This window comes from Hyperolius riggenbachi, chromosome 4, assembly GCF_040937935.1.
Source record: "Hyperolius riggenbachi isolate aHypRig1 chromosome 4, aHypRig1.pri, whole genome shotgun sequence".
NCBI lineage: Eukaryota > Metazoa > Chordata > Amphibia > Anura > Hyperoliidae > Hyperolius > Hyperolius riggenbachi.
This window is the reverse complement of record NC_090649.1, coordinates 378,209,690-378,353,868: the sequence shown is the minus strand read 5'-3', so window position 1 is coordinate 378,353,868 and position 144,179 is coordinate 378,209,690. Positions and strand designations below refer to the sequence as shown.

Sequence of the window (144,179 nt, the reverse complement as noted above, 5' to 3'; positions counted from 1 at the left end):
GTACATTTGGCCCCACCCATGGCCACGCCCACTCGTCTCATGGCCACGCCCGTTTTTTGCCCACCTGGTGCCCACAGGTGCCCCCGATCTCCAAGAACCCTAGAAACGCCCCTGGAATTTATTATGCAGGAGTTTAATTGTATGCAGTGGAGAGCTCATCAGAGGAGAAAGATGTCAGTCATAGCTACTCGCTTGTGAATTGCATCTTTTGATAATTTCCCCTGCTTTTCCGACCTAATTACTAAATGTTTTAGGCCAGGTCTAAAAACAGGTCTAAAACATAGTGAATTCCCATTTGATGCAACTGACCAAACCATCAGTAGACTAAAAAACAACAATAGGCTAGTCTAAACTGCTTAGTGAATTGAGGCCCAGTGGTGTCTTGTGTTAGTAGAATTAGGTTTGATGCTTAATAGGTCTGAAATTAGGCTCCCCTTTTTGGCTTGTCTCTATTTGTGCCTGTGTTCCCCCCAGGATCTGCCGCCACTTACCAATTTAATTTGAATGGAGCGCATTATTCTCTATCGGTTGCCGCTTGAGTGACTTCCGGGTAGAGATATACAGGACACTGATTAATCATTTACAGAACTTAGAGCACAAACATAAAGCTGAGACGAGATTGAACAAACTAAACAGGATTTAAATAATTGACTGAATGCGAAATGTAAGAAAAATTATGAAAACCTATGCCGAAGCAATGCCTTATTTTTAAACAAATCAGGGCGGATGGATTAAAGAAAGGGAAAGCAAAAAAAATGTATTGAAAAAAATCAATATTATAGATGGAACTACGGTTTATGATACCGAGGAAATAAGCAAAGCCTTCTTTGCATATTATAGGAATCTATATAATCTGGAAGCAAGTAATGACAAATTTAAGCCAACGGCATTTCTGGATAAAGTAACCCTACCAATTTTAACTAAAGAAGATCAGGAGGAACTGGGGAACCAATGAAAAAAGAAGAATTTTTAGAAGTAGCCCAAAAACTAATAAACAAAAAAAGCCCAGGCCTAGACAGATATACAGTGGCTTGCAAAAGTATTCGGCCCCCTTGAAGTTTTCCACATTTTGTCACATTACTGCCACAAACATGAATCAATTTTATTTGAATTCCATGTGAAAGACCAATACAAAGTGGTGTACATGTAAGAAGTGGAACGAAAATCATATATGATTCCAAACATTTTTTACAAATAAATAACTGCAAAGTGGGGTGTGCGAAAATTATTCAGCCCCCTGAGTCAATACTTTGTAGAACCACCTTTTGCTGCAATTACAGCTGCCAGTCTTTTAGAGTATGTCTCTACTAGCTTTGCACATCTAGAGACTGAAATCCTTGCCCATTTTCCTTTGCAAAACAGCTCAAGCTCAGTCAGATTAGATGGACAACGTTTGTGAACGGCAGTTTTCAGCTCTTGCCACAGATTCTCGATTGGATTTAGATCTGGACTCTGACTTTGCCATTTTAACACATGGATATGTTTTGTTTTAAACCATTCCATTGTTGCCCTGGCTATATGTTTAGGGTCGTTTTCCTGTTGGAAGGTGAACCTCCGCCCCAGTCTGAAGTCTTTTGCAGACTCCAAGAGGTTTTCTTCCAAGATTGCCCTGTATTTGGCTCCATCCATCTTCCCATCAACTCTGACTAGCTTCCCTGTCCCTGCTGAAGAGAAGCACCCTCAGAGCATGATGCTGCCACCACCATATTTGACAATGGGGATGGTGTGTTCAGAGTGATGTGCAGTGTTAGTTTTCCGCCACACATAGCGTTTTGCACTTTGGCCAAAAAGTTCCATTTTGGTCTCATCTGACCAGAGCACCTTCTTCCACGTGTTTGCTGTGTCCCCCACATGTCTTGTGGCAAACTGCAAACGGGACTTCTTATGCTTTTCTGTTAACAATGGCTTTCTTCTTGCCACTCTTTCATAAAGGCAACTTTGTGCAGTGCACAACTAATAGTTGCCCTATGGACAGATCCCCCCACCTGAGCTGTAGATCTCTGCAGCTTGTCCAGAGTCACCATGGGCCTCTTGACTGCATTTCTGATCAGTGCTCTCCTTGTTCGGCCTGTGAGTTTAGGTGGACGGTCTTGTCTTAGTAGGTTTACAGTTGTGCCATACTCCTTCCATTTCTGAATGATCACTTGAACAGTGCTCCGTGGGATGTTCAAGGCTTTGGAAATCTTTTTGTAGCCTAAGCCTGCTTTAAATTTCTCAATAACTTTATCCCTGACCTGTCTTTGGACTTCATGGTGTTGTTGCTCCCAATATTCTCTTAGGGCCCTTTCACACCAGAGGGCTTTTTCGGCGTTTTAACGCCACAGCCGAAGTTGGCGTTTTCCTAGGTAAAATGAAAGTCCATAGACTTTCATTTTACCTTTCACACTTAACGCTGCGTTTTGGAGCGTTGCATTTTCTGTTTCAAAATTATTTATTAAAGTTTTTTCATTTAACATTGTATAAAGTTTGTGCAAGAAAAACCTGCTTATCACAACAGTTGAGTCAGGGTACAACATTGAGTAGCTTATAATACAGCTGGGTTCACGACATGTCTATCTTCTGCTAAACTCATTTATTCTGTTGATATTGTCCTGACTCTATTCTAAAGAGTGGGCCGAGGCCCTAACATGAAACACACAAAGCACATACAGGAGTGGGTATGAAAGGAAAGAGCTAGAGGTGGGAAGAGTAGTGGAGGGGGGGAGGGGGGGGAGGATAGATAAGGGGGTTCGAGGTCCCTGCTCCAATTCGCAGGAGAGTAAACATTACGGGTAAAAAATTTTCTGGACACTAGGTAGAGGCTGAGGTAATGTAATGATTCCATGTGTCCCATATTTTATGGTATTTTGCTACTTTGTCTTCCAATACCCCGGCCATCTGTTCCTGTATCATATAGGCTGATACTCTGTTTTTCAGTTCTTCAAAAGAAACAAATTGGGTTTTCCAGGCTTTAGCTATTGTTTGCGAGGCTGCTACAAAGATAAATTGGGCTAGCGCATTTTGATATTTCGTAAGAGATTCCACTTTGTAATGTAAAAGAGCAGACCACGGGTCTCTGGTGACTGTTTTGTTGAATAAGGCTTGTAGCATCCTGTATGTACGGGACCAAAATCTGGATATCATTGGACATGTCCAAAAAATATGGAGTATGTCTCCCTTTGTTTGGCAGCCGCGAAAACAAAATCCTGGGTTTGTTTCGGAGACATGTCGGAGTCTGGCTGGAACCCAGTACCATCTTAGCAATACTTTGTAAGATGATTCTACTAAAGCTAAGTTTAGAGATAGTTTAGACGTGGTGGCCCAAATCAACTCCCACTCCTCCTTCGATTTTGTCCCTCTGAGTTCAGTCTCCCATTTTTTAACATACTTGTGCTGAAATGGCCTCGGTGGGTCATTGGAGCGTTGCGTTTTAAAGCTCCCAGGAGCTTTTTTAGGGCTGACCGCTGCATTTCTCAATACAATTGATACTAATGTATTGGCGTTAAAACGCCTTAAAAACGCTTTGAAAACGCCTTAAAAACGCCAGCAGCCAAAACGCAGCGTTTTCGCCTTTTACTGCTGCCTGTAGTGTGAAAGAGTCCAAAGACAAGCTCTGAGGCCGTCACAGAGTAGCTGTATTTGTACTGACATTAGATTACACACAGGTGCACTCTATTTAGTCATTAGCACTCATCAGGCAATGTCTATGGGCAACTGACTGCACTCAGACCAAAGGGGGCTAAATAATTACGCACACCCCACTTTGCAGTTATTTTATTTGTAAAAAAAAATTTGGAATCATGTATGATTTTCGTTCCACTTCTCACATGTACACTACTTTGTACTGGTCTGGTCTTTCATGTAGAATTCCAATAAAATTGATTCATGTTTGTGGCAGTAATGTGACAAAATGTGGAAAACTACAGTACAATGGTCAATGGAACACTAGATAAAACAACCTTTTCGGACCCCTCAAATAAAGCTATAATAACTCTAATCCCCAAAGAACAAAAATCACCTTTAGAAATGACAAATTATCGCCCCATATCTTTAATAAATATAGACACTAAAATATACGCCAAAATATTGTCAATCAAATCGAACAAGAAAATAGATGTGTTGTTAGGGAAATAACAAATCGGTTTCAGAAAGGGCAGAAATATAAAGGATAATATATACACGGTAATAAACTTTATATATCATAGTAGGAAAAGGGGGGGAGAGGCAGCCCTGCTTGCCCTTGATACAGAAAAAGCATTCGATAGGGTATTGTGAGGAAACGCGGAAAAGCCGCCGCAAGGGCTCGGAGTGAGGCGGCTGTTTCCGCGTCTAACATGGCGGCACAACGCGAAGAAACCGCCGCATGCCACATGGGCAGAGCTGTGGAGTCCGCGTTGGATGCAGCGGATTGCGCGCATAGCAATACTACTGACATTGTGGTTGGACGCGGGGAAGCCGCCGCTTGCTTGGAGAATCAGCGGATACATTGCAAGACATGTCTGGTGTGGCTGGGACTGCTAGTCCACACAGGTGCAGAAGGACGCGCGCGCGCGCTGAGAGGCAGAGCTTATATGACAGCCAGAGAAGAGTCAGCTGACCAAGCGGGTCAGCTGACATTTTCACCGCCTTCCATTGGTCCAGCACTTAGGGCTGGCGCTCGTGAGCGCTATAGTATATATACTGGATGCTGGTCATTTCTCTGGTGTCTGCCGTTGCGATCACTACGTGGTAGCACTCAGACCTTGTCTGTATCTGTGTTCTAACATAGTTTCCAAAGGTGTTGATGATCAAGGAACTCACACCTTAGCATTAGGAATATTGAACTGTATTATTTGTTATGACCTTCTGCCTGCCTGACTATTCCACTGAACTCTGATTCTGTACCTTGCTATTTCTGATATCCTGTTGCCAAACTCTGCTCGTTCCTGGACTCTGTATTTGCCTCCTGATTCTGTACCTTGCTATTCTGATACTCTGTTGCCAAACCCTGCCTGTTTATTGGATTCCGTATCTGTCTCCTGAATCTGTACCTTATCTGTCTGTGTGTTAACGACCTGGCTTGCCGACCTCGAGAACTGGCCTTACTGTTAGAGGCAGTTCCCAGATCTGTTAGTGACACCCTCTCTCTCTGGTGTCACTCATGCTCTGTCCTTCCTACTCTCAGCCTAGCTCCTCCCCCGGGAGAGTCTAGGCCATCGGAAGGAACATACTTCTGTGCAGTACTCAAAGTATACTGTTGCATCTAACACTCACTTGCTATCTCAGGTGTCCAGAGGTTAGTAGATATATCTGATTATCGGTGGTACTGCAGATCACCAATAATCGGGTATATTCTGTATTCTCGGTGATACTGCAGTTCACCGGTAATCAGACCCTCTTTGTGTTACACCGATCGTTACAGAACGGCAGACCAAAATGCAAATGGACGCACACACTGACCGTCTGGGCGCCCTTACCACTTCGGTGGAAAACATCAACCAAGTGCTGGGTAGTCACAAGACTATGATTGAAGCCTTGTCTGGTTCTTTACAAAACCTCCAGACAGCAGTGGATGAGGTGCGATCCCCTCCTAGCTCTGACATACGTTTGCCTGTACCTGAGAAATTTTCTGGTCACAGATCTGACTTCCGAAATTTTAGAAGTAGAGTGTTATCTTACTTTGAGTTGAGACCCCGATCTTCTGGAACTGTGGCCCAAAGGGTCACATTTATTAAGACTTTGTTATCAGGCGATTCTCAGACGTGGGCGTACAGTTTGCCCACCGGAGACTTAGCTCTCTCATCAGTGGATGAATTTTTTAAAGCTATGGCAGTAATTTACGATGACCCAGACCTTGCTGCGACTTCTGAGCGGAAGCTCAAGCTTTTGCGTCAAGGCAAGGGTCCGGTCGAAGATTACGCAGCCGAATTTAGGGGGTGGTCAGTTTCAGCCAGGTGGGACACCTATGCCCTCTTAGATTGTTTCGTATCAGGGTTGTGAGATGAGGTCTCAGATCTCATGTTAAGTCTGCCTGAACCTAAAACAGTCGATGAGGCCATTTCATCGGCCATTCGAGTCGACCGCAGGCTGCGCTATCAGTAACAGACCCGGGGTAGTAGTCATGTAAGAATGGTGTCCTACGCTGCGCCTCCAGTAACGCCACTTCCTACCGTCTCGCCTCCACCCGAACCAATGCAAATTGGTCGGTCGAAACTATCCCAAGTGGAGCGAAGACGTAGGATGTCTGAGCGGCTGTGTCTTTACTGCGCAGAGGGTGGTCATAGAGTACGTAATTGTCCTAACAAGCCGGGAAACGCTACCGCCTAGGAGTTGTAGGGGGTAACACCCTAGGCACGCGACTTTTACCCCTAGAAGATAAACGGTTACTTCTTCCTTGTACTGTTACGTGGGAAGATAAAACTGAGGTTTCTGAGGCTTTTGTTGATTCAGGCTCTGCAGCTAATTTTATGGATTTCGAATTTGCAAAGAAATTGGGTATTCCGCTCACCCCGGTAGAACCACCTATTCAGGTTACAGCAGTAGATGATTCCCCCCTGCAAAGTAATCATCCGCTGTCTCAGACACCAGAGGTGGAAGTCACTATAGGGGTGCTACATAAAGAGAAACTGCAGTTTTTTGTGTTACACATGACCACCTCCACAGTCATCCTTGGCATGCCATGGTTGCACCTTCACTCTCCACAGATCAACTGGGCTACTGGTCAGCTAACTAGCTGGTCAACTCATTGTTTTCAGCAGTGTTTAGGGAGGGTGACACTGGGCCAGACCAGGATTCATTTGGAGGGTGTACCAGTACAATATTCCGAGTATTCCGATGTGTTCTGTCCCAAGGCTGCTGATAAATTACCTCCACATCGCTCGTTTGATTGCCCCATCGATCTTCGATCTGGTTGTATGCCCCCTAGGGGTCATCTTTACAATTTGTCTGGGCCAGAGAAAGTGGCCATGCAGGAGTACATTCGTGAAAATTTAGCCAAGGGGTTCATTCGCCTTCCCGGTCGCCCGCTGGCGCAGGGTTCTTTTTTGTTAAGAAAAAAGACGGAGGCCTGCGGCCATGTATTGATTACCGGGGCCTGAATAAAATCACAGTGAAGAATCGCTACCCTTTGCCCCTGATAGATGACTTGTTTACACAGGTTACCGACGCTAAGATCTTTTCAAAGTTGGATTTACGGCATACAACCTGGTGCGGATTAGAAAGGGCGATGAATGGAAGACGGCCTTTAACACGCCCGACGGGCATTACGAGTACCTAGTGATGCCCTTCGGGCTGTGTAACGCCCCGGCCATCTTCCAGGAACTAATTAATGAGGTATTCAGGGAGGTATTGGGCAAATTCGTGTTAGTATACCTAGATGATATACTTATTTTTTCAAACAACCTCTCTGAGCACAGGACACACGTCAAGTTTGTATTGGACAAACTAAGGCAAAACATGCTTTACGCTAAATTGGAGAAGTGCATCTTCGAGGTAACATCTGTCACCTTTTTAGGGTACATAATTTCCACCTCGGGCCTGTCTATGGATCCTGCCAAGGTCTCTGCTGTGTTGGAATGGCCTCAACCAGTGGGGTTAAAATCTCTTCAGAGATTTTTAGGCTTTGCCAATTACTATAGAAGGTTCATAAAGGGGTACTCCACTGTCATTGCACCCCTCACCAGTCTCACTAAGAAAGGGGCAGATACTACCCACTGGTCTCCAGAGGCTCTGCATGCATTCTCCACTTTGAAAGATTTGTTTTGCTCTGCACCCATCCTAAGACACGTTGACACCTCCTATCCCTTTATTGTTGAGGTGGATGCCTCGGAGGTCGGGGTAGGGGCTGTGCTGTCCCAGCAGTCAGGGTTGCAGGGTAGATTGCACCCACGTGCCTATTTTTCTCGTAGGTTCTCTCCGGCAGAGAGAAACTACGATATAGGCAACAGGGAGCTCCTGGCCATCAAATTGGCCTTTGAAGAATGGTGTCATTAGTTGGAAGGAGCAGAACATATGATTACAGTTTACACTGATCACAAAAATTTAGAATACATCGAGGGAGCTAAGAGATTAAGCCCCCGTCAGGCTCGATGGTCATTGTTCTTCTCGAGGTTCAGATTTATAATTACGTACACTCCAGGTAGCAAAAACATTAAGGCAGATGCCCTGTCCAGATGCTTTGAGCCGGAGACAGCACAGCCCTCCGCCCCAGAGACCATTGTCCCACAGAAACTGGTACTAGCAACAACTGAGACTTGGGAAGATTGGACAGAGACTTTAGGTCCCTTTCAGCAGGACGTCCCGGAGGGGAAGCCCAAAGGGGTTATGTTTATTCCACTGCCATTCCGTCTTCAGATTTTACAGATGTTCCACTCACACAAAAATGCGGGACACCCTGGGGCCTCCAGAACACAGGACCTTGTTGCCAGGTGCACTTGGTGGCCTTCTCTGGCAACAGATTGCAAGGAGTTTGTTAGAGAGTGTGCGGTGTGTGCGAAGAGTAAGCCCTCCCGGCTGGCACCTGTGGGAACGTTGCAGCCCTTGCCCACCCCGAATGAGCCGTGGACCCACTTGTCCATGGATTTTGTGGGTGAGCTTTCCAGGTCTGAGGGCATGTCAGTCATTTGGGTGGTAGTCGACCGCTTTAGTAAAATGGCCCATTTTGTGCCCTTGAAAGGACTCCACTCGGCCCAGGAGTTGGCCGATTTGTTCATCAGCCACGTTTTCCGATTGCATGGCATTCCGGAAAACATAGTGTCAGATCGGGGAGTCCAATTTGTTTTGAGATTTTGGAGGGCATTTTGTCACCAAATGGGCATGGAACTGTCATTTTCGTCGGGCTACCACCCACAGACCAATGGTCAGACTGAAAGAGTCAATCAATCATTGGAACAGTTTTTGAGGTGTTACGTTGCAGAAGCGCAAAATGATTGGGTCAAGTTTTTGCCCTTCGCAGAATTTGCTCACAATAATTTGAAAAGTTCTTCCTCGGGATTTTGTCCATTTCAGATAGTGGCCGGGAAGTTGCCTAAATTCTCCCCATTGCCAGTCGCCTCCACTCCATTTCCAGCTCTGGAGGCCTGGCAAAGGTCATTTAAAGACATGTGGTGGATCGTGAAAAATAATTTGGAGAAGGCGTTTCAAAGTCAAAAAGGTCAAGCTGACAAAAAACGTTCCTTAGAGTGGAGGTTTCAACCAGGAGACTTAGTCTGGGTGTCCACACGTCACTTGACCTTGAAACAGCCCTCAGCCAAGTTGGGGCCCAGGTATGTGGGTCCGTTTCCAGTAACTAGAAAGATCAACAATGTTACTTATGCCATTGATCTTCCTGCCAGTATGCGTGGCGTGAGATCCTTTCATGTGTCCCTGCTTAAGCCAGCAGTCCATGTGGGTCCCACTCCTCCTCCTCCTGTGATGATAGATGACCAACCTGAGTACGAAGTAGAGAAGATTTTATACTCACGCATAGTTCAGAACTCAGTACAATATCTGGTTCATTGGAAAGGGTATGGAATTGAGGAGAGATCATGGGTACCTGAATGTCGCATGCATGCTGACAAATTAAGAAGGGAGTTCCACGCGTTGCATCCTGAGAAGCCTGGTAGGAGCTGTCCGGAGTCCACTCCTCAGGGGGGGGGTACTGTGAGGAAACGCAGAAAAGCCACCGCAAGGGCTCAGAGTGAGGCGGCTGTTTCCGCGTCTAACATGGCGGCACAACGCGAAGAAACCGCTGCATGCCGCATGGGCAGAGCTGTGGAGTCCGCGTTGGATGCAGTGGATTGCGCGCATAGCAATACTACTGACATTGTGGTTGGACGCGGGGAAGCCGCCGCTGGCTTGGAGAATCAGCGGATACATTGCAAGACATGTCTGGTGTGGCTGGGACTGCTAGTTCACACAGGTGCAGAAGGACGCGCGCGCGCGCTGAGAGGCAGAGCTTATATGACAGCCAGAGAAGAGTCAGCTGACCAAGCGGGTCAGCTGACATTTTCACCGCCTTCCATTGGTCCAGCACTTAGGGCTGGCGCTGGTGAGCGCTATAGTATATATACTGGATGCTGGTCATTTCTCTGGTGTCTGCCGTTGCGATCACTACGTGGTAGCACTCAGACCTTGTCTGTATCTGTGTTCTAACATAGTTTCCAAAGGTGTTGATGATCAAGGAACTCACACCTTAGCATTAGGAATATTGAACTGTATTATTTGTTATGACCTTCTGCCTGCCTGACTATTCCACTGAACTCTGATTCTGTACCTTGCTATTTCTGATATCCTGTTGCCAAACTCTGCCCATTCCTGGACTCTGTATTTGCCTCCTGATTCTGTACCTTGCTATTCTGATACTCTGTTGCCAAACCCTGCCTGTTTATTGGATTCCGTATCTGTCTCCTGAATCTGTACCTTATCTGTCTGTGTGTTAACGACCTGGCTTGCCGACCTCGAGAACTGGCCTTACTGTTAGAGGCAGTTCCCAGATCTGTTAGTGACACCCTCTCTCTCTGGTGTCACTCATGCTCTGTCCTTCCTACTCTCAGCCTAGCTCCTCCCCCGGGAGAGTCTAGGACAGGGGTAGGGAACCTTGGCTCTCCAGCTGTTAAGGAACTACAAGTCCCACCATGCATTGCAGGAGTCTGACAGCCAAAGTCATGATTAATAAAGGCAAATGAATGCTGGGATTTGTAGTTTTACCACAGCTGGAGAGCCAAGGTTCCCTACCCCTGGTCTAGGCCATCAGAAGGAACATACTTATGTGCAGTACTCAAAGTATACTGTTGCATCTAACACTCACTTGCTATCTCAGGTGTCCAGAGGTTAGTAGATATATCTGATTATCGGTGATACTGCAGATCACCAATAATCGGGTATATTCTGTATTCTCGGTGATACTGCAGTTTACCGGTAATCAGACCCTCTCTGTGTTACACCGATCGTTACAGGTATCTAGAGAATTTTTCTATGCAACGTTGGAAAAATTTGGATTGGGCGAAAACTTTATCGGAAGGATTAAAAAACTGTACACAAACCTATTTGCTTGCATAAATGTGAATGGCTTCTACTCAGAATTTTTCAGTCTGACAAACAGGGTCAGACAGGCCTGCCCTCTCTCCCCTAGTCTATTTAATCTGGTACTGGAGACCTTTATTCAGACTATACAGGCAGATGAAGGCATTAAAGGCTTAAAGATGGGTAAGGAAGAGCTTGAAATATGTGCGTACGCAGACAATGTAATTTTGACGTTAACAAAACCGGAAATATCAATAGTGAAAATACTGAATCTCGCCAGTATGTTTGGGAAATACTCAAATTATAAAATAAACATAACCAAAACGATGGCCCTCAACCTGGGCTGCAGCAAGGAGACTAAAGAGAAAATAAGAGGGAAGCATAAAATACAGTGGAACAATGATTATATCAAATATTTAGGGGTAAACATATGTAGTGACTTGCAGCACCTTTTTGATAGCAACTTTGGTAAGGAAATGGAATCTTGCACTGGTATATTGAAACAGTGGGAACTACATTGTTTTAACAGTCTAGGGAGAATAAATGTAATAAAAATGAACCTGTTGCCAAGATTACTTTTTCACAAAATATCCCAGTAGAAATACACCAGTACTGGTTCGCTGCAGTGCATAACATTTTTTCAAAGTATATTTAGAGAAATAAAAGGGCGAGAATTGGATATCAAAAAATTACTAGTGACAAAAAACAGGGGGGTCTGGTGGCACCTGATCTCTCAAGGTACTATCAAGCTACCCTGTTAGGAAAAATGTTAGAGTGGAGGCAAGGCTCCTTTAATAAAATTTGGGTCAAGATGAAATATGGAAGTGTGGACATGCAAGGGGCTCTGTCCTGGGATAAAAAAATTATCAAAAAGGCATTGAGGAAGTCGGATCACCCCTTTATTATCCCTACCTTAAAGGGAAGGTCCAAGCAAAATAAAAAAAAATGAGTTTCACTTACCTGGGCCTTCTACCAGCCCCATGCAGCCATCCTGTGCCCTCGTAGTCACTCACTGCTGCTCCAGTCCCCCCCTGGCAGCTTGCCGACCTCGGAGGTCGGCGGGCCGCATTGCGTACATTTTTACGCATTCCCGCTGGTGCAGGAACATTAACACATACATTTTTACGCTTTACTGGTTCAATGCGTAAAAATTTACGCATTGAACCGGTAATGCATAAAAATGTATGTGTTAATGTTCCTGCACCCGCGGGAATGCGTAAAAATGTACGCAATGCGGCCCGCCGACCTCCAAGGTGGGCAAGCTGCCAGCGGGGGACTGGAGCAGCAGTGAGAGACTACGAGGGCACAGGATGGCTGCCTGGGGCTGGTAGAAGGCCCAGGTAAGTGAAACTCATTTTTTTATTTTGCTTGAACCTTCCCTTTAAAAGCTATTTTAGATTATATGAAAAAACACGGTACAGGTACATCCCCGTTGAGGTTAATCTTAACCACTTCGCATCCAGACCTTGTTTCCCCCTTATGGACCAGAGCCGTTTGGATGTTGCCATGACCCTAGTTAATCAGCAATAACTTTATTCCTACTCATGACACTTAAATGATCTATATACCGTTTTTTTCAAGACAAACTAGGCCTTCATTGGGGGGTATTTTGTACTAAGAAAATAGTTGTTTTCTATTCCTTTTAATGGGAAAAAATGCATGATTTCTCAGTTTTTATCGGTTCCAGCTTAAAAATAAAAAGTGCTACTGTCATAAAAACCATGCCACTAGTATTATGTGCCCCAGAATAGATAGCCAGATGTGTCCCCAGTGCCAGCCCCCCCCCAGGATAGTCAGATATGTCCACAATATAAGCCCCCCCCCAGTATAGTCAGATGTGTCCCCTGCATTTGCCACCCCCAGCATAGATCGTCAGATGCGCCCCTAAGAGTAGTGCCCCTAATTATAGCCAGATGTGCCCCTGGGATCAGCATTCCCCCATTTTAGCCAGATATGCCCCCAGGATTAGCACCGCACCCCATCATAGCCAAATGTGCCTCCGGTATTAGATGATCCCCCCCAGGGTAACCAGATGTGCCTTACTGTTAGACACTCCCCCCCCCCCCAGTTAGCTAGATGTCCCCCAGTGATCATAACATCCCCCCCTTTTAAATACCCCCTCCCCTCCCCCAGGATCGATAGCCAGATGCCCCCCCCCCCATCAGGCAGCCCCCTCTGTGCATAAATAGTACAAAAAATCCTCCAGCAAGCAGCCTCACTCACCTTACCTCATTCCAGCGACTATCCTGAAGCCCGAGCCTCCGATCCCCGCTCTGCAGTCAGCCCCGCTATGCCGAATATCCGGTCCTCGCTTGATGACGTCATCAAGCGAGCGGGGATCGGCGGCTTGGGCTTCAGGATAGTCGCAGGAACGAGGTAAGGTGAGTGAGGCTGCTTGCTGGAGGATTTTTTTAACTATTTATGCACGGAGGGGGACAGATGAATGATCGCTGCAGTTGACTACTGCAGCGATCGTTCATGGGAGGGGGGGGGGGGGTGGACTAATTGGCTATAAGGGAACATGTTCCCTTTCGCCAATTAGTAATGCAGCTGACAGTGCCGGGGGTGCGCTCTGAAGCGCACCCGATCATGCACAGCAGGGCTGCAAACAAGTCAGTATATCTACGTCATTGTGGCTTGGAGGGTGCCACAGCTGACGTAGATATACTGTAGCAGTGGAGGAAGTGGGTAAATAACTCAGAATTCACCCCTGCAAAGGAACGAGGCAGGCTACAAAAGAACAAACTAGATGAGGACTCAAGGGTAATAAATATGGTACAGGATAAAGATCCTGGGACCATTTTTGGGGGACTACAGATGCAAAGTTATCTTGCGGGATTGAGAAAAAAGGAGGGATCAGTAAGATGCACACTAAATAAATTAGAGCAGGGGTGCCCACACTTTTTCGGCTCGCGAGCTACTTTAAAATTTGCTGAGTCCAGGAGATCTACCAACATTTAGCTAGGTATAGGTGCCTTCAGTAGGTAGATAGGTATAGGTGCCTGAAGTATAGATAGCTAGGTATATTGGCCTTCAGTATAGGTAGCCAGGTATAGTATAGTTAGGTATAGGTGCCTTCAGTAGATAGCTAGGTGTAGTAGGGGCCTTCAGTATAAGAAGCCAGGTATAGTATAGTTAGGTATAGGTGCCTTCAGTACAGATAGCTAGGTGTAGGGGCCTTCAGTATAGGTAGCCAGGTATTGTGTAGTTAGGTGTAGGTGCCTTCAGTAAAGGTAGCCAAGTATAGTGTAGTTTGGTGTAGGTGCCTTCAGTATAGGCAGGGGCGTAGCAATAGGGGGTGCAGAGGTAGCGACCGCATCGGGGCCCTTGGTCCAGAGGGGCCCAGAAGGGTCCACCCTCTATCACAGTATTAGCTCTCTATTGGTCCTGTGCTGGTAATAATCACTTCTATAGATGCTTTGAATAGTAGTAATCCTTAACACACTGTTCCCAAACCCCTTCTTGCACCTCTGACACTGGGGTTGTCCTTGGCAGGTTTTGGTGTGCCGTATCAATTGTTATGTATAGAGTGCTTGGGGGGGGCCCCATGTAAAACTTGCACCGGGGCCCACAGCTCTTTAGCTACGCCACTGAGTATAGGTAGCCAAGTATAGTGTAGTTTGGTGTAGGTGCCTTCAGTATAGGTAGCCAAGTATAGTGTAGTTTGGTGTAGGTGCCTTCAGTATAGTTAGCCAGGTATAGTGTAGTTAGGTGTAGGTGCCTTCAGTATAGTTAGCCAGGTATAGTGTAGTTAGGTGTAGGTGCCTTCAGTATAGTTAGCCAGGTTTAGTATAGTTAGGTGTAGGAGTTAGCCAGATATAGTGTAGTTAGGTGTAGGTGCTTTCAGTACAGTTAGCCAGGTATAGTGTAGTTAGGTGTAGGTGTCTTCAGTATAGTTAGCCAGGTATAGTGTAGGTGTCTTCAGTACAGTTAGCCAGATATAGTGTAGTTAGGTGTAGGTGCCTTCAGTATAGTTAGCCTGGTATAGTGTAGTTAGGTGTAGGTGTCTTCAGTATAGTTAGCCAGGTATAGTAGAGTATGTAGGTGCCACTTACTTCCCTCCAGTTCCAGCGGCGGTGTCTGGGGCTCCTCCTGGTCTCCCCTCCTTTGGCCGCGCTGGCTAGCGTGCAGATGGGCGGCTGAATGGCGGGCGCAAGGGGCGGTGGGCAGCGTGCATTGATACATCGTGCCCAGCGCCACCCCCAGCTATGACATCACGGAGTCCTCCTCTCCCACTGTACCACCTCTCTCCTCCTCTGCCTCTTCCAATTGGCCAGCGGCCGGCAGCAGAATCTGATAGCTGCTGGCCGCATAATTTAACAGCCGCGATCTCCAAATAGGCGGTCGCGATCTACCGGTAGATCGCAATCGACCTATTGGGCACCCCTGAATTAGAGGAATACTTTAAAAAGAAGGCTGTTCCTGAGAACTTGCTGTCCTGGCTGTACGACCACCTGGGGATAATAGGGAATGATCAGATTGTAAGCCTATATAGAGAAAAGTGGGGAAAAATAATTTGGTGAGAAAATAGAAGAAACTATATGGGAGAATACTATAGCAAACATCTGGGTACCCAGAGACACTAGTATTCAATTATTACAATTCAAGACAACCTCAAGGTGGTATCTCACCCCAGAAAAACTGTACCAGACGAATCTTAAAGAAAACAAACAATGTTGGAGATGTGGGGCTGAGGTGGGGAACTTATTACATATGCTATGGCATTGCCCAATAATACAATCTTTTTGGACAGAAATTGAACAATTCATCCAAGATTACATAGCCCCGGGTGTTAGTATAGATACTGCTGCGGCAGTTTTCGGGTGTAGCCATATAGGTGAACATAAAAATACTGCACTTCTGCTCTATATTCTCTCTTTGGCGGCAAAAGTAATTATAGTGAGAGAATGGAAAACCTCAAACAAACCCTCTATAAAAGAGTGGTTAAGACAAACATCATACTTATTGCAGATAGAGACGGGTGAGGAGGGAACAACAGAGGGGGGCTCGAAAAATAAGTTCCAGCTACCTGGTGAGATATGGGAATCAGCAATAGAGAGATACAAAGGGAAATTAAGTTATTGACTGAGAAGAGAAGTAATAACTGTATAAGTCAAGGAAAGTGAGGAAATGCATGGATGTGGCAGGACGCAAAGTTGGAGGATGGGGTGTAAAACCGAACAAGGGGAGGGGACGAGTAGGTGATGAGTTTGAGGAGAGGAAGGATGCAAGGGAATGAATGGGGGGGTATAAGTTGTAAGCTGAAGAGAGGAAGGATGCATGGGAATGAATGGGGGGCGTATGAGAGATAAGTAGGATGACTGAACTAGGCGTACATAAGGTATATTCAGATTTTGGTTCTTTCTTTTTTTTCTTTCTTTTTTCTTCTCTTCTTTTTGTACTGAGATTGAACTTTAATGTACTGCATCTTTTTTGATATGACTATACTAAGCAATAAAAATTAAACGATGATGCAAAATGAACCCAACACAAGAGGGCTTCAATGAAGCAAGTTTGATGGCATTGGGTGAGTTTGAAAAATAAATATATATATATATATATATATATATATACATATATATATATATATATATATATATATATATATATATATATATATATATACACAATGGGCAGTATTTCACATATATAAGCCCCTCACCTGGCAGGCAGTTAAAAACTCACCTTCCTTCAGGTCGGCGCAGGCACAGCTGCCATGTGCTTCCAACTTCCTCCTTCGGCGTCCCTCGCATTGGTAACAGCGTCCCATGTGATGTCATCACAGGGTGCGCTGTAACCAAGGCGACGGACACCGGGGGGAGGAATTCGGAAGCACATGGAAGCTGTGCCTGCGTCAATCTAAAGCAAGGTGAGTTTTTAATTGCCCTCTTCCCCCCGCCGCACCGCCCAGTGCCCCCTCCTGCCACTCAATCAATCCGGGGCACCATGGCAACAGGTTCCAGGCCGGTGCCCCGTATCAAAGGCCCTAGCGACCCCGCTGGTGGACGGTCTCTGCGAGTGATGACACCTGGAAGGGTGATGTATGAAATGCTGAAAATAACAAGCTCTAATGTAGAAAAAAACATTGCTGGGCACATCCAGTCTAAAATTCTATTTATTTGAAAATTCCATTAAATACATACAATTGTCATAGACACATAGGTACTAGAGAGGGAAACACGTTAGCGTCGACAGCTGTTTCGCACCCTAGTGTGGGGGTGCTTCGACAATTGTATGTATTTTATGGAATTTTCAAATAAATAGAATTTTAGACTGGATGTGCCCAGCAAATTTTTTTTTCTACATTAGAGTGATCTGGGACTGTTTTGTGGTTTTAACACTCCAGCACTGGGACTAGCGGAGGTCCTGTGCACAGTTTATCTACCTACCTTTCTGCTGAAAATAAGCTGTTTGCTGTACTGGTGCACACACGCCATTAAATTGTCACACTAAGGAAACTGGTGCCCATGTGTTTTTGTCTATGGAGTTTGCGAAGGGCGCGAGTGTGACGTCACACGCGACCTTACCAGGAAACCACGTGGGGCGTGCGTGTATGCGGAAGAGGAGAATGCAGCTGGAGCAATGGGGGACAAGTGGAGGCCGCGGACAGGTAATGTACAGGTAGTCCCCGACTTACGAACGCCCAACTTACGAATGACCCGCCGATACGAACGGCATGGATTCTCTGTTTCCATGGTAACAAGTAAAACATTTTTTTTTAAATTGGACTTGTAGTGTTTGAGAAAATCGATTTTAAAAAATTCCAAGAAAATTGGCTTTTAAACTTGTGCAAGCAGGTACAGAGGGCAGAGGTGACACAGAGGGGGACACAGGAGGCACAGGGGGGCACAGAGGAATTACAGGATACAGAGATGGCACAATGTGCCGACTTAAGAACAGATTCAGGTTAAGAACGGATCTACAGTCCCTATCTCGTCCGCTAACTGGGGACCACCTGTATACACTTTGGCACAGCGGGCATTGGGGGGGGGGGGCACGGCGGCAAGGCGGCGGATGGTTTGGTCGATCGTCAGGTAATTGCACGCCGTTCCCGCCAAGCACCCGCTTAATCAACTTTGGTCCGACATCTTGCAGTATTATCGACAATGTCACCAATTTTTGGTTGCCATGTTGGTCGGGCATGCACTAGGCGGCACCGACTTTCATCCAATCTGTTTATAATAATCGAATTGGATGTTCGATCGGCCTCCTTAAGACTGTAATGGTCAAATCTGATAGGAAAAACAAGTGTATGGGCACCTTAACAAACAAAGATGGGTCATCAGTAGTCTGTACTCAGTGTTTGCAAATGTTATCAGCTCCTAAGCAGAAGAATGAAAATTAGGGTAGAAAGTCAATTTACAACTGCAGTTGCAGCGGGAAATTTTAAAGGTAGCCATACATCTATCGACTTGGCGGCCAATCAACCATCTGATTTGATAATTATAATCGATTCAGAAAAAAATTGGTGCTGCCAAGAGTATGAGTATGCCCAATTGACGATGCAACCAATTGGTTGCATGTATCAATCGGACATGCTGAAAGATGTTAGGCCATCGTGGTCGATCAGGTGCGTGGCTGTAATGGTGAGCGATATTGGGACGAGTGACGAACACGACAACACCCTCGATGCTGTTCCTCTGATGTCAGCGGTGCCACCCAGTGCCTGGTGCACTATACTTAACCTGTCTGTGTCCGCTGCTGTCTCCGGGCTCCAGCCGCAATCCACATACACACACCCCACATGGTTGCCAGAGTAACGTGGGCGTGTGTGTGATGGAAACCACATGGGACTTATCTATGTGGATTGCAGATGGAGCCAGTGGCGGACACAGACAGGTAAAGTATAGTGCATGGGGCACAGGGGGGGTAGGGGGACATATGACATTAGGGCGACAGCATGGGGCCAGCAAGGTGGCAAATGTGGTGTCATGTTCCTGATCGATATCCACATGAAATCGATTAGAAATCGGCCTGCAGTGTATGGGGCAGGCAACAGATCTCTCTCTAATGAGATTCGATCAGGGAGAGATTTGTCTCTTGGTCGAATCTGCCCATCATCGCTAGAAGTATGGCTACATTTAGCAGAACATGTGAGGAATGATAGGATTTAATAAAGCTGAAAATAACCCACAAAGGAGATACCAGTAGCCCAATGTGATGTAGTAAAATGGAGGTAGGATGATGAATAGGATAGTAAGCAGAGGGCATACTCACAAACCCAGATTGCTAATAAAGCAACCACCACTCAAGGCTTGTGTAAAAAAAACATCGCCACACAGGATAGTTCATGTCCTTCTACACGGTGGAAACCAACCCCTTCCCCCATCCCCAACGCCCCCCCCCCAAAAAAAAGATTGTTTATTAGCAAAAAAAAAAAAAAACACGTGTTATAAAAATATAAAAAATTACCTCTCTCACCCCACCAATAAAGAAGGTTAAAATGGAAGGTTAGTGGTGGATTACCTTCTAAGCAATTAGCAACCAAAAAGTTGTAGAGTTAATTTTACTCAGTGTTTAAAAAAAAGACAGGACATGAAGCACTATTATATACAGCCAATTAAAGAGCAACGAAAGTTAGATTGTTTTATATGGCTGCTGTGAATTGTTGTAAATTGTTGGAGCCTATATATTACTCAATAAACTGTGTTTGTTGATAAAAAAAAAATGCAGTTTTACTATTAAAAAAAATAAAATAAAAAAAAAAGCACATTGAAAGGACTATGTAATAATAATAATTCCATTTTTTGTATATCACTTTTCTCCTGTCAGACTCAAAGCGCTTGTGAGGCAGCTGCTAGAGCGCACTTAGTAGGCAGCAGCAGTGTTAGGGAGTCTCACCCAAATAACTCCTTACTGAATAGGTGCTGGCTTACTGAACAGGCAGAGCAGAGATTTGAACCCAGGTCTCCTGTGTCAGAGGTGGAGCCCTTAACCATTACACTTTCCAGCCAGCTATCCACTATCCAGCCAGTGTAATGGTACAGCGCTGCGGAAGATGTCAGCACTATATAACTACTAAATAATATTAATAATAATACATTTACAACTTTGGCCCTCCCTTGATTGTGGAGAAATCTTATTGCATTCTGTTGTAATTTTATTAAGAGGAGAAGAAAAGAAACAGTAACGTTTGAGCAGTCAGCGCCACCAAGTGTTAAACTGGAAAAATGACACATATTAACACAATTGTAACTGAAGAATGATTTTGTTATAATAAAATGTGGGTTCAAAGCCATTTTAAGGCACTATATGGACCTGAGGAACCTGTAAAATACATTGGGCCAAATGCAATTCACTTTTTCACCTGAGTTTTCTCCTAGGAGATAATTTTTCAAAGTCTTTTTAAAATACAGTAGATTTTTAGCATTTTGTAATCAAAAAAGTATCAAAAAGTAGGTGGAAAAGTACTATCAACATTATTTTAAGTATTTTCTTGCTTAAAAGGCATTTTATTGACAAGTTTAAAAATATCAACTAGGAGAAAACTCAGGAGAAAAAGTTAATTGCATATGGCCCATTATCTTTGGACCAATTATTAATGACTAAAACTACCTGTACAATCCACTGGTTGGTAAAAAGCTAACACTTGCCTTCCATTTTATCCCATGTTTAATAGTTTTATTATATCCTGGGTGCCTCCTTCCGAGTTTTATCACAGTATTCAAACACAGATCAGCACACACTGTAGCTTGTTTCCTATCAGTATAAGCAGAAAGTAACAGCTTATACTAAACAAACCATAAGTGATATCTTAAAAGTAACTCAGCACCTATATATGAAAATATATAAAATGGACCTCCCCATAAGGGAAGGTTCATAATAGAGTGGGCTGCTAGGGGGGCTGATCAGCAGTACTTACATAAGGGGGGGCTTCTCCTCTGACTCACTGGAACTGGCGCCTGTGGGCCAATCCTGGATTTTATATATTCCTGTGGGTGCCTTATATAGCTACAGCCACACAACTACTACTTCACATACTTTTCAGAGCCCTGACTATGATCTGATATGATGCAGGTGATGGTGGCTAATCACCTAACCAGTTAGTAGCCGACAATTTTTAACTAACTAATTTGCTGGACCAGTTATGACATCCCCACTGGAGAAATTTGGCAATATCGGGAGCTAACACAAGCATGAGCAAGCATACGCCAGTCTGAGGAGGTGAGCCTGAGAGTCCAGTTTTCAGTGATAGGTAATGCAACTAAAGTAGATGCGGACGTGGGGCAGCTGGCAAGGAAGTGTCTAAAGCTTATTCAGCTGACAGTTTGAAGAAGAAAAATAGAAATGGTAAAACAGAAGAATCTCAGTCATCCACATCTCGGTTAACCAGAACTCTCAAGCAACCAGAATAAAAATTCACAAGGATTCACAAAACTATTTTTACAATACATTACACAGTTTAATCTGTAATAAAGCAGCATGGTGGCATAGTGGTTAGCACTCTCGCCTTGCAGCACTGAGCCCTCGGTTTGACTCTATCTGCACGGAGTTTGTATATTCTCCCCGTATCTGCGTGGGTTTCCTCCGGGGACACTCTGGTTTCCTCCTGCATCCCAAAAACATACAGACAAGTTAATTGGCTTCCCCTTAAATTGGCCCTAGACTACAATACATACGCTACACAATACAAACATAGACATATGACTATGAACTATGATAGGGATTCGATTGTGAGCCCCTCTGAGGGACAGTTAAGTGACAAGACAATATACTCTGTACAGTACTGTGGAAGATGTTGGCGCTAAATAAACACTAAATAATAATAATACATGGAGTATAGTTTGTTGTTTGTTTTTAATTACTGTACTTGAAAATGAATACAGAGTTTATGGTTTGGGTATGGTATGAGGGATATAACAGTGTTAGGACTGTTTTATAAGTGACACTCAAACAATCAGAAACGACATTTATCCATCATCTACAAATCCTCATGGTTGTTGAATAACTAAAGGTGGACATACATCAGGTGACTTGGCGATCGATCAACCATCCAATTCCGATTATTATAATCGAATCCAATGAAAATTGGTGCCGCTAAGTGCATGTCCAATCCACAATGCGACCAATTTCGGGTCGTTATTTCCCACAATGCAACAAGGCTCACAGACTGTCTGGACTCAGGTCCTGACATCACACTGTGGGAGGAGTTTCACCACATTATCAGCCATACAGACTCCCCTGATGATCTATTCCAGAAAAAGTATAGATCCCTCATGGAAAATGGGGTATCGGCTACTGATTGAGATGAAGTTCAATCCTCTTTAATGATGAGGAAAGGACCAACAAACCTTGCGCCCCATTTCCTGGAAGGACGACATAACTTCAAATGATTAGTGGAAAGCAATACTAAATCCCCTGGTAAGAAAGAAGAACTGTGTTTTTTCTTTTTATCGGCAATATTCTTTACTTGATCTTGAGCATGTTTAACTTTCAATCGTTCAACATTTTCTGTAAGTGATGATAATCCTTCTTGCACCTCAGGTAAGGGAAAGTCAAGTCTTAGGTTAGGTATGGTGGCAGAGCAGGGCCGTTTAAATGCACAGGCACTACAGGCAATGGCCTGGGGAGGCAACCAGCAACTAGAGCGGCAGTCCTACCTATACTGGGGGCAACTATACTACCTATGATGGGGGCAACTATACTACCTATACTGTGGGCAACTATACTACCTATGCTGGGGCAGCTACTGTAGCATTAGAAAGTATGTAAACCATTTGGAATTATATGGATTTCTGCACAAATTGGTCATAAAATGTGATCTGATCTTCATTTAAGTCACAACAATAGACAATCACAGTCTGCTTAACCTTTTCGGGACCACGTGCATTAGATTCTACGCCGCACTTGTGGCTGTTCTAGCCTGATGCGGCGTAGAATCTACGCCGGCCCGCAATTTGCGCTCCCGACGCGATCATGCGCACCCGGAGAGGGAGATTAAGCTGTCATATGACAGCCGACATCTCCCCCGAGTGATCAGCAGCCATCGCCGTCCGATCGTAGTGATCAGTTTGACAGCTGCGGCGGCAGGGGGGAAAAGAATAGGATCCACTTACCTCCCTGCCGTTCCTGTGATGATCGGCACCCCCCTTCGCTCCGGCCGGCATCTCCACTCCGTCTGACGTCAGCGCCGGGTCCCGGCTTGATGACAGACAGAACGGAGATGCTGGCCGGAGAAGAGGGTCCCGTGCGGCTCATCGCTGTAGCCTGGAAGGTGAGTGAAGCCTGCTGGCAGAAGGGGGAGGTACAGGCCGCCATGGGGGGACACCAATCTAGCCAGCCACACACGGGATCCGGCCGCCTGACCCCCCCAAACGTGCGCACCCCCCTACCGCGCAAAATGCCTGGTCCTTAAGGGGGGGTAGGCGGCCGGTCCCGAAAAGGTTAAACTAATACCACACAAATAATTAAATGTTTCCATGTTTTTATTGAACACACCATGTAAACATTCACAGTGCAGGTGGAAAAAGTATGTGAAAATCTAGACTAATGACATCTCCAAGAGCTAATTGGAGTGAGGTGTTAGCCAGCTGGAGTCCAATCAATGAGAAGAGATTGGAGGTGTAGGTTGCAGCTGCCCTGTCCTATAAAAAAACACACACTAGTTTTGGGGGTAACAGTAAATTCGGGCGCCTGAGGCTAGTGGACAAATCGGGCGCCGCCATTCACTCCTATAATAAATATCGTTTAATGGGCGCCCGATAGGAAAAAAGGGCGCCGGTGAAAAATAACGTTTTAAAAGCGGCGCCCGGAGACTTAATGTTTTATTACTGCTTCTCATGATTACACATTATTTAATGATTTATACATTTTTAAATATTATTTTTAAACGAAAAACAGTACAATATTTTTTTTCAAACATTATTTTTAAACGAAAAACAGTACATTTTTTTTTTTAACATTATTTTTAAACGAAAAAAACAACAGGGGGGTCTTAGGTTTAGGCACCAACAGGGGGGTCTTAGGTTTAGGCACCAAAAGGGGGGTCTTAGGTTTAGGCACCAACAGGGGGGTCTTAGGTTTAGGCACCAACAGGGGGGTCTTAGGTTTAGGCACCAACAGGGGGGTCTTAGGTTTAGGCACCAACAGGGGGGTCTTAGGTTTAGGCACCAACAGGGGGGTCTTAGGTTTAGGCACTAACAGGGGGGTCTAGGGGTTAGGGGTAGGTACAGGGAGGGTTACTTAGGCACCAACAGGGGGGTCTTAGGTTTAGGCATCAACAGGGGGGTCTAGGGGTTAGGGGTAGGTACAGGGAGGGTTACTTAGTAATTTTTTTTTTTTAACGTTACTATACGTTTCAGTATTTAAACGAAAGATTAACGTTTTTACAATTGCCGATTTAATGCACATTATTTAATGATTTATAACTTTAAAAAACATTAATTTTAAACGAAATACAGTACAATACATTTTTAAACGTTATCCATGCTTATCGTTAAAAACCCGGCGCCCTTTTTTCCCAGCGCCCCTTTTTAACGTACGCAGTTTTGGGTTTGCTTTACCCAAATACCATTGACTGAAGTGAATGATGCCTCGCTCAAAAGATCTCTCAGAAGACCTACAATTAAGAATTGTTGACTTGCATAAAGCTGGAAAGGGTTATACAAGTATCTCCAAAAGCCTCGCTGCTCATCAGTCCATGGTAAGACAAATTGTCTATAAATGGAGAAAGTTCAGCACTGCTGCTACTCTCCCTTGCAGTGGCTGTCCTGCAAAAATGACTGCAAGAGCACAGCGCAGAATGGTACGTGAGGTGAAGAAGAATCCTAGTGTCAGCTAAAGACTTACAAAAGTCTCTGGCATATGCTAACCAGCCCCGTTTTTATGGGCGTGCGATACGTGCAATCGCCCGGGGCGCTGGATTGTTGCGGCAGGAGCTGGGCGCAGAGGTGGTGGGAGCGGGTATAATAATAATAACTCACCTTCGTTCAGCCGATCCCATACTGCTTCAATGTACTTCCTTTCCCGGCATCTGTCTCAGTAACAGCGCCCCCTGTGATGATGTTCCGTATGTCAACACAGGGGGTGCTGTTACTGAGACAGATGACGGGAAAGGAAGTACATTGAAGCAGCGTGAGATCGGCTATTCTGCTGAAGAAAGGTGAGTTATTACTATGCCTGCTCCCACCACGCTGCAGCACCCGGCTACCTACCTACCTACCTAATCTATACTGCAGCACCTACCTACTACCTAATCTATACTGCAGCACCTACCTACCTAATCTATACTGCAGCACCTACCTACCTAATCTATACTGCAGGCACCTACCTACCTAATCTATACTGCAGCACCTACCTACCTAACTAATCTATACTGAAGCACCTACCTACCCTATACTGCAGCACCTACCTACCTACCCCATACTGCAGCACCTACCTACCTACCTACCTAATCTATACTGCAGCACCTACCTACCTAACCTATACTGCAGCACCTACCTACCTACCTAACCTATACTGCAGCACCTACCTACCTAACCTATACTGAAGCACCAACCTACCTAATCTATACTGCAGCACATACCTACCTACCTAATCTATACTGCAGCACCTACCTAATCTATACTGCAGCACCTACCTATCTAATCTATACTGCAGCACCTACCTACCTACTTAATCTATACTGCAGCACCTACCTACCTAACCTATACTGCAGCACCTACCTACCTAATCTATACTTCAGGCACCTACCTACCTAATCTATACTGCAGCACCTACCTACCTAATCTATACTGCAGCACCTACCTACCCTATACTGCAGCACCTACCTACCTACCTAATCTATACTGCAGCACCTACCTACCTACTTAATCTATACTGCAGCACCTACCTACCTACCTAATCTATACTGCAGCAGCTACCTACAAACTACAGAGGCGGAAGAGTCTCAATCTTCTAACTGTAATATTAAATACTTAACGCAGGAAGAAGTGAAGGCAAGACTAAATAAATTAAAAATAGACAAGGCACCTGGCCCGGATGGCATGCATCCTCGGGTCCTAAGGGTCCTAAGGGAATTAAGTTCAGTTATAGATAAACCCCTTTATCTTATCTTTTGTGACTCTCTTGCAACTGGCAGAGTCCCAGTGGATTGGCGTACAGCCCACGTTTTCCCATTATTTAAGAAGGGCAAAAAATCTGATCCAGGAAATTATAGACCTGTAAGTTTAACATCAGTTGTATGCAAACTATTTGAGGGGTTACTAAGAGATACTATACATGACTTCATAGTAGAAAATAATCTTATTTCTCAGCATCAACATGGGTTTACTAAAGACAGGTCCTGTTTGACTAACATGCTCAGCTTTTATGAGGTAGTGAATGCTAATATGGATATTGGGAATGCTGTAGATGTGATATACTTGGACTTTGCAAAGGCCTTCGACACTGTTCCCCACAAAAGTCTGGTGCAAAAGTTGAGGATGCAAGGACTGGGGAAGAGTCTGTGTTCATGGATAGGGAACTGGCTAATGGACAGAAAACAAAGAGTTGTGGTCAATGGATCATACTCAAAATGGGAGACTGTTAGCAGTGGGGTCCCACAGGGGTCTGTTCTGGGTCCAGTGCTCTTCAATTTATTTATTAATGACCTAGTAGATGCAGTAGTGAGCAATGTTGCTATTTTTGCAGATGATACAAAATTGTGCAGAATCATTAACTCTCAGGAAGATAGTGTCATATTGCAACAGGATCTGGATAGGATGGCTATATGGGCACATACATGGCAGATGAAATTCAATGTTGACAAATGTAAGGTCATGCATTTTGGACGTACTAATGGTCTAGCACCATACAAAATAAATGGGATACAGTTGGGGACATCAAACTTGGAGAAGGACTTAGGAGTACTCATTGACAACAAGTTAAATAATCGTACTCAATGCCAAGCAGCTGCAGCTAAAGCTAACAAAATTTTGGGATGCATTAAAAGGGAAATAAAAACTCGAGATGCTAGCATAATATTGCCCCTGTTTAACTCTCTAGTAAGGCCACATCTGGAATATGGAATTCAGTTCTGGGCACCACATTACAAAAAAGATATTGCAGTTTTAGAGCAGGTGCAGAGACGAGCAACAAAATTGATGCGTGGGATGGAAGGTCTCACTTATCGAGAAAGGTTAGATAAACTGGGTTTATTTAGTCTAGAGAAAAGACGCCTTAGAGGGGATCTAATTAACATGTATAAATACATCAGAGGGCAATATAATACCTTGGCGGATGAGCTTTTTGTCCCTAGGCCTTCTCAAAGGACTAGAGGACATGATCTGCGCATGGAGGAAAAATGTTTTAGCCATTTATTTAGGAAAGGGTTCTTTACAGTAAGAGTGATTAAGATGTGGAATGCATTGCCACAGGACGTCGTTATGGCAAACTCTATACCTGCATTTAAAGGGGGCTTAGATGCTTTCCTTGCGTTGAAAGACATCCATGGCTACAATTACTAGGTAATGCCTAATGATGTTGATCCAGGGATTTTATCTGATTGCCATCTGGAGTCGGGAAGGAATTTTTCCCTTTAGGGGCTAATTGGACCATGCCTTGTAAGGGTTTTTTCGCCTTCCTCTGGATCAACAGGGATATGTGAGGGAGCAGGCTGGTGTTGTACTTTATACTGGTTGAACTCGATGGACGTATGTCTTTTTTCAACCAAAATAACTATGTAACTATGTAACCTATACTGCAGCACCTACCTACCTAAGCTATACTGCAGCACCTACCTACCTAGCCTATACTGCAGCACCTTCCTCCTTAATCTATACTGCAGCACCTACCTACCTAATCTATACTGCAGCATACTTCAATTCAATTTGAATCGAATCATGAATCGGACATGTCAGATTGAATCAAATCAAATCAATGAATCAAATCAAATTGAATTGAATCTGACAAAGAATCATATGGTGTAGATGGGACTGATTCTGGCTGATTCTCACAGCAGCTTAAAACTCTTTGCACAAAGGACTCCCTGCACAGGCCATCTGGTTGCCTAGCAACAATGTAAACACATATTGAGGAGCTCAGCAGAGCTCCGCTGTTACAGTTATAACAGCGATTCCTGCTGGCAGTGGATTATACCACTGAAAACTAGGTAGGCAGGAGTTATGGTTGTGAAATGAAAGTAAAAAAAAACCCACCCCTAACAAATGGATTAGCCTCCCAGTCCGTCATCCGTCACTGTTTAACCATTCTTTTTAAAAAAAAAACGTTTTACACTATTTTAGAAGGATGTTTAATAGTTTATGCATAAACCACTTTTATTTGCAGCACCCGGCTACCTACCTACCTAATCTATACTGCAGCACCTACCTACTACCTAATCTATACTGCAGCACCTACCTACCTAATCTATACTGCAGGCACCTACCTACCTAATCTATAATGCAGCACCTACCTACCTACCTAATCTATACTGCAGCACCTACCTACCCTATACTGCAGCACCTACCTACCCTATACTGCAGCACCTACCTACCTACCTAATCTATACTGCAGCACCTACCTACCTAACCTATACTGCAGCACCTACCTACCTACCTAACCTATACTGCAGCACCTACCTACCTAACCTATACTGCAGCACCTACCTACCTAACCTATACTGATGCACCTACCTACCTAATCTATACTGCAGCACCTACCTACCTACATACCTACCTAACCTATACTGCAGCACCTACCTACCTACCTAATCTATACTGCAGCACCTACCTACTACCTAATCTATACTGCAGCACCTACCTACCTAATCTATACTGCAGCACCTACCTACCTACCTTATCTATACTGCAGCACCTACCTACCTAACCTATACTGCAGCACCTACCTACCTAATCTATATTGCAGGCACCTACCTAATCTATACTGCAGCACCTACCTACCTACCTAATCTATACTGCAGCACCTACCTACCCTATACTGCAGCACCTACCTACCTAATCTATACTGCAGCACCTACCTACCTACTTAATCTATACTGCAGCACCTACCTACCTACCTAATCTATACTGCAGCACCTACCTAACCTATACTGCAGCACCTACCTACCTAATCTATACTGCAGCAACTACCTACCTACCCTATACTGCAGCACCTACCTCCTTAATCTATACTGCAGCACCTACCTACCTAATCTATACTGCAGCATACTTCAATTCAATTTGAATCAAATCATGAATCGGACATGTCAGATTGAATCAAATCAAATCAATGAATCAAATCAAATTGAATCGAATCTGACAAAGAATCATATGGTGTAGATGGGACTGATTCTGGCTGATTCTCACAGCAGCTTAAAACTCTTTGCACAAAGGACTCCCTGCACAGGCCATCTGGTTGCCTAGCAACAATGTAAACACATATTGAGGAGCTCAGCAGAGCTCCGCTGTTACAGTTATAACAGCGATTCCTGCTGGCAGTGGATTATACCACTGAAAACTAGGTAGGCAGGAGTTATGGTTGTGAAATGAAAGTAAAAAAAACCCCACCCCTAACAAATGGATTAGCCTCCCAGTCCGTCATCCGTCACTGTTTAACCATTCTTTTTTAAAAAAAACTTTTTACACTATTTTAGAAGGATGTTTAATAGTTTATGCATAAACTACTTTTTTTTTTCCTCATTCGCGAAAGAACCCCTTTAAGTGTATGTTTACAAGCATAACAAGTTACAATCATAACAAATAGTGTTCATTTATCACTGTTGATAAAGTGGTTTTATTCTATTGACATTTTAGATCAGCAAATTGGGGCTTATTTGCACATTCTACCAGCAGCTGCACTATACCTCTTTGCTGGTGTCTTTAATATATTGTTTTACATGATTGTTGGAGAGGCCAACTTCACAAAGCTCAAAACGGGATTTATTTTCCACAAAACTCTGGGTAGAATAGCATTCATTGTTTGTTTTCTATGGATTTTAATTAAGAATGTTGCATGTCTTTGACGACGGAGCGATGTGTGCGTGATGTCATGTGGCTGAGCGGTGTAAACAAAGAAATTGCCTGCCGCTGGGTCTAGTTGATCCAACAGGCGGATCGCTTGCAGAGCAGTGGCTGTGGATCAGAGGCCCCTGTACAAATGCATGATTATATGCTGAGGCGTTTTTTTTTTTGGCCGCCTCAGACGACTTTCATCATGTGTGTATGGGCATTTATTCTGTTTTGCTTTATTGACTGTTGTCCCTCCAAGCTCCTATATAATGTGACAAAGGTGCTTATATTGTTAATAATACATATGTTAATGACACATGATACTGTAGTTTATTGAATTCATAAAGTTGTGCCATTACATTAGTGAAAATTAAATTGGCCACCGCCAACCATCATGTGAAATCTTTGATTAACCAGTTACCAAGCTTATTATTTTAAATCTGAATTGTGTATTTTTTTTGCTTTGTTTTCTAAACTGTTATTTTGCGTGTAATTACCCAGAGTAAAAAAAAAAATCATTGAGAGCTATTGTATTATTTTAATGTAACATACTATAAATCTGTAGTTAACAAACTTGGAATTTTACAATGCTATCATTTTTATTTTTTTCCCTTTTATAATTAATGAAGTTTCTTCAATGAGGTACAAGTATAAACATTGATGCATAGTAAACACTTTGTTTAAGATAGTAGAAAAGCATATAATAAAATGCAAAACATTATACGACATTGTAGAGGTGGTACATTGGGTGTGACTTGGAGGAACATAACAGTGGCAAACAGGAAATAACGGCATCTAAGCCAAGGGACAATAAATACAGGTGGTAGAACACTTAATTACTGGATAAATTCCCTTTGGTAGATTTGCAACTTAAAGTACCCATGACCCCCCTTTTAATTTTTTTTATTTGCTGCGCAGTGACATACATCACAGCTCCTTCCTCCCCGTTTACCACTCCCCCCCTGTACCCCGTTCTGCTCAGCCAAAATCTTCAACTGGAACAGAACATTGAGGATGGGCGGAGAGGAAGTGGCAGTACTTCCTCCTCTCTGCCCATCATTAGTAGTGCCCCCTGTACTCGCCGCTATTAGTTCCTATCTGCACAGTGCGCTTCTGCTTACCTGAGGTAATTTAGTTTAGAACAACCACACACAGCGCAGCTCTGCAGCGTGCTGTGCGAATAAGACCTAATAGCGGCGAGTAGAGGGGGCATTACTGATGACAGGCAGAGAGAAGGGAGTACTGACACTTCCTACCCACCCATCCTCGAGCTCTGTATCATGGCTGAGCAGAGCGGGGGACAGGGGTGGGCTCTAAAGCATTAAAAACATTTTAACTAAAAACGAGGTCAGGGGTACTTTAACTAACTAACCAGAGATCAAAAGGTAGTTAGAGCAGAGAAAGGGAGCACAACACTGGTGATTATCGTTTTTAATACATATCTTCATTTTGCTTTTTCATGCTCTAAGAGACCTTTCCATCTGTAGGTTGAAGTCTACTAAGCATTTTAGTTGAGAGATGTGGGGGAGATACAATGCAATTATTTTAAACATTTTAAATAAAATTCTCTTGGAAAGGTAATGTGCCTGCACGAGAAACAACATATGTAGCCATATTATTTCAAACATGCAAGGCTTCATTTTCAAATCGTCCTGCATTCTGTGGAATCTGGTGTAAAAAAGGGCTATTTATTTTCTCAATTACTAAACCATCCATTTCTCTTATAAAGTTATGGAGAGTACAGCTTGGTTTTATAACAACAATTGCATTCTCAGCTTAGGCGTATGTAAAGCTTTTCATTTGCTTGTGAGTGTTCCAAAGGTGCACTCTACCATCAGGTGTGCAAGAGTAAGCCATTAAAACATATTTTTGGGTGTTGTAAAACCATAAGAGGAGTAGGGTCTCATTATGTGTATTGATAGCCCAAATGCCTCATCTTCTATGAAGACAGGGTGATAACATGGAGCTGTAGTTCCTGACCAGGGTCTTGGAAGAGGTACATCTAAAGTTCCTTTCTCCATCTTTTAAAAAAAATGTGTACAGCAAAAACACTGTGGAGTCACTAGAACTACCATATGACCCTACATCTATGTAGGTAAATCTATAATTTTAAACTGCTACTGTCATTAAAATGATGAAAAAGATGTTCTTGTGATTAAAACAGTTAGTTCCACTCTGTAGAGGCAAACTGCTTGGACGTGTTTCCCATCAACAGCTCCGCAGCAATTTGGGAAATAACAACATCCCCAAAAATGATCCATCATGGTTAGCCATGTTTGTCTGGTTGATATAGGCATGTAGTGGATATGTAAAGTCTGCCAAATAGCAAGAGTGGTATCTTTAACAATTATGGTTATTGTACTTTTCCCTAATTGGAAGGCAAAATGTAGTGAGATGCAGGGATGCTCATCCGGATTTCGGATATCCGACCATTTTTGCACTATCCGTCCAGATCCGGATTCCGGATAGTTGAGCAGAAATCCGGACAGCTATCTGTGGATTCTCCCAGGTTTTCGAATCCGGATTACAGGTTTGGTGGCATAAGTCCCAACAACACACACACACACACACACACACACACACACACACACACACACACACACACACACACACACACACACACACACACACACACACACACACACACACACACACACACACACACACACACACACACACACACACACACACACACACACACACACACACACACACACACACACACACACACACACACACACACACATGTTTTTGAGTCTCTAGTTATAAAAGACATAAAAAAATGAACACCAGATTTATAGACAATTTGACACCCGAGGGAAAGGAAGGCAATGAAAACTTTAAGGGACGATCAGACCATCATGATCCGCCCGGCAGACAAGGGGAGGTGCTTGTTTTACAGGATATCGAGAACTATAATAGGGAGGCACAAAGACAATTGGAAGATACATGTACTTACATCAAATTAAAAGTTGACCCCACCAATAAGTTTCACAAATGGCTAGAGGGAATTTTGGTGAATGGTAAAAAAGAGGGGATTTTAAATGAAGATGAGTTCAGATATTTATACAACGATAACCCAAAAATACCTGTTTACTATCACTTATTGAAGATACACAAACGACTTAAGGATCCACCAGGCAGACCGATTATTTTGGGGATAGGGTCTATGACCTCTAACCTGTCACAATATGTAGATAAGTATCTACAGAAGGTCGTTGAATCTACTCCATCGTACATTAAGGACACCGGCCATATTTTGAGAATACTAACAGATAGCAATTGATAGCAATTGGGAGGAAGATTATTGGCTGTGTACAGTTGATGTGAACTCACTATATACGGTAATACCCCACTGCAAAGGAATAAAGACTGCAAGATACTTCTTGGAGCAGGAGAATGAAGTGCCCGGCAATCAGATCGAGTTTATCCTTCAGGGCATCCTGTTCATCTTCGAGCACAATTGTTTTGTGTTTGTGTTCGGGGGGGAATACTTCCTCCAGGGCAACGGGATGGCGATGGGGACCCGGTTCGCTCCGGCCTTTGGGAATTTATACATGGCCCACTGAGAGCGATTTATACTCAGTGGACCAGAGGGCCCCGGAACCGGCCTGGTGCTCTGGAGGAGGTTTATTGATGCCTTCTTCATTTGGAGGGGAACACAGGATGGCCTGGAGGATTTCTTCAAATGAATCAATACAAATAATTATAACTTGACGTTCACGGGGGATTACAGCAAGAGCCAAGTGAACTTTTTAGATCTTACAGTATGTGTGGAAGAGAACAAGATCGTAATCAAAACCTACTGCAAACAAGTGGACATTAATAGCTATACAAACATGGATAGCTGTCATCATCTTAAATGGCTATCCAATATTCCACAGAGTCAGTTCCTACATTTAAGGAGGAACTGCACTAAACTGACAGATTTTGAGGAAGAAGCTAAGAGAATGCAGGTTAGATTTGAAGAAAAGGGCTCCAATATCGATAAAGCCAGAGAGTTTGCTAAATGCACTAAGAGGGAACAACTACTGGAATAAAAAATAAAGGAGGATAAAGAAGATGAAGCATACCTTAGGATGATTTTAAATTATTCCTCACAGGAAATTAAACTAAAAAAATTGTAGGGAAACATTGGGGAACACTTAAGGAGGATTATCTACTCACCTCAATTTTACCAGAGAATCCAGGAGTAATATTTAGAAAGACAAAAAAGCTGGGCAGCATTGTGGCCCCAACTTCAAAGGAGATAAGGGCTAGGACAAATCGAGGATACTTTAAAAACTGTGTTTTTTGTAGGGCATGTAGGGAAACAGGTATGACAGTTGGACGGGTGAATGAGATCACATCGACTACAGATGGCAATAGCTTTTTAATTAGAGATGTTATGAATTGTGACACCAAGGGTGTAATATATGTGATTATATGCCCCTGCCAGAAACAATATTTAGGCAGAACGAAACACCCCCTGAAAGAGCAATTGGGGGAGCATTGTGCAAATATATTAAAGGGAAATAAGAAACACCAGCTCTCTAAACATTTTAAACAACAACATAATTGCACAAGAGGTATGAAATTCTGCACTATTGAAATTGTAAAAAAAAAACATGGAGAGGAGGAGAGTATATACTGGAGATGTCTAGGCATGAGACACATTGTGGATATATAATTTAAATACTCTCGTTCCTGCAGGTTTGAATAAAGAACTGGAGCTTTATGCATTTGCATAGAGAGATGTGACATCACAAGCACTTCAAAAGAAGGACCCCTCCAACTCGCAGCCAGCTTTGAGAAAGAAGGGCGGTCCCTTCGAAACGCGTCAGCAATTGTCTACTCCTCAGTGACGTCACAACTAACAGCGAGGGAGGAGGTGTGTTCCATCTGTACACCGAAGCAAACACGGAGATCCAGGGGCGCTGCGTACTGACATCTACACGCCGCCTTACTCACATCGGAGCCGGGCTGAACTGCCCGACGTTGCTGCTTCCGCATACCAGTAAGTCTGAGACTCTCCTGCAGAGCCACCGGCCAGGGCTTGCAGGATTGAGCAGCTCCGAGATCCACCACTGAATCTACGTTTAGGACTATGTGTAACGATCGGTGTCAGCAACCAGAGAGAGAATCTGATCCTTGCCGATCCGCAGTATCCCCAAGAATACAGATATACCCGATTATTGAGGATCTGCGGAATCGTCAATAATCAGATATGTCTAACCTCTAGACACCTGAGAGAGTGTAAGTGTTTGGTGCAACAGTAACAACTCTGAGTGAAGACCACCAGAGGAGCTGGCGGCCTAAGACTTCTGAGGAATTCACCCCTGACTGTGGGTGATATTCCTGTAGCCTGTGGACCCCTGAGCGAGGGACCGAGGCTGGGGTTGCAGGAAGCCCTGCTGCTGATATAAGGTCTTGCCCTGAACTGGACTAACGTAATACAGTAGTAGCACAATCCTAGTCTTGGGTGTGAGGTCAGTAATCATTAACACCCTGGAACTAGTCTGGAGTATAACATAAATGATAATACAATTCCCTAGTCTTGGGTGTGAGTTCCGTGATCATCAACACCCTGGAACTAGTCTGGAATATAACACAAAGACAATACAGTTCCCTAATCTTGGGTGTGAGGGCCTTGATCTCAACACCCTGGAACTATGCTAGAGAATACACAGAAGATACACAGTATTCCTAGTCTGGGGTGTGAGGGCCTTGATCTCAACACCCTGGAACTGGTCTAACAAATAATACAATTCAATAAGTACTTTAAGCTATCAACAGAATCTGGCTAAGTGTGAATTCCCAGGTCCACCTAGTTCAAACACACTGTAAGGATCTGACTAAGGTCTGAGTGCCTTCACGTAAGTGTTAGCAATGGCAGACAACCAGCAACTGACAAGCAGCAGAATATATAGTTGCTGGACTCTGCCGCCCCGCCCGAGCCATTCAGCCAATCATGAGTCCTGCAGGAATCAGCTGATCAGCTGACACTTCCCCTGCTGGTATAAAGGTCCTGAGTTCAGGCCCGCGCGCGCGTAGCTCTCTATCTGCCTATGTGCACTAACAGACCCAGCCACACCAAGCACATGCTGCTGCATGCAAACCATCGCGTTGGACGCGGAAACAGCCGTTTTGCTGTCAGGACATGCGGCGGCTTTTCCGCATTCCACCATACTACCTGACGCGTGTCTATGCGTTCAAACCGCCGCGTTGGACGCAGAGTCAGCCGCCTTGCTCTTGGCACATGCGGCGGCTTTTCCGCGTTTTCTCACACTGTGAGTACATTACTGCCAATGCCTGCTAAAAACCTTTAACTTTTACAACACAAGGATTGTTCATTGCTATCTTGTAACTACATTGGATCCTTAAGCGCACTACTAAGATATACCATATTGAAGAATCACGGGATACATGGATTTTTATTGCTACTATTGCACATACAGCAGGTGAATTGCTACTACTGCACATACAGCAGGTGAAGATAACATGAGATATATGACATCTGACTGCTAAGACTATATTTAAAGCTAATCAGCTTTTGAATAATTCTGATATAATGCATGGATTCTAATTGTATTATTATTTTTAGTATTTTTACTTTTTATTAATTTTTTTGGCCCCTTTTTTTATAGCTTTTTCCTACTGCAGTGGGAGAGTGGGTATGATTGGATCGTGCTTATGTGAATGTAAACTAATCATTGTATTGAGCTGCTACATATGTATAATATACTGTATAGATTTATTGCACAGATTGAAATGGGAGTGTGGTGTGTGGGTTGTATATTTCTTGCCCTGGAGCCCCTCCCCCAGCCTACATCTCCTCTCGCACGCCCTCTTGCCTTATCCTCCCTTAGCCGCGAATCTTCTTTTTTGCCTTTTGCTTTTAAAAAAAAACAAAAAAACAAAAAATATATATATAAATAAAGATGTGTGAATTAAAAATCCTTTCTATGAATGTAAAAGGAGCCAATTCAGGCTGTAAGAGAGGAAGAATTACTGATTTATTGTTAAAAAATAAAATCGATATTGCTTTTATTCAAGAGACACACTTTCAATTAGGGAAGGCCCCAATAATCTTTGATAAAAGATATAAAGAGTGGATCAATAACCCCAACCGTCTTAAGAAAACATGTGGTGTTTCAATTATTATAAGAACTGGTCTCGATTTCTCTGTGGATAGAATATATAAGGATGATGATGCCAGGGAACTTATTGTATTGGGGAGGGTAAATGGAGACCCAGTAACGCTTGCTAATATATATGCCCCGAACAAAGGCCAATCTGCCGCTGTGATCAATTTTATTAATAAAGTTAAAATTAAAGCGAAAGGGATGATAATTTTGGGAGGTGATTTTAATCTACCATTAAATCCTGAACAGGATACCTCCAAGGGCAGGTCATATCTGTCTAAAGATGAGATTTCAGAAGTTCAAAAAGCAATTAGTAACAATAGATTGATCGATATCTGGAGAATTAAAAACCTTAATGAAAGAGATTTCACATACTTTTCACATGTTCATCATAACTACTCAAGAATCGATTATTTTTTAGTCCAGCAGGATACCATATTGTCAGTGACAGATGTAAAAATAGGTCAAATTACCTTCTCTGATCACGCACCGGTGATAATATCTATTTTACTAGGGAAAAGATACACTGAAGGTAAACAATGGAATCTAGATGTTTCACTGTTGGACAACATTGATTATAGGCAACAAATTGCAAGTGCGATTAAAGATTTTATAGATCTGAATGAAAACTCTGTCAGCTCATGTGGTATCCTGTGGGACACCTTAAAATGTGTTATTAGAGGAACTCTAATTAGCATTAAAAGTAAAGTGAATAAAGAAAGGAATAAAAAAATTAATAACTTACTAAAACTCCTACAACAAGCAGAAAGTGAACACAAAAAAAGTTCAACCATAACAACCTTATCAAGGGTGACTGAAATTAGAACAGAACTTAATGGTCTCCTGAATAACAAATGTTCATCAGAACAGAGAAAATTAAAAAAACGATATACATTGGGGAAAAACAAATCGGGGAAAGTCCTAGCTAACCTCCTGAAAGATAAAGGAAGATCCAAATTTATTCACCATATAACCGATAAAAAAGGTAATATAATCCATGATACTAAACAGATCTCAGGTGAGTTTTCTAATTTTTACAAGGAACTATACAATATGGACGAATCGGGCCTGCTAAATCCAAAAAACTTCCTAGACAAAATAAACCTCCCAAAGGTAAGCTTGAATGATAAAGCAGAACTAGAATTCCCGATATCTCCGGCCGAATTCTTCAGCACTGTAAGGGAGCTTCCCAAAAAAAAATGCTCAGGCCCTGACGGTTTTAATGCCGAATTTTATCAATCATTTGCGGACATCTTGGCACCCCTTTTTTGTAGGCTTGTGAATGATGACGAGAACTCCGTAATTTTCTCTAACGAATCAAACCGAGCTACCATAACCCTAATTCCAAAAGGGGATAAACCGAACCCAAGTTGTGCCCAATTTCGACCTATATCCCTCATAAATTGTGACGTAAAAATTTACGCCAAAATATTAGCAAATAGATTAAATAAAATAATTAGTCATCTTTTGGGGAATCAACAATCAGGTTTTATTAAAAATAAACAAACTAAAGATAACATATACACTGCAATTGATCTGATTCACAGGTGTAGAAATAGAGGGGAGGCTGCAGTGATGATTGCAGTGGACGCTGAAAAAGCATTTGACCGTATATCGAGAAGCTTTATCTTTGCAGTGCTGGTGGAATTTGGACTAGGCCCAATATTTATTGGGAACTTGAAGAAACTTTATAAAAACCAAAGTTCAAGTGTCAAGGTAAATAATCAGCTTGATCACACTTTTCCTATCTCAAACGGGGTTAGGCAAGGATGTCCCTTGTCCCCCATTCTATTTAATCTTGGCATTGAAACAATTATTCAAGCTATTCAACAGGATGATGAAATTAGAGGTATAAAAACTAAGCAAGGTGAGATGAAGATCCTGGCCTATGCCGACGATTTACTTCTAACTCTGACGGACCCACTTAATTCAACAATAAAATGTCGAGATAAACTTAATTTTTTTGCAAAATATTCAAATTTTAAACTGAATAAAGAAAAAACAGAGATTCTAAACATAGGCTGTTCGGTAGAACTCATGGAGGAGATAAAACAGAGTAGTGAGTTTAAGGGTAATAATCATGCAATTAAATACTTAGGTATTAACCTTACCAGCAATCTTGATTCGCTTTTTAAAAATAACTTTTTGAAAATAGTAGGTGAATGTAAAAAAAAGCTGAGATCTTGGGACCGTCCGTGTTTCAACCTAATTGGTAGGATTAACATTATTAAAATGTTGATCCTCCCTAAACTTATCTTTTTGTTGCAGAGTCTACCAATAGCCATCCCTAATATATGGTTCCAGAACTGGCACAAGATATTCCAGAATTTTATCTGGAACAATGCTAAGCACAGAATAAATTATAAACTAGTCATGAAAAGAAAAGACCAGGGCGGACTTGCCGCTCCAAATTTATATAACTATTACAAAAGTGTACATCTGACAAGAATTCTAGAATGGAAAATGGAGACCACCACTGGTGTAGAGAACAAGATATGGCCGCGGCTAGAGGAGGAAGAATCAGATTTTGATCTTGTCTTTACTTGGATCATTAAAAATATCAATAAAGTATATAATATATCGTCCCATCCGTTGATTAAACCAACCCTGAAATCATTACTCTGGATAATTGAGAAATGGCAAAAAAAAACAGGGTTTTCCCCCTTGATAACCCTACGAGATAACCCAGACTTTCCCCCAGGTCTTGACCCAGCTTGGTTTGGTAAACATAATATAAGTCGTGAAACACGTGTTGTAAATATTGGGGGAAACCCCACGCTGGGAATTAGATCGATTCTTGAGTGTAATGACCAGATTGGTTTTTGGGGTTTCTCCCAGATACATAGTTTCTTCTATAAGTTTGCCTCGAGGGTGGTTCAGAGGAGGGAGCTGAATAATTTTGAGAGACACTTTTATCTGGGAAAAAAAATGAATAAATCTATTTCCAGCTTATACGCAGATATCTGCGCAGCAGAATATGACCAGGACTTCCCTGCATATTGCAGAAAATGGGAAATTGACCTGGGGTCCAGTCTGGAAGGGTTATGGCCACAAATATGGGTAAATACTTTTAAAATCCAAGATCCAAGATTACAATTGATTCAATTTAAAACAATTGGTAGATGGTACATGACACCATCCCGTGTTGGTAAGTTTGCAAACCGCAAGGTGATGTGCTGGAGGTGTGGACAGGGGGACGGAGGTACCTTACATATGTGGTGGCAGTGCCCGATAGTTAAAAAATTTTGGGATGATATCATCCTCTTGGCTGAGAGATTGCTAAAAGAAAAATTTGAACTTACTCCGAAGGAAGCAATTCTTAGTTATACAGCTAAAAAAGAAAGCCTTGGATGCTCTCTGATTAAAGAATATGGCACGATTGTTGCCAAAAGTATTATCGCTAACAACTGGAAAAATCCGTCTAGGCTAGATATAGGAGAATGGTTTGCTAGGATGGACGATCTGTGTAAGAACATGGAGCTGGGAACTACGAATAAGGTAGAAGAAATATGGAGAAGTCTTACAGCTAATCTCGGTTAGGTTTACCCTGGGGAGTGGATGAGCTGAGAATTGGGAGTCGCTGGGGAATGTTGTTGGGGCCGGAGGGGGGCGGTACTGGATGGTATTGGGGTGGGAAGGGGGGCCCCGGGGAGGGAATGGATGACGGGGTGACTGTGAGTGGTACGTTTGGGACGCGTATGTCTGTTGCAAGGTACAGATACCCTTCAAAAGAGAGGTTGGAGAGATGAGAGGAGTATATACAGGATGTTGACGGGGCTCATGTATATGATTGTGGTATGAGAAGGATAAATAGATAATTGTCCCAGCAACAGTCATGTAATTCTGAGAAATAAGAGCTTAATGATGAAGAAAATTACAGAGATGCTTATTTAGCTCTTACCAATCTACGATGTATAAACTATGATGATTACACATTTCAGTTTAGGGGTATGGCAAGAATAGAAATTGCCAATGCCCCATGTAACTGATTACTCATGAATCTGGGTGTGTGTACTGAGTTTGAAATAAAAAAAAAAAAAAAAAAAAAAAAAAAAAAAAGATTTATTGCACAGATTAATTGAATAAAGGTGTGACTTCACTATCTAATTAGCGCTGATCCAGTATCTATTTTCTTTTTATATATTATCTTAGGGGTTTTTGGGGTAAACCCCATCTAGGATCAGCAGCTGTATCTATTAAAGGCGCCACACTGTGTATTACAATAAGGCTGATAAGACGTCAATCCAACAGTCTTATCAATTGTGTGAACAATAGCAAGCAACTTTTTTTTTGGTTGTTCAACTTGTTTCACAACAAAAATTGTTTGATAATTGTGCTGCATAAAAGACTGCTGTTGAGTGTGTGTATGGGGCTTAAAACTAATACACTTGTTGTTCAATCAGAAATGGTGAATACAGTTAAAATAAAAAAAAAGAAGATTTTGGAGAAGGAGCAGGATAGTGAGGCAAACACATTTTGTTTGGCTTTTGTTCCTTATGTCAACAAGGCAACATGTATGGAAAGCGTTACGGGTGTTGTCGCTTCTTCTGATGCCTCATACTATCTGCTACACAATACACCTAGGAGTTTGGGCAGATACAAAAAGTCTCTCTCTAAACAACTAATCAATGCTGCTAGACTGATCATAATCTGTCATTGGAAATCGACTCAATCTGCCACTGTGGCTGAATGGCTACGAGAAACAAAACATATCAAAATGATGGAAAATCTCACCCAATCAATATATAACCGAGATGAACAATGGGCTCCTTGGTAGGAGTATGAGGAATCGGAGGAATATGCAAGATTTCTTGACATCTAACTGTTGCAACTCAAATACGCATCTTCACATGTAGACATTAATTGGCGTCTTCGCATACGGTCCCTTGTGGGCTGTCCTGACTCAGTGGCTCCTCTTGGACCCTCGCGCTCCGACATGTTATTATCCTGCACTTCAGTATGCTTTCTTTTCTTTCCTTTCCAATCTTTTCTACTACTTCTCCCTTTTTCATTTTCTTTTTGTCCCAATAATTATATGGTCTCATATGCCCTATCATAATCTTCATGTCATGCTCACCAGCAGGCATTCTGTCTGGCGAGGCTCAGCTTAATGCAGATGAACTCCCAAAGATGCAGACGCCCAGGATTTCAAAGCAAGTAATGTTTTATTTACAGTGAAGGTATATACATGGAGAAGCGTTGAATGTACATAATGTTCATGAAGTAACTTTGCAGGAGTAAACAAGATTCCCAATAGTTCAGGAACAAGCACGCAACCTTATGTTCAGGAAGAAGCTTAGTAGGAGTATTTACCCAGACAGTGATAATAGCTACAAGTCCACAAGCAGGTATGAAGATATAACTCTGGGAACTCAGCATACAGGACAGGAGCAACGCACGGCCATAACTCCATGAACTCGGCATACGGAACAGGAGCAAACACACAGGCTATGACTCCATGAATTCAGACATGAGCAGGCAACAGGATTCTCTTGGCAAGGACAGGAACATAGGCAGAGGCTGCACAAGCAGGGAGGACAATCAATGCGACAGCAAAGGTTGCTGGGAAGTCTGGATCTCAAATACTCCACTAGCGAAGCAATCACCTTGCAGGTGATCAGACACTCCCACGCAATCTCACTGCAGTAAGTCTGAATCCAATGCAAAGCCAGCCCATAACTGCAGTGAGAAACAGAACTGGGAAACCTCACAGACTTGCATACAATTCCACTGCAGTAATGTGGAGACTGAAACAAATGCAAAGTCAGCCCATCACTGCAGTGAGAAACAGAACTGGGGATCCCTACACTTCACCTATGTATGGTGAGAAGGAGTCCATGTTTTTTTCTCTTTTGTAGCGGGATTCCCCGAGTGTATTATCCCTTTAGGCCCCGAGGTCTCCTATTCGTTATCTGTCCTCCTTTCAGGAGGCTCTGTTCATGGGACTCTCTTATGCTCACATGGGGGCAGCCATGTGAATATTATTAGGATGTTAACACATATGTGACTGTGAATTTGCCTGTGATATATGGGTATATGTCGCCTGTAGAGTTATGCATCGGTCGTATTATGGATGTATTTTACATCTTTTAAATAATATTGGCCGGCAGAACTGGCTAGCTGCTAATTATTATATTTGATAAGTTGCATTTATGGATGTGATGTGCCTCCATTGTTTATTTGGGATGTCTTTGTCTTTTTGTAAATTATTGTCCATAAATAAAGAATCTTTAAAAAAAAAAAAAGGCAACACAACACATTACTTTAATATGCATATGGATATTATGAGTGAATTAGGACAATACCTTAAACTTAGTGGTGGTAATTCAATTGCTCAATCTTATTTGCTGTGCATTGTGACAAACAGGCACGTGCAGGGGGGGGGGGGGGGATGCTCTGGGTCCCCAGGCACCCCCTTTTTAAAATTCTCAATAAAAAGGCCCCTTTGGCAGCACAAAGAACCTCTGGCCCTCCGCGATAGGCTATGCCCACCCACAGGAAGCTTTGCCCCATCTGGGACACTTTGGAGTGAAGAGGCTCCGGACAGGAATCCTGGTGTGGCCATTCTGTCAGCTGTCGAGATAAACAGAGGAACACCAAGAGCCCCAATAGTGTAGTATGTATTGACAAAGGGGATAATGACAAAGAGTAATAGTTGTTATACTCACAAGCATGGGTCACCAATAGGCAACCACTGTAAAGGCAGGTGGGGAGATTATCCTGACCCCACTCAGGAATAAGAAGTCGCTCACAGAGGTGCCGAGTGTTGTTTTGCTAGATGCTGTAACTCCTTTTTCTATTGCCTGAGGAAGCGGGCACTGACCTGTGAAACGTGTTGCTTTGTTTTATCTGGAGTTCGTTAATAAATAGACTGAATGTACAGTTGTGTTGTGTCTGCTTGGAGGAGATAAGTCCACCACTGCCTCCTCTAATTACCAAATTTTTGGCTTTTAAGCTCATTTAAAACCCCTTTTATCCTTTTGGCGCCTCTGTTCTCTCCTATATAATTCTGTCAGCTGTGTGGGAGCAAGTAAGTTGGTGTCTCCCTAACAGCTGTACCTACTGCCTGTGACTTTTTCCTCCACCTGGCACCCACAATGACCTCTTCCCCCACCTGGCACCCACAGTGACCCCTCCCTCCACCTAGCACCCACAGTGACCTTTACGTCCCCAGCACTAGCAGTAATCCTGCCTACCCCAACACCAACACTGACCTTTCCATCCCCCAGCAGCCACAGTAACCTTATCCAGCACCCACACTGACCTATCCCTCCCCCAGCACTCACAGTGACCATTCCCTCCCCCAGTGGCACATCTCCTGTTTCCAGCAGCACCCACAGTGACCTCTACCTCCTCCAGCACTTACAGTGACCTCCCCTACCTCCAGCACTCACAATGGCCTGACCTCTATCCCCAGCACCCTCAGTGACCTCCCCCCCCCCCGCCAATCATCCACAGTGACCTATCCTTCCTCCAGCACCCACACTGACCTCAACCTCCCTGAGCACCCACAGTGACCTCCCCCCCAAGCACCCACACTGACTTCTACCTCCCCCAGCACCCACAGTGACCTCTCCTCCAAAAGCCCCCACAGAGACCTCCCCTTCTTCCACCACCCACAATGACCTCTACCTACCCAAGCACCCACATTGACCTATCCTTCCCCCAGCACCGACCTGACCTCTACCTCCCCCAGAAGCCATAGTGACCTCTTCCTCCCCTAGCAGCAACTCTACCATCCATAGCACCCACATTATACTCAGCCAGTAACCCCAACTATAGCAAGTACCCACCAAGTACTTGCACCAAGCACCCACATGATATGAAGTCTAGCTACACACACACCCACGCACGCACTGCACTGCACCCAATATTCACATCTGGCCTCCATATGGCACTTAGTACTCACATCAAACATACACATGCCATCCAGTATATGCAACCCCTTCACCCTATAGCTGGCACCCAGTACTCACACCCACATTGCACAGTACCTGCACTAAACCCCGATATGGCACCCAGTACTCACACCTGCACACAGCCTCCATATGGCACCCACTATCTGCACCCATGTAACCAGTACCCATACCCAAAGTACCTGCATTCAGAACCCACATGACACACAATGCCCACTCATAGTCAGCACCCTGCGCAGACATGGCACCAGGTATTTGCACCCATGCAATACCTAGTTGCTGTACCCAACACCCACGTTTCATCTGCAGTAGTTTCAGCTGCACCAAGCCTCCACTTGGTGCCCAGTACCTGCAATCAACACTCACATGATACTTGATACCCACCCATATAGCCAAAACCCACATTATTATTATTATTATTTTTGATTTATATAGCGCCAGCATCTTCCGTGGCGCTGTACAATAGCATACAAGGTATAACAATACAGAGTATACAATACAAAACTTGATACAAGACAAGAGGGTATAACAGCTAATACAGTGAACAAATTAACTACATGTTTTTACAAAAGGTGGGGGGTATGTACACCCATTACACAGCATTGTGAGACAAAAGGGGAAGAGAGCCCTGGCCAAAAGGCCTTACAGTCTAAACATTTAAGGTATATAACAGTAGGTAAAGGGAGGCTGTGTGTGGAGTGGTAGAAATGGTGGTTAGTGGGCAGGGTAACAGGTAGGAGAGTATGCTTGCCCGAAGAGGTTAGTTTTCAGATTGCGCCTAAAAATAGTAAGTGTGGGTGAGTGGCGGATGTTTTGAGGGAGAGTGTTCCAGAGCAGGGGAGAGGATCGAGAAAAGTCTTGCAAGTGGGAGAGGTAAGAGATGATCAGGGAAGAAGACAGAAGGATATCGTTAGCAGAGCGGAGATTGCGTGTAGGATGGTATCTGGAAATAAGTTGATTTAGATAGGAAGGTGCTATGTTGTGGAGAGCTTTGTAGGCAAGAGTAAGAAATTTAAATTGTATCCTTTGTGTTACTGCCAGCCAGTGAAAGGAACTGGCAGAAGGGAAATGGGCTGGAGAAGCGGGAGGAGAGGTGGATGAGTCGTGCAGCAAAGTTCATGATAGACTGTAGTGGGGCTAAACGGTTGGCAGGGAGGCCGCAGAGCAGAGAGTTGCAATAGTCTAGTCGGGAAATAATCAGGGCATGCACCAGAAGTCCTGTGTTAGAAAGGGGCGGATGCAGGAGATGTTTTTTAGGTGAAGGCGACAAGAGGAGGATAGTTTGTCAATGTGTGGTGTGAATGTGACACTTGAGTCCAAAATTACACCTAGACAGCGAGCCTGGGGGACAGGTGTTATGGAGGTGCCATCAACAGAAATAATGATGTCTGGCAGGGGCATTGAGTTGTGAGGTGGGAAGACTACTATTTCAGTCTTTTCCATATTTACAGTAGTTTCAGGAAACGGGAGGACATGAAAGAGGCGACTGCATTGAGACAGTCCGGGACACGAGCTGTTAAGGTGTCCAAGTCAGGTGCTGAAATGTAGATCTGGGTATCGTCAGCGTATAGGTGATATTGGAAACAAAAGGAGCTGATGGGTTGACCAAGACCATATGTGTAGATAGAGAAAAGGAGAGGTCCAAAGACTGAGCCCTGGGCAACTCCAACAGTGAGGGGACGTGGAGAGGAGGTGGTGCCGGAGTAGACAACTCTGAAGGTCCTATCTGAGAGGTAGGAGGAAAGCCAGGAGAGAGCAAGACCCTGAATGGCCACGGTTGAGAGGATTTGGAAAGATAGGGCTTGGTCCACTGTGTCAAAAGTGGAAGAGAGGTCTAGGAGGATACGAATAGAGTAGAGGCCTTTAGATTTAGCAGTCGGCAGGTCATTTATTACTTTAAGTAGGGCAGTTTCGGTTGAGTGACTAGGGCTGAATCCAGATTGGAGGTCATCAGAGAATTAGCAGTGAGGTGACGGACTATGTCAGTATAGACATGGCGCTAAAGTATTTTTGAAGAGCAGGGGAGGAGAGAAATAGGTTAACCCTTTTTTGTTTTTTGAAAATCATGTAGCTAGCCTAGCGCTAGCTACATGATAGCCGCTGTGCAGCGGCATCCCCCCACCTACTCCGATCGCCTCCGGCAATCAGCGCAAGCATGAGATTCCGTTCAGAACGGGATCTCCTGCTTGGCTTCCCCCGTCGGAATGGCGACGCTCGCGATGACATCACCGACGTCGTGACGTCAGAGGGTGTCCCGAACCACCCCTCAGCGCTACCTGGCACTGATTGGCCAGGCTGCGCAAGGGGTCTGGGGGGGGGGGCTGCGCGGCACCGGCGGGTAGCGGTGAGCGGCGGCGATCGGAAGTTACACGCAGCTAGCAAAGTGCTAGCTCCGTGTAACGAAAAAAAATTATGCATATCGGCCCACCAGGGCCTGAGAAATCCTCCTGCGCTATCCTGAGCTCAGCTCGGGATTATCGCCCAGGAGGTTAATAGTTGGGCAGGGAAGAGGGGTCAAGCGAAGGTTTTTTGAGCATAGGCGTAATAAGGGCTTGTTTGAAGGAGGATGGAACAATGCCTCTGGTGAGAGAAAGGTTGAAGAGGGAGGTTAAGGCAGGTGAGATAGTAGAGGATAAGTGAGTAATGAGGTGAGAGGGCATGGGTTCAAGAGGGCATGTAGTGGGGCGTAATTTAGAGAAGAGAGAGGAGACAGTGAGTTTGGTTAGTGGTGAGAAGGTTGTCAGGGAGGATGTAAGGTTCGGAGTATGTATGGAAAGAGGAGGCTGCTGGTTAAAGTTTTTTCGGATGTTGGTGATTTTATCACTAAAGATGGAGACAAAGGCCTCGGCTGAGATGCAGAGAGTGGGAGGTGGAGGTCGGAGGAGGGAGTTGAATGTAGCAAAGAGTAGTTTAGGGTTGTGTGAGTGTGAGGAGATTAGTGAGGAGAAGTATGAATGTTTGGCTGCTGTAAGGGCCTGTCTGAGTGTGTGCAAAGCCTCTTTGTAATGGTGAAAATGCTCGGGCAAGTTTTTTTTTTCGCCAGCGCCGTTCAGGTATCCGGGAGTGGTGACACTCAGTTCCTGCTCCCAGAACCCACATAGCACCCAACATCTGCATTTAGCACCCACATGACAACCAATAACCCACTAGCCAGCACCCATCACCCACATGGCACCATGTACTCACTCCCAGTACCCACTCGGCACCTAGTATTTGCACTTAGGAAACACATGACTCCCTATACCCCCATAATCAACACCCACATGGCACAGTACTCACACAGCACCAACTTCCCAAGCCATTATATGAACCTACTCTAGTACCCTTCCATGGTCGACAACCAAATAGCACCCACTACCCACTCATGGTCTGTACCCATATGAGATTCAGTACTCTCCCATGGCAGTCACATATCCAAACCCCTCATGGCACTCTACTTACTCATGTCCTGCCCACTGCACCTACATGCTCCCAGTACCCACTCTTGGCCTGTACCCAGCACTCACGTGGCTCCCTGTACCAATCAGCGCTCACATGGCACCTTTTATTGTTTATCACCATCTGCTACTCATTCAACATCCAATACTACTTAGCATCCACTGCAAATAAACACCAAATACAAACTGGACCTTGGTACTAACTGCTGCTGGACACAGACTGTACTTTGGCACCTCAGCAGCCACTGAAATTAAGCACAAACTGCACCTTTGCATCACCCACTGCCTCTGGGCACCCATTGCACCTTGACACTTACTACAATTTTGCACTTACTAATGCTTAGCAACCACAGCAACCACTGCATATTGGCAACCACTTCTTTACCTGAAAAGAACTGTGGGTGCTGATAAAGAGGGACAGAAATCCCAGTAATGATAGGTGAGTCTAATAGTGGGCACACATCACTCCTGAATTAAGGGTGGTGAAGCCAAAAGACTTGGTTGGAAGGAGACACAAAGTCTGCCTGGTACTGCTATAAATGAATGGGGCGGGGGGAGGAGGGGAGATAAGACTGCCTAAAGGTTACACACACCTAGCCGCTCACTCCGCTCTTCCAATGAACTTCGCCTAACTGCCCCCCCCGCATCACCCAGTCCCATGCACGCCTCCAGGACTTCTCAAGAGCTGCTCCAACACTATGGAACTCCCTACCTCCACCCATTAGGGCAGCCCCATCCTTCAACATCTTCAAGAAAGCCCTCAAAACTCACCTTTTCGCTCTGGCCTACTACCCCTCACAAGTGCTCTAAACCCAGAGCTGAACTCTGGTCCCATACTTTCCGTGTCCTTACCTCTCCCTCTAGATTGTAAGCCTGTGGGCAGGGTCCTCCTTTTGTGTCCTACCTGATCATGCACCTCCTTTACTGTGAACCCATGCTATGCATCTGAGTGAACCTAACTTGCCTAATCTCCATGCTCCCCTCCAGTGACTAAACATTACCTTGTACTCATACTGTGCTGCATGATCTGGTCTTTCTTGTATTCAGGTATTGTCATTTTGCTGTATGTCACCCCTAAATATTGTCTGTATCCCTATTTATTGTCCAGCGCTGCGTAATATGTTGGCGCTTTATAAATACAATAAATAAATAAATAATAAATAAATAAGGTTCGTACACATGTCTGAATTTTACAAACTACCGGTCGTATCCCCCTAGCGGAACAGTCAAAACCAGCCTTATCAGCCTGACGACAGACTGTACACACCGGCAAACTGTCGTCAGAACGACCGCCCTGCGGGCGGGTCTGATGACTGGTAGTTTGTAAAAATCCGACGTGTGCACGTAGCTTAAAGAGGAACTCCAGTGAAAATAATTTAATTAAAAAAGTGCTTCATTTTTACAATAATTATGTATAAACGATTTAGTCAGTGTTTGCTCATTTTAAAATCTTTCCTCTCCCAGATTCACATTCTGACATGTATTACATGGTGACATTGTTACTGTGGGCAAGTTATGTAGCTGTTTCTAGCTGCTCTGGCTGTTACAGACAGCTTTAAACAGCCATTTCCTGTCTGTGAACATTGTTACATTGTGGCAGTTTGCCCAGAGTACCGCGGTATTCAGAGCCTCTTGTGGGAGGGGTTTCAGCACAAAATTAGTCACACAGCGCCCCCTGATGGTCTGTTTGTGAAAATCATTCTATTTCTCATGTAAAAGGGGGTATCAGCTACTGATTGGGATAAAGTTCAATTCTTGGTTGGAGTTTCTCTTTAATACTGCTTTTTGGAGAGGGGTATTACATACACAATTTAGCATGATTGATTAATTAGGGCCCATTTTTCAAATTTGAGCACCTTCTCCTTTAGCATCCTCTGCACGACCTTGCAGACAGATAACTGTTATGTAAGCTGTCTACCTCCAACTTGAAGCCAGGCTCTCCAGAAACAACATCCTTGACCCTCTTCAATCTGGCTTCAGGAAATATCACAGCTGTGAAACAGCCCTCACCCAGATTTGCAATGATCTGCTCATTGCAAGAGACAAGGGTCAATGTTCCATCCTGATTTTGCTCGACCTCTCAGCGGCTTTTGACACAGTCGATCATGAAATCTTGCTCAACAGGCTACAAGAGTACTGTGGCATAGATGGCATTGTTCTCCGGTGGTTCAACTCCTTCCTGGCTGGCAGAACACAAAGGGTAGCCTTAGGGCCCTTCCTCTCCAACCCTGTACCACTAAAATACGGTGTACCTCAGGGCGCAATATTATCCCCTTTACTGTTCACCATATACATGCTGCCACTTGGAGAAATCATACAAAAACATGGCTTTACATATCATTGCTATGCTGATGACACCCAGCTATATTTGTCATTCAAACCTGACGTCACAGACCCTACTCCACAAATAAACACATGCTTAGCTGAGCTTCAGGAGTGGATGAATAATAATTGGCTAAAACTTAATGCTGACAAAACTGAGGTTCTTGTTATCGAGGGCCAGGGCTCAACAGCAAAGCAGCCCCAGTCTCAACCAACACCACTAAGGATAGGGAGCTCAGACCTGAACAACTCAGACTGTGTGCGCAGCCTGGGAGTACTGATTGATGGGAAATTAAGCTTCAGGAATCAAATCTCAGCTGTTGTGAAACATTCCTTCTTTCACCTAAGGAATATTGCAAGGATTAAACACCTAATTCCTTCAGAGGATCTTCCAACCCTAGTTCATGCCTTCGTCACTTCAAGGTTAGACTACTGCAACGTCCTCTACACAGGCCTGCATAAGAAAGACTTACGCCGCCTGGATTAGTACAGAATGCCGCCGCAAGGCTGTTAACGAGCCAACCCCGCCATTGCCACATAACACCAACCCTGAGCTCACTCCACTGGCTACCGATAAAATGGAGAATTCTGTTTAAGATTGGCTTACTGACATTTAAATCCTTGCACAATCTGGGCCCTGGATACCTGAAGGACTTGTTGCAACTACATCACCCCCCCCACAATCTTAGATCAAAAGGACGTAACACCCTGGTCACCCCCAGAGTTCACCTCAAAACCTTTGGAGACAGAGCCTTTTGTCATGCTGCCCCTACACTTTGGAACTCCCTGCCACACCCAATCAGGACAGCTCCATCCCTGGAAGCATTTAAGTCTAAACTGAAAACCTACCTCTTCAGTCTGGCATTCATGAACATCTGACTATCTCCTCTGTAACACAACCCAGCCTGCAACCCTGTATTAATCTGAGACACAGCTATGCGCTTTGAGTCCTATGGGAGAAAAGCGCTTTACAAATGTTATTGTATTGTATTGTATTATCTCATGAAATGAACAATGAACACAAAAAGGAATCTTATATTTCAGGCTAGTCTAAATATGGTATTCAATATGCCCAATCACAAAATAGTTAAATGTTCTCCACAAACCTATCTGCAAATCGAAACTGTGACCGACATAGTCAAAGTGAATTGGAAAATAATTGCTCACAATTGCCTAGTAATTCTCAGTACTTAGTTTCAGGTCAAACACAAAATAGCTCATCCGAAGTAACTGGTTCTTCTAATTTCTTACCCTCAACTCAAGGTATGAATGCCAGTTCCCAAGTACCTTTTTTCAGGCTGCACAAGCTTTTCAGGCTGCCAGCTCACAAAACTGTTCCTTTTAATGTTTTTAATTTTGTGGGAGGAAAACATGTACATTGCAGTATATTGTATGGCAACATAAGAGTGTTCACGTAATATACTAACTTTTTTCTGTATTATTATTAGTCATCAACTAAAAAATATATAACAGTTTAACACTGGTGGGATCAAAGTCTGGAAGCGCCTGGCAGCAGAGTTCTCTTTTTCAGATATCAGTAACGTCACGCCTCTGGGCCCAGATTGAAAGCTCGCCAATAAGGGGGACATCAACTGCTTGAAATCTGGGCAGACAGAGGGCGAACGACATCAGGCGCGGCTAAGTTTTGCCTGCTCTAGTAATCTGACAGATGGGAACTGTCATCTGCCAAACCTCTATTCCTAAACGCCACCCCTAACATGTGACTATCCATCTTCTGCACTGCACACGGCAAACGCTACAGCGACGTCACGAAGGTCCTTTACCCTGTAGGATTTCGCATATTCGTACTAAACTAAGAAGCGTGTGTCCCTAGCAGCAGGGCAAGGTCATCACGTGTGATCGCTCAGTGAGCTGCATGCCCGGTAAGTGCCATGTCTATGGCCGAGCTATGTGCGCGCTGTCAGGAAGGTGAATGGTAACGATGTGACCGGAGCAGCAAAAGCTGAGCGTGGCTTCCTTGTCATCATATGCCATTAAAACACGTTACAGTAGCAGGGGGAGAGCAGCGTGCTAGAGCCTGGGTCTGTTGCCTTGCACAGGATGCTTAGTAGCCTTTTGTGCAGAACTAATGAGTTAACTAGGGAACTTCGTATTTTCTAGCTAGCAGCATCTGCCAACTTATGTCTTTACTACCCCTGTCCAGGGGCGTAGCAATAGGGGGTGCAGAGGTAGCAACCGCATCGGGGCCCTTGGGCCAGAGGGGCCCCGAAGGGCCCTCCCTTAACTACAGAATTAGCTCTCTATTGGTCCTATGCTCATAATAATGACTTCTGTAGATACTTTGAATAGTGGTAATCATTAACAAACTGTTCCCCATCCCCTTCTTGCACCTCTGACACTGTAGTTGCCATTTGCAGATTTCGGAGGGCCGTCAAAATTGTTATGTATAGAGTGCTTGGGGGGCCCCATTGTAAAACTTGCATCGGGGCCCACAGCTCCTTAGCTACGCCACTGCCCCTGTCAGATGTTTGTATTTTCCGTGTCTGACTTATAAAGTCACACAGGATCAAAAGCTCAAAGAATGTGAGAGTGTATACTGAGGCAGGTATCATGGGCGTTTGCAGAAAATTTTCCGGGGGGGGAGGAAGAAGTGGGGCGGCGCGCTGCAAATTTGGGGTGGCGTTGTGTGGCGCGCTAAGTGCGCCAAAAATGGGGCAACGTCATGTGGTGTACCATAAAATGGGTGTGGTCATGGACCAGAATGTGGGTGTGGTCGCAGGTGGAGACAAGTTTACATGAACTTAGCAATGGTGGGACCAGGGGCGTAGCAATAGGGGGTGCAGAGGTAGCGACTGCATCGGGGCCCTTGGGCCAGAGGGGCCCCGAAAGGTCCACCCTCTATCACAGTATTAGCTCTCTATTGGTCCTGTGCTGGTAATAATCACTTCTATAGATGCTTTGAATAGTAGTAATCCTTAACACACTGTTCCCCATCCCCTTCTTGCACCTCTGACACTGGGGTTGTCCTTGGCAGGTTTTGGTGCGCCGTATCAATTTTTATGTATAGAGTGCTTGGGGGGCCCCCATGTAAAACTTGCACCGGGGCCCACAGCTCTTTAGCTACGCCACTGGGTGGGACATTAGATTAGGACAGTGGTGGCGAACCTTTTGGAGGTCGAGTACCCAAACTTCAACCCAAAAATCACTTATCTATTGCAAAGTGCCAACAGCAATTTAAACTAAATACAAATGTTTTAACTCATACATGAACATTATGGAAAATCCAAGTTGAAAATAAACTGAAGATAAACAATTTCATCCATCCTACTCCTGAAAAATGTTTTCATTTTTTTTAGAACCTCCCAGTTTCATTTTCTGTTTTAAAAAGCTGAAAAAGTAGGTTTAATGCTATTGTCTCATATGATGATAATTCAGCTTTTTCCATAGTCTCGCAGTTAGTAATCATGTGACCCCCCCCAACAAGACAAATTCAGCAATCATGACGCCCCCAACAAGACAAATTCAGCAATCATGAGGCCCCCCAAAAAGACAAATTCAGCAATCATGAGGCCCCCCAAAAAGACAAATTCAGCAATCATGAGGCCTCCAACAAGACAAATTCAGCAATTATGAGGCCCCCAACAAGACAAATTCAGCAATCATGAGACCCCCAACATGACCAATTCAGCAATCATGAGACCCCCAACATGACCAATTCAGCAATCGTGAGACCCCCAACATGACCAATTCAGCAATCGTGAGACCCCCAACATGACCAACTCAGCAATCGTGAGACCCCCAACATGACCAACTCAGCAATCGTGAGACCCCCAACATGACCAACTCAGCAATCGTGAGGCCCCCAACATGACCAACTCAGCAATCGTGAGGCCCCCAACATGACCAACTCAGCAATCGTGAGGCCCCCAACATGACCAACTCAGCAATCGTGAGGCCCCCAACATGACCAACTCAGCAATCGTGAGGCCCCTAACAAGACAAACTCAGCAATCGTGAGGCCCCTAACAAGACAAATTCAGCAATCGTGAGGCCCCCAACAAGACAAATTCAGCAATCGTGAGGCCCCCAACAAGACAAATTCAGCAATCATGGGGCCCCCAACAAGACAAATTCATGAGTCATGAGGCACATAAATAGACAGCATTTCACATAAATAGGTAGAATGCCCCCTTAATATGGTAGACACCTGGCAGCAGTTCCCCAAAATACACTCAATCTGAAGTAAATGTAGGCAGGGGTATAGATGACCCCAGTATATGTAGTCAGGGTTATATGCCCCCAGTTATATGTCCCCAGTTATAGCTAAACCCCTTTATCTTATCTTTTGTGACTCTCTTGCAACTGGCAGAGTCCCAGTGGATTGGCGTACAGCCCACGTTTTCCCATTATTTAAGAAGGGCAAAAAATCAGATCCAGGAAATTATAGACCTGTAAGCTTAACATCAGTTGTATGCAAACTATTTGAGGGGTTACTAAGAGATACTATACATGACTTCATAGTAGAAAATAATCTTATTTCTCAGCATCAACATGGGTTTACTAAAGACAGGTCCTGTTTGACTAACATGCTCAGCCTTTATCAGGTAGTGAATGCTAATATGGATATTGGGAATGCTGTAGATGTGATATACTTGGACTTTGCAAAGGCCTTCGACACTGTTCCCCACAGAAGTCTGGTGCAAAAGTTGAGGATGCAAGGACTGGGGAAGAGTTTGTGTGCATGGATAAGGAACTGGCTAATGGACAGAAAACAAAGAGTTGTGGTCAATGGATCGTACTCAAAATGGGAGACTGTTAGCAGTGGGGTCCCACAGGGGTCTGTACTGGGTCCAGTGCTCTTCAATTTATTTATTAACCTGCTGAGCGTTCTGGACGAGCTGAGCTCGTCCGGAGACACCGGAGGGTGCCGCTCAGGCCCTGCTGGGCCAATTTAGACGAAATAAAAAGGAGCACACGCAGCTGGCACTTTGCCAGCCGCGTGTGCTACCTGATCGCAGCCGCAGCACGGCGATGTGCAGCGGCGAAAGAGGGTCCCCCCAGCCGCCCGAGCCCAGCGCAGCCGGACCAAACAGTTCCGGCCAGCGCTAAGGGCTGGATCGGAGGCGGCTGACGTCAGGACGTCGGCTGACGTCCATGACGTCACTCCGCTCGTCGCCATGGCGACGAGGAAAGCAAAACAAGGGCCGCTCATCGCGGCCCTTCTTGTTACTTCTGATCGCCGGAGGCAATTAGAAGTGCGGATTAGGAGCGCCCTCTAGTGGGCTTTCATGCAGCCAACTTTCAGTTGGCTGCATGAAATAGTTTTATTTTAATTAAAAAAAAAACGTCCGGTCGCCAGCCTGGCGATCTTAATAGAACGCCAGGCAGGTTAATGACCTAGTAGATGCAGTAGTGAGCAATGTTGCTATTTTTGCAGATGATACAAAATTGTGCAGAATCATCAACTCTCAGGAAGATAGTGTCATATTGCAACAGGATCTGGATAGGATGGCTATATGGGCACATACATGGCAGATGAAATTCAATGTTGACAAATGTAAAGTCATGCATTTTGGTCGTACCAATGGTCTAGCACCTTACAAAATAAATGGGATACAGTTGGGGACATCAAACTTGGAGAAGGACTTAGGAGTACTCATCGACAACAAGTTAAATAATCGTACTCAATGCCAAGCTGCTGCAGCTAAAGCTAACAAAATTTTGGGATGCATTAAAAGGGAAATAAAAACTCGAGATGCTAGCATAATATTGCCCCTGTTTAACTCTCTAGTAAGGCCACATCTGGAATATGGAATTCAGTTCTGGGCACCACATTACAAAAAAGATATTGCAGTTTTAGAGCAGGTGCAGAGACGAGCAACAAATTTGATACGTGGGATGGAAGGTCTCGCTTACCAAGAAAGGTTAGATAAACTGGGTTTATTTAGTCTAGAGAAAAGACGCCTTAGAGGAGATCTAATTAACATGTATAAATACATCAGAGGGCAATATAATAGCTTGGCGGATGAGCTTTTTGTCCCTAGGCCTTCTCAAAGGACTAGAGGACATGATCTGCGCATGGAGGAAAAACGTTTGAGCCATTTATTTAGGAAAGGGTTCTTTACAGTAAGAGTGATTAAGATGTGGAATGCATTGCCACAGGAAGTCGTTATGGCAAACTCTATACCTGCATTTAAAGGGGGCTTAGATGCTTTCCTTGCGTTGAAAGACATCCATGGCTACAATTACTAGGTTATGCCTAATGATGTTGATCCAGGGATTTTATCTGATTGCCATCTGGAGTCGGGAAGGAATTTTTCCCTTTTGGGGCTAATTGGACCATGCCTTGTAAGGGTTTTTTCGCCTTCCTCTGGATCAACAGGGATATGTGAGGGAGCAGGCTGGAGTTGTACTTTGTACTGGTTGAACTCGATGGACATATGTCTTTTTTCAACCAAAATAACTATGTAACTATGTAAATATATGTAGTCAGGGTTATATATCCCCAGTATATGTAGTCAGGGTTATATGTCCCCAGTATATGTAGTCAGGGTTATGTGCCCAGTATATGTAGCAGTGTTCTCCCCAGAATTTTTTTCCAGCCGGGTGGTATGAAATAGTAGCCGGGTGGCATGAAAAAGCAGCCGGGTGGGGCAAGATGAAAATGCAGGGCAACTCTGCTTACAGAATAGGAGGAGGTGAGCCGATGACAGCCGGGTGGTCACCAAATCTAGCCGGGTGGAGCACCCGGCTAAAAGAGCCTGGGGAGAACACTGTGTAGTCGGGGGTATATGTGCCCAGTATATGTAGGCAGGGGTATATGTAGGCAGGGGTGTATGTGCCCAGTATATGTAGCCACTAGCCAGAGGTATATGTCTCCAGTATATGTAGGCAGGGGTATATGTCCCTAGAATAAGTAGCCAGGTGTGCCCCTAGCAGGAGGGGAGCAGCACAGAGGAGAGCTGTGGGGACAGCGGGGAATGGGGGCCATCTCCCCCCTCCTTCCCTCACCTTAGGGCTCTCCCTCCCTCGCTCTTCTCCCTCCAGAACGAAGTCTTGTGCGGGTGGCTGGCAGCGGGCGGAACTTACCTCTGTCTCGTTGCAGGCGCCGGATGGATTTGCTTTCCTCCTGCTGGCCGCACGGGCACGATGCTGGGGGGGGGGGGGGGGGTCAGCCACCCGAATTTGCCATATGTGCGGACGCCCATGGCAGGTATCAAACTTGCTGAAATTGTATGTGTTTTAGACAGGTGGAATTTATTATTTCTGACAGGTCCAATCTGATTTCCTGATTATTTTTCTGATTGAATTTGTATAGAAGTGATTCTGATCAGAGATCAGATTGGAATTGTTGGAAATAATCGACTTGACCAGCCTGTCTGACTGGATATCGCATGGTGTGTAGGAGGCATAAGCCCTACACTTGAATCACCATCCTCCACAGCTGTGCTGTGTAACTTTAAAGGGAACCTAAACTGAGAGGGATATTGATGTTTCCTTTTAAACAATACCAGTTGCCTAGCCGTCCTGCTGATCTTTGTCTGCAGTAGTGGCTGAATCACACACCTGATACAAGAATGCAGCTAATTTGTGATAAAAACATTTTAAAATTGCTAGGGAGGCAGTGGTGGACTTAACTCCGGAAAGCAGACACGAACAACTGCCTGAATCAAACAATTGAATTAAGAGTTAAGCTGGCCATACACTAGGCTGATTACTCGCCGATCGACAGCAAATTCGATCACTGGGATCGAATCTGCTGTCACATCGTTCACGCTAAACGCTAAATTTGGATCTATTTCATCCCGAAATAAATCGGTCCCGTCGATCGCTCCGTGCGGGAAATTACCATTGATCGCCCGCGGGTAGGGAGCGCATCGCTAGCGGCGTACGATCAACGCAGGTATACATTACCTGAAGCTGGCTCCCGGCATCTTCTCCGCATCACCTCCCAGCTGGCATCTTCTCCGCATCACCTTCCGCATCACGGTATCCGTGTATAACTTCCTGTGTCACTGCAGTCCAAGCAATACAGATGGGTCAGCACCACCAAAAGTAAACAAAGCTCTTTTATTGTTACAGCAGTAACAGACGCTGTTTCGGGCTGAAGAGCCCTTTATCAAACTGCTCACAAGTGTGACACACTCCACCACCTTAAATACACACCCACAGAGTGGGTGGTGACATCGGCGGACCTGATGGGGAACTTAGAACATATCTAGATAAGAAAGCGCACTCACCATACACTGTGTGTTTCAAAGCGCCGAGTGGAAACCTCACTGCGCGCTGTCTCTATGACGCTGGCCAATCAAAACGGCTGCCAGCCGCCGGCCAATAGCAAAGGAGCACCAGCGCCGCCCAGTGTGACGTCACGATCAACGTGCGTCCACACTGAGCCCGATCGCTGGTGCTCCTTTGCTATTGGCCGGCGGCTGGCAGCCGTTTTGATTGGCCAGCGTCATAGAGACAGCGCGCAGTGAGGTTTCCACTCGGCGCTTTGAAACACACAGTGTATGGTGAGTGTGCTTTCTTATCTAGATATGTTCTAAGTTCCCCATCAGGTCCGCCGATGTCACCACCCACTCTGTGGGTGTGTATTTAAGGTGGTGGAGTGTGTCACACTTGTGAGCAGTTTGATAAAGGGCTCTTCAGCCCGAAACAGCGTCTGTTACTGCTGTAACAATAAAAGAGCTTTGTTTACTTTTGGTGGTGCTGACCCATCTGTATTGCTTGGACATTGTGGTCCCAAGAGACACTGGGACGGGGTCGTGGCACACCTACCTATGCTAAGGTGCTCCTCACTTCACCTACATTGCAACTGAGAGTGTCTCTGTGGGGTTTAGCACTTAGCTTTCTGATGGCGGAGACCACGATGGCGGACACCTTCTTTTACAGTGAGGCCCAGGCCTCTGAGATATTGGCTTTAGATGATGGAGAAGTCGAATTTCTACAAACACCTGATGTCAGAACTTTGCAGAAGGAACTGGAGGTTGTGAAGAAACGGAGGATAAATTTACATCTCCATGCTAAAACCCTGGGAGAATACTGCAGGGTAAGGAGAATACCACGAGCTATGAGATCGCAGATAGCCCCTTTAATGTTTCCACATGATGTGACTTTTACTAAAACATGGGAGTGTATCTGGAATAAAGCATCATTTGACGGGATGCTATTGACCATTGCTCGTATACATAAGGAACTCCCGGTCCTGGATACTAAGATCGATTTCCTGACCTCTCAAATTAAAACCAATATGAATCCTAGTGAATTCATACAATATACTGAGGTGTTGGTTAAAAAGATGGAAGAATTTACAAAAGCTGTTCAAAGTGAGAAAAGAGGAAAATTTGTACGGGATTCGACAGATTACAACTCTGGCTATGTCTACTCCTGGCAGAAACAACCGGTCCCGAGACGCCCGGGGCCCAGAGGTGGTAAGCCTCCACGGGGGCGCAAACCCAGGGTACCCGGTGCAGGCTCTGGGGCGGACCCTGCGTCCGATACGTCTGGTGCTGACTCCAGGGATCCATCCCCAAACTTGGGAGCAGGAGGAGGACCAGGAGGGGCGGACGGAGACGCAGGAGGCGTCGGGAGAGGCAGACAGCCTTTGAGCCCCAGGGTGCTGAGACCCCGGAAGTGAAAAAATCTCTGGTTGTTAACATCTCCTCATATTCCCTCACAATGGAAGAAATTGAGGTCTTGGAATTGGGCTTATCCTATTGTCCTACTAATTTTCCCAACTTCTTTAATTTGGATCAGGAACTTTTTCGTTTTTTTAGGTCATTAAAACTTAAACAATTTTCTCCACTATACCATCATTTGCCAGTAGAACAGTACCAGTGCCTGGACGTTTTGAATTAAAAACCTTGGGACTTAGAAATCGGAGTGATTTTGTGCCTCCTAGTCATCCTATTATTGAGTCCTATATCACTAAGGTACAAGAGGATCTTAACCGACTAGAGGTGGACTTTCATCGGGGGTCTTACAAGATACAATGTAATTTAACCCCAGCCCAACGGGAGGCATTGGGAAAATTACAAAAGAACTCTGCCATTACGGTCCGCCCAGCAGATAAAGGCGGAGCCGTTGTGGTGATGGACACCACGATGTATGAGACCGAGGTGTTACGCCAATTGGCTGACACCGATGTGTATGAACAGATTGGTTATGATCCCGTACTCTTGATTAGATCTAAAATTGATGATATATTAAAATCTGCATTGCACTCTGGTCTGATAGATGAGGGCTTATTTAAATATCTCAGGGTTGATTTCCCTAGCACTCCGTACTTGTATATACTGCCCAAGATTCACAGGCGGTTGGAGAGGCCTCCGGGGAGGCCGATAGTAGCAGGGATTGGCTCAATTTTTGTCCCTGTAGCCAAATTCCTCGATGGCCTTCTCCAGCCGCTTGTACAGAATCTTCCCTCTTATCTACGTGACACGTCCATGTTCTTGGATAAACTTAGGGGGCTTGACTTTGTTGGGGATGTGTACCTGGTTACTATGGATGTTGAGAGCCTCTACACCTCCATCCCTCATGATGGGGGTGTGGAGGCTGTCGATTGGTACCTCATGGTGGAGGCTGACCTTACATTTGAACAACGAAAGTTCGCAATTAAGTTGTTGGAGATTGTGCTGAAGTATAACTATTTTTCTTTTGCAGGTGTCTTCTATTTGCAGAGACGTGGTACTGCTATGGGTTCGAATGTGGCCCCCTCCTACGCAAATTTATATATGGGGCTCTATGAAGAGGCCTTCGTGTATACTAATTCCCTCTTTCACCAGCACGCATTGTGCTGGCTTCGTTTTATTGATGATATATTTTGCGTATGGAGGGGGCCACTGAGTAGCCTGCATGACTTTGTGGCACAATTGCATCACTCTTGTCCATTTGTGCGTCTCGTGGTCCATGCTGACAGGACGAGTGTCCCTTTTTTGGATGTGTTGGTCTCTCTTGGTGACTCTGGGGTGACTACCGATCTTTATGTGAAAAGCACGGATCGGAATTCGGTGCTCCATTTTGATAGCTTTCACCCCGTGGGCACCAAGGAGAGCATTCCACACAGCCAACTTTCACGTGTTTCTAGAATTGTCAGCGATGGATCTGTTCGAGAAACACGTGGACAAGAGATGGTCAAGAAGTTTAAGGCCCGGGGCTACCCTGACCGATGTTTTAGACCTAGAACCAAACGATGTGCAGGGGGTATGGGTGGTAGATTGCCTTTTGTCTCTACTTATAATGTGTGCAGTGATGCCATTACACATAGCATCCGTAAACACTGGCACATTTTGAGAGATGGGTTGCCTGCCATACCGGAGTTCAGGTACCCACCCCTTATGTCCTTTAAACGTGCTCCAACCGTTCGTGACAAAATTACGGCGGGTACAGCAGTGAGGACTAATGATGGTCGACGAGGAATGTATCCGTGCCTCTGTTGCCACATGTGCAATAATGTCATCAGAGGCAAAACGTTTTCACACCCCTCCCTCTGTGCTCCTATGCAGATTAATGGGCTTTACAACTGTGATTCAACATATGTGGTGTATATGCTTAAGTGTCCATGCGGCCTTTCTTATGTTGGCAAAACTACACAGCGTCTTAAGGACCGCATATCATCACATAAGTCCAATATACGGAATCCACAGTGTAACCTAACAGTGGCTGAACATTTCCATATGTTCCGTCATGCTGTGTCTCAACTCAGAGTCACCGTTATTGATGGGGTGCCAGTTAGCTATAGGGGTGGGAGCCGGGATAAGGAACTACTACGTAAGGAGGCATATTGGATAAGGAGATTGGGTACTATGGGTCAAGGCGGCCTTAATAAAGAATACGACCTCAGATTCTGTTTATGATTTAGATGAATGTCCTCCAGCTGTGGTCGCTCATCATCTGTATTTATACGTTTTTCTATATCTTTATAGGTGCTCTTCAATTGTTTTTACTTGGACACGGAGGACCTGCTGGGGAGGAGTAAGTTTTAGATTTGTATATTTAAATTATGTATCTTTTTGTTTACATTACAGCTTATGCTGTCCTATTTTGCACGCTCCCTGCCTGTGTTTACAGGGGCGGTGTGGTGTTGCTATGACACCGCACGCCTCCTCCTACACCTTGTGGCAACCCGTGATCGGGCTCAGTGTGGACGCACGTTGATCGTGATGTCACACTGGGCGGCGCTGGTGCTCCTTTGCTATTGGCCGGCGGCTGGCAGCCGTTTTGATTGGCCAGCGTCATAGAGACAGCGCGCAGTGAGGTTTCCACTCGGCGCTTTGAAACACACAGTGTATGGTGAGTGTGCTTTCTTATCTAGATATGTTCTAAGTTCCCCATCAGGTCCGCCGATGTCACCACCCACTCTGTGGGTGTGTATTTAAGGTGGTGGAGTGTGTCACACTTGTGAGCAGTTTGATAAAGGGCTCTTCAGCCCGAAACAGCGTCTGTTACTGCTGTAACAATAAAAGAGCTTTGTTTACTTTTGGTGGTGCTGACCCATCTGTATTGCTTGGACATTGTGGTCCCAAGAGACACTGGGACGGGGTCGTGGCACACCTACCTATGCTAAGGTGCTCCTCACTTCACCTACATTGTGTCACTGCAGTGACAGCGGAAGTACAAATAGAGGGCGCTGTATTTGAACTTCCGCTGTCACTGGAGTGACAGAAAGTTATACGCGGATGCCGTGATGCGGAGAAGATGCCCGGGACCAGGCTTCAGGTAATGTATGGGGGGGGGGGGGGGGATCAGAGAGGGATCTATCTGTTAGTTGAATCTGATGGCAAATCGACCAGTGTATGGCTACCTTTAATCCTGAGTGAGGGCAGGTCTAATCTCCTCACCTGCATTTACAGTGGTTGCCTGAGTGGTAACCCTTGTTTGTGTGTGTGTGTGTGTGTGTGTGTGTGTATATATATATATATATATATATATATATATATATATATATATATATATATATATATATATATATATATATATATATATATATATATATATATATATATAATCACCGTTTATCATTTACACATAATCTTATGCAGCTGATCCGATCTGACTTCAGTCAGAGCACTTGATCTGCATGCTTGTTCAGGGGCTGTGGCTGAAAGTATTAGAGACACAGGATCAGCAGGAGAGTCAGGCAACTGGTTTTTCAAAAGGAAAAGTCCATATCCTCAGTTTAGGTTCCCTTTAAAAGGAACCAGAGCTGTGAGACCTATGGAAGCTGCCATATTTATTTCCTTTTCAATAATACCAGTTGCCTGGCAGTTCTGCTGTTCTTTCTGGCCAATAGGGTCTAAATCGCAACCTGAAACAAGCATGCAGCTTATCTTGTCGTATTTGTCCAACATCTGATTTGCATGCTTGTTTAGGGCCTCTGGCTTAGAGGCAGAGGATCAGCAGGACAGCCAGGCAATGTGCATTATTTAAAAGGAAGTAAGCAAGTCAGCCTCCATATTCCTCTCGGGTACCCTTTAATAGTATATGGGTATATTTGGGCTTGCTGCAAGGGGTGCCGTTGCTAGATCTAGTCCATGACAGCATCACCCTATGTAGATCAAGGTGTGAAACAAAATCGGACACTTTGATCTCTCCAGCACCATGCTGCACCGTGTTATGAAATGATGCTGATGCATGTGCAAGGGGTGAAGCTAGAGCATACAGGTTGGCAACAGCCCTGCCGCCCCACCCCCTGATGTGAGGAGATAGAGATCATTCATCTCCCTGCTGCTGCACCAATCTCTCCATCACCCACATCCAAACTGGTTTTAAATTTGGATTCTAGTTTAGCATGAAGTTGATTAAGAGGATAGATTAGTATTATGTCTGTCAAGAGCCTTTAAAAGTTTTCCAATCTTTCCTGTAAGGCTGGACTCTTGAGTCAGAAGGTTGGGTGGAGTTGATGCCTTCAATTGTTGAAAATGGTGTTGAAGGGAACCTCAAGTGAGAGAAATACAGAGGCTGCCATCTTCATTCTTTAATAAACAATGCCAGTTGCCTGTCTTTTGTGCTGATACTCTGCATCTAATACTTTTAAAGGGTTTCTGTGGTTCTTTTAAAAAACAAAAACTGACACTTACATGGGGCTTCTACTGGCCCTCTGCAGCTGTCCTGTCCCCGCCCCTTCCTCTACGATTCTCCGTTCCCTGCCGCTGGTTACCGTCCAATTATTCATCTAACTAGACGAATGCAACTGCGCGGCCGCGCGTGTCTCTAGGAGTTTACGGCGCAGTACGAGAAAACTTGGTACGACGGCTGCGCAGGTGCTGTTGCATTCGTCTAATTAGACAAATATTTGGATGGTAACCGGTGGCGGGGAGCGGAGGATCGTAGAGGACGGCGCGGGGACAGGACAGCTGCAGGGGGCCGGTAGAAGCCCAAGATAAGTGTCACTTTTTGTTTTTTAAAAGAACCACAGAACCCCTTTAACCTCTTCAGGACAACAGGCTTACACCCCCCTAGTGACCAGGCTATTTTTCACAATTCAGTGCTGTGCAGCTTTAATGGCCATACAACTTACAAATGAAGCATACCGCACACAAATTAATCTTACCTCCTTTTCTTGTCACACACAGGGCTGTCTTTTGGTGGTCTCTGATCGCTCCTGCGATCGTTAGTTTTTTTTTTTTATATTTATAAAAAGGTATTTAAAAAAAAAAACAAAAAAAAAAAACAACCTTATTTCCTTTAATCCCCCCCCCCCCCCCCGCCTCAATTGTCCCTGGACAGCGATTGGCCCTACATCCTATGCCTACAAGGCATAGGACTGTGGCAGAGATTAGATTGTGAGCGATTTTGAGAGACAAAAAAAGTTAAGTGACAAGGCTGTCACTTCTACAGCCCTGCGAAAGATCAACAGCACTGTTTACATTTAAAGGGACTCAGAGCTGAACAATTCAAGATTTTATACATGGGGCTTTCTCCAGCCCCATCCGCTCCAAGCGCTCCCACGCCGCCGTCCTCCGCTGCCCGCAGCTTCGGGAACAGGGTCCCATCACTGAAGTCAGTCGCGGCCAGCTATGTAGGAGAAGTGCATCCTCTACGTATCTCTCCAGCGGCTAATGGAGAGACACACAAACGGCGCGCTTCTCTTACGTTAGACTGACGGAAGTGCGGGGACACCGTTCCTGAAGCTGCGGGCAGGGGAGGACAGCGACGTGGGAGCGATCGGAGCGGATGGGGCTGGAGGAAGCCCCAGGTTTGTATACAATCTTTTTAATTGTTCAGCTCTGGTACACTTTAACCCCCTGTAGCTATGGTCACAAGCATGCTAGCCCGCGATAGCAGATTATTTCCAACAGGTCTGATCTGATTTCAGTATATTTCCTGATCGATTTTGTGTACAAGTGACCCATCTCTCGCCTTTTTCTTGCTGCTGTGGTACTAAAATAATGGTGCAGTTTGTTTTGGATCTTCCAGGCCTAACAGTGCAGCACAAGATGATACACCAACTGCACATGTCTCAGAAACAGCTGTTGATCAGCTGATTTGGAGACCTGAAAGTTCTATTGCGCTTGCACAAAGTAAACACAGGACTAGCATGATGACTGCTAGGACACACTGACAATCTTAGGCCATATCGACACCACAGCCGCACAATTTTCTTGAGAAACTGAAGTAAAACAAAGTATTGGTGCATTCGGTTTGACCACTGAGCTGGAGATGTAACCGAGAAGAAAGGGAGGAATGAGTACTGAGAACCTCAGAAAGATCCTTTTTAGAACATGGAGGTAAACTGAACTCTTTGCTCTAATGCTGGGTACCACACTATACAACTTCCCGTCCGGGATGAAAGTGTATATTTCTGGCATGTCTTCTCTGCTCCTGATCAATAACTGGATTGATTTTGTGAAGTAATAATCAGAAAATCGATCCCATTATCTATTGGGAGCAGTGGAAATGTACACACGATACAATTTTCTGTTAGATTATCTGTTGATTGGATGGGAAATTCCATTGTGTATACCCAGCCTGTGAAAAGCTGTAAAGATTCATAGACTCTTCATATGCCCCATTTTGACTGATATCTGCCATTTATGGGCTAAAAAGGTGTGTTTGTGAGGTCCATAGAGACCACTGAAGAGTTGAACGCAGACCTGTGTAACTATGAAGTTTATGCAGAGGCAGTAGGGTATGGCTTGGGGCCTGATCAAACAAATTTCAGTGCTTGTCCCTGAGAACTTTGTAACAAGTGAAAACACCTGACTCTAAATACAACACATTGCTACACCTTTACAGAAGAGGAATATTTTAAAACTTTTATTATTGACTAAAAACAATTAAACTGTGTGTAAGATAATTGCTTTATACACACTCTGGGGGAGGATAAACGTATATACCTTACATATGGAGCAAATGAGCAAATGGCTATTCTGACAAATAGCCCAGACTAAGGCCGAGTTCATTGTGGCTTCATCAGGTGTAAATATACAAGTGCTATACGATATAAATTATTTAATTTTTCAAGAAAACAAAAAATAGGTATAGCCTCACAGCTATATAGACAGGCTAGATAACTTTGTAACAAGATCAAAATATGCACAAATAAAATGAATACTGTGTAGTTCTTGTAGATGATGCTAATGATTAAGGGCTCATTCACACTATGTGCTGCGCTGTCAGTTTTGACGCATGCACATAGTGTATGATCCACATGGCAACATGAAAGTCCATAGACTTTCATGTTACCATTCACACTACAGGTGTGCGTTCCCATGCGTTACGATGTAACGCTTCTGGGGACATCAAATTGCACAACGCACACGTTTCCCGACCTGCCGGCGTCTGCGCTCTAGCGCTCCCTGACGTGCATTCCGTGCGTTGACCACGCAAGCACGAAATCGTGTTCGTGCTTGCGTTGTGTAGTGAGAATGAATCCTAAAACATAGTCGTTTTTGTGTAACAAACCTCTGTTGCACCAGTTCTTAGAACCTCATGTCCTTTTCAGTAAACTACAGCTACTTGCTCGCTCTGCCAGTCTGATCCATTTATATGGGAGTGCAGGAGGATGAGTGCTTGCACTTTCAGCTGAAACAATGTCACCCTGATATTTCTACCAGTCTGTTATGCAAAGTCCCCTGACTGTTGCAAAAAATGAGCAGACAGCAGGTTGTAAGAGTAATGTCATAACACCCCCCCAAGCTCAGTAGTGCAGGGAGCTGCCACTGGGTAGATGTGTCATTAACACATTCTATGGTAAGTAAAATTATCTCACCTTTGCTAAAAGACACTGAATTATATGATGAATATTGCTATGTTTGCCTACTCTTACCAAGAGCAGGTTAGTAAAGATGATAAGCTTCCAGGCAAAGTAAAACAGTCTAACCTTTTCAGTAAGGTGTTTCTTTTTCTTTTTTATATTGTTTCTTGTCTCTAGAAGTTCTTATGTTACAGCTAATCTGTAGAAGCAGAAGTGAAATTCTATAGTTTAAAGGACCACTATCGGAAAAAAAATTAACATTTAAAATACATGAAAACGCATAAAAAGTACATTTCTTCCAGAGTAAAATGTGCTATAAATTACTTTTCTTCTATGTTGCTGTCACATACAGTAGGTAGTAGAAATCTGAAAAACTGACAGGTTTTGGACTAGCCCATCGCCTCATGGGGGATTTTCAGGGTTTTCTTTATTTTCAAAAGCACTTGGTGAACAGACGTTGCTCAGTCCAACTGCCAGAATAGTGTGAAAACAGGTAGGGCGCATGGCCTGCATCTTGTATAGATCCTGTCCAGGGAGTGCTTTTGTAAAGAATAAATTAAATACTGAGATTCCCCCATGAAGAGATGGACTACTTCAAAACCTGTCAGTTCCGTCAGATTTCTATTAACTACTGTAAGTGATGGAAACATTGGAGAAAAATAATTTATAGGTAATTTTGCTCTGGAAGATGCATACTTCTTATTTGTATGTGTTCATATGTATTCTAAATTATACTATTTTACTATTCTTTAAAGAGCAACTCCAGTGTGCTGAATAATACATTTTCTGTGTAACTAATGTAAATATATGGTACAATCGACATTTGAAATTTAGTGAAGTGTGGTCCGGTGTTAGTCGAGGAGAAGAAATGCAGACATCAAACCAACAAACGTTGATTCTGGTGATACCTTTAACGACTAACTGTACATGGTTTATTGCAAGCTTTCGAAACGTTAGTTTTTTTTTTTTTTCTTCAGGCATTTTACAGAACTGGATCAGAACCGTACAATAAGATGTATTGAATCGCCTACAGACTTGTATGACAATATGTCATGACGTCACACAGTTGTACCCCCTTTGAAATGTAAAAAGACTTCCTCAGTGTTCTAATGAACTATACAGGTAAACGCACAGAATAATAAACTTCTCTCAGCCAGATAGCAGCAACATTCAGAAGTGTTATGCTGGGAATACACGGCTCGATTTACAGTCATTTAGATGGCTCGATTGATAATTTCCGGCACGTCCGATCTCCCGCCTTTCCATGCTCGATTCTGAACGGGAGACCATGGAAAAAGATAAGAAAAACGAGCGAAAGATAAGAGAATCGCCCGCAGAATTGAGCACGGAAAACGATCGGGCGCGGAATTGAGCGCGGAAATCGAGCAGTGTATTCCCAGCTTTAAAAAGTCCACCAGTCTGAAAAGAAAAGACAAAAAAACTTTGAAAGGACAGAGGCCAAATGCATACATACTCATGAAACTAGGCTTTATGTTCAAGCCTTTGTTTAGAGTCTGAAACATCTTTGTATATATAAACTCTGCCCAGGCATTTTGTGCACTAGCTTGCATACAACACATTGGATGAAGTACATGTGTATGTATGTATCTATGTATGTATTGAATGCACCAGCAGAATCCGGTATTGGCAAGCTGTCTGTGCATAGTATGTGGCGGCAGGTTTTACATCTCTTCTGCCCACAGGAAAATGTGCCATTCTTTTCAGGTGGGAGCAGGGAACTCCAGACCAGATGTTTTCTTAGATTTGCCAGCTGTCTGTAGGCCAGTAGTGGTAATTCCGGGAAGATTTCTTTAAGTCTGCTGTCCTAGTGCAGTGAGGGCTGTAGTTCCCTGACTATCTTCTGAAGTACTCCTAGTTGCTGGTGGTATGTTACTACTAGGGGTACTCTGTTTCCTTTTTCTCTTTGTACTGTAGGAGTTGGGCCCTGGGTACTTATGTGGCCCTCTGAATTTGGTCCCTTATAGTCTGGGGTCTGTAACCCCTGTTCAAAAAGTCCCTTCTGAGGTTATGGAGTTGAAGGTCCCTTTCTCCAGTGTCCAAACAAATGCGGGTATATAACGCAGTACCTGGCTAAAAATTAATGCTTTCTTGGTGTGTGGTGGGTGAAAGCTGTCACTCCTCAGATAAGATGGTCTGCACATACTGTGCACAGACAGCTTGCCAATACCGGATTCAGCTGGTGTTTTCCATATCTGGGGGAACATACACATGTACATCATCCAACGTGGTGTGTGCAATCAAGTTCACAAAATGCCCCGGCAGAGTTCTACATATTGAGGAAACACATCAAACCGTACAGAAAAGGTTAAACATGCACTGCTTCACAGAACTACATTTTAACAAACGTGCCCACAGCATAAAGAACCTGAACATTTCCATCCCAGGGGGAAATTTCCAATTTGGGAAGGAACATCGGACATTTGAATACAAGTTCATGAAGATGCTTCAGACTCTAAACAAAGGCTTGGACATAAAGCCTGGTTTCATGAGTATGTATGAATTGTAACACCATTTGACCTCTGTCCTTCTCAAAGTTTTTTTTTTTTTTTTTCGTTTTTTTTCCTTGTCTTTTCTTTTCAGACTGGTGGACATTTTAAAGGACTTCCGAGGCCAAAATCCGGGCCCAAAACATAAAAAAAGTTAGCTACCTTCATGGCTTTGTAAGGCACGGAGGACGCCGTCCGCGCCCTCCGTGCCGTTCCGCCTGGTCCCCTCTGGTGAATAGCCCCCCGAAAGGCTGCGACCCCACGGTCCGGGTCGGCATCTTCTGCCCCTATAAAGATGGCCGCCGGAGCTGGCCACGGCTGCGCAGTCCGCATAGCCGCTACTGCGGCTGCGCAGCTCTAGGGCCAACCCCCCGATCACGTAACAGGCAGCGTGGATCGGAGGGTTGGCCCTAGAGCTGCGCAGCCGCAGTAGCGGCTATGCGGACTGCGCAGCCGTGGCCAGCTCCGGCGGCCATCTTTATAGGGGCAGAAGATGCCGACCCGGACCGTGGGGTCGCAGCCTTTCGGGGGGCTATTAACCAGAGGGGACCAGGCGGAACGGCACGGAGGGCGCGGACGGCGTCCTCCGTGCCTTACAAAGCCATGAAGGTAGCTAACTTTTTTTATGTTTTGGGCCCGGATTTTGGCCTCGGAAGTCCTTTAACACTTCTGTTTGTTGCTGCTCTCTGGATGGGAGAGAAGTTTATTATTCTGTGTTTACTTGTAGTGACAAATGCTGCCAGAGCTCATTAGGGCCGGTTCACACGGACGGCAGGCGGCTTCGGGCGACCAGAACCCGTGTCGTCCTGTGCTGTCTTGTCCAGGGGGATGGCGGTACTGCGATCGTCTGCTTCCCATCGCGATTAGCATTTCTCATCCCCGCAAGGGGACATGAAGGCTAGGTGACCCTGGACGTCGCATGTGGCTTCTAGGGCCAGCTGACACAACGTGGTAAATCGGGATCGGAACGCCACATTTGCTCAAATGACAGTAACCGCGCGATGCTAAACTCTCCCATTCACTTGAATGGGAGCGTTTAGCCGACGAGTCCCAAACACTTGGCGGTATACGCCGTGAAGCGTCCGTGTGAACCAGCCCTTAGAACACTGAGGAAGTCTTTTTACATTTCAAAGGGGGTACAGCTGTGTGACATCATGTTAGATTGAGCCTACAGAATCATATACAAGTCTGTATCTGATTCAAAACTTCATATTGTACGGTTCTGATCCAGTTCTGTATAATGCCTGAAGAAGAAACTTAACTTTTCAAAAGCTTGCAATAAACTATGTACAGTGTCATTAAAGGTATCACCAGAATCAACATTTGAAATTTAATTAACTTACCCACTAGCCCGTAAATCTCAAATGTTTTTGAATCGGGGAGGGAAAAAAATGGAGTCAAGCCCATGGATGGCTAAGCTACCTTACCACGAGAAACCGGATGCTGCTCTTAGTCTTCGGGGTCCCCCCTGTTCCCCATCCCTGGTCTTCCTCTTCTACAACTGGCTTTAATCAGTCTGAAAGAGCCCTGCGGAAGTTTGCCAGAGTGCCGATCAGCAGTTCCAAACTGCGCATATGCAGCAAACGGAAGCGCACTTTGTTTCGCTGCACATATGCGGTTCAGAACTTGCTCAGTTCAAAATTGCTCGTTGTCACTGGGTGAAACTTAAAGTGGATCCGAGATGAAAAACTAACTATGACAAGTAACTTGTCTATATATCTTATCTAAAGTTTAGATATATACTTTTTTTTTTATATACCGGTACATTTTTTGGCACGCAGTTTACACAGCAAATCTAGCTGCAAACAGCTTCAACAGTTTCCTATTTGTTTATTCCTATGATACAATGACAGCGGCCATGTTTTGTTTGGCACATTACGCACAGGCAAGCTACAACTGCATCTCCAGTCTTCAGCTCACTTCCCTCTCCTGCTCCCTCTTCCCCTCTGCCTCTGAAATCTATGACTAGTAACCTCCGCCTCCTGCCCAGACTGAGCTCCCATAAGCCCTTGCTACAGGGAGTGCCAAGGCACTTTGAGCTGTGAGCGAGGCTTGTTTAGTTTATAGGGAATTAGGCCTGGAACCCACTGAAATCCGCAAACGCAAAACGCAACCGCTAGCGTTTTGTCTGAGCGGTTTGCAAGCGGATTCATGCGCGTTTTCGTTCGCGTTTTGCAACAGTGTATTTTTTTGCTCAGCAGTTGTGTAACGTTTTGCGTTTTTATCCTGATTGGTCCTGTGAATTATTTTTAATTTTGTTACAGTGTGCTGAACCGCAAAATGCTAGCAAAACCGCTCAGTTTAGGTTTTGCTGAGCGTTTCTGCTAGCGTTTCAATACTTTACATTGAAGCGCTAACGCTCCCAAAATGCTGCATGTACTGCGTTTGCGTTTCTGGGAAACGCAAACGCTCCTGTGGAAGTTGCCCCATCCATTAACATCAGCTGAGCGTTTTGGCAAAACGCTAGCGTATCGCAGCGCTGCCAAAATGCTCAAAAAAACGCTCTTGTGGGTTCCAGCCCTTAGAGAGTATTAAAACAAACAAAAAAATAAGTATTAGGCTTGAGGAATGCCCTATAAATTTATATGTAAGGAACACAGTTATGTAATAAGTAAGAGTTTATCTCGCATCCACTTTAAGAGTTTGTGGGCTGATGAGCACCAGCAACGGAATACGGGAGGGACCCCCTCCCTTCCGGGGTGCTTCAAGTAAATCCGAAGTGAGAATGATGCGGAGTCTTCCATATTTATTTCCTTTTAAACGATATTAGTTGCCTGGCAGCCCTGCTGTCAGATCTGACAATAATGTCAAACACCTGATCTGCATATTCTTGTTCAGGGTCTATGAATGAAAGTATTATGCTACGTACACACATGCGACAACGATCGTTCGTTAAGAACGACGAACGAACTTTTAATTGATGAAAGAACGACCTAAGTAAAGGTAGTTTTAAAATGTGTGTAACGATCTGATCGTTAGAACGAACGTTACATCACAGAAAGCAACTATTGCGCCTGCGCATAAAAATGAGAAGTTCCATGGAGAAATAGTGAAATGCGCATGTCAAGCCTAGTACGAACGATCGTTTCCAACGATGTACTACTTTTGCAAACGATCGTCGTTGGTTAAAATCCGCCGAGACAGAACTTTCTTTTGTAGCGATTTGGCTCGTTCGTCGTTTGCCTTAATAGTCGGTGGTTCGTTTTTTGTAACGATCGTCGTTGGTAAAGATCGGGGAACGATCGTTACAAACGACTATAGTCGCATGTGTGTACGCACCTTTAGAGACAGAGGATCAGCAAGATAGCCAGGCAACTGGTGAATAAATTTGGCCGCCTTCATATTCCTCTCACCTCAGGTTCACTTTAACTCCATAAAGCTTAATCTTTTAAAATTTGTCAACGGATTTTTTTTTTTATAATTTATTTTATACTACCATTCTAGTCAACTCTGCAGACAAGAGCGGAGGAAGCACATTGATGAATCGAAATGGACGGTTAACCGCTTAAGACAATATGGATGTCTGCAGTTGCAATAGAATGGATGGGGTTTGACTGCAAGAATTAGTGGCACAGCTGGAAAACATGTCTATTCAAATTCCTGGAACAATGCACAGCTGCTACAACACAAACACTTTCAGTTTCTTGTGATCTTACACAGTTCAAGTACGGTAATGGATAAAGGTAATAAAATGTGATACCTAATGTGTCTTATGCCCCATACATACGCTCAACTAAGGACGCTCAGTACAAACGAGAAGACAAATTTAAGCGATAAAAAGATATGCCTTGACGTGCACACAATAATAATACACACCGCACAACAAAACAAGCAACTTCCTTAAAAGACGTGCGTTTACCATATCGTTAAAGCTCCACAGCGAATTCTCTTCACCATAGTCGATAATAGTACATAGTAGGACAATCGTCTTGATTTGTGTACACATTAACAGTTTGCAGACGTCCTCTCACCATCTTTTCCAAAATCAATCCGACAGCCGTAACGATTCAACCTCTTCTTATCTGTCGTTTGCTGTTTATCTGTCATTCTCGCTCAGTCGTCTACACGTGAAGACTGTCGTTCAATTTTCCCAAAACATTTCATTTTCGCTCACTGTAAAAGACGGCGGTTGAGCGTGTGTATTGGGGTTTTAGGGGATGCTTTTATTTATTAGATAATGGATTTTTACCCCCCCCCCCTTGAATTTTGATGGTTAAATGGTAAATGTGGTTTAAATTCTTTCCATCGTTCTTTGCAGGGTTTTTAAACAAGCCACATATTATTTTGTAGCATACATTTACGTATCTGTTTCTCCTTTTTTACAGGCAGTGCTCTTTGCTTGTGAGATCTCATCATAGTCAGTACAATGTCTTCACTCAGTGGAGCTAGACTGAGTTTTTGCTTATTGCGTCCATCAGGGGTGTCTGGGCTGTTTTTTTGTAGACAAGCTCCCAACATAGCAGATCCAAGGACTACCAACCCAGGAAGACATTCATACTCAAGACCAATGTCTGCTTTTGCTGGTCAGAAACAAAACAAACATTTTTCACCAGACTTACCGGAAATTGGTGAAGAAATTCAGATAGTCCAGTCACGCAATAACTTACGCAAATGTATAACAGACCCCAGTCTAGTGAACAACATCTTGGATGACTTTGTTCGTCTGGAAAATGATACATCCTCCAAAATCATAATGGAGTGCAACCCAGGTACTATCTGAACTGTTAACATCTATGATTGCTAATAAGACCTTGTGTTTTGGATATCTGAATCCATGTATCTTTTTTTACATGTTTAAAATGGTGTGCAAACTCAGAATCTTCAGGTTGGATGCATATAAATTTGCGTTTTTAAAATAGAAAGTATTTGCAGTTTATTCAGCTTTATGTGAGCAAAAAAAGATCTCCCATGATGCATCTTTGCTGAGTACACACCAATTTTTTCAGATGACAGAACAATATAAAATCCAATGTATAAATTAGAAATGTGAATTGGGAATTTCATAATAAATATTCTAACACTACAAAATGAATGTAAAAATACCAATTTTATATATAAAAAAACACTTCTTAAAATTTATCTCAAGTTAAATAGTAGGTAAAGGCTAATACAACTACTATAACCGTGTAACCATGACCAATAACTGTACAGAAGGAATAGATGTAACATGCTCTTTCCACCTCTCAAACTTCCTCATTGTTTCCCCAAAGGTGGTTGCTGCACTGAACAATAGGGGAACTCAGGAACTCGATAAATTTGACTTTCACTATTAAAAGTATATATCCATGGAAGTACTAATCATTTTGCAAAGGAGTTCACTAGCGGTAACCCTGACTTTGTATTTATTACACTGTGTGCACAGTTTCTGTCTAGACCTGGGATGTGTTTTCTTGAAAAAAAAGTTTGGAAAATGATTTTATAGCATTTGTGCCAGTATGGTGACACACAGACTAGCACTCTGATATACAATACACTGCAACCTACCTCAGACTTTATGTACACTTTTTTTTAAAGCAAGTGAATACTTTTATTTACAGGAAAAAAAACCACGCTAAAATGTATTTTTCTTTCTTTAGGACCAGGAGTTCTCACCCGGGCTTTTCTGGAAGCTGGCTATAATGTTGTAGCCTTGGAAAGTAAAGCAGAATATCTTCCTTCTTTAAAGGTATTTTTAATTACATATTTAGTTCATTTTGAAAGTAAAACATAGAAAGCTACTGAAGAAGATGTAAACTGTGAGGAATACAAAGGCTGCTATCTTCATTATCTTATAAAACAATGCCAGTTGCCTGGCTGTCATACTAAGCTTTAGGCCAGGGTCACACTTAGCAGATTCGCATGCGGTTTCCCCATAGCATGTAGTGAAAAACGCATGCAGTTCTGCTAAGTGTGAACCTAAGTGTGAACCAGGTCTTAGGCTATATTTTTGAGTCCCATCTGTAGCAAGCCTGCAGCCAGTAGAGTCAGAAAACAGTCCAAGCATCTAATCTGCATGTTCATTCTGGCCCAGTGACAGCTGCATTCTCCACTCAATTGTATTCCCGCAAATTCGGGTTCAGCTGTCACTCATTGTTGGTGAATCGGATGCATGCTGCAGAAATCTGCAGCATACAATCCATATTTATTTCCTGCAGCACACCGCATCGATCCACAATGGCAAATCCGCACTCAGTGCAAATGACTAAATTGATATGCATTGGTTTCAAGTTCCATTACGAAAAATCGGGGTACGAATTTGCAGTTAGTGGAAACGGGCTTTAACCTAACCAAGGATTGATCTTAATTCCAATCAGCAGTAGCTGATGCCCACGAGAAATCTATTCCTTTTTTCGAGTAGATATTTGGGGGGGGGGGGGGGGGGGCGGTTGTATGTGTGGCAGATATTGTGGTGAGACCCCTTCCACAGTGTGATGTCCTGACAGTTTGCTGTCTGTGAACCTCCTTTCATTGTGGGAAATGACAGCTTTTTCCAACTGCCAAGCAAGCGATATCTCCCTCTGTGCATAACTCTCAGTAGCGAACATTCCATACTAATCACTTAGCAGAACTAAAGATCTCACCACCAGTGATACATTTCAGTATGTAAATCAGGGAGATTTTTTTTTTTTTTTTTTTTTTATATGAACCCTCCCATAAGCGAGGATCGTACTTTATTGTGCCATTGGGGGTTGGGGTGAGACTCGCTATTTTTGAGCCATGGCATTTGTTTTCTTGTTTCCATGGCATTTGTTTTCTTGTTTCCACAGAGACTGGAGGAGAGTACAGCTGGGCAGTTGAGGGTTTTCCACTGTGATTTCTTTAGGTTGGATCCTTGGTCTGAGGGAGTTGTCAAGCCTCCTTGTATGTATTCTGCGGCCTTGATGGAACGCTTGGGCATTAGTGAGGTGCCCTGGGCTTCAGGTTTGTGTCTTTGTCTATTTCTTCTTTAAGAAACAAAATACTTTTAAGTGTTACCGGTATATCGTGTTTTTAAAGGTCAAGGTATGTCCCAAATTGGTTTGTAAAGCTTATGTTTCGGCCTCACAGCTTGCAATGTTGTGCCATGTTGTCTTTGACCCTGTTGGCTCTCATTTCTATACATCATGACAGCAATGTTGGGTAAATGTGTTCAACTGTGCCATATCCATATGTCGCTTTTGTAGCAAATCCATTCTGACATGATCTTTAATATGGTGATCATGAATATGGTTTCTGCTTGAGCTCACTAGCCAGTTGTGCCTATTTGGATGAATATATTTGTCCAGAAAGCGCCACTCAGAGGCAATCTGGATGAATATATTTATCCAGCGCTGTTGCGGCGGGTGCGCGCTTGTTTCTGTCTAATCAGGAGGCATCTTGATGCATGTCACAAAATGTAAAAAAAAAATAAAGTACTTCCTGGTAACTTCCAGGAGAGTGCTTATCGCCACTTAGTGGCCAAAAAGTAAAGTAGAAGAAAAATATACACATTTAGTACAGCTTGATTAACCCTCCCCATAGCTAATAAAAATAAAACTAGTTAAAAAAAAAAGCAGTTTAAAAAAAATACATAAATATTTACCTTAGGGACTAAACTTTTTTTAATATGTATGTTGTGACACAAAACTGAAAAAATGCACCTTTTGTTTCCAAATTTAATATTGATGCCATACATTTTACTGGGGAAATATTTTAAATGCTGGAATAACAGGGACAAATAAAATGTGTGGGTTTTAGCACAGTAGAATGTTTTTATATCAAAACTATAATGACCGAAAACTGAGAAATAATGATTTTTCCATTTTTTTTCTTATTTCCGCTAAAATGCATCTAGAATAAAATAACTCTTAGCAAAATGTTCCACCTAAAGAAAGCCTAATTGGCGAAACAAATAAGATATACATTGTTTTGTTGTGATAAGTAGTAATAAAGTTATTGGCGAATGAATGGAAGGAGTGTGGGGAAATTGCTTCATTCCTAGAGGTGAAAACCTGTGCGGGCTGCAGTGGCTAGAATTAAAAATCTTGCTTCACTCAAATCAAGAATCCTTAAGACCCATGGCAGTAATAGCAACTTGCATTATCTGTCTAATTATAATAAGATACCTTAGAGCAGGGGTGTCAAACTCAAATACAAAGTGGGCAGTAATTGTACACTGGGACCTAGTCGCAGGCCAACCTCAATGTCTACTGGCCACCTGCCTTCCTTATAAAAGTTCTCTGGTGTCTATTGGTCCTCCCTCCTCTATACAGTTCCCTGGTGTCTAGAGACCCCCACCCTCCCATATACAGTTCCCTAGTGTTTAGTGCTGTCTGCCTTCCTCCCCATATGGCTTCCCTGGTGTTCTAGGGCTTCACCTCCAATATTGCTTCCTTGGTGGTCTAGAGTGGCCATACATAATGCAGGGTGGGGAAACCACTGGAGTGCCAAATGTAATGGCTCCGAGGGCCAAATTTGGCCCGGGGGCCAGAGTTTGACATGTATGCCTTAGAGCTTTGACTTCTACATGTATGTAGGTGAAATCTAAAATTTCAGTTCTCGGTCTTGGCTTTTGGGACTGCAGTCACCAGAATTGGTGAGTGTTGAAGTGAAACTTGGCACAATATAATCAGGGTTGGAAGCTTATGATTAACTTGCGGCTTGATTAGGCTTTTAGTTATTCATTGACTTTACAATCTGTTTAGCTCTATTCAAAGTCATAGGTCAGCACCCCACCAATTCCATCTCCTGTGGATTGATATGGAACTGGAAATGTAAAGGTGGCCATACACTGGTCGATTTGCCATCAGATTCGACCAACAGATAGATCCCTCTCTGATTGAATCTGATCAGAGGGATCGTATGGCCACCTTTACTGCAAACAGATTGTGAATCGATTTCCATTACCTGCTCCGCCGGCGCGAGTCCCCTGGTCTCTGCTGTCGTCTTCTCCGGTCTGGTCTGGTCTCCGGCATGCTTCACTTCTTCCTGCCCGGCAGGAAGTTTAAACAGTAGAGCGCCCTCTACTGTTTAAACTTCCTGCCGGGCAGGAAGAAGTTAAGCATCCTGGAGACCAGACCAGAATAGAGAAGACAGCAGAGACCAGGGGAATCACGCTGGCCGGAACAGGTAATGTATACCCGCTGTATTGCGTCGGTCGTCGGGCATTCGAACGCCGCTAGCGACTCACTCCCGACCCGCCGGCGATCGAGAGAAATCTTCCGCATGGACCGACGATCGATTTTGGATGGAAATCGATCGTTCTGTCAGCGGTGTGCGCGGCGATTTCACAGCCGATTCGATCACTGTGATTGAATCGGCCGTATATCGGCGGGAAAATCGTTAGGTGTATGGGCCCCTTAAGATTAAACTATCACCTCGAGTACTTGGAAACGGTCATTTGTGAAATTGGGTATAGAAGCTTCATATGTGGCTCATGCACATAATTGTGCATTGGAACATTGCACTGCTCTGTCAGGTGACTGACAGTAACAGTAATTAACACCTGTAATGCAGAGACTGCATGCATAAGCAGCAAATCTAGCTACTGCCATGTATAGAGAATTGTTAGTTTTTCCTGATTTCACGAAGCTCTGTCATAATTTTGGATGTTCTAATTTGAACTGTAAGGTGAGAAGAACACTTCTACCTTAGGGCCTACTCTCCTTCTTATTTGTCAATAAAAGCATATGGCGGTTTATCCGGTGCTTGCCACTGCTTTCACTTTTTATGAAAAAACCCAGACGTTATTGCTTTTATGTGAATAAATTGGCCACTTAACCATCTTAAAGAGGAACCAGATTAAAAAATGGAGAGCCTGTAATGTAAGGCCCTGTTAATGTTGCCAGGATCGGTACTTTCTCATGCCTTTAAAGGGACTCCGAGCAGTGCAAAAATTATGGAAAGATGCATATCATTTTAAAGCTCTCTTTCTCCTCTTTCCAATGATCTATAAACCACTGCCCTACGCCTTTTAGTTTTCGCTATTTTCGCGCCCGAAATGGCCGCGACTTCGATCTCGAAAATAGAGAAAACTAAAAGGCGTAGGGCGGTGGTTTAGGTGTCGTCAGAAAGAGGAGAGAGCTTTAAAATGATACCCATCTTTCCATAGTTACATTGTATTACACAGGACGACACTTTCCCCAGTGTCAGCAGCTCCATTCAGCAGGATGGAGCTGCTGACTTTAGGAAAAAGTCGCCCTGTGTAATACAATTACACAGGGCGACACCTAAATCATCGCCCTACGCCTTTTAGTTTTCTCTATTTTCGTGATCAAAGTCGCGGCCATGGCAATTTCAATCGCGAAAATAGCGAAAACTAAAAGGCGTAGGGCGGCGGTTTATATATCATTGGAAAGAGGAGAAAGAGAGCTTTAAAATTTATATGCATCTTTCCATAATTTTTGCACTGCTCGGAGTCCCTTTAAATTAGAGGTCTAAAACTCTGCCCCCTCCATCGGTGAAACCGCCATGGTGGTCTTTTTCTAAAGTGATTTGAAGTTGTGGCTGCTCCCACCTGTCGCCTGGACCCATCCCTAGCTCCCCAGCCACGGCCTAGTAGGCTTTTGCTGAGCTGGGGCAGACCGTGGCAACGCAGGTGAGGGTGGCTAGAGCTTCAGATAAAAATGGCTGTGGAGGTCTTGCAGGGCTAACGAGTGGGTACAAAAATCATCGGACTCCTCAGTTTATGAAACCTCCAACTCCTCCACTCTGACTCCACAGTGTTTAACCATAAATCACAAGATGTGCAGATCGGCTATACCTATACTTACTGTATTTATTATACTCTTATCACTTTCTGTTTTCAAAGTTTGTATCAAGTCTGTTTGCTGAAATATTGATCATTGCATCATCATCATTGCAGAGTATACGATCATTGCATCATAAGCTTTTCCATTTGGCCCGTTCTGCAGAGGTGGAAAATCTGTGTTTTTCTGGACTTGCTGTTCCTCTCCCCTTTCATCCCTTCTATACCCCAGAATAAGCAATCTGTCAAAGCATTCACTCCCTTTGAGCTCTACAGTTTACTCATAGAACATTAATATAAAATAGCTTTTTTTTTTTTTTTATTTGTTTACACTGAAAAGTGAATTAGGTACTTTATTACAAGTACTATCCACCCCTCTTAATAAAACCCACCAGTTGCAGAAAAAGTTATTTTCTATAGATGAATAACAAATCCAATGGATATCCCCTGTGTACACTCAATGGTCCCTTCCAAGTTTTCTCCAAAGAGACAGATTTTCATCTGATCTATAAAATAACTTTTCAGTATTGAACAACCGAAAAATATCAAGACGTCTGTAAAAGAGTAGTAGCAAATTTCTCTTGGGTATTGTCTTACTTGCTGGGGACTTAAAAGTTATTTTAGCGATGACCTGTCAAAATCTCTCCTGTAAGAAAACTGAATTGAATAGGGTCCAATGGGTTTAAAGGGAACCCGAGGTGAGGGACATGGAGGCTGCCATATTTATTACCCTGTAAACCGTACCAGTTGACTGGCAGCCCTGTTGATCATGTGGCGTAAGTAGTGTCTGAATCAAAACCCCGGAATAAGCATATGGCTAATCCAGGAAAACCAGAGCGGAGTCAGAGTACCTGATCTGCTGCATGCTTGTTCAGGGTTTATGGCTAAATGTATTGTTTAAAAGGAAATGTACAGGATCTTCTCAAAAAATTAGCATATTGTGATAAAGTTCATTATTTTCTGTAATGTACTGATAAACATTAGACTTTCATATATTTTAGATTCAAATACACACAACTGAAGTAGTTCAAGCCTTTTATTGTTTTAATATTGATGATTTTGGCACACAGCTCATGAAAACCCAAACTTCCTATCTCAAAAAATTAGCATATTTCATCCGACCAATTAAAGAAAAGTGTTTTTAAAACAAAAAAAGTCAACCTTCAAATAATTATGTTCAGTTATGCACTCAATACTTGGTCGGGAATCCTTTTGCAGAAATGACTGCTTCAATGCGGCGTGGCATGGAGGCAATCAGCCTGTGGCACTGCTCAGGTGTTATGGAGGCCCAGGATGCTTCGATAGCGGCCTTAAGCTCATCCAGAGTGTTGGGTCTTGCGTCTCAACTTTCTCTTCACAATATCCCACAGATTCTCTATGGGGTTCAGGTCAGGAGAGTTGGCAGGCCAATTGAGCACAGTAATACCATGGTCAATAAACCATTTACCAGTGGTTTTGGCACTGTGAGCTGGTGCCAGGTCGTACTGAAAAATGAAATCTTCATCTCCAGTCAGTACTATGGCTCTCCAAGCATCTCCATGAGCAGGAGATAGAGAATCACTAGTCAGGTGATGAATATGTTACAGCCAGAACCCGAAGTCTGTTCACTTCTAGTTCTTGCCAGGCAATGTGTGAGGTGGTCTGGTTACTGCAAGTTTCAGTTGCCTTCATGAAGTTATTCTTTATTCCTCGACTCCTCCGCCTGCCCCTTCCTCTCGCTTCTGTCTACAGGGAGGAAATATACTGGGCAGCTGGTCCCGTGCCCTCTCCCTCTCTGCTGTGTGTGCATGTGGTGTCTCTGGATTTTATTGCAGTCAGTATTGCTGTACTCACTGCTGTAAAACGGGCTGCAGTGTAAGCTGGAGACACGGCATACGCCCATACACTGCAGGGAGGGAGAGGCTGCCCTGTATATACCCCCCCCCCCCCCCCGCAGACACATAACAGTTGGTCTCTAGCTTCTGCTTCTCATATTGGCCAGCCAGAACTCCCAAGTGGCCAGACTTCGGGTTCTGGATGTAGCAGATACAAGGAAAAGATATAATGCCTGGTACTCACCGTGGAATTTCCCATCAGATAGATGGGTCGATAGATAATTTCTGACAGATCCGATCGGATTTCCAATGTTTTTTTTTTCTGAACACGTCTATGAAAATCAAACAGAAAAACAAAACGGAAATCAGATCGGGCCTGTCGGAAAATATCTATTCGACCCATCTATCTGAGGTTAAATTGCATTGTATGTGCCAGGCTTAAAGGACAACTGTAAGGAGAGGGATATGGAGGCTGCCATATTTATTTCCTTTTAACCACTTTACCACCAGTGGTGTGTATATCTATGCTCCTTTTAACACCCTTTCCCCACCAGGAGCGTAGATATACGCACCCCTGTCGCTACCGCCGCAGTCCGCGCTCGTGCACGCCACCGCCCGCTCGCCCAGAGATCAATGAACGGGAAAAAGCGTTCCCGTTCGTTGATCTAAGCACCCCAGCAGCGCGATCATTGTGAAAAAGTTTCCCAGCCTCATTGTGCTTCCTGTAAGCGTACTTCCGACACTTACAGGACGCATTCACAAAAAGTTACTGTGGCCATCTTGTGGCCAAATATTAAAACTACATCCAAAAACATTTTTCATACATAAATACCTTGTTTTACATTATAAATTAACTCATTACCTCCCACACTCTCCAAATTATTATTATTATTTTTTTTTGGTAAGAAAAAAAAATTACAATTAAAAAAAAATACATAAATAGCTACCCTAGGGACTGAACTCTTTAAATTTTTATGTCAAGAGGGTATAACACTGTTACTTTATAAACTGTGGGCTTGTAATTAGGGATGGGTGCGAAACTGAAAAAAATGCACCTTTATTTCCAAATAAAATATTGGCGCCAAACATTGTGATAGGGACATAATTTAAACGGCGTAATAACCGGGACAAATGGGCAAATTTCATGGATTTTAATTACAGTAGCATGCATTATTTAAAAATTACAATGGCCGAAAACTTAAAAAAAAAATTTCCCACATTTTTTCCTATTTTCCCATTAAAACACATTTAGAATAAAATAATTTTTGGCATAATGTCCCACTTAAAGAAAGCCTAATTGGTGGCGAAATAAACAAGATATAGTTTATTTCATTGCGATAAGTAATGATAAAGTTATAGATGAATGAATGGAAGGAGCACTGAAAGGTGAAATTTGCTCTGGTGCTCAAGGGGTAAAACCCCTCAGTTGTGAAGTGGTTAAACAATACCAGTTGCCTGGCATCCTGCTGATCTATTTGGCTGCAGTAGTGTCTGAATAACACCAGAAACAAGTATGCAGCTAATCTTGTCAGTTCTGACAAGAATGTCAAACAACTGATCTGCTGCATGCTTGTTCTGGGCCTATGGCTAAAAGTATTAGAGGCAGAGGATCTGAAGGATAGCCAGGCAACTGGCATTGTTTAAAAGGAAATAAATAAGGCTGCCTCCATATCACTCTCATTACAGTTGTCCTTTAAAAAATGTAAGACCCCAATCCTTTCTCCCCACACAATGCCTTCGGCACATTATTTGAATAAACTAAGAAGTAAGTTACAGCATATCTGCAGGTAACTTAGTGTTAGCTAATAGAAAGGAGGACAACAGGAAGTACAGGCAGGAACCATGTTCTTGGCAGTGAGGTATGACAGACCCGTGGATTAAAGGACAACTGTAACAGTCTACCGAGCGGCTCGGAGACTGAAGGTGGGGTGGAGCTACGCCCCCCAAGCAGGAGATCTCCTGCAGTAGCCGGCCCCAGGACTTGACACCAATTGGCGTTAGGCGGTCCTGGGGCTGCCGCTGTGGTCACGCCCATTGGTGTGACGCGGTCTTAGGGTAGTTAAAGAGTACCCGAGGAGATATCGGGGGGGGGGGGGGGCTGGGGGCTGTATGGAGGTTAGGGCCAGCTGATACACAGGCATGTTCCCTGCTGCATAGCATGCCTCTGTGCCCCCACTTGCACTGCTCTATCACCCCCCCTCCCATTCAGCTTGTCAGCATCTCAAGGGGGAAGGGGCATTTCATGCAGGTAAGATATTGCCTGCTAAACGCCCACTGGGGGCATTCCTGAAATCCTTCCCCAGCTCAGCAGCTCTGCATCATAGTAATGCCAGGCATACTTAATGTTCCATATCTACTTGATGCTTTCAATCTTACATTACTCAAAATAAGATCAGAGATTTGATCTAATACTGACCGCACCAGTGCTGCCACTGTTTTTTCTGTTTTATGTAGTACCAGCAAACCTGCTTTTTTTTTTAAATTTTATTTTTACCCCTAAGTGTTGCCCAAGCTCCGTGGCCACACCCACCTGTGCAGACTTGGCCTACTCCCAGCTTGACAGCCGTGGCCTAATAGGTGGCTGCCGAGCTGTGGGCATACCATAGCAACGTGGGTTGGTGTGAACACAGGACTTGAAAAATGCTTTAGACAAAGCAATGGTGGATTTGCCGATGGGGAGAGCGAAGCTTCAAAAGAATACTGATTTACAGGCGAGTGGGTGGGGTTACTGTCCGTGACACACACCGATTCTAGTAGAACTTAGTGACCCTGAGGGGGTACTTGCCTCTAGAGGGGAAAGCCTCTGGATCCTAAAGAGGCTTCCCCATTTTCCTCAGCAAAGGTGATCCAGCGGTGGGACCCCCAAACGTCTGCTTGTCGCCTCTGCATGCCAGCACAGTAGCAGCTTTCCACTGAGGCGGAAATAGACGAGCCAGATCGGATCTGCTCTTCTGCGCAGGTGCAGTAGATGGCCATGGTGGAGGTGGCTTGGCTGCTGTGGTTGAGCGCATGATTTAGTGCGGACGGGGTTGGCGACACAGCCTTTAGTGTTGACATTGGTGAATAGCGAGGTTTTAGTGTGGGCAGGGTGTGTGGCAGCCTGCTCTGGCTTTGGGCAAGTGTAGCATGCATGGGATGGACTCAACTGCTTCCACGCCATGCACATTACTGCCTTTTAAGTTAATAGATAAAGTTAAAGAGGAGCTATTAGGTATAAGGTCTCAGAGAAAAAAAACGCATATATCAGTAGCTAAATATTGTCTGTACTTACATTCCATATGCATTTCACTGTCCATGTTTGGATTTCACAGAATTTTTATATAGCATTTGCAGAGATTGATGCTCCTGACAGTTCATGGCAGGTTCCATCTTTGACTGTCTTGTCTGAAGCCAATTGTGATGTAATATCCTCCCTTACCCTGCTTCCTGATTGATGATTCTTTAGCCCTCCCAAGTCCCAGCCCTCAGACACCAGTCTCTGGTCTACCGGGGGGCATATTGTCTATCCCTCTGTCAGATGGAGAGAGGTGAGCCGTTTTAGTTCAATACTGGGAAGTCCAGATCTTTCAATGATTCGGATGATTCGAATCGGATCATTGAAAAGATCCAGATCTTTGAACCGAATCATTTGCAGCATAGTGAGAGGTACAGGAGAATGAGGGCACATTGAGGGTGCTAATGGGGAAGGGAGAGATGCAGCAGGAAGATTGTGCTTGTGCACAGAAGCTGCAGTTCCTGTTTCTTCCAGACATCCACTGTGAACCGAATCTCGGATGATTCGACTCACAAAAAAGATCAGGATCAAAGATCCAAATCGTTCATGATCTGGACAACACTACAGTGCAGTGAATATTAATTAGCCATGTGGCTAGGAACAATAGCAGACTCTCCCCTTACTGAGCATGTGCAAGCTGTGTAACACAGCAAAGTACCAGTATAACATGCTGCACTTTCATTGAACGTGCAGCCTTATACTCTAACACAACGTGGGCACTGTGAACAGCACATTGATTTTTTAGTGCTGTGAGTTGGGCTGCGTTACAGGCTGCTGTGACGTGAGCCTGTAACGTCCCACTGTGAAAGCAGCCTTAGAGCGAGATAGGGAAATGAAGGGGAGGACCAGAGAATGCAGTGGAGAGAAAAAAAACCCTCCCAGCATGCTCTGCACCTTCTGTTATGCGGCCTGCGGCCTACTTAGCAGCCTGGGGATAAAGAGGATTGTTATTCAGCCAACAAATAAGTAAGATCGCTTTTTAACTTCAGTATTGCCTTTTTGGCTTCCTTCCAAACTGTTTACCACAGGAGAATAGAGATTTAAATTAGCTTTTTTTGCCTAACAGTTACTCTTTAATGTAGCTCAGTGTGGCTCAAGTTTGACATTATGCCCTTCCCTCTGATTGTTCTCATGACAGTTTTTTGAGACTCATAACAGACAGCAGGACATATCCAATCTCAGGAATGTCAAAGGATGTTATGGTCTGAACAATGTTGCAGTGCGAGTGTATATACATGCAGCATGAATCTATTTTATCAAGAGTGATGTCACTAGTGTGTTCTCATTATTTATTAAAAATTGGCCCAGCAGGTTTTAGGTAATATCCTATATGAATGATAAATTGATTTGCTGTTATTTTTTATGTGATATTAAATTAATAATTTATGTGAAATCTCCAAAATGCAAAAAAAGTATTGATTATGCTTCTTTACCCATGTAGGAGTTCCTGTAAAGGTTTTTGCGGTGCTTCCTCACGCAAAAGAACATAATTACCTATGGCGAAATATTTATTTTCTGTATCAGAGGTTGTCAATTTATAATTATGGAAGAATTGAACTAAATCTGTTTATGAGCGAACGTCAATATCGGGTAAGTTTTTTTTTTTTTTTTTTTTTCTTTAAGGCTATAAACCACATAGAGCCAGTGTTATAAGGAATTTCTCAGGCTATATGTAATTGCAGCCGAATGGTGCTTGTGGCTGAAATGATCAACAAACGAGCAGTTCAGCCATCCATGGAAAAGAGTCCTTAATTTAACCTCCTGGACGTTAAGGACGAGCTCAGCTCGTCCAGTAACGCTGCAGTGCACTGCTCAGGCCCTGGTGGGCAGATTTGTACAAATTTTTTTTTCAAACACGCAGCTAGCACTTTGCTAGCTGCGTGTTTATTGCGATCGCTGCCTCTCGCTGCTGATCCGCCACTACCTGCCGGGAAAGAGGACCCCCCTCCCCCGCAGACCCCTTGCCCAGCCTGGCATGGGGTGGATTGGGACTCCCCCTAACGTCATCGCGATGGGGTGGATTGGGACTCCCCCTGACGTCACGACGTCATCGCGATCGTCGCCATGGCGAAGGGGAAACCCATACAGGAAATCCCGTTCAGAACGGGATTTCCTGTTGGGTATTTGCGCCGGCGGCGATCAGAGGGGTGGGAGGGATTCGGCAGGGAGGGTGGAATAGTGTAGCTAGCGCTAGGCTAGCTACATGTTAAAAAATAAAATAGCTTTAAAAAACCCTCCCGCGGCTGTGCGCCGCCATAAATCAGAACGCCAGGGAGGTTAAATGGAACCTAATCTGAGAGGAATATGGATGTTTCCTTTTTAAACAATACCAGTTGCCTGGCAGTCCTGCTGATCTTTATCTGTAGCAGTGGCTGAATCACACACTTGAAACAAGCATGCAGCTAATCCAGTCTGACTTCAGTCGGAGCACCTGATCTGCATCCTTGTTGAGGGGCTGTGGCTGAAAGTATTAGAAACACGGGATCAGCAGGAGAGTCAGGCAACTGGTATTATTTTAACAGGAAAAATCTATACCCTTCTCAGTTTAGGTTCCCTTTAAAGACTCGGATAGGCCCCTGATTCTAAGATTTAACTGTCCTTGAGGTTAACCTCCGCTGCTGCCAGTCTAGTTTCATAATCCTGCCGGTGGTCATTCCTGTGTCCACCATGTTTTCTGTCCGAGTCTCAAGCTCCTTTACTCTCTGTCCGATGTCATGGATCTAAACACAACCAAAAGAAAAAGGCAACTCCACTATCTAAAAGTTGTTTGAATAAGAGAGCCATCAATGGGCCCAAAAAGCACAAATGAGGTAATGAGAAAGTATCTTTATTTAAGCCAACTATAAAAAATCTAAAAACAATTAAAACAAAGCAAGCCGCAACCAAGTCTATAAAGGCCCCCAATATGTAATAAATATTGTAGGAGCACCGCAATCAATGAATGTACAGCAATGCAAGTAAATGGATATAGATCAATTATGCAGTCTTCTCCCGACGTATCGTGGTTAAAGTCGGCAGTGTTAAGCTACGTACACAGATACAACAACGATCGTTCGTTGTGAACGACGAACAAACTTTTAATTGACGAACAACCTAAGTAAAGTTAGCTTTTAAAGGTATGTAACGATCTGATCGTTAGAACGAACGTTACATCACGTAAAGCAACTATTGCGCTTGTGCATAAAAATGAAAAGTTCCATGGAGAAATAGCGAAATGCACATGTCAAGCCTAGTACAAACGACCGTTTTCCAACGATGTACTACTTTTGCAAACGATCGTCGTTGGAAAACATCCGCCAAGCTAGATCGTTTGTTTTTAACGAGCTAGCTCGTCCGTTGTTAGACTTAAAGAGGAACTGTAACGACAAAACGGCCCCTGGGGGGTACTCACCTTGGGTGGGGGAAGCCTCCTGATCCTAATGAGGCTTCCCACGCCGTCCTCCATCCGTCAGGGGTCTCGCTGCAGCCCTCCGTGCAGCGGTGACGTAATATTTACCTTCCTGGCTCCTGCACAGGCGCTCTGACGGCTGACGGCTCCGAAGTAGGCGGAAATACCCGATCGCCGTCGGGTCTGCTCTACTGCGCAGGCGCAAGTTTCTGGCGCCTGCGCAGTAGAGCGGACCCGACGGAGATCGGGTATTTCCGTCTATTTCCGTGCCGAAAGTCGCCACAGCGCCCCCGCTGGAGCCAGCAAAGGTAAATATTGAACTGACAGTCGGCACAGTCGCCGGCTGTTCGGAGGGCTGCAGCGAGACCCCCGTGGGACAGAGGACGGCGTGGGAAGCCTCATTAGGATCCGGAGGCTTCCCCCACCCGAGGTGAGTACCCCCCAGGGGATCTTTTTAATGTTACAGAGTCTCTTTAATGGTCGTTGGCTGCTTTTTTTTTTAAACGATCGTCGTTTGAAATGATCGGGGAACGATCGTTTCAAACGACTATAGTCGCATGTGTGTACGCACCTTTAGTATATAGTAGTATACAAAAATAATTTTTAATAAAGTTAACACTGGACCACGCATAGATCAAGAGAGAGACTGCAAACCGGGAATGTAGGCCTTGCTGTTAAACCCTCGCAAAAAAAGCTATTAAGAATAAGGTTCAAGTGCCCTGTGTAACTTCAATATGAAGAACAATAATGTGCATGACAACCAGCAATAAAGTGCATATGTAACGATGCCTCATTTGTGCCTTTTGGTCCTATCAATTGCTCTATTATTCAAACAACTTTTAGATAGTGGGGTTGCCTTTTTCTTTTAGTTGTGTTTAGCTATTGTATCAGGTCTATGACCTTGCCCCCCATATATATTTTTTTTTTATAGCAACACTATTTGCATAAATATGCATGCTTGTTTTTTCTTTGTTTAAAGTGAACCAGAGACAAAGCACCCTCATGTATTTTACCATATAGATCAGTGGGAACATTAGAGAAAACACCTACCCTGCTCTCTGTTTCATTCTGCACTACACAGCTTGTTTCTTATCAGACCTGATAAAATCCCCGACTGAGCATTCAGTCTGGCTTTGCTGTAATGACTCAGCTATAATTCCTGAGCAGAGCCACAAGGGGGCAGGCTTGGACTTGAAAAGACATGAGAGAACACAGACTGAGCTATAAATATTCCTGAGCAAAGCCAGACTGAATGCTCAGTCGGGGATTTTATCAGGGCTGATTAGAAGCAAGATTTGCAGTGCAGAATGAAACAGAAAGCAAGGTAGGTGTTTTCTCTAATGTTCCCACTGATATATATGGTAAAATACATGAGGGTGCTTCGTCTCTGGTTCCCTTTAACAATGTCATTGATCTGGGACATAATGTTGACAACTGTAGCTAGTTCCACCTTGAACACTCTTGTTGGTTCCAGGCAAGGGCAGCAGACGTGTCTAAGCTGGGGCCTGGAAATTCAGAAGCCTAGTGGCTGTGTTGTGAGGAGGTTTGGCCCGGTGGCGTACCTTTTTAGTCTGTAAAGATCGCTGGCAGTGTCTTATTTGGGGATGGGGTTTCTTGACTGCCTTCTCTTTCTACTGGACATAGCAGGAAGGGATTTAGGTGGAAATAGTATTATCCACGCTCGATCTTTGCTATGTTTGCCCTAAATCTCTTGGCCAGACACAAATCTCATAGGAAGCATGTTGTGCCTCATTGGTGCCTTGCAAGCACCCCTTGCTAAGCTGTTTTGAGCAAACCTTTACATTTACATTCGTTTTAACAATTAGTTCTGGTGCTTCCCAGATAGAAAAACATCACATGGATAAACCAACTAATTCTGCAACCACAAATGTCACTATATCTTGTTTTTGTGTGTGTGTGTATCCTGTCTTAACAAATAGCCATTTTGGCCCCAGACTATAATGGACATACGACTGTGGCAGGGTTAGATTGTGAGCCCTTTTGAAGGATAGTTAGTGACGAGACTAGATCTACAGAGGAACTGTAACCAAGGATTGAACTTCATCCCAGTCAGTAGCTGATACTTCCTTTCCCATGAGAAATCTTTACCTTTTCTCAGACAGATCATGAAAGGGCTCTGTGTGGCTATTGTAGTGAAACCCCTCCCACAGTGTGATGTCAGCACCTAGGTACTAACATCACACTGTGGGAGCCTTGTTGCATTGTGGAAAATAACATCTGTTTCCAACTGCCAAAAAAGCAGCATCTCCTTCCACAGATATCACTTGCCAGCAGTAAAAATGTCATCCTGTGATACATTTCAGAATGTAAATCTGGGAGAGGAAAGTTTTTGCAATGGGCAATTACTGACTAAATCATTTATACATAATTGTAAAAATTACAATATTTCATTAAATTATTTTCACTGCAGTTTCTCCTTTAAGCACGTTGAAAGATGTTATATAAATACATTAATCATAAACATTTATGAACATCTTAAACATCTTACATCTTTCCATTTTTAGAAGCTCCTTGCTAAACCTGGAGACTTTAGACTGTACTTACCTTTTCCTGTGCTGTACAGCGTTGCTTGCGATGTTCAACTACTACATAAGGTATGATATATATATATATAATTTCTCTCTATCTCTGTGTCCTTCAGGTACAGCACAGGTTGTGGAGGATATTATGTGCTAGAAAGTTTAAATTGAAGGTAATGGCACAGATTGAGGACAGTAAAGTGCTGACATTGCAACATCCTCCTAACCAGTGACAGAACTTGGTGTGTGCTTATAAGGTTGTTGCCACTTTTGTGGGCCACAGTAATAAAGCTGACACAAACCAGTACGTAAGAAAGTTAAACACTCGAGAAATCCTGCGTGCTGTTTCTTTACTGTTCTCAACTGCTGTGCCATCCTACCCACACATGATTTATAGAGAATTGAGCTTTTTTCAGACCACTGACTCCAGCAATAAAATAATGAAAATAGGAGAGCAGCAATAAGTCATCCTTTTTTTTTTTTTTTATTGTTGTAGCTGTATAAATATGAAGGAAAACAAGAATAATTGTTCTTTGATCCTTTATAAATTATCTTCCACCTATCACCCCTCAGTTTTGTTTATATTTTACTATTTTTTTTCTAATTTTTTTTTTTGAATTTGTGCATTATTTGTATTCTTGTAATGGTCCTAATGGGACTTCTTTTTTATTTCCCCCAGGAGCATATTTCTACATTTTTGTCACCGAATAAGGTACGATCACCTCTGGTAACCTCTGTGCGCCATATCTCTTCGTTCACGATGCTATAAACTTAATTTCTTCCATCTAAAATAGTTATTTCCAAGCTGGTCGCTGTGTGTGTCCGTACTCCCTGGACATGCTCCCTCATCACCTGCCTGTGATTGGCCACCACAATTGGTTGCGATGCTGATTGGATGGCGTGTGCAGTGGGCTGGCGCTTGCAATCTTCAGAGAGATGGCACAATGCTCTCTTGCCCCGCATAGCATGCACCACCAGCTAGTAATTAAATGTGCTGATTACTTTAGAATTCTGTTTTATAAAGTAGTATTATTGATTTATAAAGCATTAACATATTCTGTGGCACTGTACAAAGTAAGAAACAAACATGGGGTACAAAAAAAATACAATGATATACACCAATATACAAAATACAGAGTTGGTAAAAAGTACAGAATCAGTACAAAGTACAGAATCGGTAATAACAGTGACAGAATTAATATGAATACATGTGTAAAATCCAAAACACAAAAGGGGGAGAGAGCCCTGCCCTTGCAAGCTTACAATCTAAAGTAATGGGGGGGGGGGGGGGGGAGGGGGGTAGTATACAATATTCATGGAGGAGTGACAGATGTGTTGTGGCAATGGATTCCAGAGGAGGGATGAAGCTTGTGCGAAATCTTGAATACGTGAATGCGAGGAGGTGATTCTAGAGGACAATAGAAGCTCATGTGCAGATCTGCCATTGCAGTTGGGTTGGTATCTGGAAACTAGTGAGGAGATGTACACAGGAGAAAGATTCTGGAGTAGCAATATGTTGCCTCTTTTTAACTTGCTTCATCTGCTCTCTGCTGCAAATCACAAAAAGAAGCAATGTCCTATTTACATAAAGGCTTCTAATATTTGCTTTTGGAAACCTCTTCTCCACTGGCTGAAATAGCTCCCCCTGTCTGAAATAAAGGGCTAGTGGCTAACTGAAGTTCAGTACCTCACTGCGAACACAGTGAATCCAGCGCAGGAGACTTGGGCGCACAGGGAGTAACTTTGGCGCCGCCAGAAGACGGGGCTGAAGTTACTTATAAAACACTATAATTCGGCCTCCAGCAATTGTTGGAAGCCGAATTTTTTCATTTCCCACCATTCATTGCGGCCTGGAGGGGAAATAGTGTTTTAACACGGCCGGGACTTGTGCAGCAGCAGGATCAGCCATATACCGGCTGTATCCTGCGCCCAAGTCTCCGATTCCTCTCGTACGCCCTCACTAGGAATCAGTTGCAAGCTGTTCTACAGCCCTATAGCCTTAAATAACATTGATCACCTGTTCTTAAAGGAAATCTGAAGTGAGAGGGATATGGAAGCTGCCATACTTATTTCCTTTTAACCACTTCCCGACCGCCTAACGCACAGAGGCGGCCGGGAAGTGGACGCCGCAAGGACCGCCGTATAGACAAATGGCGGCGGTCCTTGTAGGGGCATGGGCGGAGCGATCGCGTCATCCGTGACGCGATCCTCCGCCTCCGCCTGGCGCCGCTCACCCGCCGCAACATCCCGCCGGCCATACGGAAGCGCCGGCGGGATGTTAACCCGACGATCGCCGCATACAAAGTTGTATAATACACTTTGTAATGTTTACAAAGTGTATTATACAGGCTGCCTCCTGCCCTGGTGGTCCCAGTGTCCGAGGGACCACCAGGGCAGGCTGCAGCCACCCTAGTCTGCACCAAGCACACTGATTTCCCCCCCCCCCCTGCCCCAGATCGCCCACAGCACCCATCAGACCCCCCCCTGCCCACCCCCCAGACCCCTGTTTGCACCCAATCACCCCCCTAATCACCCATCAATCACTCCCTGTCACTATCTGTCAACGCTATTTTTTTTTATTCCCCCCCCCCCCCTGCTCCCTCCTGATCACCCCCCCACCCTTCAGATTCTCCCCAGACCCCCCCTCAGGACCCCCCCCCCCCCATGTACTGTATGCATCTATCCCCCCTGATCACCTTTCAATCACCTGTCAATCACCCGTCAATCACCCGCCAATCACCCCCTGTCACTGCCACCCATCAATCAGCCCCTAACCTGCCCCTTGCGGGCAATCTGATCACCCCCCCACACCAATAGATCGCCCGCAGATCCGACATCAGATCACCTCCCAAATCCATTGTTTACATCTATTCTCTCCTCTAAACACCCACTAATTACCCATCAATCACCCATCAATCACCCCCTATCACCACCTGTCACTTTTACCTATCAGATCAGACCCTAATCTGCCCCTTGCGGGCACCCAATCACCCGCCCACACGCTCAGATTGCCCTCTGACCTTCCCCTTATCAATTCACCAGTGCATTAATTACATCTGTTCTTCCCTGTAATAACCCACTGATCACCTGTCAATCACCTGCCAATCACCTATCACCCATCAATCACCCCCTGTCACCCCCTGTCACTGCCACCCATCAATCAGCCCCTAACCTGCCCCTTGCGGGCAATCTGATCACCCACCCACACCATTAGATCGCCCGCAAACCCGCCGTCAGATTACCTCCCAAATGTATTGTTTACATCTGTTATCTTCTCTAAACACCCACTAATTACCCATCAATCACCCCCTATCACCACCTGTCACTGTTACCCATCAGATCAGACCCTAATCTGCCCCTTGCGGGCACCCAATCACCCGCCTACACGCTCAGATTGCCTTCAGACCCCCCCTTATCAATTCGCCAGTGCAATATTTACATCCGTTCTCCCCTGTAATAACCCACTGATTACCTGTCAATCACCTATCAATCACCCATCAATCACCCCGTCACTGCCACCCATCAATCACCCCCTGTCACTGCCACCCATCAATCACCCGCTGTCACTGCCACCCATCAATCAGCCCCTAACCTGCCCCTTGCGGGCAATCTGATCACCCACCCACACCAATAGATCGCCCGCAGATCCGACGTCCGATCACCTCCCAAGTGCAGTGTTTACATCTGTTCTCTACCCTAAACACCCACTAATTACCCATCAATCACCCCCTGTCACTGCTACCTATCAGATTAGACCCCTATCTGCCCCTAGGGCACTCAATCACCCGCCCACACCCTCAGAATGCCCTCAGACCCCAGCCCTGATCACCTCGCCAGTGCATTGCTTGCATCTATTCCCCCCTCTAATCACACCTTGAGACACCCATCAATCACCTCCTGTCACCCCCTAGCACACCTACCCATCAGATCAGGCCCTAATTTGCCCCGTGTGGGCTCCTGATCACTCGGCCAAACCCTCAGACCCCCTTCCGATCACCTCCCCAGTGCATTGATTGTATCTATTTTCCCCTCTAACCACCCCCTGAGACACCCATCAATCACCTCCTGTCACCCCCCTAGCACTCCTATCCATCAGATCAGGCCCAATACAACCTGTCATCTAAAAGGCCACCCTGCTTATGACCGGTTCCACAAAATTCGCCCCCTCATAGACCACCTGTCATCAAAATTTGCAGATGCTTATACCCCTGAACAGTCATTTTGAGACATTTGGTTTCCAGACTACTCACGGTTTTGGGCCCGTAAAATGCCAGGGCGGTATAGGAACCCCACAAGTGACCCCATTTTAGAAAAAAAGACACCCCAAGGTATTCTGTTAGGTGTATGACGAGTTCATAGAAGATTTTATTTTTTGTCAAAAGTTAGCGGAAATTGATTTTTATTGGTTTTTTTTCACAAAGTGTCATTTTTCACTAACTTGTGACAAAAAATAAAATCTTCTATGAACTCGCCATACACCTAACAGAATACCTTGGGGTGTCTTCTTTCTAAAATGGGGTCACTTGTGGGGTTCCTATACTGCCCTGGCCCTAAACCGCGAGGAGTAGTCTAGAAAACAAATGCCTCAAAATGACCTGTGAATAGGACGTTGGGCCCCTTAGCGCACCTAGGCTGCAAAAAAGTGTCACACATGTGGTACCGCCGTACTCAGGAAAAGTAGTATAATGTGTTTTGGGGTGTATTTTTACACATACCCATGCTGGGTGGGAGACATTTCTATGTAAATGGACAATTGTGTGTAAAAAAATCAAACAATTGTCATTTACAGAGATATTTCTCCCACTTAGCATGGGTATGTGTAAAAATACACCCCAAAACGCATTATACTACTTCTCCTGAGTACGGCGGTACCACATGTGTGGCACTTTTTTACACCCTAAGTACGCTAAGGGGCCCAAAGTCCAATGAGTACCTTTAGGATTTCACAGGTCATTTTGCGACATTTGGTTTAAGACTACTCCTCACGATTTAGGGCCCCTAAAATGCCAGGGCAGTATAGGAACCCCACAAATGACCCCATTCTAGAAAGAAGACACCCAAAGGTATTCCGTACGGAGTATGGTGAGTTCATAGAAGATTTTATTTTTTGTCACAAGTTAGCGGAAAATGACACTTTGTGAAAAAAACAATTAAAATCAATTTCCGCTAACTTGTGACAAAAAGATAAAAACTTCTATGAACTCACCATACTCCTAATGGAATACCTTGGGGTGTCTTCTTTCTAAAATGGGGTCATTAGTGGGGTTCCTATACTGCCCTGGCATTTTAGGGGCCCTAAACCGTGAGGAGTAGTCTTGAAACAAAAATGACCTGTGAAATCCTAAAGGTACTCATTGGACTTTGGGCCCCTTAGTGCAGTTAGGGTGCAAAAAAGTGCCACACATGTGGTATCGCCGTACTCGGGAGAAGTAGTATAATGTGTTTTGGGGTGTATTTTTACACATACCCATGCTGGGTGGGAGAAATACCTCTGTAAATGACAATCTTTTGATTTTTTTACACACAATTGTCCATTTACAGAGGTATTTCTCCCACCCAGCATGGGTATGTGTAAAAATACACCCCAAAACACATTGTACTACTTCTCCCGAGTACGGCGATACCACATGTGTGGCACTTTTTTGCACCCTAACTGCGCTAAAGGGTCCAAAGTCCAATGAGTACCTTTAGGATTTCACAGGTCATTTTGAGAAATTTCGTTTCAAGACTACTCCTCACGGTTTAGGACCCCTAAAATGCCAGGGCAGTATAGGAACCCCACAAATGACCCCATTTTAGAAAGAAGACACCCCAAGGTATTCCGTTAGTAGTATAGCGAGTTCATAGAAGATTTTATTTTTTGTCACAAGTTAGCGGAAATTGATTTTAATTGTGTTTTTTCACAAAGTGTCATTTTCCGCTAACTTGTGACAAAAAATAAAATCTTCTATGAACTCGCCATACTCCTAACGGAATACCTTGGGGTGTCTTCTTTCTAAAATGGGGTCATTTGTGGGGTTCCTATACTGCCCTGGCATTTTAGGGGCCCTAAACCGTGAGGAGTAGTCTTGAAACGAAATTTCTCAAAATGACCTGTGAAATCCTAAAGGTACTCATTGGACTTTGGGCCCTTTAGTGCAGTTAGGGTGCAAAAAAGTGCCACACATGTGGCATCGCCGTACTCAGGAGAAGTAGTATAATGTGTTTTGGGGTGTATTTTTACACATACCCATGCTGAGTGGGAGAAAGATCTCTGTAAATGGACAATTGTGTGTAAAAAAAAATAAAAAATTGTCATTTACAGAGATATTTCTTCCACCCAGCATGGGTATGTGTAAAAATACACCCCAAAACACATTATACTACTTCTCCTGAGTATGGCAATACCACATGTGTGGCACTTTTTTGCAGCCTAACTGCGCTAAGGGGTCCAAAGTTCAATGAGCACCTTTAGGCTTTACAGGGGTGCTTACAATTTAGCACCCCCCAAAATGTCGGGACAGTAAACACACCCCACAAATGACCCATTTTGGAAAGTAGACCCTTTAAGGTATTCAGAGAGGGGCATGGTGAGTCCGTGACAGATTTCATTTTTTTTTGTCGCAAGTTAGAAGAAATGGAAACTTTTTTTTTTTTTTTTGGTCACAAAGTGTCATTTTCCGCTTACTTGTGACAAAAAATAATATCTTCTATGAACTCATTATGCCTCTCAGTGAATACTTTGGGATGTCTTCTTTCCAAAATGGGGTCATTTGGGGGGTATTTATACTATCCTGGAATTCTAGCCCCTCATGAAACATGACAGGTGGTCAGAAAAGTCAGAGATGCTTGAAAATGGGAAAATTCACTTTTTGCACCATAGTTTGTAAACGCTATAACTTTTACCCAAACCAATAAATATACACTGAATGGTTTTTTTTTTTATCCAAAACATGTTTGTCCACATTTTTCGCGCTGCATGTATACAGAAATTTTACTTTATTTGAAAACTGTCAGCACAGAAAGTTAAAAAAAATCATTTTTTTTCCAAAATTCATGTCTTTTTTGATGAATATAATAAAAAGTAAAAATCGCAGGAGCAATCAAATAGCACCAAAAGAAAGCTTTATTAGTAACAAGAAAAGGAGCCAAAATTCATTTAGGTGGTAGGTTGTATGAGCGAGCAATAAACCGTGAAAGCTGCAGTGGTCTGAATGGAAAAAAAGTGGCCGGTCCTTAAGGGGTAGAAAGCCCTAGGTCCTCAAGTGGTTAAGCAATACCAGTTGCCTGGCTATCCTGCTGATCCTTTGCCTCTAATACTTTTAGCCACACACCCTGAACAAGCATGCAGCAGGTCAGATGTTCCTGACATTTTTTGTCAGGTCTGACAAGATTAGCTGCATGCTTGTTTCTGTTGTGATCCAGACACTACTGCAGCCTAATAGACTAGCAGGGCTGCCAGGCAACTAGTATTGGTTAAGAGGAAATAAATATGGCAGCCTGCATATACTTCTCGCTTCAGGTTCCTTTTAGGCCTCGTTCACATTGCGTTCCGTTCGCATGGCCGTCCGCTTTGGACGCGTCTTGTGTGTTTTTGTCTTTTTTTTTTTCCGCTTCCCGGCGATTACCTGTGTGTTTAGTTTTTTTTTTTGTTTAGTAAAAACACTTTTCTAAGCGATTTTGCCAAGTGGTTAAGTTTTTTTTTCACTTCCTGACGTTAGTCAGGAAGTGAACTCTTTGAACCGGAAAATAATAAAAGCAATGTATTTATTCTTAAAAATGCGATTTTGCGTTTCTCCTATACCTTCCATTGAGGCGGAATCTACCCGAAAATGGTCCAGGCGCCGCTTTGCTGTCCACCCAGCACACGACCCACGCTGATATGAACCTTCTCATAGACATTCATTGCACAAGCTTTCGGGGGGTGTTTTTTTAAAAAGCACATGCGGGTGAAAAAAATGCCGAAAATGCCTGCAGTGTGAACGAGCCCTTAAACAGTTATGAGTAGCATGGTCAGTGTTTTTAGTATTAAAAGTGTAAAATTACTTTTTCTGCTATTTTCAAACAATTTCACAAGACTGTAGCCCTGTCTTACTTGAATCTAAAGGTCTTCACAAGTAAGACAAGGCTACAGTCTTTTAAAGTTCTTAATTTATCATTCTTCAACTAAACAGTTGAGGAAAGAAAACTTTTTTTTTGGGGGGGGGGGGGGGGGGGGGATCAAATTAAAATAGCAGAACAGTCATTTTACATCTCCAATACAAAACCTTTGTGTCAGGATGAGGGCTCTTTTACACTACACGCAGTTCCTATTTTTGATGCGATTAAAAAAAAAAAATCCTGCATGCTGCATTTTTTTTTTTTGCGATTTCCGTGTGTTGGTGGCATCCAGTGAAAATCGGAATCGCAATTTGTAGTGTAAAAGAAGCCTAAAACCTTTGTGTACTGGACTACAGTCTTTTCCTAAAATGTTATTGTATGTGTGGCCTTAGGAAGGTCATGGTTATAAAAGGGGTTATGTTTTTTTTATACCTTGTGTGGTCATTTCCTGTCTGTATCATGCTGGGAGCCTGTCATTCTGCTGGAGTGTGGCTTTACCCTCAGCACTATTTGGGTGAAATAAGAGATACATATAGTGCTCCAGCACAACAAATGAAAGCGAAGTAGTGGCATATTGTAATCCTAATAGGACCCAGAGGCATTTTGTGTGAACAATGACATGCCTCTGGGTGTGCCAGCACATACAAGGTACAGTGTTTCTGTTGCTGGGGGTTTGTCAGGAAAGAACAGTTCTAATATAGTAAGCTTCTGATATATGCCAATGTCTAAGATAAGAAAACACTGGGTTATTATAGGAACAATTGTACTTTTATTCTTAAATCACAAATCTTCTAAGTAGCGGACATAAAGTGTAGACACGATTTCAGAAATCCAATTCACGAAATAATTGCCTTACACTTGTTTCACGGGCTAAAGCTGCTTCCTCAGAGGCATACATGTTCATACATGTTCATTCAGGGTTACCCTCTGTCCATAGCTGCAATAGCCGTTATAAAAATGCTATTGTTATTGTATTATAAGACAAACAGACAAATGGGGTGGCATCGTCATCCTAGATTGAGCCAGCTACCTATACGAAGGATATAGACTTTTACATGACTCTACCACCTATCAGAAACTAGCCGGAGATCCTACCTCTCAGTTTCGAACTGAGTTAAAGGTATTAGTGCATAAAGCCAGACCATAAGAAATCATCACGAAGGAGGAAGTAAAGTTCGTGATAAAGGAACATCCCCTTATATCCTATTTTTATCACAGCCCCAAGATCCATAAATGCCAGACCAAACCACCAGGAAAGCCTATTGTGGCAGGAATGGATGGGATACTAGCACCTCTTTCTGAATACTTGGACTATTTTTTTACAGCCAATGGTTAACCACACGAAAGCTTGCACTAGGGATTCCGGTTTCGTGTTAGATATTCTCAAGGACTTTGAGTGGAAAGACAGCTACATATTGAGTTCATTATATACATGTATACCCCACCCCAAAGGTTTGGAAGCAGTTAACTTCTTTCTCACTTCCGACGGAACCTTCCATCATGCACAGACACAGTTCATTCTGGATCTCCTAAAATTCTCGCTCTCCCACAACTATTTTACATTCGCAGGAGAATTCTATCTACAGAGTGGCACGGCTGTGGGGGCGGGGTTTGCCCCAAGTTTTGCTAATCTCTACATGGCTTACTGGGAAGATTACATCTGGGCTAACAAACCCGTACCTCCGATACATCGATGACATCTTCTTAGTATGGGATGGGACAAAGGAGAAACTTTCTGACTTCCAAACCTATTGCAATCAAAACAGCTTTGGGCTCCAATTCACTGGGACTGACAGCCGAGAAGAGAGTGTCTAGATCTCAAACTATCACATAAAAATGGGAACATACAGTCACAAACCCATTTTAAACCAACATCGGCCAATTCTTTCTTACACAAAGAGAGCTGCCATTACCCTATATGGATCCCTCGCAGTCTATTCTGCCGACTGAGAAGAAACTACCATTACTGAGGACTACAAGGACCAAGGTGACTACCTTACACGAAAATTTATTGAAAAAGGTCACGACAGATCTATAATAAAGAAGGCGCAGGAAGAATTTGAGACCAGAATAATACCTCGTAATACCAGGAAGAGCGATAACAGAAGACCTGGTCCCAATTTTGTAACTACCTATAACACAAATTCTGGGCAGATAAACCACATTATCAAATCCAATTGGCCATTCTTATTCAGAGATCCTATACTTGCTAAACAATTACCAGATCTACTTCAAACCATCTTTAGAAAGGCCAAATCCTTAACCTGCTGAGCGTTCTGGACGAGCTGAGCTCGTCCAGAGACGCCGGAGGGTGCCGCTCCGGCCCTGCTGGGCCGATTTAAACGAAATAAAAAGGAGCACACGCAGCCGGCACTTTACCAGCCGCGTGTGCTACCTGATCTCCGCCGCGGCGCGGCGGCGAAAGAGGGTCCCCCCAGCCGCCCGAGCCCAGCGCAGCCAGACCAAACAGTTCCGGCCAGCGCTAAGGGCTGGATCGGAGGTGGCTGACGTCCATGATGTCACTCCGCTCGTCGCCATGGCGACGAGGAAAGCAAAACAAGAAGGGCCGCTCATCGCGGCCCTTCTTGTTACTTCTGATCGCCGGAGGCGATCAGAAGTGCGGATTAGGAGCGCCCTCTAGTGGGCTTTAATGCAGCCAACTTTCAGTTGGCTGCATGAAATAGTTTTTTTTTTTTATTAAAAAAAAAACGTCCGGTCGCCAGCCTGGCGATCTTAATAGAACACCAGGCAGGTTAAAGAACAAAATGGCTAAAAGCAACATTGGGGCCAGAGAGGAACATGTATCTTGAAACGGCCCAACGATCATGGAGAACTACATGTGCAGCAAACCTAGGTGCAAATGTTGCAGATTCAGAAAACATTGTTGCAAATCGTTAGAAATCGAAAATATGATTCAATATGATTCAGATCAAGCAGTTCATCACTTGTGCCACCCCCTTTGTCATATCTCTTGTCATGCAAATGCTGCAAATACTATATGGGCAGAACCACCCGCTCCTTGCGTGAACGGTTTGGTGAACACAGACGAGGGATCAAAGATAGCCTACAAGGCCACAGCGCGCCCAGACACTTCCTGGAAAATCACTATCAGTAGTCGGCCTGGAGGCCATTTCAAATGAACTGCCGGAAGGTGTAAGATTCTGGAGGTTATGTGAAAGAGAAGCCTCCTGGATCTCAACACGTTGTCTCCCCTGGGTCTCAATGAAGAAGTGGAAATTGTAAACTTGATCTAAATCCTCTCCTAGGAACACCCCCCCCCTCCCTTTTTTTTTTTCTTTTGTGTTTCGTTCTTCCCTTGAAATCCCTTTACCCCTCCGTACTCATGTGACAGCAGCTTCCACTGCTGTGAGCTTCAGCCTGAGCACACATGACGCTTCCACCCACCACCAAGGCAACGCAAATTCACCCGCCCCTTGATGACGCACATTCCTTGTCACCGCGGCCCAGTCCGCCCTGCTCCTATACGTCCATGCATCTTTTTGTTCGCATGTTTCCTAGACGACGAGCCACGTGGGACGCGCCACATTTGATTGGCTGAGTAGCTCACGCCCCCCGACGTCCTGCCTCGCGCTTGTTTCCCTGCCCCTCTCCTTGTCATGATTCTGTTCATGTGGGGACTCGGGGCCAATACATTGCGCTGCACTTTCATTACCTGGTTGATACAACAACCAGTCAATCATCCTCCGCCCCAGCAACCTCTGGTGCATGCGTGGAACCATTTTTCCTGCAAATTCCTGCGGGTCACTGTGGTTACCCTATTCGCTTAATTCATTATCCGCTTAGATCCTCAGAGTATATATACTCGTGTGCGAGCTGGCAGACATCGCCAGATAAAGGCGAGAATTCGCCAAAATGCATTGACACTGCCAGCATACGAACACCAGAAGGGACAGCCGAACAGCCACCCAACCCTCAACCACCCGGGCACAGACTTCCGCAGGCCACGGCAGGTCAGCAGGAGGCATCCCCGAGGTCACCCGGATTGGGCACAGCCCATCGCTACGGGTTCATTTCATTTTTAATCTAGTAAGTGCAATTTGTCCTTGCGCAAATTTTATAATATTGTTTTACACTATAGAGCGCTCCTCCCCTCCTTTTTTTCTGTTTTTTTTCATAGCTGCAATAGCATGGATTCGTCATAGATTATCACCTATCACTACAGATTGCAGTCTGGCATTCTCTATGACCTGCACTTGATGAACATGTATACTGTATGCCTCTGAGGAAGTGGCTTTTGGCAGGGAAACACACGTCTGGCAGTTCTTTTGTGAATTGGGTTTCTGAAATGTCTGCACTCTATCCGCTACTTAAAAGATTTGTGATTGAAGAATAAAAGCACAATTGTTCCTATAAAAACCCAGTGTTATCTTGGACATTGGCATATATAGTGCACTATTGTGGGGTAGAACTGAACTACTTGTTTTTATTGTGGGTATTATTGCAGAAACTTCTGATATATTTAACTACTTTTCCTGGTCCTTTGGAGGTTACTATAAAGGGATTCTACTGTAACTAAATGAATCAAATGTTTAACCAAATTTTATTCTTTCAGGAAGTTATAAAGGATTCAATAATGTCTTCACTAAGCTTTATGAATTATGTTATACTAGGATTGGAAATAAAGATTGGATATGTTGGAAATAATCGATTGGACAGTGATTCTGCTAGAAAATCTCATAGTGTTTTTAACTAGCATTAGAAAGCTAAATATTTTCTTTTGAATCTGAAATGACTGATTTTAGTTTTATTTTAGCGAAAGAATCCAGATGGCCATATGTGTTTAGTACGCATAACTCCACGTAGAGACTTGTTCTCTGAAGATTTTTCACCTGCAAATGGCAAGAAGTTTATCAACATGGTAAAACAGTGCCTTGTACAGCGAAAGTCGAGAGCAGTAGATAGACTCAAGTAAGTTATTCAATGCGCACCTGTTTACATTTTCCTACTAGCATATTGAGTGGTGTGGTACAGTGAAGCATAACGGCCGCTTCGTAACACTGCAACGGTGTGCGGAATTGCATGCATTTCATTGCTGCAAAACGTATAACAGTGACAGTGAAGCATACTTTGCATTGACTGTATGCTTCTCTGTACTTCACTTTATGCGACAACACACAAATAACGCGCAGCTGCACTTTCTCGATGAATTGTGTTCCTGCTGTCTTAAGGAAGCCAAAGCAACGGTCTCTGTGAACCTATCCTGAACATTTTCTTTACCAAGATGCTTGAATGAAAAGGTTGTTTTTGTCATTTATTGAACATTTGGGGGCTTGTTAATAAGGAAAAGGTGATCTGAAAACAAATCGCCACTTACTTGTGACCCATCATATCTCACTCTAAAGCCTAATACACCTGTATGTGGCTGGATCGTGTACTAAGCTATCCTTGGCACAGGGGAGGTTCGAATTGCTGCTCTTTTGATTCAGTAAGCCCGCACCTATTCAGTAGGAGACCTTAGGTAAGACTCCATAACACAGCAGCAATTCATTTCAGCACCAAAGCTGGGCACCGTCATAGCAGCAATGCTATGCTGCCCGCCCCACGTAAGAGTAATTCGGGGATCCAGCAATTGCCAGACCCTGAATTAGATCTCCCTTGGAGTTGCTACAACTTGGATAGGGAAATAGTATTTAACACCGCCGGGGAGTTTTGCGGCAGCAGAGATAGACGTCATTCAGCTCGCCCTGCAACCACCTGCCCGGCGCCTGAATATGTACCCCCATTACACTTCTTAAAGCCTATAGAGGGCGCCCTAGTGGCTGTTGACTTGCATACTACACTGTCATGGTCAAAAGGTTTGAGAATGACGCAAATACTGGTTTCATACAAAATTTGCTGCTTCGGTTTAGAAAAAATCTTTTTGTCAGTTGTTGCTGTGTTGTATTAAAGTATTATTACAAACATTTTATAAGTTTCAAAGAGACAAGGTTTCAAAATTTGCAGTGTTGGCCCTTCTGTTTCAAGACTTCTGCAATTCGCCCTGGCATGCTGTCAATCAACTTCTGACTGATGGCAATACATTCTTTCATAATCAATGCTTGGAGTTAGAATTTGTGTGTGTGTGTGTGTGTGTGTGTGGGGGGGGGGGGGGGGAGGTTGTCCACTCTCCTCTTGAGGATTGACCACCCTCCTCTTGAGGATTGACCACAAGTTCTCAGTTGGATTAAGGTTTGGGGAATTTCCAGGGCATGAAACCAAAATTTATTATTATTCAATAGTTCCCGAGCCACTTAGTTATTAATTTGGCCTTATGGCTTTATGCTTCATCGTGATGGTAAAGGCACTGCTTTTCACCAAACTGTTCTTGGGGGGCTGGAAGAAGTTGTAGGATGTTTTGGTACCCTTCGTTATTCATGGCTATGTTTTTGGGCAAAATTGTGAGTGGACCCACTTCCTTGGATGAGAAAGCCCCACACATGAATGGCCTAAGGATGCTTTACTATGGGCATGAGGCAGGACTGATGGTAGCACTCATTTTTTCTTCTCCAGAATAATTTTGCCAGATGGCCCAAACATTCAGAAAGGGGCTTCATCAGAGAACATGTCTTTTCCCCAGTCCTCTGCAGTCCAATTCCTGTACTTTTTGCAGAATATCAGCCTGTCCTTGGTGGTTTTTCTTGGAGAGAAGAGGCTTCTTTGATTCCCTTCTTGACACCAGGCCGTCCTCCAGGCCTTCACCTCACTGTGTGTGCAGATGCACTCACTCCTGCATGCTGCCATTTCTGAGCATCTGCAACTGAATCATATTTGGGGATGGTCCTGGCTTTTGCTGGGCTTTCTTGAGCACCCAGAAGCACTCTTCACAACATTTGCACCTTTCTCCTTGAACTTTTTAAATATCTGATAAATGGCAGCAATATCCTTCCCTGTGAAGCCTATTTTATGCAATGCAATGATGGCTGCACGTGTTTTTTTGAGGTACCATGGTTAACAGAAAAAGAACAATGATTTCAAGCATCAACCCCCTTTTCAAGCATCCTGTCTGCTTTTCTTACTCAATCAGCATGACAGAATGATCTCCAGCTTTGTGCTCAACACTATCTTACCTGTGTTAACAAGAAGATTTCTGAAATTATCTCAGCAGGTCCTTTTGTGGTAGGGCTAAAATGCCGTGGAAATTTTTTTTTTAAGGGGGGAGGTATTAAGTTCATATTTATGGCAAAGAAGAACTTTGCGATTCATTTAATCACTCTTCACAACATTCTGGGGTAAATGCAAATTGCCATCATTAAAACTGAAGTACCAAACTTTGGGAAGACCAGTATTTTCACCAGTCTCAAAACTTTAGGCCATGACTGTACAGCCCAGATGCTTGTCTAGCCTGTATCTTACACCTGCACTTTACTGTTCACTGTGGACCATTTTTTTCCATATTCTGTTTACTTTTATGCCCATCTTTATGTTAGCTTTACTATGCTGTTAAATTTCCATTAATACATTTTATTTTTTTATATAAAGGTACTGGAATCCAGGAAATGGAGAACAGATGTTGGAACTTTTAAAGCTGCCAAAAAATGCAATAACAGGAAATATCTCTCCGCAACAGTATAAACTTTTATTTGAGATTATAACACATTCAGAGGACTTCCATGAAGAACTTGTGTTTGATGATATGTATAGCCTAGAGGAGGAAAGGAATTTTGTCCCCTGCTAATGCTTATGGAGAAAATAAGCTTGTGGTCTTCATTAACATCTAGATGCCCGCTCGTTGGTGTAACTGACATGTGCTGAATATTGAAGAATTGAGCATGGAGTAATACTGACTTATACTTCTTCCCAATTGATACTTTCCAGTCAAAATACATACATTTTAGCAGGAATATGATGGAAACCAATCAAACCTGGATAAGATTGTGTTGATTGATGCAATAAAAAAAATTGTTCCCGGAAATGACCTGCTGCTAGTTGTTGTTGTGACCTATTTCGTGCTAATGTATAGCATTTTTAGTATTCTAAAAACTATTGCTGCATATTAGAAGTCATGACTTTTGAAAAGCCAAATAACCAAATCTGCTGCCATTTGGGATTATGACATTTTGTCACTTGCATTTGCACGGTGAATGCAAAATAGCTGAAATATTGCAACGCCCCAATATGAATACTTTCCTGGCACGGAGTACTGAGACCCGAAAACAAAGCCGCAGTGCACCTGTGCGATAGCACGGACCCGCTCGGGCTACCGGATTGCTTATGCATGTGCAGTAGCATGGACCCAGTTGGGCTCAACTTTTACTGAATGAAGCAGAGTGGGTCCATGCTAGTGCACATGCATGAGCTGTCGACAAGCCATTTTCTTGGGGGGGAGGGGGGGGGGCAGTTGCAGTGTTCTCCCGGCTACGGGCGCGCGCTGTAGGACGCGTGCAGGACGGCCTGTGCTGTAAGTCCCGAGCCGGACGAGGATCCTGGGGGAGCGGTGGGCATAAGGTGGTAGTATATGCCTGCACCCCCCCTTTCTCCAAAATTTTTGACCACCGTTATCCTTAAAAAAAAAAAGTCATTTTTAGGAGTAGGAGGATAAATACAATTGCTTATCTCATCAGTTTATTTTCATCTCGGGTTTGCTTTAATAAATGTTGCATAACTAGAAGGAAGCTCAGCTTCCCGATCCTCTGCGACTCCTCCATTTTTGGCTGGAACCCACACTGAGCAGGTAGCGGTGGGTTTGTGCCTGGGCAGTAGCATGAAGGAAAAAAAAGTGCTCAAGCGTCTCCGTGCTACTTTGCAGGCACGGGCCATACTTTGCACCTCTGCAGGCTGGCTGCACAAATACATGGGGGGGCGGGCTAGTGTGTTTGTGAGCTATCTATTTTTTTTTTTTAATGAAGATTGTATAGAGGGCCCCAGTGCAATGCAGGAATGGCATAGGGAGACAGAGGAAGCTTCTAAATCATTCAGAGACCCCCCCCCCCCCCCCCCTCGGGTATCACAAAAGCTGTATACATTCCAAATCGGTCTACCCTGAAGTTTAGAATCAATAAGGCATGCTGGCAAAGAAAGTCTCTTAACCCCCATAGCAGTATTTCCAAGTGTTGCCCTGGGTTACTTTTCACTACAGTTAGCAGTGACCCCAAGCTACACTTGTGGAGACCACTAGGAGGGTTGGGTGGAGAGTGCGCAGCAGAGCTCTAAGAATCACTTACTTACCCGCAATCCAGCCACAGCAGCCTTCTCCGTTTCTGCCCCATTACTATACGGAGATAGCTGACTGTCACATGACAGCAGAGAGTGGTCTCAGCATAGGGAGGGAGCAGCACAACCCAGAGGACAGGAGGAAGACTTGCAGCATGTGACTGGATCCCAGAGGTGAGTGAGCTACAGGCTCCGCATTGCTGTGGGGGAAGAGGGCACATAATGAGGGAGAGCACTCTCTAGCTACCTGCACTGAGGGGGTGGGGGCTCTCTGACTACCTAAACGGGGGGTCACTCTCCTCCTACCTATACTTTGGAGACTTCTCTGGCTATTATGGAGGGGGGGGGGGATACTTTCTGGCTACTCATGGGGGGCATGCTCTGGCTTCCTAAACTAGGAGGTACACTGTGGCTGCCTATACTCCTGGAGTCATTCTCTAGCTGCTTAAATGGGCGGGCTTTCTGGAAAGAATCATACTGCTAAGTATACGCAGCCAGAGAAAACACTGCTTTTAGCAGATAAAATTTGGGAAGTTTTGTACTGCTAAAGGTGGCCACACACCATACAATTTTTTAAATATCTGTTCAATTTAAGAATTGCAATTAATTTTTCTGACTGATTGTAACCTTTCAAAAATATGACCAATGTACCACACACGTATGTTCAATTTTTCCCCAATTATGATAAAAAATGATTGAAAACTCTGACAAAATTGTTAGGGTGTGCATATCCATAAGATTGAAGAAAAATATCTGGCCACCTTAAAAGAGACCAAAAAGCCCTCCTACTAAAAAGCAATGCATGGTGTGATTTGCCTTCTTAAAATAGAAGGAAACGTGCAATAATTCAGTTTTGAGTGAACATTTGTGGTTACCCACAATACACCACTACTGAATATGCAAATTATCTCTATGCCCCTGTAAGCCAGGCTAGCATCCAGAACCGCTGGTGTGTAGCAAGCCTATAGCTTTAAATTGTTATGGCTGTAAAATTAAAAGCTATAGGCTTGCTATATGCCAGCGGTTCTGGATGCCAGCCTGGCTTACAGTGGCATAAAGAGATCATTTGCCAATGACTATCACTATTAATCACAACAAAATGATCTATAGCTTGTTATAGGCTTAAGCCAATCACAGCCGATCGCAGTGATTGGCTGACTGGGGGAGGGAGGGAAAATATTTAAAGACCTTTTTTATAAAATAAAAATATTTGTATAAAAAAAAAATTAAGTAAACATGGGGGGAGCGATCAGACCCCACCAACAGAGGGCTCTGTTTGTGGGAAGGGGGGGGGGGGGGTCGCTTGTGTGCTGAGTTGTGTGGCCCTGCAGCGAGCCCTTAAAGCTGCAGTGGCCTATTTAATTAAAAATTGCCTTGTCACTAGGGGGTCTAACACCGCAGTCCTCAAGTGGTTAAAGTGGTCTGCATGGCTGTCGTCTCCACAGGAAGCCGCTTCTAAAGATGATGCACAACAAAGCCTCCAAACAGTTTGCTGAAGACAAGCAGACTAAGGGCTCATTTTCATGGGCAATTGAACTGTGTGCTCAGCAAGCAGTTACCAGGCAGCAGCAAGCAGTTGTGAGAGTTTGAGAGGCTTTTCATTGCCTATCAACTACTCATGAAAAAGGGGCCTAAGGGCATGGATTACTGAAACTGTCCTGTGGTCTAATAAGACCAAGATAAATGTATTTGGTTCAGATTGTGCCTAGCATGTGTGGTGGCAGCTAGGTGATGAGTACAAAGACAAGGGTCTTGCCTACAGTCAAGCATGGTGATGGGGGTATCATGGTTTGGGACTGTAGGAGTGCACCAGAACTGAGGAGTAACTGTTTGAGGACACCATGAATGCCAACATGTACTGTGGCATACTGAAGCAGAGCATGAGCCCGTCCCTTCAGAAACTGGGCTGCAGGGCAGTATTCCCACATAACCCTGAACATACCTCTAAGATGACCATTGCCTTGCTTAAAGAGAACCTGAACTGAAAATTAAGTCAAAATAAACATACACGTCATAATTACCTCCTGTGTAGTCTACTCCTCAATAGCTTTCAAATACAGATTCATGCATTTATACAGGAAATTACAAAGGGAAGGAGAACCGAGAGCCCGATATGGTGTAGTAAGTTTAGGCAATTGGTATAATGAAAAGGAGTAAAAATTATACTCACAAACCAGGGTTACCTCCAGGCAACCACTGTATAGGCAGGTGAGGAGTTTGACCTGTCCCCACTCACGATTAAAAAGTCGCTCTCTGTAGCCGAGGAAAAAAAAGGGTATCCCCCTCCACCAATGGTGGATATATAATACAGTATAGGTTGAACAGAGGCGCCAAAAGAATAAAAGCAGTATTTAAAACGTTTAAAAATAGGATGAGGAGGCAGTGGTGGATCCGCCCCCTCCAAGCAAACACAGAAACACTGTGCAATATAACAAGAATAGATTTATTGGTACACTCCAGGGTATAGATATACAACGCGTTTCGCGGGTATAAGCCCGCTTCTTCAGGCAGTAGAAGTAGGAGTACACAGCAATCTGTCAGCAACACACCTGGCGCCTAAGGCGCCAGGTGTGTTGCTGACAGATTGCTGTGTACTCCTACTTCTACTGCCTGAAGAAGCGGGCTTATACCTGCGAAACGTGTTGTATATCTATACCCTGGAGTGTACCAATAAATCTATTCTTGTTATATTGCACAGTGTTTCTGTGTTTGCTTGGAGGGGGCGGATCCACCACTGCCTCCTCAGCTATTTTTAAACGTTTTAAATACTGCTTTCATTCTTTTGGCGCCTCTGTTCAACCTATACTGTATTATACAGGAAATTGTATGAGTTTGAACGACCCCCCCCCCAGGTTTACTACTGCTGTACCCATCCTCTTAGGCATATCCATCACAGGATGTTACCCTGTACATATAGTATCACACTGTCAAATGCTCAAGTGACATCATTGCCTGCGGATATGGAGGAAGGAGTCAGCTGTTGCAGAAGCGGGTCATTTTGCAAGATTAAAGTGGTATGAAATTTAGCATTTCTTCTTTGCTCTAAACTATTTTTAACAGCTGGGGTGTGAAGACTGAAACAGTCCTAGTTGCTGGTCACATTGTTTAGAATAAATTAATAATTCTGGTGCGTACGCAGAAAAATTAGGTGCAATACCTGGATGTGGCCCCTGCAATGGTGTGCTCCTCTGCTTAAGAAGGCAGTGTATTGTCATCTGCAGTTAAAGAAAGGTTGCAATTGAGAGCAGCAGCCTGTGCTGTATACTGTATTCCACAAATCTGCTCACAGCAAAACAGACGTTGCATGTGTATTGTGAGATACCCAAGCCAGTGGATAGGTTTGGAGGAGGTGGCAGCTCCAAGCAGCTAACAGCTGTCTGACTTAGACTTCATTTCCACAAGCAGCTGGTAGGCAGTGAAAAGCATCTCACAACTGCTTGCTGCTGCCTGGTAACTGCTTGCTGGGCAAACAGTTCAACTGCTTGTGGAAATGAGCCCGTAAATAGAATTCTTGCTTGCAGCTTTCAGTAGTATGGACAGGAAGGGCAAAGATGCCATGCTTTTAAAGGGACCCTGTGCAGACCGCGTGGGTATGCATTTAAGCATACTCACAAATACATGGTAATACCCCCTCACTTACCGGCTGTGATGTAAAGCAGTCTTGCCCTCAGTCCGGCCGCTGTAAATTACATTGGGGACGGCGACTGTCAGCAAAGTCAAGCTGTGACCCACGGAAGCTCCTCTGTGTACTGAGCAGAATGACATGCTGCTCGTGCAGAGATAGGCTGAGAAGGGGATGAAGGAAACCGGAGCATGCGCAGACCGCATAATCAGACTCCCGGTCCTGGGGTCACAGGGCGACTTTGCTGAGAGTCGCCCCAATGTAATTTACACTGGCCGGACCGGGGGGCAGAAAACTTTACAATCACGGCCAGTAAGTGAGGGGGTATTACCATGTATTCGTGGGTATGCTTTAATGCATACTCATGCAGTCTGCTCAGGGTCCCTTTAAATGCATGCTGCCAATGTGCGCAATCAGTAGACCTATACGACAAATCACAATAGGAGATGGGGAGGGTGCATGTATTTAATAAATAAAGGATTGGCACTCTACCAGAAAACTAATGAACAAAGATAAAATGGTGCACAGGCCCCCCAAAAATGGTGTGTGTACGGACGGTGTGGTAGAGACAAGTATACAGCATCTTTTACTGCTTACAGTCATGCAGATGTGAAGCTCTTGAGGGCCACATAAAATAGTGTGCGAAGCTGGATTCAGCCCATGAGCCTTGTGTTTGACATCTGTACTTTACAGCATAAAACCTACTACCAGAAAGAAAAAATGAGAACCGCATTCAAACAGCTAAGGTGCCCATACATCCATTTACTTGCCAACTGATCGACCATCCAATTCGATTATCGAATGAAAATTGGTGCCAAGTGCATGCCAAATCGACAATGTGACCAATTTCGGGGCAAGCATTTCAATTGGTCATGCTGCAAAATGTAGGGCAGTCACGGTCGAACAGGTGTGCGGCGGTAATGGCGAGCGACAAAACCCCCAGCACTGTCCCGCTAATGTCCAATGTGCCCCTCCTGGTGCCCAGTGTACTATACATCACCTGTCTATGGCTGACCGTTGGCTCCAAGCTCCGTCCTGTCCATACTATTGGGGGAGGGGGTACACTACAAAAGCCAGCAGATGCTGCCCATAGCCGGCCTTTGATATGAGCGACCGGAGCGGTCGCTCAGGGCGCCAGCTTCCAAGGGGGCGCCTATAGCTGGTTGCCTATACTCAGGGCACCTACACCTGGTTTCCTATACTGAGGGCACCTATAGCTGGCTACCTATACTGAGGGCTCCAACACTTGACTTCCTATACTGGGGACACCTATAGCTGGCTACCTATACTGAGGGAGGGCACCTACTCCTGGCTACCTATACTGGAGGCACCTATACCTGGCTACCTATCTATACTGAGTCTGAGGGCATTTTGGAGGGGGGGGGGGGTGCACTGCAGCTATAATGCGTGGTGCAAATCGTCAGTGCTGTGCTATCATTCTATATGGGGGAGGAGGCGGCTAACTGTCCCACTGATTGTTTTTATTAATATTCCTGAAAGGTTCTAGCCTTCATTTTTAAGTGTATTCATGATAATGCACGCTTTCCATCCATTCGTGGTTATTAATAGTATTTTTCTATTATACATATGTGACGTGTCACAGAGATCTGAGCATTTGGCATGCTGTGTCACAACATCAAAAAGGTTGGGAACCACTGTCCTAGGAGATATCTCAGGAGAAAAGGGGAATTGCATATGGCCTGTGCGTGCGTGCGTGTATATGCACGTAGGAAAAAAATGAGGGGGGGGGGGCACAACAATCGGGTTTCGCTCAGGGCACTGTGAAACCTAAGGCCAGCCCTGATGCTGCCAGTCGGTTGGAGAAGATGGCGCATCCTGTACGGGATTGGGGCCAGCAGAGCAGCACCCCTTAAGTAGTACGGCTCACACCCCCTAAGGCATAAAACATTAGGAACCTACCTTATGGCCAGGTTCATTTTTAAAAGAAAGAAAATTCTGGTGCTTACGTCACTTTAAAAGGACACCTGAAGTGAGAGGGATATCGATGCCAGTTGCCTGACTGTCCTGCTGAATAGAGATGGCCTGAACTGTTCCAGGCGAACTTTTGGTGGTTCGCATTCACCAGCGAAGGTGAACTTTTGCGGAAGTTCGGTTCGCCCCCATAGTGCGCCATTAGGGTCAACTTTGACCCTCTACATCACAGTCAGCAGGCACATTGTAGCCAATTAGGCTACACTCTCTCCTGGAGCCACCCCCCCCCCTTATAAAAGGCAGGCAGCGCTGGCTTTTACACTCACTTGTGTGCCTGCAGTAATTAGTGAAGGGACAGCTCTCATAGGGAAAGATTAGTTAGGCTCTTGTAGGCTTGTTAGCTTGCTCCTGGCTGATTGTTATTGCTAAAATAGCACCCCTCAACAGCTCTTTTGAGAGCTAATGTTCTCCTGATTGTTTTTTTTGTGTGTTGCCCACTGACACTGCATTATACAGCCCTATCTGTTGCAGCTGGACCTTGGTAATTGCTATTACTGTGCCAGCCAGGCCCTGCCTAACTATCTATACTGGGAAATCTACCTATGCCTACCTAACTACTGGGGCACCTACTTACCTATACGGGGACACCTACCTATGCCTACCTACCTATACTGGGACACCTACCTATGCCTACCTACCTATTCTGGGACTCCTACCTATGCCTAGCTAACTACTGGGGCACCTACCTATGCCTATCTACCTATACTGGGACACCTACCTATGCCTACCTACCTATACTGGGGCACCTACCTATGCCTACCTACATACAAGAAGATAAGGTCGTTGCTTCATTGTGGACAGACCAAATTTGATCAGCTGGACAGTCACTGTTGTTCTGTCATTGAGCTACCCCAGCCCGGCGACCATATGGGCTTGAACACCGCCACGACCTGCACTCTGGCCATGGTGCGCACCAGTCCAGCACGGCAGTCACTACGCAAACAGCTGTTTGCGGTGTGTTACACAGTGAGTTTGGTGCGTCAGGGTGAAGTAGTACTCTAATTACACTCCCTGATTGATGTATACACATGCAAGATGTTTGAAAGCACATTAGTCCTGCAATTTAGCATTCAATGTGATTTCTGCCCTTAAAACGCTGCTTTGTGTCAAATCCAGATTTTTCCCCGGGACTTTTGGCGTCTATCCCACTCATCCATGCCACCCTCCAGGTGTTAGACCCCTTGAAACATCTTTTCCATCACTTTTGTGGCCAGCATAAGTGTTTCTAGTTTTCAAAGTTCGCATCCCCATTGAAGTCTATTGCGGTTCGCAAAAGTTCGCGAACCTAAAATCGGAGTTTCGGGCCAACGCTACTTCTGATTCTTCTGGTTACTAGTATCTGAATCACAACCCTGAAACAAGTATGCAGATGATCCAGTCAGCGCACCTGATCTGCATGTTTGTTCAGGTGCTATGGCTAAACATTTTATAGACAGGATCATCAGGACAGCCAGGGATGGGCTCACGACTAATCACGAGTCCGTAAAGACTCAAATTCATAATTAAAATGAGCCTTCGTTGCCGTAGTTGTGCGGCTGGATGATAAGGGTTTATTTACCCACAATTCTGCATTCCTGCCTGTGCTCCAAATAGCGTACAGGCATCCTATTGGACGCGTTGCAAGCCTCACTACGCACACTTCCTCCTTCAAGCCGGAAGGAGGAAGTGCGTAGTGGTGAGGCTTGCAACACGTCCGTGCAAGCTATTTGGAGCGCAGGCAGGACGGTGGAATTGTGGGTAAATCACCCCTTACATCCAGCCACACAGCTGCAGCAATGAAGGCTCATTTTAATTACGAATTTGAGTCCTTATGGACTCGTGATTAGTCGTGAGCCCATCCCTGAGGACAGCCAGGAAACTGGTATTGTTTAAAAGGAAATAAATATGGCATCCTCCATATACCTCTACTTTCAGGTTAACCTCCTGGGCGTTTCAATTCTCCCCTAATTTCTGCCCAAAAAAGTCTATGGAATTTTCCAATGAATTTTTTTTTTTTAATATTTCAGGCCTGTAACTGACCAAATCATTAGCAAACAAGGTTCTAGTGCTTATCCTAAGCATAATAAAATAATAAAACATGAAAATCATGGCAAAAACAACCATTTAATAGTAACAATACGTAAACAAAACATCTTAATTCAGATCAAGCAGCAGTTGCAGCACAAAAAGTATTGAAACATCAATACACTTCCTGAGTATGAAATATTTTAAAGCAAGGGACAGCACAAAGTCCTACATCACATTCAGGGCAGTAAAAGCGCGTCTCCTTGCGCCCCTTTTTTCCATTCGGCCCCCTCTTAGAGCAGCACACCACGCACATGCGGGTAGGTGTTGCTTTGCGCTCAGTGGGTGGCACATGCTCTACAAAATGACGTCCTGTTAGTCGCACTGGATTTACGACATAGGAGGCACGACGTCCTGGTCTATTCGCCTCAGTTTGTGGTTGCTGATGTTGTAAGCATATTTCCTCACAAACCTTCAAAATGTAGTCAAAGTGAGGAAGAGGCCTGTCATTTTGTTTCTTGTAGAGGACATAAGAATTCCAAAGACACTGCTCCACCAGATGTCTAAAGATTTTCTTGTAATATTTGCGCTGCTGTTTGCGCACAACGGGGTAGAATGTTATACACTGGTCAGCACGGTCCACCCCACCCATTGTCTGATTATAATCCAGAATGACCTGTGGTTTCTGGATTGTCTTCCCAGCACGATTCTTGGCTGCAGCAGTGTCATTGTTATGGACTGTTGACAAAACGGAAACATCTTTCTTGTCCTTCCAGCGGAGGGCCATCAGTTTACCCTTCTGCCATGCTGTGATTTCCCCTGGCTTCAGCTTCTGAGCTGAAAAGGCTGATGGCAGATTGCGACGGTTAGGCCGGACAGTGCCATATGAATCAGTCTTGTGTCTGATGAGGTGTTCATATAGTTCAGGGGAGGTGTAGTAATTATCTGTGGTCAGGCAATATCCCTGACCAAGAAGCGGTGAAATGAGGCAGAGGACAGAGGCGGATGCAAGGCCAAACTGGCTGTAGCTGGGGTCAAATTGTGTGCCTTTGCCTGTGTATATTATGGCATTCCAAATATATCCGGAATTAGATTCGCATAAATACAAACGATTTTATCCCAAATCTGGCACGCTTGGAAGATATATACTGTTTCCAGGCAAGTCTCCCCTTATACGCGATTAGGCTTTCATCCACGCTAACGTCTCTTTCTGGAACATACACGGACTGAAATTTGCGTATGACCATTTGAAATAGGTCGTAGATCTTCCACAGTTTGGGGGCAGGATGAGTGGCCTCATCAAAGGTCTCATTATTCATGAAATTCAGGTTTTTCATGATGAGGCTAAATCTGTTTTCTGACATGACAGTCGCAAAAAAAGGTGTAACAATTAGTCGGTTGGTGCTCCAATATGATGTCTGGTGGGGTTTCCCCACAACCCCCTGGAGGATGAGGATGGCCAGGAATAGCCGTATCTCATCCTGGGTGACTGGTTCCCACCTTTTTCCCCTAGCAAACCTCCTGAATGGACCAGGCTGCTGTTCCGCATAGCGGTTGGTCTCCTCCACTATAATTTGGATTATGGCCTCGTCCAAAAAAAGTTTCAAATAGGCCAGGGGGTTAGGATCACAGGGAACTTTTTGGCCGGGTTCGCCTGTAAATGGGAATCGTGGGGTTGGGGGCAGGATTATTCTGGGTAGGGTCTTTAGCGATCCATGTGCGGATGCTCTCAACCTCTTCGGTGAAGTCATCGCTGTCAGACTGAGTCAGACGATGACATGTTCGCCACATAGCTGTCACTTGAGTCTGAGAAAAACATCTGCTCATCCTCGCTGTCCTCAAACTCCTGCATCAGGGTTCGCGGGGAGGGGCGTCTACGGGAGCTGGAAGCCATAGCAGGGCAGGTGGCAGAAAAAACGTGGTCGTTATTCGGAGAAAGGGTCAAATCCAGGCAGCAATCAAAGCGTCGTCGTTATCCACAAGCAAGGGTCAAATCCAGGCGGCAATCAATAGAATAGTCGATAGTCCAAAGCAGAAAGATCAGCAGAAATATATCAGTGCAAGTGTCAGCAATTTCAAAGAGTAAATGGTGTTTTTTTTTTCTTTTGTCTTTTGTTTACTTTTCAAATTTGTTTTTTTTTACTGTGTATTGGATTGGATACAGGTGCATTCAATCCAATACAAATTCAAATTTACCGCCATGCCCCCTAGCGTCGACCTCACAACGTCATTACGTAGGAGACGCGGAAGGAGACGCAAAAGGAGGCGTAAGGACCGGAGGACGGGATCGGAAGGCCACAAGGACGGGATCGGAAGGCCACGAGGATGGGATTGGAGGCCCAGAGGCGGGATCGGAAGGCCCAGAGGCGGAATCGGAAGGCCCGGGACGATCGCGGAAGTCCCGGGACGATCGCGGAAGGAGACGCGACGAAGGTGACGCCATGGAGGGACCGGAGGGGACCAGAGGGGATCAGAGGACGGGCTCAGGAGGATCGGAGACCTACCGGAGGATGATCACAGCAATCCCTGTACCCGGCGCACCTGGCAACACATGGTACAGTCTGGGGAACTTTTTTTTTTTTTACCCCGACACTGTATCGGGATTATCTAAATGGGCATCTTTTTTCACCCCGATACAGTGTCGGGATTATCTGACAGAGGGTTAAAGGGATCCCGAGAGACAAATGGAGGCTGGCATATTTATTTTTTAACCAATAAGTTGCCTGGCAGTCCTGCTGATTTTTCTGGTCAGTAGCATTTTAATTACACACCTGAAACAAGCATGGAGCTAATCCTGTCAGAAACAACTGATCTGCATGGTTGTACAGGGTCAGTTGCTAAAAGTAATAGAGGCAGAGGATCACCAGGACAGCCATGCAATGTGCATTGCTTACAAGTAAATACATTTTAGCCTCCATTTGTCTGTCACCTACTGTGACCAGATTTTTCTGGGACCAGGGTGGCAGGGGATAGAGGGGAAGGAGGGCCAATGTCAAGAGATGGACAAGCATGGGATATTACATTACATACCAACACAGATTAACAGGGCCATGCAGAGGATCCTCAAGAGGGGGTGCTCAATTTTTAAAAAGGGGTACCAATCAATTGTGAAACATTATTTATATAATTCCCCGCAAAAGCAGTATTAGGCCGTCTCCCCCCCCCCCCCCCGCTTCATTTCCTTGATAGCAGTGTCAGGCACATTTAGTGTGCACTCTCTCAACCCCTTTTACAGGTGAAACGCAAAAAAATAGAATATTGCGGTAAAAGTCAATTTATTTCAGTAAAGCGGAACTGAAGGATTTTTTTTTATACAATTTAATAATATGAGTATGTACCTTAAGGCTACTTTCACACCAAGACCTTGCGTTTTAAGGGACGTTAAGGTTGCATAACGTGCCCCTAACGCAACGTGGTGGTGGTGGTGTTGAAGTTGGACGTCTGAGCTGCTTTATGCGGGCTCTCAAAGCAGCTGCTCCAGGATAGTGATGGGAAGTCCGGATCTTTTTAAGGATTCGGATCATTCGAATTGGATCATTGAAAAGATCTGGATCTTTGAACCGAATCATTTGAATCATTTTACTAGGGAAGCAGACTGGGTGAAATGACTAGCAGGACAGGACTTTCCCTGCACTGTGAGGTTGTGTGGTGAGGAGCTCCTGGAGGTCTCCTGGTGGATTGCTTGTAGCCGACTTTGCTGCTTCCTCTTGGGCTTGTGGTGAACTTGAGGTCCTTGCTCCAGGCCTTGGGCCTAGCAGGGGCCTTGCCTATTGTAACCGGTCGCTCCAGGCATGGAGCGGCCGGCTCATACCCCCCGTCACTTCACCTTACCTGGGGGGAGGAGAGATGAACGCTGATAAGGTGGTGGCCTGGTTCCAGGAGGTGAAGGAGCTCTCTGAAAGCCTGGGGGAGTTGGAAAAAAAACTTTAAAAGCATCAGGTACAGACATGGGCTCAGTTGGAAGCCAGAGCTCCTAAAGACTGATTCTACTTTAATATGCTTGAAAGCTGAAATTAAAGACAGGAAGAAAAGGCTGGCCTATCTGGAAAGTATTGGCGGTCCCCTGTCTGAACATACAAAGCACAAAAAGTGGTTTAATAAAATGCTGCAGCCGATATCAGATCTGGATTCTGATGATGACAACACGGATAAGTGCATCATAGTGGAGAGTGACAGCATGTCTAAAGAGGCCACCCCGTGGGTGAAAACCATGCAGCCCGAGGGGAGTATGACTACCATCAAAGGTGAGGAGGAACAAGTACCCAGCCCTGTGGTGGATGCCCGGGAGGGTGCTGGGGGTGCCTGTGCTGCTGCCCCTGCTGCCGGGGGTCTGGGTGGCATACGTGCTGCTGGGGCCTTTGGTGAGGTTGGGGGTAGTGGTGCGGGTGCCGCCAGTGCCCAAACTATGGTTGCTGCCCCCCCCCCTCTAAGTCACCTGGAGGTGGTGGTGTGGCTGAGGCTGTAATGGCCCCCCCGGGTGTCCGCACGGAATTCACCCCCTGGTGGAACCTCAGGGCCTGCATCGGGGTCACTACCGGTTGCTCCTGTGGGGTCTGGGGTGAAGCTGGGGGAGGATGAGTGCACCCAGGGCTCAGGGGAACGCTTACCTGATGGAATGGATACCATCCAAGATGGCGCTGGCAGCCGGATCGGCGTGGTGAAAACGCCGCAGTCACTTCCGGTTCGCCAGCCGGAGGTGACGCACGCGGCCGGAAAGCTGCATGCGCAGCCGCCAAGCGGACTTTTTGGTGACGCCAACGCGGCCATTACTTCGCATAGAGACGGAATTCCTGAAGGGGAGGCGGAATTGAAAGCCAATGCACAGGTGCAGTTGCCAGGCGGATTTCCTGAAAGAGTTGCGGCCATTTGCGTGGATGGAGGTGGAAGCCTGCAAGCAGAGGCGGAAGTGGAGGGTAAGGAGGCGGACACACATGCAGATGAGGAGGAGGGGCTACGAGTGGACTCAGAAAGCGTGAAGGATAGTGAGGGAACTGTCCTGGGACCTTTGGAGTCTGCTAGGGATGTAGTTTTGAAAGGAGAAGGTATGAAACTGGCCAAGGAGCAAAGTCTAGAGGCAAGTCTTTCTGGAGAAGAACTTTTTGATGGGAATTCTTCTATCTATGATGGGGCCGAGACTCCTGGACCTGCTAGCCCTGCTATAAGCCTGGAGGACGATGCAGGACTTGAATTATTGGCCCAGGATCTTCTTGCAGAGCCTGGTGGCGCAAACCAGGGCCCTCTTGTGGATCATGATGGAACTGATGGACATGAATCATCGGATGGTGAGAAACCAATTTCTTCTTTATCCACTAAGAGAGCAAAAAAGGGTAGAAATAAATACAGTAAAGCTGTAAGGCTTGAGTTAGAGTTCGAGGATGGAAGGGGTAAAAGAAGGGCATGCAGTAATGCTGCTTCTCCTTCTGAGATAGAGGAGACGGATCTCTCTTCTGGGGAGGATAGGCGTCAGGGAAGTGGTGTAAAAAATAAAGATGTTAAGGGAAGCAGGAAAACTCCTGCTTTCCGTCAGGAATCTGAAGGTGGGGATATTTTGGTGGACACTGGGAAGGTCCAGAGGAGAGTTATGCCTGCAGGGATTGCTAAAATGTTTGAAAAAAACCTTCTCTCAGATTTTTGCTCAGATGATGAGAGTGGGAGTGAGAAAGGGAAAGGAAAAAGTAGAAAGAAGAAGAAAAAGACGAAACACCTAGAGCCTCCTCCAGTAGCCGTGGAGAACTTAGTGACTGAGTTTAAGACGGCCAATGTTACTTACAGGCTGGAGAAGGACAGGCTCATCATTATAGATGACCACTCCAATGAGACGGTCATCCTGATGGTGGAACCGGGGGGGTATTTTGGTGGCTTGTATCTGGTGGGCATGGGTGACCCCAATTGTGGGCTCCAACTAGAGTTCCGGGCAGACGGGAAAAAGTTTGTAGTAGAAAACGATATAATTAAAAGGCACAATTTTGAGGGTCGCATGGAATGGATGGAGACCATTTTTGGGCTTGGGCCGAATGCCCCCAGATACGGGCCCCCTCCTCCCCCCGTTTTCACCGTGGATGGTAATGATGTTGGTAACAAGACCGTGAGTGTTGTTGATGCTGGTGCGGGGGCTGCTAGGGGTGCTACTACTGAGCCGGAGCCGCCGGAGCTTGAGAGCGTGGTAAGGGTGGGCTTTCCAGCCCTGGGTCCTGCTGCAAACCCGGGGGCCCTCGCTCCTCTGGCGGCTTCGGCTCGGGGTACTCCCTTGGCCAAACCGGTTTCATATTCCAAGGCTGCAAGAGGTCCTGCTCCAGGGAGGAGAGTCTTGGCTCCCCTGGAGACAGAATCAGAGGCCTATACCCCAGGCCGAAGAAATGTTGTGCGACTAAAGTGGGAGCACACATCGGTGATTCCTTCTAAGAAGGCTTTCATCCAGTATTTACTCGGCCTGGGGGTTAGGCCCGCGGATCTTTTCGCGATTCTGGCTCCAGGGGACCCCCCACAGTACTATGATGTGTCCTTCCTCTCCCAGCACGGCATGGAAGCCTTCTTAGAAGAGAGGTTAAAGGAGTCGTTAGGAGGGGAATGGCACGGCTTCCAGGTCAACCCTCTCTCGAGGCTGTCGCTGGAGAGGAAGGCACACATCGTGGTGCAAAACGAGAGTATTCCGGTACGGGACCTGATGACCTGGATCCAGCATTACGCTGACATTGTGTCCCCGCCACATAGGGTCCTGGACGAGCTCGGGATCTGGTGGGGGGAATATGAGGTGGCGATCAAACTCCATGTTAAGGAGGGGCTCGTCACCCATGTTCCCGTTCCGCCCTTATAGGGTCGGGATAAAGTAATTACGTTCTACCCGGGCCAACCCAGGACCTGCAATAGATGTGGCAAGCGGGGACATCTTGCCAGTGGTTGCCCAGATCCTAGGTGCGGTCGGTGCCAGGAGTTCGGGCACTCTACCTCATCCTGTAGGCGCATAAAGTGCAACTTTTGTTTTGAATTTGGGCACCCCTACACAGAGTGCCCGGTCTCCTGGGCCGCGATGCCCTCGGATCTGAAAAGGGCCATGTTGGCCGGTATGGAGGAGAATCAGGAGGTCTCTGTGTCGGCTCCCAGTGTTTCTGTCCAGCCTGTCTTAGCTCCTAATGTGTCAGAGTCTGCTGTTAACCCGTCCTCTGTAGTCCCTTCCCCTGTTTCTCCTCCAGCCAGCATGGCCCCTGTGGGGCAGTCTGGGCCCGGGTCATCGGCCTTCCTCCGGGATGCTGCTCGTGGTGGTGGTGACTCTCCTCCCAAGGAGCAGCAACCTAGGCCTGAAAGGAATAGGAGGGGTGGGGGTCTCAAACCTCTCCCCCCTGTTCCTGTACCAAACCCTCCTGCCCCTCAACCTGCTCCCAGGAGGAGAAATCCTCCTGCGCCCATCCCCTCTGCCACTGTCCCTCTCCCTCGTCCTCCTGCCCCCCTGCTCCTGGTCTGCCCCCGCCCACTCCTGCCCCTCCTGCTACTGTTTTGTCCCCTCCCGCTCCGGCCCCTCCTGTTTCAGTTCTGCCCCTTCCCACTCCTGCCCCTCCTGCTTCAGTTTTGCCCCCTCCTGCCCCTTCTGTTCCAGTTGTGCCCCCTCTCCCTCCTCCTGACCCTCCTTTCCCTTCCCCTTCTGGCAGTAGGGCTGCCTTTCCTCCTGTTGGCCCGTTGTCTGCGGCTTTCTCCTTTTCTGCCCCCAGTCCAACAGGGGCTGCCTTTGCCCCGTGGAAGCGGGAGCACTTATCACTAGAAGAGAGGGAGTACCTAGAACAGCGCTTTAAGACAAAGAAAAAAAAGGCCAGTAGTGCTAAGTCCTTGTCCAAGGCCCCCCCTGAGGAAAAAAGGGAGGCCAAGAGATCGGCCATTACCCAGAGGAGGAAAAAGGACAAGGTAGATCTTAGCCTATCCAATAGGTTTGAAGTCCTGGCCAACTCTCGCCTCGCTTCAGAGGAGGAAGAGATGGTGGTTGGGAGTCCTGATGCTGGTGGGGAAGCATTGTAGCTTTGTGTTTATGTCTTTTCCTTTTTGTAAATGTCGTCTTTTTTCTTTAGTTTTTGTTTCTTGTTCAAGGAAGCATAAAGGGAAACCTTAATCATTCTGATGGCGGTTCCCCCACCACTCATGTTGGCAACGATCAACGTTGCCAGCATTAAAATGACCAGAGCTCGAAAATTGGCTTTTTCGATTTTGGCTGCCCTTGAGGTTGATGTTTTCTTCCTGCAGGAGACCAGGCTCACCTCTATGGCTGACCTCTGGTTGGCTGAGAGGGACTGGGTGTCCGGTCCGAGTTTTTGGTCTCTTGCGGGAGAGCCTGGTAGTGGTGTGGCGGTCCTCTTTAGGGCCGACATGGTAACTTGCCGGCGAATTATTGAGGTGGAGATGGGTAGGTGTCTGGTCTTAGACGTCTGCGTGAGGGGGCAGGATCTCCGGCTAATTAACATCTATGCCGACCCCAAGTCTAAGGGGGAGAGAAAGCACCTCTTCACACAGGTCAGGCCATTCCTTTTTTCAGCCTATCCTGTGATCCTGGGTGGTGATTTTAACACCATCACTAGGGCCATGGACAGGGCAAGGGCCCAGGTCCGGATAGGCGTTGATAGTAAGTTTTTAGCTAAATTAGTTGTTGAGGCTGATCTGGTGGACGTGCACGTTCGCCATTCACCGGATCTCACGGGGTTCACCTTTTATAGAGGTAGTAGTAGGTCTAGGATAGATAGGTTTTTTGTTTCGGAGGGCCTCATCACTTCAACTCCCAAGTTGTTGGCGGTGGAGTTCTCTGATCACCTTATTCTGTCGGTGGGCTTGAATGCTTCGGATGCTCCTCCTAGGGGTAGGGGTATGTGGAGGATGAATTCGTCCCTGATGCTGGAAGATGAGGTGAGACAATCCTTCGAGGAGTTTTTTCATGCACAGGTCTCTATCCTGGACTGCTTTGATAATAGGTCTGAGTGGTGGGAAGAAGTAAAAAAACGTGTTGCCAGATTTTTCAAGGGTCTAACGATTCGTAGGAGTGTTGGTAGAAAGCTTGCTTACCAGCATCTAAGGGAGAGGTTGACTGCTCTCGTCTCTGTGGGCGGAGATCCGGGGGAGATCTCTGAGGTCAAACTTCGCCTTAAGCAACAGCAATACGACCGGCTGGCTTCTTTGACTCTGGAAAGGGATCACGGTAAATACCACTCGCCTGATCCTTACCAGAGTTTCAAACAAAGCTCGGCACTTAAGACGGTCCGTGGTCTCAGGGATGGTTCAGGGTCTCTGGCAAAGTCCAGGTCGGAGATCTTGGCCATCGCTAGAGAGTTTTATGCTGACTTGCTTAGGGAGAAGCCACTTGACCAGACGACGATGGAAGATTTCTTGGCTTCCGTACCAGGTCTGGGTGATGTTGATGTTTCTGCCATAGATTTGACAACTGAGATCACTGCAGAAGAAGTAGTGAGAGCCATTGGTGGCCTTGCGCCTAAAAAGACCCCGGGTCCGGATGGACTGACGGCTGAGTTTTACAAGGCCTTCACGTCCATCTTAGCCCCTCAATTGGCTGCCGTGTTTAATGATTGCCTTGCTGGGGGCCAGTTACCGCCCTCCATGAGGCAGTCTGCAGTGATCCTGTTGTCAAAGGGGCATGACCCTGAGATGATTGAGAATTGGCGTCCCATCAGCCTTCTCAATGTTGACAGGAAGAGCCTGGCGAAAATCTTGTTCTGTCGCTTGTCCCAGGTAACAGATGTACTTTCCCGCCATCAGCACTGCTCTGTTGTGGGTAGGAGCACGCTCTCAGCATTGTTAGCTGTCCGGGAGATCCTGGAACGGTGCAGGGCTGGAGGCTGGGGAAAGTTCTTGCTGACGTTGGACCAGTCCAAGGCCTTTGATCGAGTCAACCACAAGTACCTGTGGCGGCTACTTACTGTGTATGGTTTGCAGGGGAGGTTTGTACATTGGCTGCAGACTTTATACAAAGAGGCTGAGAGTTTTATGCTTCTCAACGGATGGGTAGGCCAGCCTTTTGAGGTGAGCTTGGGGGTGCGCCAGGGTTGTCCGCTGAGTTCTCTGCTGTACGTGTTCGCCATTGACCCTTTTGTGAGAAGGTTAGAGGGCAGCATGCTCGGTGGGGTTCCGGTGGGCATCTTAGGTGGCTCATCTTTAAAGGTAGTGGCGTATGCCGATGATGTCACTGTGGTGGTCTCGAAGGCGGAGGAGGAGTTGGTGGTTGCCGAAGAGATCTCCAGGTACTCATTGGCATCTGGTTCAAAAATCAATCCGGATAAGTGCGAAACTTTCTGGATGGGTAAAGTTGAAGAGTCCTTTAGACTTCCCGGATCCTTTCCCGTGCCTCAAGAGGAAATTAAGATCCTTGGCATCAAATTCGGCCCAGGTGATTATGGCCTACGAAATTGTGAACGCAAACTATCTGATGTCAGCACAAAAGTAGCTCGCTGGAAAGGTTGGAGTTTGACCTTTAGGGAAAGGATTGACTTGATCAAGACCTATCTGGTGCCAATAATGTTGTATGTCAGCTATGTTGCTATTTTGCCAGCATCTCTGTACACCAGGGTCAATGGCCTGTTTTTCCTGATGTTGTGGGGAAACAGGCTAAACCATGTGCGCAGAAGCATTACTTACAAAACTAGGCGGGAGGGTGGCTTAGGTATAGTCAACCCGATTGTTTTCTTCTCCTTAATTTTTATTAAGTACAATCTTGGTAGTTTGTTGATGGAGAACCCGCCTAGTTGGGTAGGTATCTTCCAGACCTGGTGCGAGCCTTTCCTTAGAGAATGGAAGAGCGGTGGCCCGGTGAAAAATTTGAGAGCACGTCACGGCTATCTTCCGGCCTATGTCTTACCTTGTATGAAGAAACTGCTGCAGTGGGGATTGACGGTGGAGGACATCAGATCGGTCGACAGGAAAGTCCTGTCGGCTAGGTTGGTGAACTCCTACTTTCCTGACTCACTCGCCTTGAGGGATTGCCCAGGCACAATTTTGGAGGGGGGCTTGCGTTTGCTTAATTCGCCGCGGGTTCCAAACAAATTGTGGGACATCGCCTGGCTTACCTGGCTTACCTTCCAGGGCAAGCTTTACGTTGGAGTGAACATGAAGTGTCGGGATGTGGTGGAGCGTGTCTTTCCTCGACAGGGGTGCACTGTTGGGGAGGACATGGACCACTTTCTGATGTCATGCCCCTTCAACGTGGAGGTATACAAAAGGTGGGGAGGGCTCTGAATATCCCATTCCTGGCGCATCTTAGTTATGCTGAGTGGGCCTATGGAGCTTTCAATCTTCGCCAGGGTTATGATTTATGCACATTATACATAGTCAGTTTAGTGGTTAGGAGACACTTGTGGTTGGCACGTTGTGACTTAGCTATTAGGAAAAAAGACTTGCCCGTCCAGGTGGTGGTGAACAGCATTCTGGGTGAGGTGGGGACCATTCGGTACTTGGAGAGGAAGAAGCTGGGGAGAGGAGCTTGGGTTCTGGCATGGCAGAACATCAAGCCTCCTTGAACTGGTGGACTCCTCTCCTGGGTGTGAGCTTTGTCTATCCTCTTCTTCTTTACACCGTAGATTTTGTCCTTTTTGCATTATTTTTGAAGTCTGGCCGCAGGCACAAGGGGGAGTATCCCTTTGTGCTTCTTTCTTACTTGTAGGTGAGGTTTTTTGTCTTGTCCGTGGGTTTAATTTGTTTTTTTTTTCTTTTTCTCATCTAGTCTTGTGTTTTGTCTTCAGTCTTGTGTTTAGGTGCTATTGTAATATCTTCGGGCGTAAAAGTCCCGCTAAGTGTAAATGAGGTGTGTATGGTGTGATGTGGGTGTTGTGCTTTACTTTTTTGGGGGTGGTGTATGTTATATGTTTTTTTTTTTGTTTGTTTGTTTTGTTTTGTTTTTTTGTGTTGTTGTTGTTGTTTGAGTGTTGTAATGTAGGTGTTGTCTTGCGTCTTTTGGGTGGTGGTTGGTGTTATGTGTATTTATTTGCTTTTCATCTGGTTGTCTTGTCGGTATGAGTGCGCGTGGGTGATGTTTCCTCATCAGCCTGTTAGGTATATTCTATGTTTCATGCATGGAACAGATTGTATCTAAGGTTTCTTGTGCTTGTTATATTGTATCTTATTTCTTCATTTTATGCTGTTTTAGATGAAGAATGTGCTAGACTTATGGCATATTATTGCTATATTATATGTTGGAACGAACTTGTTCCTTGGTTTTTTGTTCTTGTTGCATTGCATACTTTTAATTTTTTTTATTATGTTGTATGCTGTATAAGTTATGTCAGATGTATTGGCATACTTTTACTTTATTTCACCGTATGCTACTTTAAGCTTTGATTTAATAAAAAAAAATTCCCTGCACTGTACATTCTGTATGTTCCTGTTTCTTCCAGACAGACATCCACTGTGAACCGAATCTTTCATTGTGATGATCCGGATGATTCGACTCACAAAAAAGATCCGGATCAAATGAACATGATCCGGGCAACACTATGAGTCCCACCACGAGTCACCACAGTGCAGTGAATCTTAAATAGCCATGTGGCTAGTCACTGAGCATGTGCAAACAATCTAACGCAGCTCTATAGGGGTATAACCTACAGCATGCTGCACTTTCATTTAACGTGCAACGTTATACCCTAACGCAACGTGTGCACTGTGAACAGCACATTGATTTTACAGTGCTGTGAGTTATGCTGGGCATACACGGCTGCTGGGAGGATTATCAATCCAGCCTGATGGCTCTATTGATAATATCCGACGTGTCCGATACCCCTCCGGATCGATAGTGTGCTCGATACCGGTGGGGAGAACAATAGAAGAAACGGCTGATTAGCAGCCGCCCGCGGGGACGGGCGGGGATCGATCGGGCGCATAATCGCAGCCGTGTATGCCCGGCAGTAAGCTGGGTTACTGGCTGCTGTAAGGTGGGACTTTATTGTGGATCCCATCTGCTGAGGAGAAAGGGGGAAACCTCTTTAGGATACAAAAATGGCGGTTGAAAAATGACAGTTGTACCCCACCTTTTTCCCCTCCTTTTCATACCTTGTCCTTCCCACTGGAAGTCACTATAGGCATGATGTGGTTTTTCCACCCATGGTGATTCCTTTCATCCCAACCTACCCCTTTTCCTAACCTTTTCCTTTTTCTTTCCTCTTATGCTCCTTTCATATGGGCCTCTCTTGGCCACGGAAAATGTATGAATCATTGGCAGGTTATGGTCATTAGTAGATATTTCCTTTTTGTTTAAATTTTGCATACTGACCGTATTATGTATGTTTCACTATTCAGTTTGGTACGTGATATTCTCCACATGTGGAGAACATTTGCATTTATTCTGATTGTTAATTGAATTTTTGCTTTAATAAACACTCTTGGAATGAAAAATGACAGTTGGAAAATGGCAGTTGGAAAATGACAGTTGGAAGATGGAAGTTGGAAAATGACAGTTGGAAAATGGCAGTTAAAATTTGACAGTTGAAAAATGGCAGTTGGAAAACAGCAGTTAAAATTTGACAGTTAAAAAATGGCAGTTGAAAAATGGCAGTTGGAAAATGGCAGTTGGAAAATGACAGTTGGAAAACGGCAGTTAAAATTTGACAGTTTAAAAATGACAGTTGGAAAATGGCAGTTGGAAAATGGCAGTTGGAAAATGACAGTTGGAAAATGGCAGTTGGAAAATGACAGTTGGAAAATGGCAGTTGGAAAATGGCAGTTGGAAAACGGCAGTTGAAAAATGACAGTTGGAAAATGGCAGTTAAAATTTGACAGTTGGAAAATGGCAGTTAAAATTTGACAGTTTAAAAATGGCAGTTGGAAAATGGCAGTTGGAAAATGACAGTTGGAAAATGGCAGAAAATTTGACAGTTGGAAAATGGCAGTTAAAATTTGACAGTTTAAAAATGACAGTTGGAAAATAGCAGCTGGAAAACGACAGTTGGAAAATGACAGTTGGAAAATAGCAGTTGGATAATGACAGTTGAAAAATGACAGTTTAACTGTCATTTTTCAACTGCCAAATTAAACTGTCATTTTATAACTTCCTTTTTTAAACTGTCATTTTCCAACTGTCAAATTTCAACTGTTTAAAGGACCACTACAGTGAAAAAAGTAAGCAGTTAAAGGAGAATTGAAGTGAGAGGGATATTGAGGCTGCCATATTTACACTCACCTGAAGGATTATTAGGAACACCATACTAGTACAGTGTTTGACCCCCTTTTGCCTTCAGAACTGCCTTAATTCTACGTGTCATTGATTCAACAAGGTGCTGAAAGCACTCTTTAGAAACGTTGGCCCATATTGATGGGATAGCATCTTGCAGTTGATGGAGATTTGTGGGATGCAAATCCAGGACATTAAGCTCCCATTCCATCACATTCCAAAGATGCTCTATTGGGTTGAGATCTGGTGATTGTGGGGGCCATTTTAGTACAGTGAACTCAATGGGCTCGATTCACAAAGCGGTGCTAACCCAGTTAGAGACTTTAGGCATGATAACCATTGCACCATGCTGGTGAAAAGCCAGTTTAGGTGTGATAAGTTTAGGCATGATAAGTTTAGGTGTGATAAGTTTAGGCATGATAAGTTTAGATAAGTTTAGATCGCTTGCAAAGTCCCGCACGCAAAGCAGCGCCATTAAACTTTATGCGAAGTGCACCAGACTTTACTAGCGTAAAACTTTTGATCAGCTGTGCACTGTGGTGCTAACGCAGTTGGCGCTTAAACTTATCATGCCTAAACTTATCACACCTAAACTTATCATGCCTAAACTTATCACACCTAAACTTATCACACCTAAACTGAGTTTAGGCATGATAAAGGGCTTTTCACCAGCGTGCTAACTGTTAGCACCGCTTTGTGAATCAGGCCCATTGTCATGTTCAAGAAACCAATTTGAAATGATTCGAGCTTTGTGACATGGTGCATTATCCTGCTGTAAGTAGCCATCAGAGGATGGCTACATGGTGGTCATAAAGGGATGGAGATGGTCAGAAAAAATGCTCAGGTAGCCGGTGGCATTTAAACGATGCCCAATTGGCACTAAGGGGCCTAAAGTGTGCCAAGAAAACATCCCCCACACCATTACACGACCACCACCAGCTTGCAGAGTGGTAACAATGCATGATGGATCCATGCACTCATTGGGCCTGATTCACAAAGCGGTGCTAACAGTTAGCACCCTGGTGAAAAGCCCTTTATCATGCCTAAACTCAGTTTAGGCATGATAAGTTTAGGTGTGATAAGTTTAGGTGTGATAAGTTTAGGCATGATAAGTTAAGGTGTGATAAGTTTAGGCATGATAAGTTTAAGCGCCAACTGCGTTAGCACCGCAGTGCACAGCTGATCAAAAGTTTTACGCTAGCAAAGACTGGTGCACTTCGTATAAAGTTTAATGCCGCTGCTTTGCGTGCGGGACTTTGCAAGCGATCTAAACTTATCTAAACTTATCATGCCTAAACTTATCACACCTAAACTTATCATGCTGAACTTATCACACCTAAACTGGCTTTTCACCAGAGTGGTGCAAAGGTTATCATGCCTAAAGTCTCTAACTGGGTTAGCACCGTTTTGTGAATCGAGCCCATTCTGTTTACGCCAAATTCTGACTCTATCGAGACTCATCAGACCAGGCAACATTTTTCAAGTCTTCAACTGTCCAATTTTGGTGAGCTTGTGGAAATTGTAGCCTCTTTTTCCTATTTGTAGTGGAGATGAGTGGTACCCGTTGGGGTCTTCTGCTGTTGTAGCCCATCCACCTCAAGGTTGTGCGTGTTGTGGCTTCACAAATGCTTTGCTGCATACCTCAGTTGTAACGAGTGGTTATTTCAGTCAACGTTGCTCTTCTATCAGCTTGAATCAGTCGGCCCATTCTCCTCTGTCCTCTAGCATCAACAAGGCATTTTCGCCCACAGGACCACATACAGGATGTTTTTCCCTTTTCACACCATTCTTTGTAAACCCTAGAAATGGTTGTGCGTGAAAATCCCAGTAACTGAGCAGATGGTGAAATACTCAGTCCGGCCCATCTGGCACCAACAACCATGCCACGCTCAGAATTGCTTAAATCACCTTTCTTTCCCATTCTGACATTCATTTTGGAGTTCAGGAGATTGTCTTGACCAGGACCACATCCCAAAATGCATTAAAGCAACTGCCATGTGATTGGTTGATTAGATAATTGCATTAATGAGAAATTGAACAGGTGTTCCTAATAATCCTTTAGGTGAGTAATTCCTTTTAACCACTTCACCCGAAAGGCGTTTTTACCCTAATGGACAAGAGCGAGTTTCACCTTTCAGTGTTCATCCCTTTCATTTGCCAATAGCTTAATCACTACTAATCACAATGTAATGATCTATTCCCTGATATCTCCATGTCAGCATACAGATGGGCAGTTCTCCGCCTACAACTGCCAGATAGGACCTCATTTGAATAAAAGCTACTCCGCCCAATACCCCATATTTCTTTTTTTGTCCTCACCGCCGGATAGGATAAACAAGTGCTATATTTTTCCCTTACCTCCGCACGATTTTTTAGCGGATCCGACCAGGTTTCCTGCTATACCTCCCCTGGTTGTAGTTCGGTGTCTCAGGTAGCTAAATGCTCCAATGAGAACAGAAGCCTGCTCTTTTGTGTTCTCCAGGCAGCCTGCTTATCATCTAAAGGATGTATACAGATGGCTTGGGCTAATTCCTTATCTTTTTCAACTTGGATGTTAAAGAAGAATAAATGTTCCCCACAGTGCTTGTAGCCGCACATAAGGTATGTTAAAAATGTGTATAACGCTATCTCCGGTTACTTTGTACCTCTGCTGAATCCTTAGCTCGGTTTCGCTGGCTCCAAAGAGGAATCCCGCACTGCCCAGACGCTCCAATGCACTACATAGTGCAAAGTACGCGTCAGGACCCGGAAGTTTGCATACTTCCGGGTTTTGCCCTTAGTTGAGGTGCGGCGGCCATCTTTGATAGGGGCACAGAGCGGACGTCAAAAGAGCGTCCAGGAAGTGCTTCTCTGTTGCTGACGGACAAGATGTACGGTCCACACAACTCGGAGAGTCGCCTGCTGCAACAGAGAGCGATAGGAGAGCATTATAAACTCATTAGGAACAGTAAGTTGTGGATACTCTCTTTCATGTGTTGCAATGTATTTACCTAGTCTGCATGTCACACAAGGATGCTGATAGCCTGCACTTTTTTGCAGCTCTCATTTATAAGAATGCGGAAGTCCAAAAGAGAACACAAAAAGACCAATAGGTAAGGGGGGTGAGTATTTACTGAGGTAATAGTAGAAGGTCTAAAGATCATATATTTATTTTGATCTTTCTGATCTTTTTTTTTCCACAGCCACAAGCATTCCTCCTCTAGAGGGAACAAGGCTGAAGTGCACCAGTATGACCCTATTGAGAATCACTCAAGGCAGCATACTTCCTCAAAACAGGCACATAGTTCTTACTCTGCCGATAAACCGGGGAAAAGTTCTACTAAAGCACAATCTTCCAAATCGCCAGAAAAAACGAAAACCAGTTCTCCTAAAAAATGTACTTCTAAGTCAAACAGAATCTCAGAAGATCAATGCTGGTTATGTGGAGATGTCAGACTAATCGATAAAATGGTTTGTAAAAACTGTTATGAGGATATATCTGGAGAAACACAGGATTTTTCTACGGTTGTAAAGCAAATCGTTAAAGACACGATGTCAGAGTTGTATACGCAACAGTCAGATCAACCAAATACTTCCGGACACAAATCTACTAGTAGACAACCTACAGAGGATCTTCAGTGAAATGGTTAAGCGCTCTTCTCTGCCTGCTCCTTCTTAAACACAGCGAATATGTCATATAATGAAAAAGCCCCCCCTTCGGGGAAAGACTCACCAGACTTCTAGGCCTCCAAGGCCAATGCTCGCATTCAGGGTATTGGCCACCCCGCAGCCTCTCTGGCAGTCCTCTCTCGGCTATTCCCAGTCTGTGTAATCAAAAAACGAATTCCACATCGCGTAAAAGCGTGCCAGTTTATTTAAAAAATAGTTAAAAACAAATCAGTGGTGTATAACCACTCATTGGGTCAAAAAACTTCATCAAGAAATGAAAAACAGCCAGCCCCTTGTTTGACAAACTACCTGATTCCAGGTACAGGGGTATGCAGAGATGAGATGCACTAAGCTTGTGACAAGGCGCACGCCTCTGTCATCTAGCGTCCCTCTCCGCAATATCTTACTGGCTAGTGCTCTAAAAGATACCGAGCCTACTGCACACAGACAATCCCGCCGCGTCCAGCGAGCGTCGTGCGCTATGACGTCACTCCGTGGCTCCGCCCAACGTTTCGTTGCCCTAGCAACTCCTCAGGGGCTACGGAGGCACGGAGAGTGACGTCCTTTATCCTCTATTGTGCAGGCTATTCACCTGCATTCTATAATCAAGCTCATGGCTAGATCCTATTCCAAGCTGTTTGAAAGCCTAGGACCCGCCCCCCCCTCGCTCTGTGCAATTGTGCAGCAAGTCTATAGGCTGCTGGGAATTTGAATTCCTCCTATCTCACTGTTTCTATTCAGATTCATAGCTTCATGCAGCAACCCCTGCATACCCTTTACATGATATCATAGAGCAACCCCTGCATACCCTTAGCATAATGTCAGTGTTTACTCATTAGCTAATAATGCAGCAAGTCTATAAGCTGCTGGGATTTGAATTCCTTCCATCTCACTGTTTCTATTCAAATTCATAGCTTCATGCAGCAACCCCTGCATACCCTTCACATGATATTATACAGCAACCCCTGCATACCCTTAGCATGGTATCATATTTACTCATTAGCTAATAATGCAGCAAGTCTATAAGCTGCTGGGATTTGAATTCCTTCTATCTCACTGTTTCTATTCAGATTCATAGCTTCATGCAGCAACCCCTGCATACCCTTTACATGATATCATAGAGCAACCCCTGCATACCCTTAGCATAATGTCAGTGTTTACTCATTAGCTAATAATGCAGCAAGTCTATAGGCTGCTGGGATTTGAATTCCTCCTATCTCGCTGTTTCTATGCAGATTCATAGCTTCTTGCAGCAACCCCTGCATGCCCTTTACATGATATTATACAGCAACCCCTGCATACCCTTAGCATGGTATCATATTTACCCATTAGCTAATAATGCAGCAAGTCTATAGGCTGCTGGGATTTGAATTCCTCCTATCTCACTGTCTCTATGCTGATTCATAGCTTCATGCGGCAACCCCTGCATGCCCTTTACATGATATTATACAGCAACCCCTGCATACCCTTAGCATGGTGTCATATTTCGCGTACACTAGCATACTCATAGGCTCCATGCACTTTTCACATATCACTCTTATTATCATAAGTGTTATATAACCCCATTCTCCATTCCTTTAGGTGAATCCCCTTTTCCTCAATGCCCCCTCCTCCCCCCCACCCCCTCACACCCCCCCCATCCCAATAGCGATCCTCCCCAGCTAACTGAAGCTCCCCATTCGCTATAAAACAATTTAAATCTATATCTACATTATGACCCACAGGAACCAACGTGTTCATTTTATGTATCCATTCAGTTTCTAACTGAGATATCCTCCTTTCTCGATTACACCCCCTCCAATTGGGGACTAGTTTTTCAATCCCACATATTTTTAGGGTTTTGATATCACAGTTGTGTTTTTCACCCACGTGTTTGGACAGGTTGTGTTTCAAAAAGCCCTTAGCAGAATTACATATGTGTTCACCCCACCTTTTATGTAGGGCCCTGGTGGTGCGCCCTACATATTGCTGACCACATCCACAAGTGATTAGGTATACAGCATACTTTGTTCGACACGTGATAAACCCTTTAATTTTGTAGGTCCTTCCAGTGCTAGAGGATTGCACCTCTTTACATCTAGATGTTAGTCCTTCCTCACATGCTCTACAGCTTCTACAAGGATAGAACCCATCCTCCTGCCAGGGGTTAGGGGGCCTACCCGGGGGGTTGACACAGCTCGGGGCCAAGTGATTCTTCAAATTTGGGGCCTTACGGTATAAGAATTTTGGTCTGCCGGGGATCACTTTTTTCAGAGTGGGGTCCTGCTTCAATATACCCCAATTCTTGTTGATCACACCCTCTACTTTTCTAAACTGCTTATTAAAATCTGTAAGAAAACCAAAATCCATTCCATCTCTGTTCTGCGATCTTTTAATAAAGGTGCTTGCCCGTTCTATTTCCGCCACCTCTCTTCTGGTTGTCTCTATTTCACCCTTCCTATACCCCTTATCCAGAAATCGCTGGGCCAGCCTGCTGGATTGTTGGTGGTATTCTTGTACCGTGGAGCAGTTCCTTCGAATCCGCAGGAACTGACTCCTAGGTACGGCCCTAAGCCACTGGGGATGGTGGCAGCTTCCCACTGGGATGTAACCATTCCGGTCCGCATCCTTAAAGTGAGTTCTGGTCCAGAGGTCGCTACCATCTTTTGTGATCTCCAGATCCAGAAACACCACCATATCTCTACTGCACACAGCGTTCAATTCAATGTTAAGGTCGTTCTGGTTAAGTGTCTGTATATACTCCATAAAATCTGATTCAGTTCCCTCCCAGAATAACAGCAGGTCATCAATGTACCTGGACCATTTTACTATTTTTGACGACTCGGTCCTCTCTAGTACCTCCTCTTCCCACACAGCCATAAAGAGATTCGCGAAGCTGGGGGCATACCCTGCCCCCATCGCGCATCCTCGCTGCTGCAAGTAATAATTCCCCTCGTGCCAGAAATAGTTATGTTTTAAAGCATATTCTAGTAGCTTCAATATAAACTCACATTGCTCCGTCTTCATACTTGTTCTAGCTAGGTATTTCCTCACTGCCATCAGTCCTGGTCCGTGCGGTATACATGTATACAGTGAGGACACATCAGCCGTTCCCAGCAACGTGTCCACAGAAATCTTCAGTCCCCCAAGCACCTGTAGTGTGTGCTTGGTGTCCCTCAGTAAGTGAGGTATTAGTTTAACAGCCATTTGCAACATGTCGTCAAGATATTGTCCAAGTCGATGTGTGATTGACCCCATCCCACTAATTATGGGGCATCCAGGTGGGTGTGTAGGATTCTTATGTACTTTGGGGGTATAATAGATAACCGGGATCCTTGGTGCAGATGGCAACAAGTATTCATATTCTTTATCTTTAAGTAGTCCCTCTCTTAGTCCACTTTTTAGTAGCTCTCTAAGTTCCTCAAAGAATCTCCTAGTGGGGTCCCCCCTGAGTTTTAAGTATGTATTTTCATCTCCAACCAGTCTGTTGAGTTCTATAGCGTACTGATCCCTGTTAAGGACTTGTTAAAAGAAAAGCAACTGGTGGTACGCCCTGCCGACAAGGAGGGAGGCGTGGTGATCCTTAACAGGGATCAGTACGCTATAGAACTCAACAGACTGGTTGGAGATGAAAATACATACTTAAAACTCAGGGGGGACCCCACTAGGAGATTCTTTGAGGAACTTAGAGAGCTACTAAAAAGTGGACTAAGAGAGGGACTACTTAAAGATAAAGAATATGAATACTTGTTGCCATCTGCACCAAGGATCACGGTTATCTATTATACCCCCAAAGTACATAAGAATCCTACACACCCACCTGGACGCCCCATAATTAGTGGGATGGGGTCAATCACACATCGACTTGGACAATATCTTGACGACATGTTGCAAATGGCTGTTAAACTAATACCTCACTTACTGAGGGACACCAAGCACACACTACAGGTGCTTGGGGGACTGAAGATTTCTGCGGACACGTTGCTGGGAACGGCTGATGTGTCCTCACTGTATACATGTATACCGCACGGACCAGGACTGATGGCAGTGAGGAAATACCTAGCTAGAACAAGTATGAAGACGGAGCAATGTGAGTTTATCTTGAAGCTACTAGAATATGCTTTAAAACATAACTATTTCTGGCACGAGGGGAATTATTACTTGCAGCAGCGAGGATGCGCGATGGGGGCAGGGTATGCCCCCAGCTTGGCGAATCTCTTTATGGCTGTGTGGGAAGAGGAGGTACTAGAGAGGACCGAGTCGTCAAAAATAGTAAAATGGTCCAGGTACATTGATGACCTGCTGTTATTCTGGGAGGGAACTGAATCAGATTTTATGGAGTATATACAGACACTTAACCAGAACGACCTTAACATTGAATTGAACGCTGTGTGCAGTAGAGATATGGTGGTGTTTCTGGATCTGGAGATCACAAAAGATGGTAGCGACCTCTGGACCAGAACTCACTTTAAGGATGCGGACCGGAATGGTTACATCCCAGTGGGAAGCTGCCACCATCCCCAGTGGCTTAGGGCCGTACCTAGGAGTCAGTTCCTGCGGATTCGAAGGAACTGCTCCACGGTACAAGAATACCACCAACAATCCAGCAGGCTGGCCCAGCGATTTCTGGATAAGGGGTATAGGAAGGGTGAAATAGAGACAACCAGAAGAGAGGTGGCGGAAATAGAACGGGCAAGCACCTTTATTAAAAGATCGCAGAACAGAGATGGAATGGATTTTGGTTTTCTTACAGATTTTAATAAGCAGTTTAGAAAAGTAGAGGGTGTGATCAACAAGAATTGGGTTATATTGAAGCAGGACCCCACTCTGAAAAAAGTGATCCCTGGCAGACCAAAATTCTTATACCGTAAGGCCCCAAATTTGAAGAATCACTTGGCCCCGAGCTGTGTCAACCCCCCGGGTAGGCCCCCTAACCCCTGGCAGGAGGATGGGTTCTATCCTTGTAGAAGCTGTAGAGCATGTGAGGAAGGACTAACATCTAGATGTAAAGAGGTGCAATCCTCTAGCACTGGAAGGACCTACAAAATTAAAGGGTTTATCACGTGTCGAACAAAGTATGCTGTATACCTAATCACTTGTGGATGTGGTCAGCAATATGTAGGGCACACCACCAGGGCCCTACATAAAAGGTGGGGTGAACACATATGTAATTCTGCTAAGGGCTTTTTGAAACACAACCTGTCCAAACACGTGGGTGAAAAACACAACTGTGATATCAAAACCCTAAAAATATGTGGGATTGAAAAACTAGTCCCCAATTGGAGGGGGTGTAATCGAGAAAGGAGGATATCTCAGTTAGAAACTGAATGGATACATAAAATGAACACGTTGGTTCCTGTGGGTCATAATGTAGATATAGATTTAAATTGTTTTATAGCGAATGGGGAGCTTCAGTTAGCTGGGGAGGATCGCTATTGGGATGGGGGGGTGGGGGGGGGGGCATTGAGGAAAAGGGGATTCACCTAAAGGAATGGAGAATGGGGTTATATAACACTTATGATAATAAGAGTGATATGTGAAAAGTGCATGGAGCCTATGAGTATGCTAGTGTACGCGAAATATGACACCATGCTAAGGGTATGCAGGGGTTGCTGTATAATATCATGTAAAGGGCATGCAGGGGTTGCCGCATGAAGCTATGAATCAGCATAGAGACAGTGAGATAGGAGGAATTCAAATCCCAGCAGCCTATAGACTTGCTGCATTATTAGCTAATGGGTAAATATGATACCATGCTAAGGGTATGCAGGGGTTGCTGTATAATATCATGTAAAGGGCATGCAGGGGTTGCTGCAAGAAGCTATGAATCTGCATAGAAACAGCGAGATAGGAGGAATTCAAATCCCAGCAGCCTATAGACTTGCTGCATTATTAGCTAATGGGTAAATATGATACCATGCTAAGGGTATGCAGGGGTTGCTGTATAATATCATGTGAAGGGTATGCAGGGGTTGCTGCATGAAGCTATGAATTTGAATAGAAACAGTGAGATGGAAGGAATTCAAATCCCAGCAGCTTATAGACTTGCTGCATTATTAGCTAATGAGTAAACACTGACATTATGCTAAGGGTATGCAGGGGTTGCTCTATGATATCATGTAAAGGGTATGCAGGGGTTGCTGCATGAAGCTATGAATCTGAATAGAAACAGTGAGATAGGAGGAATTCAAATTCCCAGCAGCCTATAGACTTGCTGCACAATTGCACAGAGCGAGGGGGGGGCGGGTCCTAGGCTTTCAAACAGCTTGGAATAGGATCTAGCCATGAGCTTGATTATAGAATGCAGGTGAATAGCCTGCACAATAGAGGATAAAGGACGTCACTATCCGTGCCTCCGTAGCCCCTGAGGAGTTGCTAGGGCAACGAAACGTTGGGCGGAGCCACGGAGTGACGTCATAGCGCACGACGCTCGCTGGACGCGGCGGGATTGTCTGTGTGCAGTAGGCTCGGTATCTTTTAGAGCACTAGCCAGTAAGATATTGCGGAGAGGGACGCTAGATGACAGAGGCGTGCGCCTTGTCACAAGCTTAGTGCATCTCATCTCTGCATACCCCTGTACCTGGAATCAGGTAGTTTGTCAAACAAGGGGCTGGCTGTTTTTCATTTCTTGATGAAGTTTTTTGACCCAATGAGTGGTTATACACCACTGATTTGTTTTTAACTATTTTTTAAATAAACTGGTACGCTTTTACGCGATGTGGAATTCGTTTTTTGATTACACAGACTGGGAATAGCCGAGAGAGGACTGCCAGAGAGGCTGCGGGGTGGCCAATACCCCGAATGCGAGCATTGGCCTTGGAGGCCTAGAAGTCTGGTGAGTCTTTCCCCGAAGGGGGGGCTTTTTCATTATATGACATATTCGCTGTGTTTAAGAAGGAGCAGGCAGAGAAGAGCGCTTAACCATTTCACTGAAGAACTTTATTTTGATGGTTGCACGCATCTAGGAAGAGCGCTCCCACATGATAACCATTATACGAGCAAGGACATTATACATGTGGTTACTACCTGCCAATGTGTTTTATTTAGAATTTAGCACCTGTAATATGAATGTTTGATGAATGTTTGATTCATTATATTTTATATATTTTAGAGGTGACCTACTTAACACCTGACTCAGCATATGAGCGCAGTATCAGGGTGCTGTAATTGTTGTGAACCTACAGAGGATACAAGTTCTGACGATTCAGAAGATTTCGATTATTCTTTTGATTTTTCCTTAATACCTACTTTTATCTCACAAGTTAAGGAGGCAATCCAGTGGGAAGAGTCTGATAAAGGAGACAAACCAAAGAAAAAAAGATACTATAAACAATTGGACAAAGACCATTCGGCATTTCCTTTTATGGATGAAATCAAGGAAATTATTACAGATGAATGGAACAGAACGGTCAAAAAAACCTCGACCAAAAATAGATTACGCAAACTATATCTTTTTTCAGAAAAAGATGGGGCATTACTTGAAACTAGTCCGGTAGTAGATGCCTCAGTCATGCGACTGGCAAGAAACACCACTCTACCATTAGATGACTTAACTTCCTTTAGAGACGTTTTGGACAGACAGATAGATATTGATCTGAAAAGATCATATCTTTCATCTGGCGATGCGGCAAGACCAGCAGTGGCTTTGACAGCGGTGGCCAAGGCCTTAAAATCATGGATTTGGGAAACAGAAAGTGCGATAGCCAGGGATGCTAATAAAGAATATATTATTTTATCATTGAACCAATTAAAGCTAGCGGCAGAATTTGCTGGTGAAGTGGCTCTAGTCGTGGTTAAAGCCTCAAGTAGATCCATGTTTTTTTTGGTGATGGCTATTAGAGCCTTATGGCTAAGGGCATGGGCAGCTGACCCATCCTCCAAAACCACTTGGACAAGAATACCGTGTGACGGTAAACATCTGTTTGGCTTTACCCTGGACTCGGCCATATCGAGAGTCACAGGAGGCAAATTCGGCCTCCTACCTCAAGATAGAAAGTTTCAAAGGCAACGTTATACACAGCAAAACAGGCAAACATTTCAAAGATTTAAAGATGCTAGATCGTACAGGCCAGGGAAAACCTTCAATAAAAACTGGAAAAAGTCTCAGCCATCTTTCTTCAGATCAAATAAGTCAAAATTATCCACGCCAGCTGAGAGTAACACCAAATCCTTTTGAGATGAGGCCCGTCTAGGCAGGACGAGTAGGAGCCAGACTTTCCCACTACGCGTCGGTCTGGGTGGAGAATATCACAGACCCATGGATAATGGACATAATCAACAAGGGCCACAAATGGTCATTCAAAAAACCACCACGACTTCCACAAATAGTAAAGACGTCAATTCCCAAAAATCTGCAGAAGCGTCAACTTCTGCTAGAGTATGTGGATACATTAAAAGAGCAGGGGGCAGTAGTTACTGTTCCACTTACCCAGATGTTTCAAGGATTCTATTCCCCACTTTTTATGATTCGCAAAAAGACGGGAGACTGGAGGCCAGTGATAGACCTCAAAGCGTTAAACAATGTGGAAAGAATTTTATAATTAATCTGTTAATCTTTATGTATATCCTGTATATCCTCATGTGGCTATAAGGACCACATGCACAAGATTAGATTATTGTGTTAGAGTGACACTTTAAGTAAAAGGATTATTGTTAACCAAGGAGTTATCACGATATCACTGAATATATGTTATATATATGTTTTGAACCATTCACTGTGCACAGCTTTCTATATTCCTTCACAGTAAAAGACCAGAACAACCTTCAAACCTCCCCCCCCCCCCCCCCAGTGTCATTCTGTGCCAAGCACGGGGCAGCAGTTGGAAAGAACAGCCTAAAACCAGTTCTCTGAAAGTGTGGGTGATTTTGAAGGACATGAGACAAGGAACTGATGTCAGAGGATTTCTTCTTCCTGTTGACTTTCATTTATTCATGAGGAACACAGAGGAAGAACGACCCCACCTAAAAGGAGGAACTGGACATGATGATTGGACTTTTAACAGAAAGAACTGCCCAAAAGGAGGAATATTTTATTATATTCATTAGGTTTAAAAACCCCTGCGCACAAGAGAAGCTTGCTTTTCTTTGCTCAGCAGGATTTGTGTAGCTACAATCTATATATATGCTGGTGGAGAAACGCCCTTGTACAAGCGAAATAAAGATTTCTGAGGTTTTGGCAACTAAACGAGGAATGTCTCATGAGTAAGTTTATTTACTTTTAACATCTGGTCCTTCGAACCGGAAAACCTATAATCACAGAGAGGTGAGGCCTAGGAGCGCGTTTGCGACTGGTGAATCTGATAGCACGCCAGTGAAAGTCCACCGAGACCACGTTTCCTTCAAAAAGGTGGCCAAACGCAACTAGATCTCGCGTCCTTGTGACATACGGTTTATTTCGAACCGTGAGACTTCTTCAGCCAAGGTCGGTGAAATCGCCTGCTTAGGGTTCTAAAACGAAGTTCTCGGGTGTCCTGAAAGCTTCTTAATTGTAAGTACTACCTTTTATTTCTGTAA

At 44.7% G+C, this 144,179-nt stretch overlaps 2 protein-coding genes across 3 annotated transcripts; one reads left to right on the top strand and one right to left on the bottom strand.

Moving 5' to 3' along the window:
- The first annotated feature begins 52,419 nt into the window (after window positions 1-52,419).
- TFB2M (transcription factor B2, mitochondrial) lies at window positions 52,420-108,043 on the top strand. Of its 2 annotated transcripts, XM_068232087.1 has the most exons (11): window positions 52,420-52,567; window positions 62,573-62,621; window positions 73,797-74,035; window positions 74,678-75,061; window positions 75,929-76,017; window positions 77,099-77,252; window positions 87,566-87,714; window positions 92,038-92,127; window positions 92,732-92,764; window positions 104,906-105,060; window positions 107,611-108,043. In XM_068232087.1, the coding sequence occupies exons 4-11, from the start codon at window positions 74,719-74,721 to the stop codon at window positions 107,804-107,806; spliced, it is 1,209 nt and encodes a 402-aa protein (XP_068088188.1). In that variant the 5' UTR covers window positions 52,420-52,567; window positions 62,573-62,621; window positions 73,797-74,035; window positions 74,678-74,718; the 3' UTR covers window positions 107,807-108,043. The 2 variants fall into 2 exon arrangements, with proteins under 2 accessions (XP_068088188.1, XP_068088189.1); XM_068232088.1 differs by lacking the exon at window positions 62,573-62,621.
- Window positions 108,044-117,074: 9,031 nt separating this feature from the next.
- On the bottom strand, window positions 117,075-118,650 carry LOC137504822 (piggyBac transposable element-derived protein 4-like). The gene is made up of 2 exons (XM_068233412.1): window positions 118,102-118,650; window positions 117,075-117,863 (listed from the first exon to the last, which is right to left on the bottom strand). Exons 1-2 carry the CDS (start codon window positions 118,648-118,650, stop codon window positions 117,075-117,077), a joined length of 1,338 nt encoding a protein of 445 aa, XP_068089513.1.
- Between the last annotated feature and the right edge of the window lie 25,529 nt (window positions 118,651-144,179).

Coding starts and splice junctions, on each gene's coding strand:
- LOC137504822 (XM_068233412.1), bottom strand. CDS start 118,650: ATGACTTCACCGAAGAGGTTGAGAGCATCCGCACATGGATCGCTAAAG. Junction 117,864..118,101: donor TGTATGTTCCAGAAAGAGAC/GTTAGCGTGGAT, acceptor CTTCTTGGTCAG/GGATATTGCCTGACCACAGA.
- TFB2M (XM_068232088.1), top strand. CDS start 74,719: ATGTCTTCACTCAGTGGAGCTAGACTGAGTTTTTGCTTATTGCGTCCA. Junction 92,128..92,731: donor ATGTTCAACTACTACATAAG/GTATGATATATA, acceptor TATTTCCCCCAG/GAGCATATTTCTACATTTTT. Junction 105,061..107,610: donor AGAGCAGTAGATAGACTCAA/GTAAGTTATTCA, acceptor TTTTATATAAAG/GTACTGGAATCCAGGAAATG.